Here is a 144179-nt window from a genome sequence, read left to right as displayed (position 1 = left end):
TTTTTTCTAAAAATTAACTTTATTTTTAATTTTTAAGTGGAAAGTTTGTGTGTATAGGTATAGTCTTGAAGTCGGTTTTTGTTTTTTTTTCTAAAAATTAACGGTCATAAATAAACGCTCACACTCACAGCCCAACTCTAAAAATGTTTATCGTATCCGTGTATCCTAGGTGCCGTGGACAAACAAAATGTACGATTGTCAAAATTGGCGGAATGATCGCGTATCAAACATACAAAAAGAAAACATACTGTCGAATCAAAAACCCTCCTTTTTTGATGTTGGTTAAAAATCGACTAGCATGAAGCTCCTAGTCGAGACGAATCAAATGAGCACAAACACGGCGGAATTGCTTTATTTTATTACAGAGTTCCCATGGCTATTTACCGTCTCCATCATCAGACCCTGAATACCACATAGGATCGGAGTCCTTATGAATTACCGTCGCCGCACACGAGCCACGGGCCACGGCTGTGGCCCGTGGCTCGTGTGGCTACAAACGCCGCCACGAGAAGCTAGAAGCGTGTAGCGTGTGGCCGCCACAGGCGTAAACCGTGTGCGGCGAGTCCATATAAAATGTATGAAAAGTGCAGGAAATATGCCGGTGGCGGCGTTTCGTGGCCGGTGGCCGGTGGCCCGTGTGCGGAAGCCCTAAGACTCAAACACATTAAAATTCGATGGTATTACATAATTTTGTTACAGAGATCCCATACTCCTAAACCATTCATCATCAGCTTCATCATCAGCTCAGCAACATCAGATGGTGACCATTAGATGCAAAAATCTGCATAGATTAAGATAATTTCTGATAAACAGTGTATATGCCTACAAAATTTGAGGGTTTCCCTCGATTTCCCCAGGATCCCATCATCAGATCCTGACCTGGTGACAATGGGACCACCTCTGACGTATGACCTACCAAATAAAAAAAGAATTATTCAAATCGGTTTATAATTGCCGGAGTAATCGTGTAACAAATATACAAAAAAAAAAAAAAAATACCGTCGAATTGAGAACCTCCTCCTTTTTTTGAAGTCGGTTAATTAAAACATTCAACATGGAGCATTCATCGAAGATGTGGTTGAAACAATTACCTTGGGTAGTTTCTGTGATTTGGGTGTAACAGCTATACATCCCTGCTTTGGGTAAGTGGAAATATTAAAAAAAAATACTAAACAATAAGGAATAGATTTGTTTGTTGTGTGGCGGGATTTCTATTCTTTAACAAAAACATTACCTAATATTTTTTGTTAAATACATTATACTGCTTTTGTAGAGGTGCCACCTTTCTGTATAATTTTGTTGATTCTGTTATTCGTTTCATAGTTGATTTAGTTTTCAGAAAAGTCGTGTATAGTGTTTTTACTGTTTAAATTATTTTACTGTTTTAATAATTTTACTGTTTAATTTAACATGCAGCATTAAAGTTGTTGTCTCATTTATTCACTGTGTATCATTTTTCATGCCACCTTTATTCTTTTCGACAAAGATAAAAATTTATACAATTCATAAATGGGGCTATTCCTCAAAATACATAATCAAAAAAATAATTATAATTGGGAATAGGTAGACATGTAGGCAACATGTCCATGAATGTTCTTCCCATAAAACAAACACATGGATCATGGATGTTTAAAAATGCGTAAAAAGTTATAAAATACATTGAGATAATACATATGGAGACGACACCGCCTACATCACTTATGTTCCGCTCAACATACGCCATATGACGCCATTTCGCTACATTCACGTCGGCGTAAGGTGAAAAATTAATTCACTGTTCATTACTTTTGTGTTATACAATAGTTCTTGTAGTAACGAACGGCCAAGCCACATATTTTGACTAAGGTGTAGAGTTTGTGAAGTTAGGCCTTGTAGAGTTAGGGCGTGTAGTGTTAGAAGCTTGGCTCTACATGAGATCTGATAACTTTTTGACAGTGCGAGTCATATGGGCTCGTCTTGGCAACATTTTACATGAAAATGTTTTTGGTGGGATTTCATTTCTTTTTGTAAGTTGTTTGTAACAAAATTTAAAATGTCGATTAAATTTTTTTTTAACAAGGAGTACATATACATATATATCTCTAGGGGAACCAAGTTTTAGATTATTAGATTAGACCTCTAGCGTCATCAAAATTTAATTTAAAATTACAGGTCTCATACAAACTCCCATCCCCTAGTTTAAGGGGTTGGGGGATGAAAGTTACAAGTTTTATAATTTTTTTGTTGTTTGTGTGCTAATCGTAGCTTACATACAAAATTTCAGCTTTCTAGGACATTAGGAAATACCTTAAGAATTTTGATGATCATCAGTGAGTCAGTGACGAAATTAGCGTTTTTTAGATATAAATAAAATCTGAAGTATAAAAGCTAATGTAATTAAAACTTAATATGTTCAATAAGTCCGCTATTGACAATATATCCCGAAAATTTTGTTGATCTAGCATAATCCAAACCCAAGTTATGAGGGTTCAAAAAAACGTCGAAGCGCTTCGAGAAAAGGTAGGTAGTGCCCGTGCGCTTCGCTTGTTCGCTTGGCTCGTCTTGGAGGGGGCACTACCATGCCCCCAGATCTCTTTACTGACACCCCGTAAAATAATGAAATTGTTGCCAATCACCTTTGGTTTCATTAACTTTATGTTCGAAGATAATTTTTTTTTAGTAGTTACACGCATATTTTTTTCGTTTATTTTCCATATTGAAATCAAATGTTTAAAAATACGAATATTCGCACAAAACTTAGATAAAAATAATCAATTAACAAAAATATTAAATTTAATGAAGTAGAGCAACTTTCACTTCGGTATGAAGGAAAATCGAGCGTAGAGCACACGTCAGAACGCTCCGGCCCAAGGAGCGCGACTAAAGAAATTCGTTAGGATTTTTCCTAATTATTTTAAATATTATTTTAATATTTAAAGAATTATCAAAATTAAAAAAAAATTTAAAGGATTAATACTCATTGGTCTTCAACCAACTCGAAATAACTTCTTAACTTCAAAAATAACTTTTAGCAGTATTAATCAATAGTTTTTTGTAAGGCAAAAAATGGGAAATTTAATGAATTTATAACGTTTTAATTAGGAAAATCATAAGTGTTTCGGCAATTGTATTCAGCAGATTTTAATCACGACTATATAAGGATAATAATGCGCTGATCATATTGTATAAATTTTAATCGGTTGCAACGTAGTGAGTGCACAAACTTTGCTCGAAATGTCTTTGGGGGAAAGAGACTTATCTTGAAGGCCTGATTAAGGTAACATAAAGTAACTTTATAAATGTGAAAAAATTCACGCGCATTGGGTATATAACACTAATTGATAAACAAGAAAAAAAAATTCAGTTTATCATTTAAATAGCCGGGAAAAAATTGTCAAATAACTTGTTGAAAACGAAATTTTGCTAGTGGTCTAAGATCCGAACATAAGGCGAAATTCAACGGCGTGATAATAGAATGAGACCAATTTTATAATTAATTTAGTATATTAAAAAATGTATTAAAAATGGGTTGACTTGGAAAATCCTGGACAGGACATTTTTAATGAATTAAAAAAAACATTTATTTTAATTTTTTATTAATTGCAGTTTCGAGATAATAAAACAATTTTGTAATAAAACAGTGCTGACATAATTTTTTTTTCATCATCCTATCAAGTGAAAATAACTGGTACCGACATACCTGTTTATACCTGCCAACCTAGCCGTTTGTCCCGGTAAATATTAGAAAACGACTATGACTGCACAAGTGCACATTCTGTAGGTTTCATACTTTAAGTCTATTATATATATATATTTTATTATCTTAATACTGCAATTAATTAAAAAAAATGTTTTTTTTTAATTCATTAAAAATGTCCTGTCCAGGATTTTCCCAGTCAACCCATTTTTAATACATTTTTAATAGACTAAATTTATTATAAAATTGGTCTCATTCTATTATCACGCCGTTGAATTTCGCCTTATGTTCGGATCTTAGACCATAGACTTAGTGCGAGAGTATACAAAATGACGTCGACGCTTCTATTCGCAGCGAAATCGTTGCGCGTCCGCGACGTGTTTGCTGCGCACCCGCGGCGTGTTCGTTGCTCGCCCGCACAAGTAATAAGTATTCTGTGCATCATTGTAAAATAAATTATACAATCTGTAAGGATGAAAACAACTTTATTGCATATCAAAGGTAACGTTACATTAATTTATAAATTTTATGAAAAATAAACAAGTTAGATACAAGTTAACTTCATCATGCTGTTTGTTGTTTCATTTTCTGCTCTCTGCTCTAGAGTGATCTGTAAAAAAGAAAATCATTGTTATTTTTATTCCCTCTAACAGATTGTCTACTAAATCTACATTTTTATGGCGATTAATGGTTATTGGAACAAATATTTATAACAATACCCCATTTTAAATACATTTTTTTCATCACTTTCGTGTAACATATTTTTTCGTAATTCTTATTCTGACACATTATATTTTAGTTACTTAAGTGGAAACGTTTAAAAACTGATGCTTAATAGAGAAAAATAGTAAAAAAATAAAAAGACGTGTGGCACTCGGGGACTGCCGCAGTAAAGCTATTGCATAGCATGCCTTCAAGCCACACCTCCGTGCCCGTCGGAGTGGGGAGCGTGAGGTTTTTCGTTACGGAATTTCTCGATTCGGTCCCCGCACTCAAGGCCCGCGATAGAAGCTATGCAATAGCTTAAAAATAAAACCGAATAATGCCGCGTAACTGAAGTGAAATTATACAATTTTTTTCTCCAGCACAGCTACCTATTAGAAAATTCCTCTGTACACTCATTACATTGTATATATTATATATACTTTTCCATGTTATTAAATAAAAAACGTTAAACTAGAGAAGTAAAGTTAGCATTGCTTAAAATTATTATTCAAAACATTTCTAGATTTTTAATGTGCAGTACCTAATTAAACAATAAAAATCACTATATACCATATAGATAATATGTACTACGTACTAGAGAGGCCATCGCTACTACACTCTCTTTACCACAAGCTAGAGGCAAAAGTCACAAGTCTCATTTAGTCTGTGCCGGACTGTGCCCCCCGCTTGCCGCGTCAACACGTCATGTTATTGCTCTGTTCAAAATGCCTTCGTGTGTGCTAAGATATTGTTTTAACAGTTCCTATAATACAAACAAAGCCTGAGGAGTGACTTTTCACCAGTAAGTTTCCTTATTATGAGTAAGTCATGCATTTTACTAATATTGCAACTGTTTGAATTTTGGACCTCTGTTACTCACGAATATCGTGCCATCGGGACTGCTGCATTAAAGGTTTTATGGCAAATGGTAATTTGCGACTTCGTACTTGTGTGAAACAGGCTTTTCTGCAGTTGCAGTAATAAAAAACAAGTACAGGTCAAAAATAGACGTAGAAAACGAAATGAGAGTGGCAATTTCCAAGCTGAAGCCCCGAATTCAGAAGCTATGCTCAGAAAAGCAAGTACATCCTTCACATTAGCCAGCTTTGCTGCCTTAAATATCTCTTTTTATTTTTATGCTTATGTTTTGATTTCGTTCTTATTTTCTAATAAAAATTATAAATTTCCAAATAGTGTTTTTCTGATAACCTGAGGTTGGTACTAAAATTGTTAAGTATTTTTGGGGGCTGGGTTGAGGGGCGTCGTAGAAAAATAGTAAAATCCCAAGGGCGTCACAGTATAAATAAGTTTGGGAAGCCCTGCTATATACGACTTTTCTGTTCCCAAAAACAAGTATGAAAACGAATACAAAACAGAATCCACAAAAGTATAAAGAAAGGTGGCACCTCTAATAATAAGTTAAAACAACATAATATATTGAAAATTTAATCCAAAAATAAATGTTATTCTTAAATGTTAGTTTTATAAATGAAAAAAATAAAGTATAGAGATCCCACCACAAAACAAACAAATCTATTCCATATCTCCACTTACCCAAAGCAGGGATGTATAGCTATTACACCCAAATCACAGAAACTACCCAAGGTAATTGTTTCAACCACATCTTCGATGAATGCTGCATGTTGAATGTTTTAATTTTGACAAAATCGAAACGTAAGTGTGCCTTTATATATTGCGAATTTGTTCTTATCGTGTACAGAAGGAAATAATTAAGTAAACTAATTATTGAGAAAATAATTAGTCTTTTAGGTGTACGTCAATGGTAGAAAAAATACATCGTTTTTTTAAGTGAGTGTTACATTAATATGTATTTCGAATATTACACGTTACCGAGAATGTTCGAAATGCTTTTTTCTAAATTCGTTATGGGTATGATATTACCTGTATTAAACTAGCTTACCGCCCGCGGCTTCGCCCGCTTTCTCTAAAACGATTTGAGATTTAAACTATCCTATCTCTCAAGTTGGATCGAACTGCACATGGTGTGTGAATTATTTTATAATCGGTTTAGTGGTTTAGGAGTCCATTGAGGACAAACATCGTGACACGAGATTTATATATATTAAGATACTTACACTGGTGACTGCTAAATAACTGGATCAATATGTCCAATGTCCATTATGAGCGAATAATGGATATGTTAGCAATGGCTTAATTGAGGTTAGATTACGTTGGAAATTGTTAGATTTGAATTCTACCTGCAGACGAAGTTTCTTTCGTATTTATAGTAGGTATAGTATAAGGATATATGATCGTAAAATGGGAGCTAGGATAGACTAGAGAATTTACAAAATAATTAACTTAAAAAGCTACCTAATTTTTTTTTTTTTTTTTATTGTGCGATAGTACGATTAGTATATTTTTTCTATTTTTTCTAACATTGACGCACATTGTACAATCATATGACCTAAAACACCATAAAACTAATTATTTTGTTATGTAGTTCGTTATATTACTTTTTCAAAAAAAAAACGATAAGGACAAATTCGTAATATATAAGGATGCACCTACGTTTCGATTTTATTAAAATTAAAACATTCAACATGGAGCATTCATCGAAGATGTGGTTGAAACAATTACCTTGGGTAGTTTCTGTGATTTGGGTGTAATAGCTATACATCCCTGCTTTGGGTAAGTGGAAATATTAAAAAAAAATACTAAACAATAAGGAATAGATTTGTTTGTTGTGTGGCGGGATTTCTATTCTTTAACAAAAACATTACCTAATATTTTTTGTTAAATACATTATACTGCTTTTGTAGAGGTGCCACCTTTCTGTATAATTTTGTGGATTCTGTTATTCGTTTCATAGTTGATTTAGTTATCAGAAAAGTCTTGTATAGTGTTTTTACTGTTTAAATTAAGAGCTTAATTACAAGCAATAAACTTCAAATCATTAGACGCCCCACAGGCCCACATTTTATGTGTAGATTGAAGTGAGTATGATAGAGGGAGCAAAACTAATATACCTAAGTATATATGTACGTTATAATTATTATTATCTTTTTACAGATCAAAACAGAGCAGAAAAATAGACAACGCAACATGAAAAAATTTTCCAATTTTTTGCAACATCAAACATGTTCCCAATATTTTACAAAATTAATAATGTGAAACGTAAAATTTAACATGCAGCATTAAAGTTGTTGTCTCATTTATTCACTGTGTATCATTTTTCATGCCACCTTTATTCTTTTCGACAAAGATAAAAATTTATACAATTCATAAATGTGGCTATTCCTCAAAATACATACTTAATCAGAAAAATAATTATAATTGGGAATACCTAGGTAGATGCCTACATGTCCATGAATGTTCTTCCCATAAAACAAACACATGGATCATGGATGTTTAAAAATGCGTAAAAAGTTATAAAATACATTGAGATAATACATAATATGGAGACGACACCGCCTACATCACTTATGTTCCGCCCAACATACGCCATATGAGTTATGACGTAACTGCACGCTCATTTCTAATTTGAATGTTGTACAGTCAGAAGCATAAATATATTACTATTTGCAGATTAGCAAAAATATCTGTCACAAGAACGAGTTCAATAAAATCTGTCTGCCCGTATACAGCAAAAATATCTGACATTAGTAGGCAGCATAATAAAGTGGCATAAAAATTATGTGACGAAAATGTACAGCAAATAATTGTGATAACCTCACACAGCATAAATATGTGACGTCACCTAGGAGGCAATAATATCTGACACTATTTTATATATCTATATTTCGATGTGATTCCTCATATAAACCATAAATATGTGACATCAACTAGGTGGCAATAATATGCCGGGCGGTGGAACGGGGAATGTAATCCATCGTCCGGTGCGGTGAGGCGACTTGAGACGTGTTCCGCTCATGCCGCCAACGGGAGGGAAGAGCAGGCAAACCTCCTTTCCTGTTCTTGGCTTGCGCCTGGCCTGGAGATGGGCTGCCGCCGAGGGGGTCGCGGAAGAATTCTAACAAATACCCGCGGCCCCATCATTAAAGCGGCTCGACGGAACACAGTGGGGTTTTAGTCGGTAAGAATCCGACATAACCCACGGCTCCTTCCCCGGGGGCCGTGGGTATCTTTGGAAGATTTCCCCACTATTAAAAAAAAAGGTGGCAATAATATCAATATTATCTGACACAATTTTATATTTCTGCATTTTTCATCGATTCCTCACAAAAAGCATAAATGTGTGACATCGTCTAGGTGGCAATAATATCTGACACAATTTTATATTTTTGCATTTTGCATTGATTCCACACAAAAATCATAAATATGTGACATCAACTAGGACGCAATAATATCTGACATCAACTAGGAGGCAATTAATATCTGACAAAATTTCATATTTAAGTATTTTGCATTGATTCCTCACAAAAAGCATAAATATTTGACATCAACTAGGAAGCAATAATACCTGACATCAACTAGGAGGCAATAATATCTGACGCAATTTCATATTTCTGTATTTTGCATTGGTTCCTCACAAAAAGCATAAATATTTGACATCAACTAGAAAGCAATAATATCTGACATCAGCTAGGAGGCAATAATATCTGACACAATTTCATATTTCTGTATTTTGCATTGATTCCTTACAAAGAGCATAAATATGTGACATCAACTAGGTGGCAATAATATCTGGCGTCCATGACATGTTTGATATATTATAACATAGAGCGCCGTTATATGTCTAACGCGATCATTGAATGACGACATTCAATTGAATGACTAGGCCGAACGTTGATTTTGCAACCGTCACTCAACGTCCAACTAGTTAGCGGATTATAACATAGCCTAAGGGCTATGTTATAATCCGGATGTAAGGCTCGGCATATTGTTGAACTAGCTTCCGCCCGCGACTCCGTCCGCGCGGATGTCGGTCTTCGCGTGGATGGTTTATTTCTCCATTTTGAGTAACTCTGACTATGACATCTTATAAATATCTATTGGACCCAAATACGGGTAGGCCTATAATAATACGCAACGTGTGTTCGCGGTTCTACAGAACAACGTCTATGGATAAAACTGAAAAATTAAGATTAATTTTTTCTGCGTATTTTTCCAGGATAAAAAGTATCCTATTTTACGCCCAGGATAATAAGGTATAGATAATTATACCAAGTTTCATCGAAATCGAACCGTTAGTTTTCACGTGATGCCTGAACATACAGACAGACAGACAAAATTTTTTTTAATTACATATTTGGGTTTGGTATCGATCCAGTAACACCCCCTGCTATTTATTTTTTCAATATTTTCAATGTACAGAATTGACCCTTCTACAGATTTATTATATGTATAGATAGATGACTATTGCGTTCATTGAAAAACAAAAGTTGCTGAGAATTTACACTATCCACAAGAAGACGGTTGCGAGCAGCGCTGGCGCCTATTTCTGTGTATTTAAAAATTATATCGAACTCAACCACACCACCATATCCAGACCAACGACTACTGTGCTAAATGACGTTTAGAAATTGACGAGTTGTCCTTTAGTCATTAAATAAATGTCACCATGAATGAAATGAACGCGCCAGTCATTCAATCAAATAGCACATTCTACCAGATGACTGCGACTTGTATATAATTATTATGTCAAAAGCCGCTAACGTCAAACAAAACAAAATAAATTCGAAATGTGACATGCTAGCCGCGGATAGATCATAGAAAATATATCACTTAGTGAATATTTCAATTTAATCGTGATATAATATTATGATATATCTAGACATAAATGTAGTATGCATACAATAAATAACGTAGTTATGTCGGGGCAACCCGCAGTACATGCATGTGATATCGTATTTGTTAACGCAGCATAACTACGGCCACCCTGCATCGCCTTAATGCATTTTGTATAATTCTTAGAACATAGATTGCAGCGTTGCATTTTTGTTTAACGATAAGTTTATAGTTTAAGTTTTCATTCTGGATGTAGAGAGCACATATTAAAGACGTTTAAATTAAATATTGTCTTTTTAAAAAACGTCCTTCGGTCCGTCGAAATTTGAGTGGCGCAGCCGGTAGGATACTCGATAATATCCTGCTGCCGAGCTAACACTATAGCCTATAAAAGGATCTGTGATAGTGCGGTGCTTGTACGAGTATCCTCGAACCAAATAAATAACTCTCCCGCGACGCGTACGCGTAAAACTCAATCGCTGAAGTGAAACGCGTACTGTGACCTCAAGGACGAGCATCCAGGATCTTAAGTGAAGGACATGGGAGCGAGCAGTCTGTGAGTAAACCTCTTCACTCCTGTTTTTCACATTCCCTGTTTTCACGAAATCCCCGACCCAAAATAGTCGGCCTAATCATTACGTTTATTTGATTTTGTTCGTTGCAATTATCGTGATAATTCGTAATTTTTAGTGTTTAATTTTAAGTGTTAGTTATTAGTAAAAAATAGTGTTATCTTTATTACATTTAGAGTTTTAATCGCTAAAACTAACTAAAAGAACCAAAATGGAAGAGATTAAACTCATACCAAGAGAAATACTATGTATCATCCCCAAATTTGATGGAGATGAAAAACTGTTAAACCTATTTATCAATAAAAGCGAATACATTATAAGATCATTCCAAGATGTGAACAATAACGCACAAAACTTATATGTATATCATGCCATAACGAGTAGGCTTATCGGTAAGGCAGCTTCACTGCTTAGTGATTACCAAAATATAACTTCATGGACTGAATTAAAGGAAATACTTACCCAACATTTCGGAGACCCGCGATCGGAAGAATGTATCGCACTAGAATTAGAAGGGTTAAAAATAAAACAAGGTGAAAGTTACATACAGTTTTGCCACAGAATACAAAATGTTAAAAGCTCCCTATTTTCAAAAGTAAACCGCCTCACGGATGAAGGAGTTAAAGCCGCGAAGATGATCATATACAATAATACTGCGTTAAATGTTTTTCTGTACAACCTCCCGGAGGACATGATCCGGATTGTTAGATTAAGGGGTTGTACAAACTTAGAAAATGCACTTAGCGTAGTTACAGAAGAAGTAAATTTTATACAACAATATAACGCAAAGATTAGTAAGCCAAAACCTATAACTCAAAACACTTTCCAAAATCCATTAAAACCTAATTTTAGTACGATGCCTCTAAATCAAAACTTTAAATACGGCAGTCCTCAACAGCCAATTGGTTATAGACCGAATTTCGCTCAACAACCTCGACCAAATTTAATGCAACCACCTCGACCAAATTTTATTCAACAGTTAAGGCAAACACCACAAGCCCAAGGCTATAAATTTGGCACACAATCTAATAATAACCACCAATTGCGACCTTTTCAAAATTCCGGTTATAAATTTGGAATCCCAAATCAACAAACAGCCCAACCTCGTTTTAAATTTGGCATACAACATGCCCAGGCACCGAACCCCGGCTTAAATAGCGATGTATCAATGCGTACGGCACCTATGAGGCAAAACGTAACTCATAATCTGTACTACTGCGATGAGCCAAATTATGAAAATTACGATAACTCGACCTTAGATTATAACGAAGACGTCGCGAACGAGTTATACGAATATACCGATCCGGAAGTAACTGAAAGTAATTTTAATGACAACAACGAAAATTTTCCGTTACCGGCCTCCGACGAGACGGTGAAATAATTAATTTAAATTATTGTGACAGCATCTTAAAATTACCACATATTATAGTTCCCGAAATAAAAGCAAAGTTTCTCATAGATACAGGAAGCAGCCGTTCTTTTATAAGTCCAGCCAAAGCGGAAGAATATTTTAGAGATCATAAACAGTATGAACAATTCACAGTTGTTAGTACCCATGCGCAAAGCACTCATGATGAGGTTATAGTAATTCCGTTATTAAAAACTTTTAGAAGCACACTTCCCCACAAATTTTATGTATACAATGTAGACAGTAGGTACGATGGATTAATCGGATCTGATTTACTTAAGAAACTAGATGCAAATATTAATATGAAGCACCAAATTTTAGAAACATGTAACGCCAAAATACCGATTATATATAATCCTCCGTTAGAAATCACCTTAGAACCTCCATCAGAAACTAGAGTATCAATTCCAACTAACCTACAAAACGGTGACGCTATATTAGATTTTCAGACTTTTCGTGAAAGCGTTCGTATGCCAGCAGCGATAGTTAAATGTGAAAACTTTTTTGCACATACTGTTATTCAAAATTATTCCGATGAAAGTTTTAAAATTTCTATTACCGAGCCGTTTCAAGTTACGTTGCACGAAGATGGATGTATAGTTAACACGTGTGATGTAAACAACTGCGAAATAGACGATGCTTTAAAAGAGAATCTATCAAAATTACGGCTAGAACACACCAATAAAGAAGAACGCGAACTTATTAGTAAACTCTGTTATGAATATCGTGATATATTCTATTGCGACAAGATCCCTCTTTCATTTACTAACCAAGTGAAACATGATATACGCACGATCAATGAAAATCCGATTTATATTCGTCCGTATCGACACCCGTTTGCCCAAAATCAGGAAATTCAGAATCAAGTAGATAAATTATTAAATGATAACGTTATTCAGGAGTCTCACTCGCCTTGGAGTGCTCCGGTACACTTAGTGCCTAAGAAGATAGATGCATCAGGCGAACGTAAATTTAGGATGGTGATTGACTACCGTCGTTTAAATGAAATTACAATTGACGATAAATATCCCCTGCCAAATATTACAGATTTGTTCGATAAGTTAGGCAAATCTACGTATTTCAGTACCATTGACCTTGCATCTGGCTATCATCAGATAGAGGTAAATCCTTCTGATATACCTAAAACAGCATTCACCACGCAGTCCGGACATTACGAATTTAAACGCATGCCGTTTGGCCTCAAAACAGCACCGGCTACGTTTCAAAGGGCCATGGATAACGTGCTACGCGGCCTACAGGGTATTCACTGCTTAGTTTACCTCGATGACATAATTGTGTACTCGTACAGCCTCCAAGAACATATTTCTAAATTGCGCAAAATATTTGATAGACTCAGAAATACGAACCTTAAAGTTACTTTAGATAAGTGTGAATTTTTACGCAAAGAAGTCTTATATTTAGGACACACCATAACTAAGGACGGCCTTAAGCCTAACAACGATAAAATTGAAGCAGTACTTAAATTCCCATTACCGCAAACCAGCACGGAAATTAAAAGTTTCCTCGGACTTGTCGGATATTATAGAAAGTTTATAAAAGATTTCGCGAAAATCACCCAACCAATGACGTCATGTCTGAAAAAGAAAAATAAGATTAATATTAACAATAGTGAATATATCAATGCATTTGAACGTTGTAAAGAATTACTTACCAATGCTCCGCTTTTACAGTTTCCCGATTTCGATAAACCTTTTATACTTACCACTGACGCTTCTAACTTTGCAATTGGTGCGGTACTATCACAAGGTTCAGTCGGTAGTGACAAACCAGTTGCATACGCTAGCAGAACATTAAATGAGGCAGAGACTCGATATAGTACTATCGAAAAAGAAATGTTAGCAATAGTCTGGGCTGTAAAGCACTTTAGGCCTTATTTGTACGGAAAAAGATTTAAAATTTACACCGATCATCGACCTTTAGCTTGGATTAAATCAATAGATGAACCAAATAGTAAAATTACACGTTGGAAATTACGTTTATCCGAATTTGATTTTGATGTTTTATATAAAAACGGAAAGCAAAATAGCAACGCGGATGCCTTGTCTCGAATTAAGGTTAATGCATTGACTGAAAATGACGACGTGTCAATGAAAGTTAACGTAGACGAGAAGGAGCGAAACCTTCAAAAACACTTAACCGATGTAATAGACGAAATAGTAAAAGTTAGTAACGATCAGGCTGAAACATGTGACAGACCCCTGACGCCGATTACAATTTCGTCTGATTCGGACCGAACAATGCCAATCACTAAAAATAAACGCCCGAGGTCCCCATATTCGATTCCGTCGCCTGATAGTAGTACAATAACCGCGGAAAGCAGCACCTTGACCGCGTCTAGTAATAATAGCGAAAATACAGATACGGTTCACTCAGCTCGCGATCTTGATACGGAAGGCATACTCATTCTAGATGAAGCTGTAGATACAAAACCTAATCAGATACTCGTTTATACCTGGAATAGAAATAAAACAACAGTAAAAGACTTATCAAGACCATTACAAAAGGTACTAGAGGTTCACTTACCTGAAGACAATCCCGATCTCGTAAAGCAATTTCTCTTAAGTTACATCAGACCAAAATTGAAATATTTCTTTTATTTCGAAAGCCCAATACATAGAAAAGAATTTTCAAAAATGGCTACCACACTTTTCAAAAAGGGTTCAGTAAAGTTGTATGAGTGTAAGAGGCGAGTTGTTTATGTAGATGATGAAACCGAACAGCGCGAAATTATTTTGAAATATCATATCGGTAAAACAAGTCATAGGGGTATTAAGGAAACACTAGCACACATAAAACGGGTATATTTCTGGAATAAAATGGATCAAACAATAGCGAGCGTTTTAAATGGATGTGATGTATGTAAGAAAATGAAGTATGACCGAAAACCATTAAAACCAGAGTTACAACTTTCCCAAACACAAACTAGACCTTTTCAGGAAATATTTATCGATTCATTTACAATAGACGGTAAAGCTTATCTTACGATTATAGACGCATTTAGTAAACTAGGTCAGGCCATAGAAATCCATAACCGATCTACAAACGAAGTTATCCGAGCTTTGATTAAATATTTTTCTTTATATGGTATTCCCAATAGAATTAGTTCAGATCCCGGCACTGAGTTTAATAATGTATTAATGAAAGAAATGCTTTCGTATTACAAAATCGATCTTCATATTGGCACTCCGCACAATCCAAATTCCATGGGTTTAATAGAAAGATTCCACTCTACAATAATAGAAATTTACAGGATAGCTAAATATGAACGTAAGATAACTGATGCTGCATCTGTCATGACATACGCGATTATGTCATATAATCATTCAATACATTCTACCACCGGTTTAACTCCCTTTGAAGTCGTTTTTGGACATACAGAGGCTAATAATGCTTTTTCTGTAGATTTTAACAAACAATTAACCCAACAATTTGTAAAAGATCACCACAAACGTACTAAATTTTTATACAAATACCTTACAGACAAAATTATTCATAAGAAGCAGGTTATTAAGGATAAGCATGGCGGTGAAAATGATTTTAACATAGACATAGGAGATTCGGTTTACATTAAAGGAGTTAACACGAGACGTGCTAAAGATAAGCCTAGGTATCAGAAAGCGATAGTCACGGGACCGACCCATAGAAATATTGTGCCAGTAACGACGCATCATCGTGAGACTAAAGTTCCCATTAAAGACATTAAGCGTCCTCCACAGGTTACTAATTTTGGCGATCCACGTGATCCAAAACCAGGGCCTTCAACTGCACCAGATTAAACGGAACCCCGGAATACTACCTCTCCGTGAAGGCTATGCAGTCGTCAGCAATGACACATGGAGAGTTATTAAGGTCTTAGATTTAAAGTTAATATATGACGATTTAGAATTTAATATAAATAGTTATCTATCATTTAGAAATCAGGTTCATAGTTGTATTGATGTAAAAGCGTTAGGTTCTGATTTTATTACAACAGAATTACAAACAGATTATCATATGAATTATACTATTGAAAAATTTGAACAATTAATTCCGTCTTCTAGATCTAAACGTGGTTTATTAAATCCACTTGGTTCAGTTATAAAAATTATCACCGGTAACCTCGACAACGAAGATGCTATACAATTTGAAAACACTATTGAAAAATTAAAGACTAAACAAGACTCTATAATACATATTTTTTTATTTATTTATTTATTTATTTATTTATTTATTTATTACAAAGAACATGTTACATGCGTTTCAGTAAGATATATAGGTACATAACAATTATTACACATAAACATAAGGCATATAGGTACATAACAATTATAAGGTACAAACAAACATACTTCCCTCCGTGCTAGTCGCTGACGCCACTGTGTTACAGCAGGGAAGTTTATTATCATTTTAATTTATTTATTTACTTATTTTTTGCAAAATGTACACTACGGTTTATATAATATTATAAATGTTCTCGTTATACAAGTTCTGATGCACATATAAAACTAATGAGTATAAATAATAGTAAGGTAACTTTAAGTAATAGGTTCTAGATGGTACTAGCCACAAACAGTTTTTCTGTCTCGTTGTAGTCGAGGCGAAGCAAAAATTTGTCCAAAGATTTACTGCAAAGGTATCTACTCATGTCTTTTATTTTAATTTTATTGTTAATATAATTATACAAATAGGGAGCAATATAATATGCAAAATTTTTCGCAAAACGAGTTTTACAACCCGGCACACAGTAGATCTCTTCAATGCGGGTTTTTCTTTTTGTAACAACGGTAGAAGATGGAAGAGCTTTGTGCTGCTCCAGGACTATTACTTTGATAAACAATTGCCTCACAGTCAGAACGCGGCATTCGTTGTACAAGAGATTTGTTGGATATCTAAACGGCTTAAATTGTAGTACTTTTAAGATACATCTCTGTGTGCGTTCAAGCTTAAGAAGTGTTGTTTTATTTGCGCCACCCCAAGCCGAGATACCATAATTAAGGAGTGATTGGCATAAAGACTGGTAGACGATTTTGTTCGTGGTTTCATCTTTAAGTCGTCTTATTTTTTTAAAAATTGGGATAAGTTTACGTATTCTACTTTTTAAATCATCTATTTGCGGCTTCCAGCTTAAGTTTTTGTCTATTGTTATCCCTAAGTATTTTATAGTATCGACAGGACAAAGAGTATAGCAATCGCAGTTTCCTACATTTAAGCACGTATGCGCCTTTATGGTAAAATTATGGGGAGGTCTGGTATTATTTTTAAGAGAAAAATTTATATATTTAGTTTTTGTAAAATTTAAAGTTAAAAGATTATGATTTAGCCAATTTATTACCAATCGCATGCCTGATTCAGCTGCCAAACGAGCAGATTCCCATGTCTCCCCTTGAAAAACAATAACAGTATCATCAGCAAAACTTATTATCTTCGCGTCAGGTATATGTAGATTACATAGGTCATTTAGGTATATTAAAAAGAGCGTAGGGCCGAGTACCGATCCCTGAGGAACGCCAAAATTTATGGACCGCTTTTGGCTCTGTACATCACCAATTTTAACAAATTGAGTCCTATTTGATAAATAATCTCTAAACAATTCTAGCGGAGTACCACGGATTCCTATTGATTCAAGTTTTGCCAGGAGCAGGGGGACAGAGACAGTATCGAACGCTTTCGCCAGATCCAAAAAAACACCCAAACATTTTATCTTCCTGTCTAGGTTGTTAGCGATAAGAGACACAAGAGTATTGATAGCATCACTGGTCGATTTTTTTGCACGAAAGCCAAATTGGTTAAGTGAAAGTATGCAATTCTTTTCCAAGTAATTAACGAGACGCTTATTAATAAGCTTCTCCAGAACCTTTGATATGGTTGGCAAAAGTGAGATGGGGCGATAGTTGGTTATACTGTCTCTGTCTCCCGACTTGTAGATCGGCACAACTTGAGATTGCTTTAAACGATCAGGAAACACACCCGATGATAAGCATATATTGCATAATTGCGTGATCGGTTGGCCAAATATAGCAAGATTTTTCTTTAAGAAAATAGATGATATGCCATCATATCCTGAAGCATAAGTGTTTTTTAAAGCCAAAATTGTACTATTAACCTCCAATATATCTGTTTCCAATAAAACAAATGAATTGAGTGAAATGGCGCCTTGATTATTTTTAGATTTGAGCTGAATTTCTGATAAATTTAGTTGATTTAAAATATTTGAAGCTAGTTCATTACCTATATTAATAAAGAAATCATTTATAAATTCAATAGAATGGACTGGAGTGTCCTTAAGTTTTAATAAATTTAAAGCATTATCAGGGCTTTTTAATGAGTTACTGTTTATATGGCAAATGCGTTTAATAGTTTTCCATGACTTTTTAATATCTTTTCTGTTATTATTAAGCTCAATTTTATCATAATTGTTTTTAGAAGTGTGTAAAATATTACTACAATGATTCCTATAGCGTTTATATATGAGTTCAAGTTCCTTGTTATTTGGATCGTTTTTGTTTCGGCGGTGTAAAATATCTCTGAAACGTATACATCGCAGCAAACCTGGTGTAATCCAGGGTTGTAAAATAGATTTTCTATTAGTTTTTTTAAATAATCGGGAACTATCGCTTATAATTCTACCAACGGTATAAAGCAAGGAATTAATTAGACTATTTGGATCATTTGTAGATAGTAGATTGTGCCAATCTACCAATGAAAGTAGTTTGGAAGCTTTTGAGTAATTTATATTGGTTGTTAAACATGTTGTCTTAGCTATACTAGTTTTTGGTTTTTCTGAAAAAGTAAGAAATATAGCAGAATGATCCGTTATTGCAGATTCACATACAAAAGTAGCCACTTTTATATTAGATTTTACGAAACAGTGGTCAAGACAGCTTTTACCACGTGTAGGTAAAGAGTGACTTGGTAAGAATCCATGACATGCAAGAAAATCTAAATATTCGTCAGATCTTTGATCAGTGTTCTCATTACCGATGTCAATATTTAAGTCGCCAATTATGAAGATATTAGGAACAAGCCTTAAGTTACACAATATTAAGTCAAAAGAATGCAGGAATTTGTCTATTGTCGCAAAAGAGGGAGACCGATAAATACAAACAAAAGCATATTGTTTAGCAATAGTTATAATTAGACCATCAGCATCATCCAAATCTGATTCAACAACTTCGATATCAGTAATATTATTACGTACGTACGCAGTAACCCCGCTGTTTTGGTTTATATGTCTTGTAGTGTTGTAACTATGATAGTTCTCTAGGGGTGGAACAAAGTCATAATTCTTAAGCCAGCATTCAGTAAGTATTATTATATCGCACTCGAACGCACAACGTGACAGAAAAACCTTAAATTCCAATAAGTTTTTATTAATACTACGAATATTTTGAGTAACAATTTTAAAAGAGGAATTAAAAGAAAAGCTGTTATGATTAAGAAGTTCCGGATTAGCAATTAAACAAGAATTACCCACTCCAATCTCACTGTCAACTTGGTTCCCAAGCGTTTCCACATCATTTTTATCCATTTTCCAATTTAGGTATGTATGGTAAGTATTTTTGACAGTAGTTGCTGGGGATGGGTGAGTAATATTTAGTTTTTTTGAGTCTTCTTGATAATTTTGGGTACTCCATTGAAGTATTTTATACATAGTTCTTGTTATCATTCTTGTTATTATTCATAAGATGACGATCGTTACTGAGATGGTGGGTTCGTTATTAAATGTAGCTGAAATATCTAATAACAATTTCATTGCAATCCAGAATAAGCTAAATGTAATTGATTCGCTTTTAAATGACACAAATTTACATCAAAAGACTAATGAAATTATACATACATATTCTGCATTCTTACATAATTTTATGTCTCTTTATGTTAGGTTAAGTGAAATAGAAACTGCTGTAGCTTTTAGTAAAATTAAACTTTTACACCAATCCGTTGTAGATACTAAGGAATTATTACTTTTATTAAAAAACATTGAAACTAGCTCTAAGTTGCCATTTCCAGTAAATTTAGATAATGTTCTTAAAATTGAACAATTAATAGAAGTACAAACTTATGTAAAACAAAGTCAAATAAAATTCGTAATGACTATTCCATTAATTACTGACGACATTTATTCATATTTTAAAATAATACCTTTACCTATATTTAACGAAGAAAAAGGTCAGACTTCCCTTATCCTACCCAAATACCCATATGTCCTTGTGAAGGGGTTGAAAACCATGCCACTTTCACAACCATGCAAAGAAATAGATGAAGACCGGTTCCTATGCCCGGAAATACTGACATCAACATTATATAAAGACGATTGTTTAGCTGATCTTTTGCGGCTATCTACAAATGTTTCCAGTTGTCAGCCGATTCCCATTTCCATAGATGACGTGAAAATCGACAATGTTCTGCCAAATAGATGGATACTATACGTAAATGTGGAAACAGTACTTACCAAGGTCTGTGAAAACGAGGTAACCCAAGAATTCCTTCATGGTACCTATTTATTGACGTTAGACGAGACTGGCTGTTACGTGAAAATCGGAGATATAACACTAAAGAAATATGAAGTAAATGGAATTGATATTATATACCCAAGTTTACCAAAAATTATATTACCAAATTTGATGAACTTCCCGACCGACAGGAAGCCTGTTAACCAGAAGGGTGCAAATTTAACTGACATAAATATGCTTAGGCATTTAATTGAAAATAGTGAAAATAGTGAAAACCAGTTTAGTAGTACAGTGAATAGTGCCGTCGGAGTGATTAACATTATAACTTTTGTATTAATCGTAATTATAATTGTAATTGTGGTAGTAATTAAGTCTAAATTAAGAAAAATATGTATTCAAGAAAATCCTTCAGATTTTCTTGAAACTGAGGATGGAGGAGTTATGTCGGGGCAACCCGCAGTACATGCATGTGATATCGTATTTGTTAACGCAGCATAACTACGGCCACCCTGCATCGCCTTAATGCATTTTGTATAATTCTTAGAACATAGATTGCAGCGTTGCATTTTTGTTTAACGATAAGTTTATAGTTTAAGTTTTCATTCTGGATGTAGAGAGCACATATTAAAGACGTTTAAATTAAATCTTGTCTTTTTAAAAAACGTCCTTCGGTCCGTCGAAATTTGAGTACGTAAATAATATTTATTTGTTTTGTAAATTTTAAATTCAACTGAAAATATAATCGTGTCAGATATTATTGCCTCCTAGGCGACGTCACATATTTATGCTGTGAGAGGTTATCACAATTATTTGCTGTACATTTTCGTCACATAATTTTGATGCCACTTTATTATGCTGCCTACTAATGTCAGATATTTATTCTGTATACGGTCAGACAGATATTATTGAATTTGTTCTAGTGACAGATATTTTTGCACATCGCCCCCTAGGCATATATTATTGCTCGTGACTGTACGCCAATTTAACATTTTTTTAAATACTTTATACCACACAATTATACCTTTTTGTAATTTGTATGAGATGTAAAAGTTTTAAAATAAAGTTTCACAGGGTTACCATACATTTTTTTTACACCAGCTTTGTTCAAACTTCAGTCCGTAAATTTTTACATATTTTAGCACGAAACATCTGTGGATTCGATGCGCCTCTGACATCACACTCACTCGCGCTAGTATCGCTAGGGCGGATTACTTCGATTGCATGATTTCTTTATTCAAAACTGTTATCAAACGTGAAATAAAATAAAATTGTAATAAAATATTGCTCATACAGTTAAAAATAATATACAATTTTACATATTCACATTTATTTATTCTTTATTTATGAGTGTTTAGTTTAGTTTTAATTTCAGTGTAATGGAAGAAGGCTTCGTTGAAGGTCGAAATGATTTAATTTGCGTAATATCAATATTAATGTGAAACATCTTTAGGCGCTTTGAGAGTAAAATTTCAAGATGGCGTCATGGCAATACCGTCACGTCGTGGAGTAAGGCGACGATTCTTCTACAACGATCTTTGCATCTTGGTAATAGTTTGTGTACAAATCACAGTACATATTCACGCTGGATGTTTAGAAAATCATGTAATTTTTAAACAGAAAACGAGTTTTAAAAATTGCAGATAACGAAAGGGCAATGTACGCTGACCTTCATAACATACAAGAAAATATAGAAAATAATACTAAACAAACCATACAGAGAAACTGCAAGAAAAAAAATCGTATTCAAAAAGTATTCTTAAAGTAAATCAAATTTGCAGAGTAATTTTCTGTACAAAAATTGGTTGTCTGTAAAGTCGGTTTACTGACGATAGTTGAACGTGACAACGTCCGATTGTGCTTCTTTGTCGCTCGTTCCGCGCTCTCGCTTGCACTTCAAGGCCTTACGGAACGCCTCAGAGCGAGGTAACGCCGCATGAGTCATGTTTTTTCGTGCGTGCAGCCGGCTCTATCGAATTATAAGACGTTGTCACGTCAAAAAGTTATGATATCCCACCAAAAACATAAATGTAAAAATTGGAGCCGAGTTCAACCGTTGACTTAATTTGCCAAAAAAAGAAATGAGATCTAAATGTGTGCCAAGTTCTGTAGACAGTCCAGAAATTTATTTACAAAGATGTATTAAGATCTTAGGTGAACTTAGGTGAAGAGTAATAACAGCATTATCGACATCATTGATTTGTAATAGGTTATCCCAAATAATGTTACTTTAGTTGTTAGTGTGCTTTATTTACCGTTTTTACCTTTTATTTATTCCGTCTTTGCATAGTAAATAACCTTTTACCTTTAAAGTTTGATCGTAATCGAGCAAAAAACTAAGTATTTCTTATATTTAACTTTTATAAAAGGTAGTTCAATCTTTAACGTAAAATTAATTTTCATTATTTTAAGACGGCCGTATTTAATAATCCTGAAATAAATAAAAATAGTAAGATCCTAAAAACTTTTAACTTAATTATATGAAGGAGTTGTATCAATTATTATTATTAGTCTCGATAGAGCGGTAACTCTCGTTAATTTTAAATGAGTTCACTGGATTTGGTTAAATAACAAGTTTTTTGTATCAAGGCTTAATAAATAAAAACTTTAGAATATTCATAGTTATATTCTAAAAAAGTAGTGGCTAGGTTTTAAGGATTTGTGTTTTATGCTGGTTCAGTATATTTTCTTTATCTGGAGAAGGTCACGCACAAAACATAACTTACCGTAGAGCGTATTGAATTTTAGTATGGTCCTTTTAAAATAAGGACTACAAGAACTTAGAAATGAAGGACTTGTAAAGGGATAGATAAAAATAAACCCAATGTATCTCTCAATAATGTTTTATTTACAAATTATTATAAAATATGTGACGAACGCACAGTAACAATTATTATGAACAGATAAGTAGCCATACCGGGAACATTACAAAATCCATTTAACCAAGAACCTTCTAGAAATTTCACATTTTTTTAATTGGTTAAAACAAAGTACAGACGCGTACATAATATTATATTTTTATAAATAATATTTGTGATCTTTTGGTAAATTGTTAAAACTACACCTTATAACATACACATTACACATTTTCCCTAAAATAAGTGACATTTTGTTCGACGGCACTGCAAAAATTATTACGAAAATATAATATTTAAGCAAAAAATTACAAGAAAAATTTTATAATTTGTCAAATAGTATTCTGTATAGACACATTGCAAGGCACGAATTTCACGGCTATAAAAATATAAACCAAAATATATAGCTTTATAATATTCAAAATTTCCTGTAACAAAACAAACAGACATTCCAATATCTTTGCTTATTTTCTATAAGTAGATAAGGTTAGCTACCACTGAGCGAATATTTTATAAGAATTAAGAATATCAAAATTCGCCAAAAACGGCTTGTGATTATGCATGATTTATTACATTTTCAATTTTAATAATAATTAATACAATCAATAAATTGACAATACCAAGAGGTATTCATTTGTTATACTATAAACATAGACTAGTGTTTTTATTTATTATTGTTACAAAAAACATTAACTTCATTGATTAGTAATAATTCGCGAAACAGACAACAAATTCAACTAAAAACTAACTGATGACATTCACTAGTGATGTATAATATTACAATTAAATTCCCTGTTCAAAACTGAACGCCTTAAATATCATAATAATATTATGCTCTGCCGCAATTCGATAAAACGCAGCCGAAAGAAAATATAAGAAAAAAACATTTATACTAATTTATTCAATTCATAAACATTTTATAAAGATTGCACACGAATAATGCACATATTAGAAATTACGAATATGATATTTACAATAAGTATAATAAAAAAAAAAGTTTTGGTGGTAGGTACAGAACACAAGTACATGATGGTCATTAGAAATATTTTTTATCTGTATATAATCTATGCAATATGGCAGTGGCCGGTACGCTTTGATTTTTAAAAATAAAAATTCTTTTTTTATTGCACATGCCATCCTAAAGATATAAACCCCCATATATTGATAAGAAATAAAATGATTTACAAAGAATTAACAATAGCAAAACGTATTGCAGATCTCGACGAGAGAAATAACCTAGACTTGCTTATAAATTTTATAATAACACGTTTAGACTTGGCCCAGCCTTTTGTTGTTTATCATTCACTGAACTATAGTCTGCCATTTGTGTAAAAATCTGGCGATTAAAAAATATAATATTTATCTAAAAAAAAAACTATTATCATATCCATTTCAACAACGATATTTTTATAATGTAATAATTGTATAAACTTGAATTGAATTTTGCAAAATATTATGGAATCATTAGTGGTAAAATATTTGACGATGTTTGATTTGTCTCACATATTAAAAAAATACCGTTGTATTCATTTTACAGACAGAATAATAGTTAAAAATATTCACTGCTTCATTCGTAAACTATTTTTATTGATACATTGACTGGCCATAGCTCGAGCGAGTAAATTTTAAAGTAAAGTAAAAAATTATATTATCAATTAAATATTACTATTGTGATTATATTTCATCTTAATATATTTACAAAAAAAAATTAAAAATACTATCCCTAAAATAAACGTCTAATCACTAGCCATTTAATTCGCAATAATCGAAATATAAATGTTTTGCTGAGCGCTGTCTTTGTGTGCTCTTTTATTTTACATTATAAATATAAAGGAGGAAATACATACATTGTAAATTAACCAAACTTATATTTTAACACGTACGAAAGTCGCGGTCTCGAAGGACCTTTTTTCAATTGACATATTATGAAAACCGCTTCTTTAAAAATATTAAAGTTAAAAATAAAATAAACGATTGTAACTATTTAACACACAAAGACAGCGAAACAGCACATTAAAAATCAGTCCCAAATTGTGATTATGCAAAATGCTACTAGCATTAACTACATGGGACTGAAAATGATCGTTGTAAACCCCCAAAATATATTTGCAACATATAAAATAACAAATATTATGCATTTCATATAAATATTTAGCGTATTAACAAAAGTCACTTAAGCACTGGTCTAAAAAGTAGAATACGAAAAAACATTATGTAAAATATTATAATATAAAACCACGATTCCTTAGTTATTTTACTAAGGGCCGATTTTTCAATCCTTGGTTAAAAGAGCATGGGACATTTTAGTATGAAGCCTGGTATACCTACCAATTTGCGATAAAAAAAAAAGTCATTTTGGCGGCAAGAGATGAAACATGTGCCAATCGATAGTACATCAAAATACAAATAGGAAATACTCTTTGGTAAAATGTCGTAATTGATACGGTTTCGGAATAAATAAGAGTTTAAAAAAAAAATTTTCTTTTTAGTTTTTTGAATTATTTGTTACTTCTTACACTTAAACGTTAAGACAAAGCATATACAACTTCTAATTTGTAATAAGTGACGCACCGCACGTGCGTATCCCTACCCCTAGCCCAAAGTTGGTTTATTACTTTGGTTTAGATAGTAATGCAACATTTTAAAACCCTTTTTTTACAAATTAGAAGTTTTATATGCTTTGTTTTAACCTTTAAGTGTAAGAAGTAACAAATAATTCAAAAAACTGAAAAAAAAATATTTTTTTTTAACCCTTATTTATTCCGAAACCGTATCAATTACGACATTTTACCAAAGAGTATTTCCTATTTGTATTTTGATGTACTATCGATTGGCACATGTTTCATCTCTTGCCGCCAAAATGAAGTTTTTTCAAAATTTCCAACTTTAGGTATACCAGTTAGGTTCCTTGCTTTTTAACCGTCCAATAAAGTGTTACACGAACATTTTAAAATGTCACCAGTAAACAACAACAATAGGATAAAATGTATTCTAATTGTCCGTTTATGACAAAACAGACAATTAGAATACATTTTATCCTCGGTTAAAACTTATTCATCGAATAACGGATTAAACTACCATTTCAAAATGTATTCTTATTGCACACAATTGACAGTTTACAGGTGACATTTTTACATTATCGTGTATACTTTATTGGACGGGTAAGTTTTAACCGGGGATTGAAAAATCGGCTCTAAATAGTTGCCGAAAATGTTACACGTGGCATTTAAATGCATTACCGCGAACACACATCGTTGATACAAACACTAATATATGAAAAACATACTATATTAATGCATATGCCTATTCAGTCATTCTCTAGCATATTAGCATATGACCGCCGTAAAAATATTCCACTAAGATAATTTTCACCCTACATTGCACATTCACACTATATTTTATTATTAATTCCATGGAAAAAAAGAGTGTGTGTACTTATGTACACGAGTGAGAAGTTATAATTCTTTGGCGTATGGAAAAAAATACTAGAATATACAACTTGAACATAGTTATCAATTTTCATACCACCTAGAACTAACTTCATGCTGTTAAATTTAGGTGTCGATGTGCGCGCGCATCGTAAAAATTCACTCTCATCATTAATTTTCTCCATCGCGCCGAAAGAAGTATAACTTCATAAATATATTATTCTAGAAGTCCATTTATCATAACACAAAACCTCACCCTTCCCACTAAATATGTATATATAAGTATATTGACAAATATAATATTTCCTAGTAGCGTATTGTACTAAGAAAACAATAAACGAAGGTTATAATATAAGGGCATAATAAATGATCAAACATATATTTATATATTGCAGAATTCCAGTATCGTAAAGATACATTTGTAAAATTGCACTAAAATTCAAGTAAAAAGCAAAATATTTATACTACTAAATTTAAACAATTTTTTCTAGAAACTTCATATAAATTCAAACGAGCATACATTTACAATCATATTATTATTGCAATTACCACAAACCCAAAGAAGGCACGAGGCGCACAAATATAATAAAGAAGTTATAGCAATTCAATTTTTTTTTTTATTTATCAAGTTTCATAGATTTGAAATTATACATGCGTGCGTTGATTCACAAACGACCTATCTTGATTCCATTAAAATTAGTGATCAGCTTTTTAGTTAATTCTTTATTATTAGCATGAATATTGGAAGCTTGAAATTCAAATATCATTCGTTATTTTATATTATTTTTGAGTTCTGATATGAACCGCTAGGGACAAAAATAGGCTTCACTATTATTTCACAAATTGATTTCACTATTACAATTAAATTGTAAACAGGTGTAACAGGTGAATTTCACACTGTTTCACATTTTGTTTCCAGTAAATTATTATTTTTCACAAATGGGCATAACTATTTTCACGGGCGAGTATCACTATCACAAATGGGCTTCACTACTCCGCTTCACTACTCCGTTACACTATTCCGTGACACTATTCCGTGACACTATTCCGTTGCACTATTCCGTGACACTATTCCGTGACACTATTCCGTTGCACTATTCCGGTGCACTATTCCGTTACACAATTCCACTTCACAGGTGCGATTCATATGTTATTTTCTGTCAGAGCTGTGTGTCCGGTGAGGCGGGTGTGAGGGGGCTGGCCAGCGGGGAGAGCGGGGCTTCTGATATCTCGCACGGGTTCATGTCGATACGACCCGCCCGGCTCCACACTAGCATGTCCATTATGAACGCTAGGAACATCAGCCCGGCGGATAGACCTGAAATAGATAAAGATATATGAAGATAAGTCGTATAAGTAAATATAAAACTTCGCGTTTATAAAAAAAACTAGTTGTTCGCCGCGGTTTGCGAATTACGAACTAATTTTGACGTGATAACGTCTTTAAAATCGTTTTAGTCGGGTGACATGTTCTGAAACTCGTGTCACACTCGAGCGTCTCATCTCATCATAAAAAGTTATCACGTAAACCTACTTTACAAACAACCAATTTTTTTTTTATACGTTACGGTACGTTTTTTTTATAAAGTAATGTTTCTTGGTCATGCTTAACTTTTTAAATAGTCACGATTTTTGAATTAATCAAGTAATTTCGGAGCCTTTTCAATCAAAGCAAACAAACACCTAAATCATGCTTCTTTATTATTTACAATACACAAATCACAATTTGCACGAGCTACTCTGCTATCCTTATACAAGATATGTATAGAAACTGACACTCCTAACCTATTAAGATTTGTTATTAAGAAAAAGTCTTGTCACGCACGCTATTTAGTAAAACGCACGTCACGTTAGCAGCCACGTGATCTCGTGAGCGAACGTAACATTGATATGATATAATGAATGACATTAGAGATCGCTGTGTGATAAACGAAATCGAGTTTGTTTACTATTTTTGCAATGTGAGTAAAATTAGTTTTAAATAGTAGAAGTTTGAATACTCGGTCACTGGGGTGAAGCTGTTGGTAAATTTTAATTACAAACTTAATGACCAGGCTGAAGTTGGCATGGCTTTGCTTGGCTTGGCTTTGCTTGGAATGGCATAATATGGCATGGCTCTCTATGGCATAGCTCTCTATGGCATAGCTCTCTATGGCATGGCTCTGTTTGTCATGGCAAGCTGTACACGCGCAGGCGCCGAGCAGCCCGCACGTTGCACACACACACTCACCCAGGAAGAAGTGCCGCAGGTGGTCGCTGTCGTACGACGCGCAGGCGCCGAGCAGCCCGCACGTTGCACACACACACTCACCCAGGAAGAAGTGCCGCAGGTGGTCGCTGTCGTACGACGCGCAGGCGCCGAGCAGCCCGCACGTTGCACACACACACTCACCCAGGAAGAAGTGCCGCAGGTGGTCGCTGTCGTACGACGCGCAGGCGCCGAGCAGCCCGCACGTTGCACACACACACTCACCCAGGAAGAAGTGCCGCAGGTGGTCGCTGTCGTACGACGCGCAGGCGCCGAGCAGCCCGCACGCCGCGTCCCGCAGGCGGCACGCGGCGTCCACGGCCGCGCCGAACACGATCGGGCACGGCACGTTGCCGAACACGCCTATCGCGAACTGGATCACGCCCATCGCCATCGCTTTGTCTGGAAACAATGAGATGTAAAAATAAAAATTTTGTTAAACATCACCTAGCTAAGAAAAAGTAAGTGGGCCATCGTAATTAACACACGTCTGGATGCTGAGCCGGCCGCACTCGTACAGTCGCCCACACTCATGGCCGCGAATATCGCAATGAACTCGTATATCCGGTTGCTGAGCGCGCCGCACTCGCCCGACCCTCTCACAAACACACTCACCCTACAGGTACAAACACGCACACACACAAGTCTCCCACACACTACAGATACAGTCACACACACAACTCTACTTCACACTACAGTACAGTCGCGTACACCGTACACCCACATTCCAGTACAGTCGCGTACACTCACACTACAGTACAGTCGCGTACGCCCACACTACAGTACAGTCGCGTACGTCATACACCTACATTACAGTACAGACGCGTACAACCACACTACAGTACAGTCGCGTACGCCGTACACCCACATTACAGTACAGACGCGTACACCCACACTACAGTACAGTCGCGTACGCCGTACACACACATTACTGTACAGTCGCGTACGCCGTACACCCACATTACAGTACAGTCGCGTACACCCACACTACAGTGCAGTCGCGTACGCCGTACACCCACACTACAGTACAGTCGCGTACGCCGTACCCCCACATTACAGTACAGTCGCGTACACCCACACTACAAGTTCAGTCGCGTACACCCACATTACAGTACAGTCGCGTACGCCGTACACCCACACTACAGTACAGTCGCGTACACCCACACTACAGTACAGTCACGTACACCCACACTACAGTTCAGTCACGTACACCCACACTACAGTACAGTCACGTACACCCACACTACAGTACAGTCACGTACACCCACACTACAGTACAGTCGCGTACACCCACACCCACATTACAGTACAGTCGCGTACACCCAGACTACAGGTACAGTCGCGCACACTCACCGTGCTTATCCGTACACCGTATGATCAGCAACACGGCTCCCACTTCCCCACTCGCGTGTACGAACATAACCGCAGCAAATATCGCGATGAACACATATATCTGGTTGCAGGGACCTCCGCACTCGCCGGTCACGGCGAAACCGTTCCAGTTGGCAGAGTCGTCGTATGTAGCATTTTTAAGCTCGTAGCGTTCGATTCTGAAAAAAAAACGTGTACTTATTAATAAAAAAATGTGTGCGTATACTAGTGTACACACTTAAGAAGTGAAACTTCTTTATGACCTTATTTTTCAAAAAATAATTTACTATATGCAACTTTACAGAAATACGTCGAATCACGCGTGGTAGGGATAAGAAAAAGATGGCGCGTAACGGAAAAATGTCACGCGTAACGAAAAAATGTTACACTAAATTTTTTTCCAACCTCGATAAAGAAGTTTCACTTCAAAAAATATATTAACAGCACACTTTTTTTATGGGTGTACTATACGCATAATACGTACATATTAATTATGTTCGGATTAATAAATAAATGATTTTGTAAAAAATACACCAAGCTAAAAAAAAGTCAAAAATTCATTTTAGATAAGAGTACAATATGTATTCAATTATATTGATACTATATCTATATTCTATTTCTAGCGAACAAGAAAAAGAACAATGATTTTCCCTTCAATGTGGATTAGCCTCATTCAAAAAATTTCTATCAGACAAGAAATAATGCAACATTTAAAAAAAACTATAATAATAATTAAAAAAACTCACGTTTTATAAGCCTTAAGTCCTTGTAGATCGCCATCAACACAGGAACAATTATAATACAACCACGTGCTATTGTCCAACTGCTTGCTGCTCAAGCATCCCGCTTGGCACGGCGACATGTATGTGTATGAGTCCTGGAATTAATGTGCACTTTAATACAAGGGGATAAGGTTCAAAATTGCATGTTGATTTTAATATTTTACTTTTCTGTTATTTTACTAGCTACACACTGGATTAAATGAAAGAACTTAATATTATTAATTAGAAATATTTAGAGATGTTACTAAAGCAATAGAATTTTCCAATCCGATTAAATATGTTTTCCACTATAAAGCAAAAGTCTAATTAATTCTTTGTCAATTTTAGTGTAAATGACATTATATTAAATTATAGAAAAGTGTATGTTACCATTAAAGTGCGTGCATTTTATGGGTGAGTAGAGTAACAAACGGACGTTCACACTCACAAAAACGATATATTAAAACGTTCATTTGTATACGCATACGCTCTCAATACGCACACGCGTGCGTGTGTGCGTGCGTTATTATGTGTGTATGTGTACGCGGGGGCGTATGTGCATTTGTATGCGTGTACATGTTTACGCATGTATAGGAGCTTGTATGAATACGTGTACGTGTGCATATTATATTCTCCTATGTGTGTGTATTCTCACCTGTCCACAAACAGGACTATAAGAAGCATTTTCACAATGACAGTCGACACTGCACGATAAATTGGCCATCTCCGCCTTGGTGATGACGCGGAAGCTCTCTTCAGGACAACTGACGAACATTAGGAGGATCATACCTGGAAATCATTGTGAAGCTATGAACATACTGCTTATTTTTAAATGGGAAAAGATAAATAACATATTTTAAAATGGCAAGAGATAAATTACATATTCAATATAGAATATAGGTAACTAGTAATTAGTTTATTCACATTTTATTTATTTTTATTCATAAATTGTTGAGTTGACCCCGGATAAAACCAGATAAAATATAACCTATGACACTCAGATAACGTTGCTTTCTATTGATAAAATAATTTTCGAATCAGTTCACTAAACCCAGAGATTTCATCTTACAAAGTCACAAACAGTCGATACATAAACCTCTTTATATTACATCCTACAAATATTATAAATGCGAAAGTTAATGAGGATGGATGTCTGTATGTTTGTTACTCTTTCACAAAAAATGCTTGACGAATTTAGATTAAACTTTATTGGTATTACCACAAAAAAAAATTAAACACAGTCTTACTTTAAACCAGGGATCTGTCACTTTAATAGTTGTCTATGTGAAATACGACAAAAGTCAAAACCAGATTAAAGGGAACCCGCGCTTAAAGTTAAACCCCGTCTAAATTGTAGATTGTAGGTACATTTAATTTTTGAGGTACAGAAACACTTGATTTCGGCCGCGGTTTCACAGCTAGGATACATACTCCATTTATAATATTTTCTTTTATTTGTGTAAGAGCAATAACGAATAATCTATCTGTCTAGTTAGCACACAAACGCGTGCCACGCCATGAAGCGTTCCAAAACAGCCAATTAAAGTCTAGGCACAAAATTGAATCATGACACGTGTATAATAAGCACTAAGTGGCTCAATATCAACTATTATTATACATGTATGTACGCTTATACAATGTTTGATGCGTGAAGAACTTTATTGATTCGATTATTTTATTGTTGTTTTTATAAAGTAATTAATTGTTTCTGTTTTATTCCTAAATAGATATTGTTTTTAATAAATTACAGTTGTGAAGTTTTATTTTGTGTTTGTGGCATAGCCTTAAGCTTCAATAGGGGTGGACGAAGGCTCAGTTTTTTTACCTACTTTCAGTAACTAGACTCATTTTCAACGCGCTTCTAAACGTGCATTATACAGGGTGCCCCACTATTGGTATACTAAGCGCGACGGGACTTGTAGTTTTGCATACACTGATCATGAAAAAAATACTTAAACAACAAAATTACGTCTAAAATTTTTTGCTAAATTTTTCCTGAAAATCCATGTTTTCTTCTCTGGCTTCGCGCAGCCGGCATATACCGCTTCTCTAATGTGAGCATTTTGTCTATGAAAACATAATCTTAAACGATAGCTCACGTGGTAGTGGCAAAGTTGGGCGGGTTGCTTGTTATGGGTGTACACTGTACACATAGTTTTAAAACTTCATCTATTTGAAAAAAAATGCGCCTGGAATTTTATAAGTAATTTTACGTAGTCAGCGTATGCATAACTTTAACCTCCTTTGAGCTTAGTATACCAACAGTGGGACACCCTGTATAATTACATCACAAAAAGATATTCAGTAATATGATGTGTTTTTTATCATAAAAATACACCTAACCTTTCCCCTCATTTAGAAAATCTATACTCACACTACACAATCACCTTCAACACCAAACAAAACGCTACAAACCCTTCCTATACCCATACCATAATTCCCACACCATCACCACCCTAACCTAAACTAACCTAACGTAACCTAACCTTTCCCCTCATTTAGAAAATCTATACTCACACTACACAATCACTTTCAACACCAAACAAAACGCTACAAACCCTTCCTATACCCATACCATAATTCCCACACCTTCACCACCCTAACCTTTTTTTTTTTTTTTTTTTTTTTTTTTTTTTTTTTTTTTTTTTATAGTGGAGAATGCATTTAGGCATACCTAACCTAACCTAACCTAACCTAACCTAACCTAACCTAACCTAACCTAACCTAACCTTTCCCCTCATTTAGAAAATCTATACTCACACTACACCAAACAATACGCTACAAACCCTTTCTATACCCATACCATAATTCCCACACCTTCCAGAACCTTCCAGATCCTTCCAGAACATTCCACAACCTTCTAGAACATTCCACAACTCACCAGCACTATATATAGCAGCGGTCGCAGCAGTCCACGCGGCCACCTGTCTAGCGCTCGGCACTAGCTTCAATATCACAACTCCGGAGGTGATGATGCCCAGACCCATCACCAAAATGCCGCCAAGACCTGGAAATATAACGTTGTTTTACTTGTTGTTATCAGCTGTTATATTTTTTCTTTATTTTTTCAAGGATTCGTTCGAAGGTATTTCCATGATGACTTAAAATATACATATAATTTCATAAAAGATTCACGTAACCTCAACCAGTTAGATGATGACCACAGCTTACACAGAAGTAGGATTCATTAGATTACATCTACAGAAATTAGTTAGTCCTGTGGGTTTTTTTTAAAGTTGATGTATAAAGATTTAAGGTAGAGTAGATGATCAGCGTTGCCTACAAGATGAACACTTTATTTATTTCTAATCGATTCGAACTTTCTTAAAGTGGTAAGGTTTCCGTAATCATTGTACCGAGAAGGCGAGCGGGCGAGCGTTAGACCAAGAAATAATTTTACCACCGATCTATGTGTAAAAGTTTCTCTTAAGCATAGTATAAAAACACACGTAATCCTCCGCATTTTACGTTCAATTTATCATAAATTTAAATAGATTTTTAAAATTATGTTAACAATATTTTAAATGTTATAGTATACTGTTGACGATAATAGTCATCTAAATAATATTATCTGCTTCAATATTACCGTTAGCAGTTAACTTCTTGGGAAGAAATATAATCTACAGGACAAATTAACATTTATAATTGCTTTGTTTATGAGAAAAAATAATGAAAGAACTAAATATTCACCCCAAAAATACATACTGAAATAACTACTCTACAAAATAGAAAATATTATTTTTAATCTTACTTTTTACTAAAAATAATCAATTCAGTAAAGAGTTATTCTGGCAGGTGAATTATAAAAACATTATATCGCACCTTCGGTAGAACAAGGGCATAATTGTCATAAATTGCCAAAATGACTTAAATATGCAGAAATGCTTTAAAAGGGCCCTTTCAACTGGAGGGACAAAGACATTCGTTTAATTCCTACAAAAAACAGCCAGATTGAAATAGTGGCGTTGTCATTTTGGCGCTATTTTGTTTCTCTCTTGGCGAGACAAAGTCTCATTGGTTAGTTGTGCCATCGGCGGGGACTGAGCTAGCTGTCACTTGGAGCGCTAACGTCGTTTATGTAAATATGCCCTATAATGTTTTTGATTTCTGGAACGACAAGGCCATATCTGTCACACTTATGCCTAGTTTACGATTTAAAAATTGGGAGGACAAAGTCGTTCAGACAATTGTGCCCTTGTCTGTCCAAGATTTGTTATACTCCATGGTCTTAAAAGTAACATTTTATTCCGATAATTGCTGTAGAGAGCAAAAAAACAAGTTAGTTTTTTAGAAATTTAAACGATAGGACTGCCAATCAAAATACACCAAACATACCCTCACACCCACAAATCTATCCTCAAAAACTTTCGAGTTTACATAATAAATAATAATATTAGTAAGATATTTATTCGTAAATAATTATTTTTCTTTTTCAAATTTGTTTTTGGAATGTATTATTTTGCTGTGAACACATCTAATATATAAAAATCAATGCCACTTTTCGTTGTAATTCCATAACTCGAGAACGGCTGAACCGATTTCGATAATTCTTTTTTTATTATATTCCTTGAAGTACGAGGATGGTTCTTATGTAGAGAAAACGTTAATATGTACCACGGGCGAAGCCGGGGCGGACCGCTAGTTGCCTATAAAATCGATCATACATAAATTAGGGGACCCAGCATAAAGCCGATGCCGTCCATTCTGGAATGTAAAACGTGCAAAAAAAGCTGGCCCAATATCAATATGCACTCCGGCAGAATACATAAGCCTTATAAAAAATGCCACGAAAAAGGAGGAATTATTTAATGTCAAGGAATTGAATTATGATTCTTTCTTGTTCTGTTATCTTAATATAATATTATTCCAATTTTTAAAGCGATTCCAAAGAATTTTGCTAGGAAACATAATAGTTTCAGATTGTTGAAGATGTGTAATGGCTGATTAGTAAGTTTTGATCTCTATTTTTGTGATAAAGTACTGCGGCTTTCTAAAGTGTTTAAGAAAATAAAACATTTATCCAAAAAAACACGTTATTATCATTCCAAAATTATTAACTTAAAGCTTTAGATATGGCCATATTTACAAATTAATTTTCTTGTTGGTGGAACAAGGGCACAAATGTACACCTACTTAAGAAAAAAATATTATTAAAAAAAAACTAGCAGTTTTTAATATTTGTAAACGATACACCTAAAAGAATATAGTATATAGTTTATGTCATACAAAGCAGAACAACCATAAAAAAATTATTATCATAGCTAGACCACATTAAGTACTACAAATATCTTAAAATGGCTCTCCTGTAAAATTGCAAAAACTGTAATTGTGCCCTTGTTCTACCGAAGGTGCGATATAGTGGATACGGTTGAAACCTTGACCAACAGAGCGTTATAAAATAATAACCTGATACCACGATTATTCACATGAAGATAAAATTTATTTTCGCTATCAATCCATCATACTTATCATATTTATCCTAAGTGCAAAAAATGAAAATATTTTTAATTTACAGTAATCCAAAAGTAATAATGCGCATAGAAATCTTCGTCACTGTTCGGCAACTGTCATATTCTCGGAGAGTCCGAAGATGATATCTATATAGAGCGGTTAAATGCATTTTCTTCATGCATAATTTAGTCAAATTATATGTTTTGTGCTAAAAGAGATTAATATGTATTTGTAGGTAAGTAACGATTCTGTTTCGATAATTCCTTGTAAGTAAATAGCGAGTATAACCCCACGATTGCGAATATATTATCTTTGTTGGATTGTTTTACTTGGAAAATTTATAGTACTTTTAAAGTGTCTTACTGAAGCTGGTGTAATGATGGAAGAAAAGAAGGTTAAAATAATACAAAATTTATATTGTACTAGCTTTCCGCCTGCGGCTTTGCCCGCGTTTTCAAAGAAAAACCCGCATAGTTCCCGTTCCCGTGGGATTTCCGGGATATAACCTAGCCTATGTTACTCGTGGATAATGTAGCTTTCGAATGGTGAAAGAATTTTTAAAATCAGTCCAGTAGTTTATGAGCCTATTCATCACAATCAAACAAACAAACAAAGTTTTCCTCTTTATAACATGTATTAGTGTAGATAAAGTATGGTTTTCAAACATAGGTTTATATTTAAACCTTATCACATGTAAATCTTATCATTAAAATCTCAGTTCAAAAGTATTTACAGTACTGATCATTCTTCAATATTATGACAACTACAAAAAAAAATAAAAAAAATCAAAATCAGGGATTATATTTATTTCTGACATTTTAGATACATCGGAACTCTTCTTCATTTTCACTTTCCCTACTGCCATCACCTGTGTAAATCATTTCATCGATTAATTCAATTCACCTTTAAAAACAAAACCAAGAAGGGTACGTAATAGCAGCTCTATATAATTCCACACAAAGAGAACACGTGCAGTCACCACCAATATTTAAAGACAACTGACGGATTTTTGAGTTTTTTGACTGACAGGCTACCGTCACCTACCGCCCGATTTGTTTTTGATTGTGTATGACCATGAATTGACTTCTATTTCTTTTGAACAAGGTGTAAAATGCAAGTTCGTTGTTTAGGGCTCTTACGATTCAATGATTCGAGTGTCTTCGGAAATACGACAATTAGCGAAGATTTGCATGTGCATTATTAATTTTGGATTACTGTAGATATTATGTGCAAAATAAATACACGAGAGAAAATGTCACCATAAAACAAAATAGTCTTCCTATTCACTACATAGTATAAAACAAAGTCGCTTTCTCTGTCCCTATGTCCCTTTGTATGCTTAAATCTTTAAAACGGATTTTGATGCGGTTTTTTTAATAGATAGAGTGATTCAAGAGGAAGGTTTTAGTATATAATTTATTAGGTTTTAGACAAAGCGGGCGAAGCCGTGGGCGGTGAGCTAGTATAATTATAATTAAAAGATTTTGCGTAAGTATAACACTGCCTCTTTATATCTCTATTTACGACACATTGCCTGGAAGATAACCCTTCTCTGAACCCTGAAATCTTTTAATAGGCCTATTTGTACCACTTTCAAATTTATTTTTACTTATTTTTCTTTTTTATCATCATTATCCCCATAGTACCTCACCCGAGACAAGGTTGGCATCATGCGTGGGCAGCCGGAACTGCTTCTCCAGGTATTTCGGCAGGAAGGAATAGACTCCGCTGATGGGCATCAAGTGCAGTACGGAGCTGGCTGTTCGCCACATTAGGATGTCGTTCGTGAGCTGCCGTTTGATGGTCGCGAAGAAATCTGCAAGAGTTTTTCGTAGAATAAACAATATAGTAGGTATCGGTACTACAGGGTACAAGTATTTGGCACAAAAGAAGATGGCTATAATAATATGTATGTATATGTTTATTACAATGCATATGTATGTATATATGTATTTTATTTATTTGTATTATTTTGTAGTAGTATGTACTTATGTACCTAGTAGGTATCTATGATACTTACATAATTTTATTTATTTATTATTATTTTTTTCTTCTTTTTGCACTATCCCATTAACTTCATACATTTCCTGTCCATCAGGTTGCCTGGTAGAGATTGCTGCTTAGCAATAAGGCCGCCTCTTGTACAAACTATGCCTTTCTTATGTATTAATGTTATTTTTGTCATAATTCAGTTTGTGCAATAAAGAGTTATAAATAAATAAATAAAATAAATGGCTGTTGGTATCAGGATAGTAAATATAGAAGAAATGGTTAAAAGAGTAAACGCTGCCAATGTAACACAGACCACGTTAGTCAGAGCTATGGTCGCGAAGAAGTCTGAAAATGGTGAAAAAGGGGAGTTTGGCAGTAGATGTTAGATGTGGAAACTAAAGAGAAGTTAGAAAAGGTAGAATTAATAGACTCATTTTGTATTTCTTTAAATGTCCAATTCCTGTTTAATTTTAGAAAAGCATCTGCTTAAATAAATAAATGAGTAATACCTACCTTTAAACAACGGTTCATTCTTCTCTTTGCTCTTCTTTATTGGCAGCGGCACGGGACTCTGTCTTATTTGTCGCGGGAAACAGAACATCAGCCCTGAGAGAAGCACTATGAAGCCAGCTATGAATACCATTCCTATAACAAATAAAATATTATTAAAATATCTCCACAAAACTTCCCACTGTATGTAATGTCAACATATTTAACAACACATTCAAAAATTCAGGCCAAATGCATGAACTTTCAAACTGTTTAAACATCCGTATTGCAGAAGTTCCGAGAAAGCATATTATCATTTTAAATTCTGCAAACAATGTAACTTTTTGCATGCATTACTTCGTAATTACGTGTAAAGAGTGAATCATTATAAACCAAGTTAAAAACGCTATCTAAATATACTTCAAGTATAACTATGATAATGTTTTCGCACGTATGAAGACTAATTAAAACAATTTAGGTCATCCACCCCTAAAAGATGATATTACACACATTAATGCGGAGATAACAGAAGATAAAACCTTACAATAACAAGCGACGTGGGTGTCTGTTCATTACATGACAAAACTATCAATCAGCGTTCCCAAGGTAACACCACAATGGAAGGTACTCGAAAAATCCGACACGCAACATAATAATTACCTTATACATACAAATCATTAAAGTACACCTGGGGTAAGCAATAAATCGCATAGTCTTCCCACTTGCTATCGCGAGTTGATTTTACCCATTAATCAACACGCCTCGACGCACTTAACATGTTTATATGTATCGGGCTTAACTATTACCATAAATTGAATGATACTAATGAATCCAGTACACCAAATACAGAACGCTTATTATTCCTGCAAACACGAGCAAAAAATCTATACGTAAGCAAAAACGAGAAGGAGCAAATAAAGAGCAAAGCACACATACATTGTTTAATCGAAGATGGATATGGAATACAGCAATTATTACAATTATCATATTAACGATCGATTCAGAGCCAAAAATATCAATGACTCAATGACGAATCGTAAACTTCATGTTCACAAATCAGATTAAGACGATGCTAATAAACTACTAATGCAATTATTCGGAACATTTTTTTACTGAAACAACTATTAATAGTTGCCAAGTTAAAGCTAGCGCAGAAAAAAACAAATAAAGACACTGATATTGATATAAATATAATATAAAATAATACTAATGTTTTCATCAGCTGTCGACAGCAAATAAAAAACCTGCATATTTTTAATGACTTATGAAACGTCTTATTGAATGTCGTAAAATACACATGTAAATACTTCGAGACACACAAATCATTTAGTAAACAAAGAAATTCAACGTTAATTTTCTTTATTGCGGGCAATTCGTATGCAAATGCGAATTCTCCGAGGGCACATCCCCATAATTACAAAACAAAAAGCTCATAATGAGCCAAAATGTATCCTGATACATCAAAACAGACCACATCGGCTCAGCTCGAAGGCCAGCCGGTGGAGTCAAGGCCGTTCACTAGACATAGGTAAGTCCGAGGATTTAAATTGTTCGCATTAACAAATAGAACGCGGACCTGTTGAATATTTAGAAACTACATCCAGACAGTAACCTCTTGACATAGAGCGAGGTCACTCGACCGGTTTAAAAGTAAAAGTGCTCGCGTGTCCACCCACTAAATCCTCATTACGGCTGGCGATGGCATAATTGTCGACAACGAGGCGCGCAGCCTTGGCCGTGACCGTGTGGATAGAACGCTTATTTTAGTCGTGGTGACGCGCCGTGATGTAACACATTATATAACACAAAACGTGCGTCCGTGACGATGTGAGCCGAGAAAAAGCGAAAGCTGAGAGAAAATTGCATCGCGTTGCTGCCGCCGAGCAGCTGATTTTAATTCGCCTATCTTTGCACAAAATTGCGAACATTATACTAAATTATGCTACCGATAAATCATTTGCGTTCGAACAACTTTTGAAAATAAGAGTGAAACTTTATGCTAAATTAGTATTAACAATTTACACTGAACCGATAAACAGAGTTGGGCACGCTAAAATATTATTGCCGATAAAGGATATGAATGGAATTTATAACTGTCACTACTATCTGAGTACATAAGACTATATGTTTGATAACATAAAAGCATGTAATAAAATCAAGTAGAAAACATACCGATTCAGAGAAGTCAGTAAATATTTGAGTAAACTTGATAGCATCAACATACGTTAACTGGTTTTCCTTTCTCTACTATAAAGCAAACGTGAAGAAATCTAAATCACGGTGCACGTTAAGTTGAGAATAATAATTTTAAATTCAACGTGCTTTACAATGTATAAAGGGAATAGTAAAGCCGGTAGCGAATATCCATAAAACGGGTATTAAAATTCAGTATCCATCGATGAACTTTATAACTGAAACAATAAGGAAATACGCGGAACCATTCGACAATTTGCGAATCCAAACTATTGCTAGTCGAGGCACGCTCGGCGCAAATTTCTACTTGAGCATAATTGTAAAACCAGAGGACTGCAAACTCTGCCCAGTGCGTAATAAAGATGTCATTGTTAACCAGCGCTGCAATATCACTTCGTCATACGCATTCAATTAGTATGTAAGTCACGACGGTGCTTTCTTCGTGGATTTTGCGCGCAAATCCGAGCCAATGGTTGTGTAACGGTAGCTGACAGTTCCGCGATGTGTGAATGGAGGAATTCCAGCTCCCACACCGTAGAGGATGTTTCAATGGGAACATTATACCGGTACAGTTCGCTGGAAGACTGAACGTTTACCAATAACAATAAATATGTCCGTTGCCGGATGAACTTTGAACGAAGTCGCGTAAGGGAACATACATAATGGGGTACAAGATTTAACACTCAAGTAACTCAGGTTAAATATTAACCATTTTAAAAGATTCACGACATACATTAAATAACCAAGGTGAGGCATATTATTATGTTTTTATTGTGTGTGGGGTCTGCGATTATATTTGTTTGGTTTAATAGCTAGAGTATTTATCTTAATAAAAAAAACTGACTTACCGAGCCACCAAGCCCCAACCCATCTTGGGTCACTGTATTCATAGCCAGGGTCTTTTAATGGATCGACGTAAACCCTCGTACATAAGGCTCCAAGGAGAAATCCTAGAGCAGGTCCTATTACTCTGATTCCAATTGTGATTGCTGTGAACAAAAGAGAAAAACATTTTATAAGACTTTCAAGACAAGGCTTTTTCTTTCAAGATACTAGAACTCCTTATTAGGACTAGTTACAATTGTAAATATTTTTAATAAAATATCTTACTAATTATACGTTCTAATACAGCGTCAACGAACATAATCCTAAATTGGGGGCTTTGAAATTCGAGACGAAGACGCTTCAATGAAACGCAGCACGTAACTTGCATGTTAGAATTAAATTATTTCATGGAAATCCTACTGGAGCCGGCAATGCACTTAACATTAACGATTTTAATGAGGGAGCCGAGACATTCATTATGAATAATTGATATGAACACAAGCTCGACTGCGATCCGTTTCAATAAAGCTAAGAAAGATTGAAGTCTCGTTACAGTTCGTTCAACTAGACGGCAATCAGAGGCAACAATGAAGATGTCACACGGACAACACAGACATATTGTGTAACTTGCATAACAAAAGAAAAACAATGCAGACAAGATGAAATTGATCTGGGAACTATCTCCATATAACTGTTGCAATATTGAAGGTTTTTGTCACAATATTTCAGTCAGAACAATCAAATTCAAACAAGATAAATGATAATGCGAACTAACACACGAGTTACAAGCAACCGGGTGATTGACCGAAAAACAATCAGGTACTTAAGTTCCAAACGAAATCATTCGGAGAAATCGTCAGTATCGCTTGCCAAAAAAATGCACTCAGTGCATTTTGGCCCGCCTGCCTCACGATGAAAAGAATATAAAACATATTCCTATTATCATCATACGCTTCGGTAATAAATAATGATACTCGTGAGCGTTTTCGAAAATGTGCGCCAAGCGGCTTGTTGCAACTTTTATTATCTTTTAAGTGCCCTCTGCGTGCCGTAATACTTCGTTATCTACGAAACGCATCCACGCTATTACAGGCTGTATTTCTTTTAATTATGAATTAATCTCGCCTGAACTGTTTTCATCTGATAAATGCGTTTGCATCTGTATAACAGTTCTTACCGGTTTCCAAACGTAATTAACTTGAAGCACTGTATTCCCGAATTAAAAACTATTGGACGGTCAAAAATGACTAATTGCGTAATTAAAATTATTTGCAACTCGTTTAAAGCTTCACGCGACATTAATTCCGGTATTAATGTTTTGTACCTACTCAAATTTAAAATATAAATGCCTGCATTCTCGTTGCTTTTTATGTGTCTTTTATGAATCGCAGCTGCAATGTAATCAGCTACTACTTGTTCTCGAGATGTACCCAACTCATTGTTATGTTCATAGCGCCAAATAGCAATAATATTCTATTACTTTATTCTCACAGTTTTCATTATCAACTAAAAATTCACACCCACCTATCTCGAAACGAAACCTTTCTTACCCGCATAGAGCATCTACGCTACAAAAAACACGTTCACAAATCTGTTTACATGTAAACAATGGCGGCCACATGTCCTGATTGGCGTTAAGAAAGTCCTGTTTTTGTACACTGGCTATAGAGACGTGACGAGATTGCGTGATACGTGCATGTGTGAGAGATGCACTTTTGGTACCCTTGTTCTTTGACAATTTTTAAATTTTGAATATAGTTTTATTGACAAATCGTTTTAAAGCGATAAGGCCGCCGATTTGTATGGTGTTAATTTCTTATTTGTGTCTGTGTGTGTAAATTGTATCTGTGCATTATGCAATAAAGTGTCTTTTTTTTCGTATAAAATGCTTACGTAATCATTTTTCTCTACTATGTTACTTGGGGTGGAGAATATAGCTTCTTTGACATGGATCTAGTTTCAAAAATTTCGGTTTTGTAGTACCTATTGATGTATCTTTCTTATTTACTTTCCCCCATAACAGTTATATGAATCACCGCAATTTGTTCAGTTCTTATGACTTTTTTCCCTAATTCATGTGGTTTATAAACTTTCACTATTTCAACCATTTCCCATTCAAGTTATTTACAAGGGTTTGCACTAAATTTAATCTAAACATTGCATAATATTTATCACTTGGTATTTAATCCTAAACGGTTGTTAATTAAGTGCGATGCAATTTAGATAATAGTTTTTAGGGCAGAACCTAGAAACACAAAAGCGGTAAGTACGCACAATAGTTTATATAATAAGGTTACTCTAACTCTTGATGATAACCCGATTGTGTCAGTTTTGTCATTCAAGTAGATAGGGAGGCGAAGAGGGGAATTTTCTGTAATACTCGAGCGTGGCAGTTTAAGATATGAGAGATACCTTAGACCTAATAGAACAACCTTGTTAACTATTTAGCTCTATATGTAGTGACGCGCGCCTAGGATAGACGATCAGATTAGTAAAAAAAAATCGATAGTCTGAAATACTCGAGCACGTCAGATTAAGATATTGGGGGTTGATTTTAGTGTTTTAAGACTAAATTTAACTAATCTGACCATAAGTCCTTGACGCCGCCGAGTTATAGGGTCGCGAACTTGTAAAAAAAAAACGTTAATCCGGCATTCTCGAGCGTGATTGTTTTTATTTTTATTTTGAAGAATATAATCTAAAACTTATTAAAAATACAAAATCTGCCGGTTTCCGCATGACCGGAAGTCTGAAGGAGCCATTTCATCTTCCGAAAAACGCGTTGCAGCATATAAGTCGCAAACTTTACTTTTTCAAAAAAAAAAAGTTTAAATAAACAAAAAAGGTAATTTTATTTTACAAAAAAAGGTCTCTTTTCATTTTTGTCCAAAGTTAAAACTTTTTTTACTTGAAACATCGTAAAAACTCAAACTCCCGGTTTTTTGTGTATATCTCGAAAACTGAGGGAGTTAAGAAAAATTGATATGAAATAACGATGATTAAAAAAAAGAAACCCACAAACCTTTTTCGGTCAGATTAAGAGAACCCACCAACATTTTTGTCAGATTAAGAAAATATGCTTTCAGGATACCGAGATAAACCTCCCCTATGAAAATCTGACGCGCTCGAGTATTTCAAAAGGACTCTTTTTTTCTGCATTTTCAAAAATTCATCATAACTTATCGTCATGTCGTAATCGTCAGTTTTTTTAAGGGGAGCTTCCTTGGGGCCTACTTAACACCCCTTCCGAAAATCTGACGCGCTCGAGTAAATTTTTTTTTTTTTGTGCATTTTTGACGAATTTATATGCCTAGCCCCACCACGCAAACCGGCAGATTAGTATACCGTTGTTATCAGAGGGACTTGGGGCATACGTAGTATGAATATCTGACGCGCTCGAGAATGCCCAAGTAACTGTTTTTTTTTTACATTTTTGAAAATCCGTACACGCCAAACCCACCGCTAAAATGGTTTTTACCATAGAAGCTTTTCTTTTCGAAATTATTTTCTCTTTCGATTTTGATAAGTCTCGACGACGCCGTTGAATTACGCCATTTAGCTACCTCGCCTCCCTATCTATTATTTGATACCTACTTTAACTAGGTATACAGACGATTTCTGCTCTGAACTTCAGTTCCATGTATAAAAACCGGGATTTCTAGATTTTATACTTTCGGGTTTTTGCGTCAAGTCTTGTTCATATATATTTATATACATAGGTTGATAAGACCTAACACGCTGCAACGTAAATTATTTAAATGGTTCATCATATTATAGACTTCATAAAATACAATTTTCTTTTAAATATTGTCAACACGTCATGCATTAACTGAAAAATATATTTTTTTATTTTCAATAATAGATAAATTTTTCCGATTTCTTCGCTAAGATACCTATATTAATCAAACACCAGCTTAAAAGCCGACTTTAACACTAACCAAAAGCACCGGCTAACCATTGAAACAAAACCAATAATAATACTTCACTAATCGAAAGTCAAATACCGGTGCGATATTAAGAACGCAATTAAACCACGACTAGATTACAACTGCAGATAATTTTAATGCATCGTATAAATTTTATAAATGCTCACAACCGGAACAAATAATATGTATAATAATAATTAATATAGTTTCAAAAAACTAAAAAAAACGCTTATAATAAATCTGTAGAAGGGTCAATTCTGTACATTGAAAATATTGAAAAAATAAATACCAGGGGGTGTTACTGGATCGATACCAAACCCAAATATGTGATTAAAAAAATTTTTGTCTGTCTCTCTGTCTGTCTGTCTGTCTGTCTGTATGTTCAGGCATCACGTGAAAACTAACGGTTCGATTTCGATGAAACTTGGTATAATTATACCTTATTATCCTGGGCATAAAATAGGATACTTTTTATCCCGGAAAAATACGTAGAAAAAAAATCTTTATTTTTCTTAATTTTCCGCGCGGACGGAGTCGCGGGCGGAAGCTAGTTATTAATATAGTTTCAAAAAACTTAAAAAAAACGCTTATATCTCATATAATTATTTGTCACCGATCCTTGTACAAAATTTTAATTAAATCCAACAAGCTCTGTAGAACTTTTCATTCAATTTTTAAGGAATAGCATAGTAGATAATATAAGTACAGAATATATTATTGTTGTTTATTGTTCATCATTAATTATTGTACCTATAATTTTATTTTAAACTTATTTTTTGAGTAAGTATAGGTAAAGTGTTTTTTTTTACTTTGACCGTATAATTTTGCATGTAAATTTTGATATTTTATCTGTAATGTAAAGAAACGTTGGTAAACAAAAATAAATAAATAAATAAAAATCAGCCCGTTAAAGTGGGTCAAAATCTAGTCTAAAGGAGTCGGTTACATACAAACATACTTGTGAAACTAATAAAATGTTAAAAATAAACGTATTGAAATAATTTTCTATTCATTGAATGCAAATGGAGGCAACAAAAGACCTCCCCTTTGACATACGAACACGTCTATAAATAAATAAAAACTATTCGACTTCGAGACGTAAATATTTCAACTATTTATCTACTGTTTGTTTTGTTTGTCAAATTATATTTGAATGGAAAACGTGTAAAGCAGGCTCATCACGTACCTGCCCAGGGGCAATATTAGAACAATCTCGGTTGCACGACAGTCAAAGCAATTTCAGCTGGTCTCTAGTAAGTCTCGGAAATAAATAAAATCTTATAAATTGCCCCTGCTTGGACACATCAATTAAGGAGCTAATTAAGGGTGCAATTCCAATATTGCCCCAAGTGCAAGTACGTGAGTAGCCGGCATAAGAGCCATGTATTCATATTATAATTAGTGATTATATATTTTTTGGTATTTGATGAGCTCTATCAGGGCTCTATCATAACAATTGTCGCAATTTTACAAATTTCACAGAGTTAGTTAAATTCCGTGTCTTTTGTTTTAAACATTACAGTTAAACCATTTACCGTACGAACATATAAAAAATTACCCATACCACAGATAATATAATACTTTATTAGAACCTATACATACATAGATAAGTATCTACATATAATAAATTAGAATAGTCAATAACGAGGAAAATTACACGTAATAATTAATCACTATAATTACTAAGCATTTGAAAGTTTAATGAATGTATTGCCAAATGTAAATATTGGCTAGGCTTGCGGTCAATGAACTGAATAACGAATTTTCTGAAATATGACGAATAAAAAACTAAACGAAATCGGGTTAAAACATTCTTTCTAAGAATTTGTTTATAAAGCTTTACAAAAGAACGAAATATTGGAAATATTATTTATTACGATTTTATTATTCATGTTAGAGAATCCATTAAAGCGCTCTCATGATTTTTATTGATATTTTTATTCACAGTATTGCACGCCTCATAAGCGAAGCGTTGAGGTGGGTACTACTGTCACTTCGCGCAAAACATCTGATTTTTCAAACTTAAAATGTCTTTATGTATCATACATTGCACTTGTAAGATAATACATACACACACCTATTAAGAAAAAACACTATTTTTAACATTCATGATATTTTTGATGTCATTTTTGTTATTTAAACTAGTTAAAAAACAGTTTAAAAAAGTTCTGTCTTGGACGTCCGTGTGTCTGTATGTGCGGAGGATTTTCTTGTTAACACGATAGCGACCGAAATACTTTACTAATCGAGTCTTTTTTTTTCTCTTACGCTTGAGTATGCTCAGGAATAGAACCCTTTCATTTTTCAGGGTCTGATTCGATGTGGTTTAATTGTTATTAAATAAACAAAAAAAAATATCGACTGTTCTCCATAATTTTAGTATATCTATATATTATATTCTTTATTTTTTTTTTATATTTATAGTGTACTCAAAATTCACCATTATAAACTCGATTCTTTATACTATAAGCCAAGGTTTAAAAAAATAAGTTGGTAGTCAGTCCCTTAAACCTGCGCAGTTTCACATCTAGGTGGGGCCACAAGAAAAATAGCTCAATTATTACGGTACCGCTTTCTTTACTTTTCCAACAGTTTTATTTTATTTCTTTTTTATATTTATAGTGTATAAATAATCAATTTTATTGTAAAGGATGAGATTATGAGGCGTGCACTTTTGGATTTTCCAAATTTCAATTATTTGATCAAAGATGATATTTATTTATTAAAATTTAAATTATATCTCATACACTTTCAAGCTATTTACGAAAGTAATAGTCACGCAAAATTTTAAAAAATATAGGTAATACTTTTTTTTATTATATGTTAAATTTTAATAAATCTCCTGTTGTTTTTCCGTGCTTACTTTAATAAGAGCATTCTTGGACAAATGCTACAATTACATTGTAACAATTTAACAAAGTATCACATACCTTTTGATAAGTAATCTAATCGATCCATTTGTAACTGACCTACGTCAACCACGGCAATATTTATCGAGCAACGATAGTTCGTCATTTTGCTTTCAATTTTTAAACAAACTTTCTTACTTCTAGAATATTCTAGAATTAGCTTCCGCCCGCGACTCCATCCGCGCGGAAAAACTAAGATTTAAGAATAATTAAGATTTTTTTCTACGTATTTTTCCGGGATAAAAAGTATCCTATTTTATGCCCAGGATAATACGGTATAATTATACCAAGTTTCATCGAAATCGAACCGTTAGTTTTTACGTAATGCCTTCACATACAGACAGATAGACAGAAAGACAGACAGACGGGCAAAAATTTTTTTAATCGCATATTTGTGTTTGGTATCGATCCAGTAACACCCCCTGCTATTTATTTTTTTCAATATTTTCAATGTACAGAATTGACCCTTCTACAGATTTATTATTCTATGTATAGATAATGGATGCAGTAGTGAACATTCGTCTGAACTAATATTCCTAAACTATTATGCATATAAAATTTCATCCACTTATCTCGCTTTCTAAATGTAGCTTTCTAGTTGTAAGGGAATTTTAAAGCTATTGCATAGCTTCTATCGCGGGTCTTGAGCGCGGGGACCGAATCGAGAAATTCCGTAACGAAAAAACCTCACGCTCCCCACTCCGACGGGCGGAGGTGTGGCTTGAAGGCATAGCATGCAATAGCTTTACCGCGGCAGTCCCCGAGTGCCACACGCCGTTTTTTATTTCAGTCAATTAGTGTAAATCATTCTCTTAATTGTTTAGGATTTAGATTAAGATAGGCTAGGTACCTACATTAAAATTTCAAGTAATTTTCATGCCAATACCTAAATTATTATTGATTGATTGATTTAGTTAAATTGATTATTGTTTACATTGAAACGTTGATTAAAAAAAATATTAAAACAAAACTGAAGATTAAATACAACTGTTTTACATTAGAAAAAACATACAATAAGCAAGCCCTTGCTCCATATATTTGGAAACTTCTCCGAAATACGTAAATAGACTTCTTCTATAGTCTCGCGTTCCCAATCCAATGTGGAGCATGGAAGATAGATATTTGTATATATTCAATACTGGGCTTTCGTTTATAAACAGATCATTGAGAATAATGATTAAAATAACGACCGTAAAACTTGAAAAATGTTTTTCATTAGTATTTATTTAACTACCAATTAAACGAACAGACGTGTTAAATTAAGATTTACTCTACGTGTGTATGGACTCACATTTATTTTTTGAATTAACTTCTTTCAGAAGCACTTTTGAATCGTCATTACATTTTTTAACATTTACCACCCATTCGCAAAGCAGATGATGATCATTTGGATGTTCTTAATAAAACAAAGAAAATCAAAAAGTACTAAATAATACCGAAGTTGCTCACGAGAGTTCATTGAAACCCGAAAATATGTGCGAAATTTTAACGAGCATCCTCCTACCGTTAGCGTTGAGATAAATTTCAGAGAAATTGTATGCGTCAACAGGAAAAATATAGTGAAAAGGATAGATTAAGGTAGTATAATCTGTTTTTACTGTTATCGCAATGTTCATAAAATTTTAATTACACTAAAACCGTAGGAAAACTAAGAGCCACATTATTGTTTTATGAATAAGAAGGGTCTTTTGTAGAGGCTAGAAATGTATATTGCGAAATTAACTGAAGTTAAAAATGACTTCTATTGCAAATTATAATGTCCATATTCGTATAAGAATAACGTTCTTTTAAGAGAGTGTGGTGAAAAAGTGATATAATTTCTAACATTTTGTTTCAGAATTTTCAGCAAACCTACTGTCGCGATTAGCATCTGATACTATCCCCTCACATCACATAAATAATTTTTATACACTAATTAAATAAAAATAACCTATGACGCAATGCATCCAAGTACCAGGACATCATAACTCCCGAAGAGGAGTATGAAAAATGTCAGACGACTTAACAAGCTGAAGTGGCGACGAGACGTCCCGTCCCAGTGACACAGATGCACAACTGAAATAGCACACATACACATACATCCATACAAGCATATGCACATGCACATGGCACATTTCGTAAACGCACGCGCGCTAACTACAATTGCATGGTTGCATAATTGTTATGTTCAATTCAGCGCCTATCTCGTTGTGAAACCCAGTAATTGGTGACATCCGATCGTGATTGAGTATCCATTGTAGGCACCGCTCTGTATGTTCAATATGTTTATTGCAAAAAGAGCATAGTAGCTTGGGAATACTGGCATCGTTGTTGTGTGTGATGAAGGGCCCTGCTACTGCTACGGCCTGTATCTTAGTTTAAATTCCACACATTTCTTCTCTTTCTCAAAAATTAAAGGTGTATGTTAACAAATAATTTACAATTCATAGGATACAATAAAGTATCAGGTAAAAGAATGATAACTTTTAACATTTTAGACTTTATTAACATTTCATACGCACTGATCCTCCGCAGTATAAAACAGTAAACACAACAGAATACAATTTTCAATATTTGCGACGAAAGGTGTACAATTCCTAAGTAAGTATACGAGCAAGCTAAACCTGCCAAATGGGGATTTCCACAAGACGATTCGCTTTGAATCGCAAGTAGCCATACAAGTATTACGAATAGATCCTCTTAATTATAGTACAAATTAAAGATGTAGGGCATATTGCACAAAGTGACCGCAGGCGATTAACTTACACGTGTCATAATAAGCGATTCGTGTTCAAAGTGGACATACCGACGGATACCGAACAATTAAGATTATAGGCTCTATAATTTTCTACAGATATTTGCACGTTCTAGCAATATGTATCTTATTGTAAGGGGAGAGAGTACAATATTGTATTGCGACGTTGATTGCGTAATTTTTTGTTTAAATTACTATAGACGCAAAAAGAAAACAATGAAGAAGTAAGATGTAATTAATTTCAAATTTAGCGAATTCATTTTCCACCTTATTTAAATTTAGAGGAAATAAATAACATCAATTAAGATTAGCGCACGTGTAATGGAGCAAATTAATTTCATATCTATATATATAAAAGAAAGTCGTGTTAGTTACTCCACTTATAACTCAAGAACGGCTGAACCGATTTAGCTGAAAATTGGCAGGGAGGTAGTTTAGAGCCAGGAGAAGGATATAGGATAATAAATACGTACCACGGGCGAAGCCGGGGCGGACCACTAGTTGAGGATAAATTTTAGGGAATTTAACCAAGAATTGACTACCTCCCAAGTTCAAAAGCAATGCATCAGTTAGATTTTAAGTTTGGCAGTACTAGTAGCATTCATAACTAAAAATTAAACATTCTGAGTTCAAGAAAGAAACAGTTTCATGAAAAAATTATATTTATGAAAAAGTTATGAAATGCTAGATTGAAAAAGTCTTCAATGAAAGATTCAAGACTTTTTCAAACAAATAATTTAAAAGGGCTTTTTAAGCCAATATTATAACAACCTACCTAACAATGTACCTACTACATAAAATCATGCAGATATCTCTACAATATCGCAAATAGATCCTTTCCCGCTATTACCACGGGTTAATACATCCATAAATAAAAATTTTATGTCCCAAAGAATATTTTAAGGGCATAAAATTATTCATAGGTAGTTTTATTAACATTCGTGCATAAAACTGGGTGCATTTTATTTTTTGTAACGTAAACCTCGTCAGGCTATAATTTTACATCGTTATTGTAGACTAAACAAGACATTGTAACTAAGTATTCCATTAAAAAAATGGGTAATAGCGCCATAATCTTTGATTCCCTTAACTCTGCACTCTACATAATACAGGAAGATAGGTACATAGTATAAAACAAAGTCGCTTTCTCTGTCCCTATGTCCCTTTGTATGCTTAAATCTTTAAAACTACGCAACGGATTTTGATGCGGTTTTTTTAATAGAGTGATTCAAGAGGAAGGTTTTGGTATATAATTTATTAGGTTTTAGAAAAAGCGGGCTAAGCGCGGGCGGTAAGCTAGTTTTTTTATAAGCTTTAGCTAGCGAATTTAAAACTGTGGATAAAAGCTCGTATTTTTCGAATTCTGCGAAAACTCACGTTGCGCGTAACTACGATTAATAATAACTTATTATAAAATATATTTAAAATAAGCAAAAAAATATTCGTTTTAAAATAATAATGTAAACTCTAAAACTTTTCCATTTTTTGCTAAAAAGTATTACTTTCTTACTTATTAAATAATACTATTAAAAATTGTTTACACAGTCTAAAATCAGCCATCTAGATTTATTTACGTCTTGTATATTGTATGTGCATTGTGTATGTATGTATGTATGTACCCCAGGTCCGGCTAAACCCGTTTGCAATGGAAACTGAAACAATGGCTACAATACCATCCGCATCGATACATCAACATTATTGCTCTTGTATTTTTTACACACAAATGCATGAGGCACAATGCCAAAAAACATTTTTGGATTTCTTATAGAGGATCGCATTTACTTTTGATGAAATTTGCATTAATATTGTTTATTAAAACATAATATGTTTTAACCCAAACTGATGAAGTAACAATAGGATAGGAAGTAAAATTCAAATCTGCTCGTTAAAGAATGTCCCGATCGAAAAGTCTAGTTGCGTATTAAGTACAAGAAATTGGATCGTCTTCACTAGCAAGTACTAGTTCTAATCCGGCATTAGTGCTAAAGTAAAAGTAATGAGCGTATTCCTGCGAGAGCATAGGCCTCTATTATGGCAATTCTTCACAATTGACATAATCGCTTCGCTCGAACATCGCCAGTGAGAGTAAGATGCAAGTTACAAGAAGATTACAGTGCTGCATGGCTGTGTCGGTTATTATATGCAATTTCGCATATCAGATATCGTGTCGCTAAGAACACGTCTCGGCTAGTCGTTTTTGCGGTTTGTCCGGCCGAATTCGTTGTGGGTCAAAACATAGTGGTCGCCCGATCATTATAGAGCTTTTGATAATGATGAAGTTTAAGAAGCGTGCATTTAATGAATTTAAACTGACACAATTGTTGTGATTATATTGCTTTTTGTTATTAAATTGTTTTTAGTTTGTTTGCTATGGGAATTTAATTTTACATGCAATTAATCTTATGAATATGAATTAATCATATGTACTTATTATAAATCAATAACTGGTCAAAGATAAGAATGAATAAACAACTCACCCATATACAGCGGCGACTGTCTGCTGCCAACGTTGTCATCCACATAGGGAATGCCCAGCGTGGCGATGCCGGTCTGTCCCACGCCGACCACCAGCAGGCACACGAAGAGCCACGGGATGACCACCGCAGTGATGGACGACCTCGCCGCCGTGCTCTTCATGTGAGCGTCATCACACGCGTTCGACGCGTTGTCCGCCGAACATACCGGCGCGGCCTCCGCTCTGTGCGAGTCCAAGTGCACGTCCATAAGCCTCGTCCCGTACAGCATGTGCGGCACTACGCACCCGATAACCCCCACAGCCAGCACCAGCATCATACAACCGATCCACCTCGGCCGGTGACCGCGTCCCGCCAAGTATGTAAGAAAAAGCGCCGTACATATCTGGCCGATCTCCGTCGCCGACAACAATATTCCCGTCGTCTTCGATTCAACCTTATACAATTTCTCCACCGTTGTCGTCACGCTCACGAAGTACGTGAGGAACATGCCCTGCAGCACCCATCCCCCCAGGAACACCAACATGAACACGCGCGTCGAGTGGAATGCGTTGCGCGGCTGCTCCGGTGGCAGCTTGCAGTCAAGGGAACCATTGTTATTTCCGGCTGCTAACCGTTCTTGTTCCTCTGGTGTGGCCTCCACGCCTTTCATGCTTTCCTCGGGTGCAGGGCCGTCGGGACCCGCCTCCCCGCCCGCTGATACCGCCGCGACGACGGGTGCCCTGCCACAAAACAAATAACAATTATAAAACGGCTATCGAAACATCATTTATATGCAACCGATGTAACTCACGTCATAACGCTCGAATACCGAATACGATATAGTGATCAACCCCTAAGTTGACGCGACCGACGGAGCGGAAACAAAATGCACGCGAAGCTCAAAGAACGCTTCCGGCAAGAAATGATGATTAGCGATCGCGAAAACGAACTTGGAAGTCGTCGCACTCGAGGCGAGTTGTGCGCATGCTTTCGGGAGAAACTGGATATAATAGTGGCGGGGTAAAGCTGCGTGCGCGCACCCAGCCCGGCGCTGAGAGACTGCAGCGTGCAATTGCAGCCGCGGTGCACAGCACCCGCTTCGCCCGCCCCTCGACATCTCCCTACGGGGTTTTTATTGGCCGCCTATCCGTTTTTTATACGGTACACATTTACACACGACGAGAGCCGTCTGCACGTCGCCCTCCTCCGAAGATTCCCTCTCGCCCCGGCAACGGAATGTCTTTGTCTCGTGCGTGATGTTTTTAAAGTCTCTATTTACATTTTACAATTCAAATGTAGATGAAGGTGGCTAGTTTTTTTATCTGCCGCTCTTTCAAACCGCGTCTCCGAGTATATTTTTATGATGGGGACGAAAAAAGTACATACACGTAGCTCGGTGAATCAGCGACTAGGTGTGCAATTACCGGAGCGGAATATTAATGCGTGCGAGTGGTCCGACTAACTGGACTTGCAATACTTACCAACGGGAGGCCGATGACCACCGAGGCGGACGGTGGTGCACGTACTGAGCGGCGCACTCCCGGAGGCAAACTATGTGATATGTCACAGGCCGAAGATAACGCTAATTGCCAAATATTTTCGAATCCACGAGCGTCGATAAGCGAGGCGCATTGGTCACTGCATTTCGATAAGTGACTTATGCAACGCGTCGCTATCGACGTATGCCTAATTACCTATCTTTGGAGCGGGAATAGTGAGCCACTTGTAAAGCGGGTTACTGGCCTAACAACCTTAAACAGAATGCCCTATTTATCACACTACGTTCCAGTTTAATGACCAAATAGCCTTGATAACACTTGTATGAATACGCACCCGCAACTCGGCGTTGATTATACAATGTGTCAATAGCGAACACTTCTTAATTTGTACATGCCTATCGTTTAGATATAATGTGCATATTTACAGAAGTATAGTGTACACAGATTGTAAAATAAAAATAGTTATGCAACATAAGCGAAGCGCAAGCATCGATAAACGGAGCGTGCGTTGTATTTATAACCAACAAATTATATTGTTTACAAATATATACTTTGTTTACGTCAAACTTTTAAACAAGTTTTACACAACAAATTTGCCTATTATCGAGTAATTTTAAACTGGCCAAAACTGAGTAATAATAACAAGCTTTAAAAAGACATAAATTTTGGAAAAGTCAACCTTATAAGCGCAGTAAGGAAGTTTTATCGCCATAAATAAAGCATATAATATACATACTTGAAACTTGAAAACTCTCAAAGTTATATTCAGATGTATATTTATTACGGGACGCACTAATTTGTGCCTTAATTAACTTTCTCTTTCATCTCACCACAAATTGTAAATAATATCGTTTAGCCGTAATGAAAGCGATGGCAATCATTTTTCTTGTGTATTTTTTACTAGCGTATTATAAAAGCATGAATATATTCTTATATGTATTTTGAAGTTAATACCTACTAGGAATTAGTTACCGTATAATTTTGTGATTTATTTTATTTATTGATGTTTACAAAAAATGAAAATCCTACTAATATTATAAATGCGAAAGTTTGTGAGGATGTGTGTGTGTGTGTGTTTGTTACTCTTTCACGCAAATTCTACTGAACCGATTGCAATGAAATTTAGCACACATATAGAGGGTAACTTGGAAAGGCTTTATCCCAGAGATCCTACGGGAACGGGAACGATGCGGGTTTTTCTTTGAAAACGCGGGCGAAGCCGCGGACGTAAAGCTAGTTACTATAATATAGACATAAGGTAACGTGAAGTATAGCAGAATTACCAGCATTATTATTTATTATAGTTGACATTAATATTAAAACTACGAAATATTTTAATAATTCGTTAACATGATATGCAAATATGTATCTTGAAATTTTGTACAGTACTAAAAATGGTACACACGAAAATATAACTGATAAGATAAGCAAAATTTCTCGTTTATCAAAATTGATCAATTGATATAAAATAGAGTCACTATAATAATTTTTATCAACAAATTCGTCACAGCTTACAGCACCCAAAAATTTAAATTAAAATCTATATGTACATACAATAAATCTGTAGAAGGGTCAATTCTGTACATTGAAAATATTGAAAAAATTAATACCAGGGGGTGTTACTGGATCGATACCAAACCCAAATATGTGATTAAAAAATTATTTTTCTGTCTGTCTGTCTGTATGTTCAGGCATCACGTGAAAACTAACGGTTAGATTTCGATGAAACTTGGTATAATTATACCTTATTAACCTGGGCATAAAATGGGATAATTTTTTTCCTGGAAAAATACGTAGAAAAAATAAATCTTAACTTTTCCGCGCGGACGGTGTCGCGGGCGGTAGCTAGTTTAAAATATATCAAGAAAAGGACAATTTTAATTGCGTAAAAAGCGCCATTTCAAACATACCACTACACCAATAATTACAGCAGATTGATGACTTATTTATGGATATAATTAGTGTAATATATCAAAAGCAAATTATGCAAGACACGACACAAGTATATGCCCATGTCCTCGCTTATAATTCAGTGACATTCCAAAATAATCCCATCGGCAATTAATCTTAAACGTCAACCCACATCAAAAATTCGTATGTTTGTACATCACAAAAAGATACGGCTAATTCGGCAAACTTTTCTGTATAAAGAATTAACAGCAAAGAAACGAAGAGGATATTAACAACATGTGTAAAACAAAAAATGGAGGAACGCAAGTTTTGAACGACGTAATAAAATTCTACTTAGTACAGATAAGGCACAACAGCTAAAACAAAACAACTGTAGATGCACCTAATGCGTTTAAAAATAAAATTTTTAAACTCACATTACTATTTTAGATACATTTTCGTTTACCTCCTTGTATTTAACGTGAGGACGATAACAAGTAACTATTCCAAAACTTCCTTTTAAAATCATTCATTTTGGTAACCATGCACGTGTTTTGAAATTTTTAAATTTAATAAGTAATTAGTGTAAAGCACGTTAATAATAACACTACATACTATGATTATGACGAATAACAAGCTGAAATGTATCAAACCGTTAATGCTACAGTGAGCTAAAAGTCAAAAACAATAACCGTTCTTCAAAAACCACAATTCTTTAATAAACATTCCTAATGGTTTTTAATAATCGTTAATACTGCAATACCGACACAAATGTGATCATATTATCTACCTCAGATACTGTCGCATAGCATAACATCGAAACACCGATCGCAATCAAATAATTATCGTCAGACCACGCTTTTATTAGCAAGCTTTAACTTCCACACTTCTCACAACCCAATAAATTTCACAGACCATATAAAACAATTAAAAACGCAATAAAACAATGAGGTACATCAATCAATGTAAACTTCGATGTAACTGTGCGTTCGAGAACAGAATAATTCACAGATCGCAAAAAGCGCACACGAAAAAACAAAACCAAAGAATCCTTTTATAAGAAAAAAATAATTGGGTAATGGACAAGGGGCTGAGACTAATAAATAAGGCGAGAGTGGCAATGTGTAGAATTGCATGCGTAAATTTATTTAATGAAGGCGTGCAAACTATTCACATCCCGCTTTATCTCGAGATTATACGGAAATAATTGAGGCTGGAATACTTCGGCTTTCTTTCCATTTTGTTTTCTTGTACATAACTCGTGCTGACAAAAATGTTCAGTACAGTATCTTTTACATTATTCACGATAAGGAACATAAACTTACAACTAAATAATAAATTTCCAACCAAAACGTAAATAAAATTCGAAACTCAGTATTAATTTTGAATGCTTCCCGGTGAATCCCTTGAAACTACATAAAAGGAACAATCAAACATCTTTATTAATTACATATATTGAAATCTATATAAGAGAAAAAACTTAATTAAATTTCAATTACAAATACACAAACACACAAACATACCACGTGACTTACACGAAGATGTGAGAGGACGGTCGGTCAAGGTGATCCGCAACATACTGACATTGTGCCCTCAGTCCTCACGATGTACTCGCTTAGGAGAGCTTTGTTTTGTACAAACAAATTGATTTATAACACGTGTTTCAGAATGCAATTATAAGCCAATTATTTTTATTAAAAAAATCTATTTTATTAAGGGATCATGTCCTAAGCTAAATGGTCCTTCGAGACTAACCTAATTCAAAGATGTATTATCAAATGAAACAGTGCCTCATCATATAAATATTATGATAAATCATTAATAATATGGATATGGACTAAAAGACTCTACTTTCTGGGAAAGCCGACCATCACGACATAAGATTCGACCCAAAGAATTCTCTCCAATCAGATTAGCGTTTAAAAATGTGCTTTCCACTTAAGAAGTAATTACTTCTCTGTAATCTCCCGAAATATACTTTAAAAGAAACCGCTATGAGTCAGGATTTTACGTCAATTATATTTGAAAGAAGACGCGTTACTTTACTTTCATGATGCAAACGTGAAACGATTGTTCATTCAAACATTTGAGACATTTTGACAAAACATCCTTTGTAAAGCGACAAGGAATAGGGAAAGCGTAAATGAAATTTGTAACCTGACCAATGTTCAACGTGTAGTTTTACCTCTAATAAATCTAACCTTTAAATTTAAAAATAAAATCAAAAGAAGCAGCTTTATGAGCTATCTGCAGTGGTAACATATAGGTACATAGACCATTGGATCCGTTTACCGCCATATCCACTAGAAACAAAAAGCAGACTGTCCCTAGACGAGCAAATACCTCGATCCTAGATGTAGTGTTGATAGTCCCTAAATGTACTAATGATCATATCAGCAACTTCTATAAACATGACAACTAACCCTTATGTTTTTACTTGTCTGTAAGAAAATACGCATAAGTTCTGCTCAGTACCCAGTAGGTAATAACCGATTCTTTAGAATACACTTTATTAATTAATTAAATGCTCTTTAAATGGTCCTTTGCGTGTTATCAAACTTAACAGACGCTTCTGCGAATAACATAAAAAGTATGACAGCTTTGAAAATTTTAAATTAAATTGATTGCTCGCATGAAATTGCTCCTTATAAGGAAATATTGTGTTCTTATTTAATTTATTTTTCTCGATATTACTTTTCACATATTATAAATGTTTTAATCAATCTATCGCTGAATATTATAACAACTACCTACATTTTAAATTACTTATTCGATTATTATAATTTCTGTTATTGTTTCTGTTACTTATTCGATTATTATAATTTCTGTATTTGCTAAATGTTTATTGAATAAATAAATATACAATTCACGCTTTTTGAATTGTAAAATAACGAGGGTCCCACGTTTTTTATATTCAAATTATTTTAAATAGATTCCATACCTAATATAAGCAAAAAATTATAGACGCTCCCTGAAGAGGCCGATTTAAAAAAAACTTGGCAATTCAATTTTTCATTGAATAATTCGATAATCACGATCGTTTTTAGGGTTCCGTACCTCAAAAGGAAAAAACGGAACCCTTATAGGATCACTTTGTTGTCCGTCTGTCCGTCCGTCCGTCCGTCTGTCAAGACCCTTTTTCTCAAAAACGCGTGGAGGTATGAAGCTGAAATTTATATCAATTACTCAGGTCTACTGTCCCTTGAAGCTGTGAAAAAATCAAACTTCTAAGCCAACGCAATCAAAAGATACAGCCGTTTATGCCGCAAATTTTCGACACTTGCAAGGGAATCAAAACCTACAGGGTGCTTCCCGTGAACTCAGAATCTTGAAATTTGGTACGAAGCAACGTCTTATAGCATAGATAAAGGAAAAGTTACGAAAACCATATATTTTTAGTTACATCACATAATATATTTTTTTTAATTGTAAACCTTGCAGGTTTGTACGAAACCCTCGGTGCGCGAGTCCGACTCGCACTTAGCCGGTTTTTATTTCTAGATATTTCGACGTTTGTCTATTTATTACCATGTTTATCATTTTATCGATATAAAGTGAAATATTTTATGTAAATCAAAGACATAAGTCACTTCAAACCTATAAGTTGCTATAAGACTAGTTAAATAAATTCATATAGGATTATAATAAAACTATTAATAATGAGTTTCATAGGCGACGATATAAGGTACCTAGATAGGTAACATCGTGTTTCATCACAATGATTAGATTCTTTGACATCTCATTTGAAATGCGACGGCATAATTAGAAAAGTAAGCACGAACATTTGCAACATGATTTTAAATTCATTTTGTAATTATTCACAAGATTATCTCTATTCTATTTACACCATCGAAAATTTGCTCTACCTCCAATAAGTCTAATTCCACAATCCCTTCCCTATCATTCCCAGTCCCATCCATTTTGTAACAATAGATTAGATGCTATTGTATATTTTAAGACATATCTGAATTAAAGAAGACCATTCACACATACCTACTAACATTATCATTTTTTTTAGCAAAACTTCTTTTAAGCGCTTTTAGTCAAATTTCAAAGTCGCGCCATGTCAATACCATCACGTCATGGATTAAGACGACGATTTTGTTATCTTTGAATTTTGAAAAAGAATTTTCACTTCTGACACGTGTGCTCGGGACACGCGCTCATTTTTCTTAATTTCAAAACTTCTAATAAGTTACAGAATTACTAACATATTTAACTTCATAAAATGGTCATCTTAATCTACCCACTTCTCGTTCACCTTCCAGTCAAACAACAAACAACAACAACATACATATTGCTAACATCCAACAATGTAATAATCCGGTTGCCAGTTACAGTCGCGTGATTACCTGACAATTTGCAAATTAATTTCCCGACGTAACAACCCAACTTGCGGCTAATAAACACAGATAATTCACATATAATTAATCTCCCGTGATTTGATGCTGATTAACACTTCATTATCTGTGCAATTTTGTTAGACCAACTCTATAACGTTCGTGTTTTCCATTACCAATTATAACCCGTTTTTGTGTTATCTGTGCAATTTTCTTAGATCAATTTTATAGACCAATTTGATACTTGGAACCAGCTAGGCATATATTTAAATTGAATTAATATCGTTAAAGTTGCATAAATAGAGCATTAATATGTATGCACAAGTGTGCACTTCCATATATCTCGCTCTCATATTATTCAAAAATTATAAAACTAATTGATAAGGAATATACAGGGTGTCCCAAAAAGTAGTGATGAACGGAAGCTGGGAGGTAGAGGACCTAGAGGGCTATCCGAATCACCCCCATGTGTGTTATGCGATTTTTCGTATTTTATGAGTTATCCGTGGGGATACTACAAAGACGAGAGACTGCCACAATTTGGACGAAATAACCCGGAAATTCATAGTAGCAAAAGAAACTATAAAAAATGATAAAAGGCATTCAGAAATTTAAAAGACAACTTTTTACGGTGATGTCGCGCTTGCATTGAGCAACAGGGGCCCTTGAAGTTGTGAACATACTGGATAATTTTATCTTTCTTGGCATTTAATTCTTTTTTTTATTCCATTCAAACATCTAACGATAGTAAATGTTACCATACTGAATTGGCTTATCTTTCAGCTTAGCAAACAATAAAAAATCAAGCATTTAGCGCAATAATTGACGTCACCATGAGTGAAAATATCATCGTACTCGGCGATAGGTGAAAAATAGAAAAAAAACGTCATAACTCCGAAAATACGAAAAATCGCATAACATACATGGGGGTGATTCGGATAGCCCTCTAGGTCCTTAACCTCCCAGCTTCCGTTCATCACTACTTTTTGGGACACCCTGTATATATCTCCTGCAAGAGTAAAAAAAATTGGTTGTCTGTAAAGTCGGTTTACTGACGATAGTTGAACGTGACAACGTCCGATTGTGCTTCTTTGTCGCTCGTTCCGCGCTCTCGCTCGCACTTCAAGCCTTGCATGGAACGCCTCAGATGAGTCAGAGCGAGGTAACGCCGCATGAGTCATGTTTTTTCGTGCGTGCAGCCGGCTTTATCGAATTATAAGACGTCAAAAAATCCCTACCCGTCTTTTGCCTGACGTCTTATTTATCGTAAAGACAATTAAGGTAGAATTTAAATAAAATACACATCGGTTTTTTCCCCGTACATAACAATAAATACCTTTCACGCGTAATATGAATAACAGTGAATTTTGACCCAGATCAAAATAAGCTCTACTTCTTTATCAAGCGTACCCACATCTGTAACCTAGTTAACTCCTGTTTGACCACTCGCAAGGCCTACCATTGAATGTAACAGAGAAACGGTTGCCATGGCAACGCAGAACTTCGCTAATTAGAAGATCCTCCGCAAGATCCTCAGTTTAGCGGAGAGCTCCGGTTTTTCTGTTAAGGGGCCTCTACACAATGGTCACCGTTGGGCGGGTAGAGGCAATTACAATAGTGTAGACTGTAGACTGTAGAGTCTAAAGGCCAATGATCGACCGTCATTGTAGATGTTTTTTCATAATCGCTGTAATGGCGGCAAACATCGACGATCATTTGTTTGGCCTACGCTACCCATTGTGTAGAGGGTCCATAACAGAAAACGGTTGCCATGGCAACGCAGATCTTCGCTAATTAACTGAAGATCTTATGGAACCAGCTTCTCTGGTGACAGGGAAAGCTATATTTATTACGACATGACATGTAAAGTATAGAGAAAAACATAAATTATATCCCACTGAACACCGGCATTTAACTCATGTTTCTAACGCGTAAATACTTCTAATAATATCTTAAATAAGAATAAGCTGAATAGTTTCAGAGCTATAAAACGAATGCTCATTGTGAATTCAAAAGTCAATTTAATATTTAATTTTTTCAAATCACCTCTTCATAACTTTTTCAACGAGTTTATTAAAATTAAATTTTATAAATCAACGCGAAACCCAAAAACAAACAAACCGATACGTTAACCGCAACAACCTCTTAAATCGATATTTAATACGGATTAAGAAATAAAAGATCAAGGCGAGAATAGGATAGGGTTGCCACTAACATATAATATCTATCTAATAGATATATATATGTATAGATAGATAGAATTTTTAGACAATATATATATAGATAGAATTGTTGTCACTACGTTTCTTGCTCTGTTTTCTCAGTTCTCACATTGCATAGTCGAAAATGTATTACTACTTCATAGTTGACGATATGTACCTATTGATATTATAGGCTGACCTTTTCATTTTTTAGCAACAATCAACTACCTATAAGATTTTTGTAACTATAAGAAAAACGCAGTAAAGAATGCATCCTTCAGAATAAATCTGCATTTAAATGACTATCACATCAATTACTCACTCTTTACGAATACATAAATAAATCAAAATCTGACAACCCTATCACACGCAAAAGGATAAGTCAAGTCTTGAGGTGTCCTATAAATACAGCGTCTTCTTCTTTTCTGCCTTTTAATCTTACATTGTTTTAAGGATACGTACGAAAAAGTTGTAAAAAACGCAAGTCAATAAAGTACGCATGTCACGTACATACCATCTCCATTAATAAACAAATGCTTCATACTCAGAAATACATTTTAAGAAACAGACCTAAATACACTGCAGTCGCTTGTTCTTAATACAAATTATAAATAAATTGTAAAAGAAATGTTAAAAACATACTAAACTAGGAACAATTTGCAAAAAATTAATTACCAAATTTAAAACTAATTATTCAATAGATATGAGCAGACTTATGGATTATGACCGTTTCTTTGTATTGTCCAACATTAAATTCCACATAAAAACCTTGCAATTTCGAGTGGTTTCATATATGATATACTAGCTGCTCCGCGCGGTTTCACCCCCGTGGCTCCCGTCCCGCTGGTCGTAGCGTGATGATATATAGCCTATAGCCTTCCTCGATAAATGAGCTATCTAACACTGAAAGAATTTTTCAAATCGGACCAGTAGTTCCCGAGATTAGCGCGTTCAAACAAACAAACAAACAAACAAACAAACAAACAAACTCTTCAGCTTTATAATATTAGTATAGATTCAACTATAAAATAACTCTATAACATTATTAACCAATAACTCTATTATTTACTCGACACTCACTTATACTACCTACTTTCAAGTCTAACTATGTAAATAACACTACCCGTATTTCAAATAAATTAATAGAATCAAATAAACAAAACCGTAAGGGAATTTACCCGTGGCACAGTTCAAATGAATACTAAACTGCATTTCGCAATGCCCGTGATAAGGAATCTTTATGACTCCTAACAGATGCAAGTCATGACATAACCAGCCCTTGACATTGTTTATCTCAACGCAGATACGCTATATACGTAGATTATTTGGGTCAAAATGTTAATTTTGGAGTAATTACTTCATTAAATTGTTTTAAGGTCAAGCTTTTATAGAAGTGTAACAGATGGGAAATACGTTATTCCCATAGACCATATGGGACTTTACTTATGTTTTTTTTATACCTTTTTGCCAAAACAGGACAAAAGACTCATAAATTTCTTTAATTAAAGACTTAGATTACAAAATAAAGTACAGATGGAGCATGACAACCGCCCGTCGCCCTTGTCAAAGAAAATACGAAATCAAAAACAAATACGTCGCTGCACCAGTGCTATAGCGCATATAGTGTCATGCAATACGTCAAAAAGGGTTTGCAATTTTAGTAAAAAAATGCCGTCTTGTGATAATAAAACGCTGTAAAATTTGTTCCCGAAAACAAAAAAAAAGATAAAACATCGTTTCACAGGTTTTCTGTACATTATTTGGCTGATTTATTTCTTTAATACGAATAATAATTTTACAGATATGAAGGAATACAAAACTTCAACGTATGTTGCCAGTATTTTGAAAATTAATTTGCCATTTTTATTGGTAAAACGGTAAAATGGTTAAAAGATCTTCAGGGTAATGCTGTTGGATTTTTCGATCGTGAATGTGATTATTTGTATAGTGCACTAAAGGTTCATGATACTTATTAGATTATTTTAATAAGCATAATACATTATTTTGTTACTTTTATAAAGCTTAAAAACGTCATATTATAGTCATTTTCGCTAGCGATTTAATTTATGTGAACTCCATGATGGATATGATGAAAATGAAATGTCCCGTATTCTCGACTAAAAACTACCGCTGAATACGAATTCATATATTATGAAAAATAAAAAATAATATAATTATTATAGTTAATATTGAAACTTTTTTTATGTAATTTATTTAATAAAAAATTGAATACAATTATTTTGTCCATATACATATAACTTTAGTAGGCAGGTACTTTATGTAATAAAAGAATTTAAATAAAAATTAAAACTTGACTTCTCATTTATTGATATAGCCTACGTCACTACCGCCACTAACATAATAATTCAGATCATTGCAATGAAACCTCACAACTCAAAATCGGTCCAACAGTTTATACTGCAGGGCGTGTCAAAGAAATATTATACATACATACATAAACTCGAAAAACATAACCCTCTTTTTTCCGTAGTCGGGGAAAAATTTGGGAAATTTTTCAATATCTGGCAACATTACACGCACACAGAAGCACCGTGTACGTACAGTGCAGCGGCGAAATGACAGCACACATAGCTTTATTGAAAATGACGATAAATTATTCGGTTTAGTTCGGCAACGCTCCATCTGTCTTTTATTTTGTAATCTAAGATTAAAGATATAAAAAATAATATTCGTTTATAGAAAAGAAGGATCAGGATTGATAGCACTCTATCAATCTCTTCTCTACTAATGCTCAGTCTTTAAGGTAAGTAGTAGAATAATAAGGTGTCCTTTAGCCAAATCAACGCGATCACATGAACAAAAGCTTCCAAGTACCTACAATTACTCTCAAATAAGCTCCCACTTTGCCCTCAATCGGAGTACCCACGGTGAAAGTAATGAAATTCGGCCTATAGGGGCGGAGTGATACCGTCAGCTCACCGTCACCTCACCGTCACCGCCAACGAACTTCCGACTATGGGATTTGCATACAACAGTTGCAATTCGCAGTGAAACCTTGCTGACTTTCGCAAATTCGTATGTGAAACGGTGAGATGATTCGCGGTTGGAATTTTAAAATGGTATGTAAAGTAAATCCTGTACAAACACTTAAAGATATCTGATCAAATTTAACTTTTCTTGTAATTATATAGCCAATCACATGTATTAATTTATCAATCCATGATTAATATAAAACCAGAAAAATAAAAACCGGCCAAGTGCGAGTCGGGCTCGCGCACAAAGGGTTCCGTAGCAGCAAATATAATAAATTACAGTTAAATCAACCTATCTCAAAAACTATAAGAGATACTTTGATCAAACCAAAAATCGTTGAAAGAGTTAATTAGCATGCATCACCTCTATTTTTTTTAGAATTTTATACCCCGTAGTTATAAAAATAGAGGGGGGGGGACATACTTTTTACGACTTTGAGAGCTGATATCTCAAAAACCGTTCACTTTAAGAAAAATGTTTTTTAGAAAACTTTATATCATTTTAAAAGACCTTTCCATTGATACCCCACACGGGTATGTACATCGAAAAAAAAAATTTCATCCCTCAGTTACATGTATGGGGGGCCCCACCCCCAATTCTTTTTTTTACTATTTAGTGTCATATTTTTGTAGCGGTTCATACAACACATATTCCCATCAAATTTCATCACTGTAGTACTTATAGTTTCCGAGTAAATCGGCTGTGACAGACGGACAGACGGACAGACGGACAGACGGACATGACGAAACTATAAGGGTTCCGTTTTTGCCATTTTGGCTACGGAACCCTAAAAAGCTATAAGAAGAGACCGGGAAACAAATAGCACACGAACAATGATAAATGATAATACTAAGTAATATGCCTACCCACATTACAATTAAATTTTAATAGATATTTTATTTTTCCTTATCTCTACATGATTCATACACAATTGTGTTTTTTTAGCACATTATACAAAACCGATAAGCATCACCTACACCTTGTAAAATTCTCAACAAACTTTCTAAATTGAGCATTTAAAACCTTCTATTCGACATTGACAAACTTAATCTTAATTTCTCAACAATCTCCTATCTCTCTTGAAAACTTAAGATAATTTAACACACATCTAACGCCTCTTTCACCTTAGCTAATCATCAAAACCGCAAACACAAACCCCACTTAAACACTCGTACTCAGAAAACCGAGACAATACTTCACACACCTTCCAAAGCACACAGGACTCTGCAAACATTACTTCCTACACATGTGGCTAATGGAACAAGAAGACAAGTGAGTCGTGACACTGGTAACCTTCGGGAAGTGCATGTTGAGGACTGAGGTATTTTTGGAATATGTAAAGAAACATAAGGGGTGAAAGGACGCTCGAAATAAAACATTTTTTACAATATATCCCCTATTATTTTATTAATTTTTAATCCCTTGTTTATTCAATTAAATTAAGCTGTAATTACAAACACCAAGTTAATACATTCAGCAGCTATCACAATCCTTTTTAAAACCAACTCTTTTTCAGTTAATTAGTTTTTACGTAACTAAGACAAATGCCTAATATCTTCAAACTTTTTACAGCTCCCGAATGGTGTCTGTTATTTTAGCACCTATCGCTCAAGTGAGACGATAGGTCCTCTGTAATTCAAACCACGAACAATGTTTTAAATTGATTCGAGTGTTTTTTCGCAAATTCGCTGTTTCCTAAACTTACGTTCTTTTAGATCTTATGGTACAAAAAATCCTTGTTTTTCATATAGTACCCTTAAAAACGTTTACCTAATAATTAATATTAATCGCTTCCATAAAGTAGCAAAGGATTAAAATATTTTATACGCGAACACCACGCTTAGCTGGCCCTCACCCACTTAGTGCTACGTGTTTTGCTTTTTAATGACAGCTACTGAGCCAGCATAGGTACATACTTTATGCGAATTTCAGATACTTATTATATTTACGATATTTACGTGTTAATTTCAATAGAAATAATAAATATAGTAACTAAAAAACGCTTTAAAAAGATAAACTCGGGAAATTATTATAATGTCACCGCTCCGTGGTAGTAAAAAGCTTCAATTTAATCGGTCCGTTAAATTAACTGTTTCAAAACTGACTCCATCTGACTCCAAAGGAGTCAGTTACATACAAAAATATAAACATACAGGTGAAGATAATATAATTGTGTTAAAAAGGAGAGAAAAAGTTAACAAAAAGTGAAAAAAAGCAAATTTTTTAGTGTCAATTGAAACAGCGAAATACAAAAATAATTTAAAACAGCATCATTACCTTTTCAGACTTAAATATTTTTCTGAAGTTATTTATTTCAAGCTTTTACAATTTGGTAAACAAAAAAACGCCCACTGAATCAGCGAAGCGAACTCCGTAAGCACTGCACACGCAATCAACAATCAACCTTACATAATACGGCATAATGTTTATTTTCAAACACAAATAACACAGATAAGCAATGTCAAACATCCCATGTCAATCAAACACTTTCCACCGATTGTGAGGTTATCGTAAGATCACAAAGCAATGAACCCGTGTTGCCATTTCTCTGACTGTTTGGTACACGCTTCTAAGAAAAATCGTTGTATCAACTACTTGATAGGTATAGTTAGTAAAAACAGTTAATGCTCATATTTAAAAAAATATCAAATATATGTTATTACACAACACGGTATTTTTGGTAACAACAGATTTATAAAAACGAATGTGAAATTATGAATGGAAAATGATGTTTTCACCTAAATTGTCTCTATACTTATCGGTATTTTCTTCAAAGATTTTTCCGAAGCTCTTCAGCCAAATGGCTTCAGTTTTATTTAGCAACAAACTACATACGAAAACAGAATAGATATTCTGTGTTATTAGGTAATTGAAATATGTATGAACTCGACCAAAATACCAACAAATCTTTCTCCTTGTCGTACCTATAAGGGAGATTCCACTTTATTTCAATTAATACCCAAATACAAATAACACCATTTAATACATCTTAATATAACCTATCATCTATAATAACTTGTTAATAACGTCATCAAAATCACAAAGGAAAAAAACTCAATTTCACACGGGACAGACCAAATAAGACACAAATAACATGTTAAATCGTATTATATCGGAAAATATTCGTGTACTCATTATTAATTAAAATCGGATAAACGTATACATTTATATCTTTTTACGATATTATTACATGACGGCGCGGATCAACAGGTTTTCACTGCGCAGTACAAAATGTGCATATTAAATATTGGATCTGCTTCGATCGCTCAAGTCTGGATAGAGGCAATTATAAGAAGCTTCTGATTTTACTTTTTATTAAGAAAACAGCATTTTTAACGCCATCATTTTCGTAAAGGGAAAAAATCTTACTCAGGCTAATATTACGAAAGTTTATATGAAGATTTGTCTATAATTCGTTATACGTTTGGCCGATAAAAATAAGTAATAAGTATAGATATAGTATTATAAACCGTTAAAAGTAAATACTGCTTTGGAGTCACTAAACAAACATAGAAGACCTTATCAATAACTTTGCGATAAATCGCAATGTTGCTGAAATATGCAGGTTTTACATTACAATTGTAGTTTTAAAATTGTATCTTAAAAATAAAAAAGTTGATAGCTAACGCGGGCTTTTATATCGAGTTCTTAAAATAACTCGATATAGGAAACGAGGATATTATTTCACAGTTAATTAAGCCATAGTAAAAGTTACCAAAACAAGCAAAATTTTACTTGGCATTAAAAGTGCCCTTCGCATGAAGCGTTTTAAAAGGTAAAGTCAAAACACCCATACATTGGAGGACACGAAGCTCATTGATAAAATCAGTTAACGAAAATAAACACGATTTAATTTAAATTATTTTATTCATGAAATGTTGGCGAAAGATTGTTATCACAACAAAAACGGTAGAGCAAGTCCCGCTCGCCCAAATGAGCATTTAAATCCAATTAAAGTACACGAAAAATTGCAAAACAATATCGTACTGTTCTAAATTGTTTCGGTTTAAGATCGCTATTTATTCTACTGCCGTGTTTGGTCAAAATTGGTACCTGCAATTCCGAGTTATTCAATGACACACAAAATTACTCTAAGCGGGAACATAGAAAGCAAGGTTGAGAGCATAGTACCTAATCCTCCGGGGCTATAATCAAAAAACCACTCGCCAGCTTAACACAGGGACGTAAGATATTTCAAAAGAAATCCAAATACCATGTATTCGTTTAAAACTAATAGGCTACTAATTATAGATGACGAAAATTAGGTTAATCATGCACCAATAAAAGCAAAATTTCATTTGAAAGTAATCGAAGCCAAATTGGTGATTGATAAGTTTCTTTGAAGATTTATCTATTAAAGTACAGTTTATTAATGCGACTAATTTTATGAGGGCTATAAATATTAGTAAGGCCTTTCAAACACGTTTCATTGAAAAGTTCATTCAGCGGATTCAATGTTGCAATTAACTCTGATAATACTTGTAACTTGTAACTACAAAATAAAGAAATCATAAGTTGAAATTGCATACAAGATTGGCGTTATTAAAGTCCCCTCTGCTGTCGACCATAAACACAAGAAAATTATCGACACACCTCTAAAAGTTGAGCACTTATGTTCAATAATTTTTAATCATCTATACAGAATGTTGAATCGTGAACATCTTTATTACTTTGTAAGTGAGAATGGATACATTGGTAAAATAATAATAAATCATCGTAGGGTGTAAAAATATGAAAGTTTGAAAAGGTAAGATTATTTCAACAGGAAAAAGACTTCTTTGGTCACTTTAGTCAACTCTCCTATAAAATACAGTCAAAATTAATAAAACTTCCGGCCTAAGGTACACTTCGAAACAATATGCAACAATGGAAAATCATGATGCCAACATAGAGCAACCTAAAATCTAACACTCGTGCCAAATATTGACAAAGTACCATAGAAAAAGTGGCTTGTATTTACACAAATGACCAGCCCATTCTGAAACATGACCGTGAACCATGGCAAAAAAAAAACCCCACAATATATATCTGTTACCCGACCCACATTAGCGGCCCCGATACGGGGAAATCGCGATGTAATTTCGCGACTATATTTTGGAACACTTTTACTTTGGCAACGGGTTACCGTTTTGATGACACCAATTTCTCTTTCGATACCTACAAGCTTTTAGTTGATACAAAAGTAGCACAGACTCTCATAGTAACATTAGAAGGTGGATTATGTAGAATTTGAGAACGATACAGTTTGGTAAACGTTATGAAACTTTATGGTAGGTCTACAATCTACATCATCGACTTTATTGTCTAATACGTCAACGAAACTACATCTTTTTCGATAATATATTTTGGTGATTAAGTAACTTGAAAGTAAATATAAAATAGGTAGTTAAACTCCGTAAGATTTTGTGTTTTTAATCTGGTGTGGGTTAGTAAATTAGTAACAGAAAATGATGTTGTCCACAAAATGGTTATTTCTAAAACATTAGTAAAAAAGAAACTCATGCTCATTATGCACTAAATCACATAACCTGGTTCCTTTACTTCGCACTCTATATTTCATTCAATGAACGCGATAAATCAAACGGCCTGTTCATTACGATTTTGATTGAACTATGAAAATAGCTGTAATACCAAATACATTGGAAATTCATCATCAATTTCGCTACTTGATACATGAGAAAAAAGAAAAGTAAACGACTAAAGGAATTTTTCAAATACTTAGAAAACTGGAGCTACAAACTCCACACTACAACGTGCAAGAATTAAAAAGAAAAATTATATTATCTTTCTTACACAAGTATCCCATGTACTGAATGACGGAAATATCTGGCTTATTATCTGGTTAATTCTGATTGCATTAAACCATATAATTTATGGAAAAACTAAGAGCAGTTAAGTGGCTGAGAGCGAAACTAATACAAGTTAGTCCGGTGTATTACTTTCGTTTGTTTGAGCCGAAAGTGACTTTTACTCTCGCTATGCAGATACGTGGCAGATACTCATTTTATTATTGCACGGGAAAGTCACCTTTCGGCGGTGAAAAAGGTCTCCAGCTGAGCGGAAAATTGTGCAAAGGGAATCTGTTAGGTAAATATTACTGGAGTCTCTGTATTTTTCCATTTCATCCTGCATTGGTACCTGGTGTTTTAAAGTTTACATGAATGTTCTCTTGGTAGATTCAATAGATTCTGGCATTCGTAATCTTGTCGCTTGATGTTCTATTTGATAAAATTGATTCATCACTTAGGTTATAAAAAAAAGTTAAGGAGACGCAGAGAATAAAATATTCATCAGAAATTCGTCAGAACTAGACGTTATTTTGTAATATATCCTTTGTCAACCCCAAATGTAGCCTTATCGATTAATCGAGAGAACACAAACGCAAGTTAACCCGCATAAATTTTTAATACCAATACTTGAAGTCAAACAGAAGCCGATACGTATCAGCACTATTCACTATTTTGGCGTCATTAAATAAATCGATAATCGAGAACCGTTAGCTATATATCTCGAGGACAATAAATTGCAAACTATTAAATCCCTAGTACTTTTATTGAGCATAAAACCAGCTAGTGGCGAGTCCGTTAACCCAACCACAAAAACAAACAGGATCGAGGCAGGTTGCGGCTAACTAAACCTTTCCTAACCGATTCATTGTCCTTTCTAGGGGTATTGCACCGAGCAGGTGAGGCGCAATTCGGAATCGCTTTACGACAGCTGTACTATGTACTAGTTTTCCTAGTATCGTGTTAATGATAAATATAACATCGCATGAAACTCGATAGCTTGCGGCGTGGAAGGCCACACGGAGTGTTCCACTGTTGCTTCGTAATAAAATATTGTCCAGTGCGTGTGTTTGACAAGACTTTAGGTTTAGAAACAGTCTCATCTACACCACATTAAGTGATGTAGATAATATTATACTAATCTGTCTAGAGTGGACATATGAACTGAAATTTAAAATCAACGTCATTAATTTTTAAAGTTTGCACACAACATACTTTTCTGTACTATTTTATGCGAAAGCTTTGCATATACATACCATTTTTATGACTTAATCTTAAAATTTTAACTGTTATTGTAACCAAATAAATAAGATAATTAATTAGACACAGTAGATAGAGATTCAGAAACAGAAGTGTTAAACGCAGAACTAACACCACAATAAGTTAAAACCAATAAAAAAAAACTAATAACAAAGCTTATTATGTGACCACATGTTGATAATATAAATTATGCAACTCGACCCGGCTTAGATAGATAACACTTTAATAAACCGAAACACAATTAGAATCGTGATATATACGTTTTTACTGTGACGAATGGTATCAAATGGATAAACGCCTAGATCTACCATATTATGATGCCAAATTTGAACTGGAGATTTCAAGGCATTTTTTTTTAATTTGCTAAGAACCGACACCCTGGAGTGTGATTTAAGATATATGTAACTTTTTGTCAAGAATAAAACAGTACGATGTGCTACTTTTTCCTCTATTAAGTTCACAACAAAAATACTCTACATTATAATGTGTATCAAATCTTCTATTTCAATTTTTATGTAAGCATCAATGTACATTGCCTTTGACCATACAAAGGCTTGACTATTCTACAGTCGTCTTGTAAAAACCGTTACACATAAAAATCTATCGAACCGCGATAACTCCGAGCAGAGATAACTTTGAGTTAGAACTTTTCAACGTCGGTCAATACACGATAAGCTGAGGCATATTATCACTAACCGACCCTGTTAACTGTCTGTTAACAATCGTTTAAATGCTTTATCATATACAAGTAAGAAAACATTTAAGAGTTAAGTAATCCTTGCTGGCAAATGTTTGTACTGGGGAAAGGTCCTATTTGAAGCCTTATTAATAGCTCTTATTCGAGTACGAGCAAACAATATTTTGCTCGTACTCGAATAAGAGTTATTAGTTAACGTATTTTTTGTGTTTGGAAGACCATCATTTTGATTTATAATGTTTGGTAGGATTATAATATAGCTAAACGTATAATTTTGTACACAGATTGTCGACGAATTAATATAGAGTGTAGTATAGTTTTTATATCAATATCTGGTAATACATAGTTTATATAATGTAGACCACTAAATTGTATTCATTCACGAAGATTTTTTATAATAACTAAAAAATTGAATTTCCGCCCAATCTAAGCTGCGTAAACTGAAGGTCACAAAATAATTGCCAAAAAGACTGTTACCAAAATGTGAATTAAAGCGTGACATTTTTTAAGTTTTATACATTAAATTTGTATAAAACTTGAATAATAACGAAGTAAGAAATATTAAAGATGTAATATAGAGTATTTATTATACTTGTAACTAATTTGAGGTAAACAAAATATATTGAACAACGTTTATGTCATCCTAATTTATGTTGAGTGTATATTGGTTACTGCAGTATTAGCTTCTATAATTTGACGAGTCTGCAGAAATAAAAGTACCTCAATATATTAAAAAAAATTCTACCTTTCAGAAGCTCTATTCGCCCTCTATCTATAACAGAAGTTTGTTAGAGTCGAAGTCCTTTTGTAATTTCTGGATTTTTCGTGTAATTTTGTGTGTTATTAAGAAACATTTATTGCCAATTACTTAAGTTTTTTTCTTGGAAATTAAATTATGAAACTGTATACTATGGAACGGTTCCCTTAGGACTAGGAGAGGAGAAAAGGTCAGACGTCTAGAGGTCGGTTCGAACGCTTCTGAAAGACATTCAAAGGCGAGGTATCTGATTATTTTCATTGCACATATTTTATCTGTTCTCATTTCCCAATCTAGTATATTTGTTAGAGGACACTACTACGTTCTTGTATTGGAATTTTCATTTATTTGGGCAGGAATTTATTGGCTGCTAAGTCCCCATATATAGAGATTGGGCTATTCGGATTTTTTGTTAAGAAAATTGTTTATATATGTGTATAGACCTATGTAGTCACATATCGGTCCTATTTTTATGGCTATAAAGAGCGATAGTATATAAAGCCATAAACGAGCAATCGATGACGCTTCAGTCAAATGATTTCAAAGCAATTCTAGATGACTTTTCACAATATTTTAATTGAATCAAACAAATTACACTGTACCGTCGTAAATTATACACAAGTAAACTAAATATACATTTACAGTATCAATTGATAAAACATAACGCGGTAACAATTGCAACTAACCAAACATCTAAAGTCAATTAACACAAAATCCATCTATCAATCATGTAATTCCCCACTTAAAGTTCAAACGCGTAAAACTAATCTCATTTACCGATGTAAGTAGGACATACAAATATAAAACATTCAATTAAAATAAACGTTATCAGTACGCAGAAATAAGCCAGTGCAATCAAAATGCATTGCAATGTACATATATGCACAGGCAAGATAAAGTGCATTCGCCTTCGTATCAACTATATGTTATACTATTAATATATAAGGTATATTCTATTTACGTACATACGATGTTAAATTTGCTATACACCGAGTTAATCGTACAGTACTTTCAATATATTTTTATAGGAGGGAAAACATACATCAGACCTTTATCCAGCTCATGAGATCACGAGCTGTACCTTGCGCTAGATCCTAGTTGTGTTTGTTTATTATATGTATCTATAACATATAATAAACAAACACAACTAGGATATAGAGCAAGGGCGACCAGCACATAAATCTCACTGCCTATAAATCAAGTTTGTAATCAAATTGTAAGCATACATATTCCTAATTAACACGACTCTACCGTTCAGGACATGATTACCATTAAACGCACGAAAAGTACCTGGACGATACGCGCATGCGATCCCTAATGTGATATGTTAATTTTATTACAACAACTCAAAAAACATCCCAACCGGTTGTTTCGAAATGGAGCTAAAGTGACATAAAAATGACGACCTTCACAATGTACACTTTACGCGTTTAATTATTCGGAATTCCATCAAACATTCGTATTTATATGTGCTTATGGACAAAAAAAGATTTATCAATCGCATGTCACAGTTTATCTTTGTACCGATTTATCTCTATCTTATTAATCTTAGGACAGAAATGTAATAAAAGTACAGAGCGTTCAAAAGAAGTTTCATTCGTCAAATACAACAATCGCCAATTTTCCACCCACGACTTCCCATTCAACTTGACACGTGAGTGTCAGCGGACTAGAAAACACTATTTGAAGACCCCTGTGAAAACTTTTTAAATTTCAATACGAACAACGAGCTCATTTATATTTTATTTAGAGGCGAAGCCGAGAGACATATCGAAAAAAGACGCCGTAAAAATAAAAATTGATGCAGCGCTATCCAATCATCGTTCATCTATTGAAAAACATTAAAAACACCGAAGATTTGAAAGTGAAACAGACATCGTATCTGACGTAAGAACTGTCTTAGATCAACAGGTTTTTATAAAAGAGGTACTCACGATTGGATTCGGTGTGGGGCAGATCGGTACCAGTCGGATGCTTCGACGCATACGATTGGTTATCGATCGAGAGTTAGATGTATCCAATGTAAAAAAAACCGGCACACTGAGATCACTTATCAATCGGTAAACGACAATTGTTTGTCGGTGCGTCGCGTCGCGCAAGCCCGAGTCGAGTGCCGGCGTGCGGTGCCGAGTCTTGTAAACAAATAGTTGGTGGGGGCCCCGCCAAAAAGCCTGGCCGAATCACGCCGTTCACTTACGTCACTATATGATACGTAAAACGGCTCTTATGACTGTCTTCTATGATTCTGATACGAGTTACTGGAGCAACCTAATTCTGTCGAATTTATTTTAGTTATAATTTCATTAATGGTTCCACCGTGGCCATGTTACTGGTCTACAAAATGCAAACAAAATAATAGATCCTAATAATCATTGCACGTCACCGTTCGCGTAATCATTTCGATAGATAATTTTTGTCACCAATGTCCCAAATCTATGCAGATTGTAATCATATATCATGATTTAAAAGGCACTTGTCATTGATAAGTATGTAAAATTAGTTGAAAAGAATTTCTTTAACATCCGTTTCTACGAGATGAATTTTTAATAAATCTACAGAATTAGATTTTTATAAAGTAAATAAATTTTCGGAAGCAATTTAGTACTACGTAATTCGCACACATGATATATTACTTCTGTTTTATTCAAAACTTTCACTTACCTACTCAAAATTTCCTCCTGAAAAATCAATACATATATATAAATTACTATACATATCTATATAAACAATACTGGACCAGTTTTGAGTTGATGTAAAAATTAAAACCACACTAAACTTACCCCACAAGTAAGTGTAACCCTATCTGTTTGTCTGTCATGCTCCACATTGCTCAGCTATCCCCTAGTAGTCATTAAAACATTCATAGTATAAAAATATCGACCGGAACAAGGCATCACGCCTGGATAGTCAACGGTTCCGTAACAACCTATGAATTTTAACACCTGACCTTACTCATGCCAAACTTCCCATGCCGAAACCACAAGAATCATTGGACGGTTAACAACGACATATGATACAATTTTAGCCTTAGGGAACTGTATAAAGTCCTCAAATTCTGTTTAGTTAACATTATTTAAATATACGTTTTATCATGTAGTTTGTTAAGTGCAATCCGAATAGAAGTTAAACAAATTAGGTTCTATGGTGCATCCTTGAGGTACACCATAATACATAAGTAGTAACTAATAACTATAGACTTTGATCGAGATTTTTAAATATTTCAATAATTTATTACTATAAATTATGTAGATTTATTTTAATTCATAGAGCAATATACTATTTACCACACATGTTTTAATGATTCAACAATGTGTCAGTACCAACATTCGATATTATCAAATGCCTTTTTAAAAATCATCGAATATTTAAGACATTTAAATCAATCATTAATTTTATCTACCTTAAGGTACTTATGACATACCAGTTAAATATTGTATATTAAAATTGAAAATATAATTTCCACCTCCTATAATTTACCTTTATTTAAGTTATTTTAAAACCTTTATTTATGTTTTTTAAACAATTCTATTTTTATTAAATTGTTTTCTAATACCGAGCTATAAATAGTTTTTTGAACGGGAATAAAAAACTGTATCGCCGTGTTCATGAAACCAAAGATAATTTTATGGCTTTAAAACAAAAAAACCTGTTGGTATGGTTCTATAGACAGTACTGGGTTTTTCCACAGAAGTTTCTTTGATTTCAACGTGATCCAAAATTCCATAGATCTTTGTTAATTGATATTAGAAGACCGAAATATTATGAGTAATTTTTTGAAATAGCAGAAATAGCTAAGTATGTTTTTGTGATTACGGATGTATTAATGATTCTGAAGTTATACACTGTTCCATATATTATGTGTCTTATACTTATTTTATTGATTGATATCGGCCCTATCACGTATGGTAAGAAATTCCGTATTTTAAGATATAATTGAATACAAATTTTGAAGTAAATGTAAACTGTACTATGCCTTTTTAAGTTACGTTGCTGCACTCAATATGTATACTTATCTATTACACAAAGTTCAATGGTTCAACTCTGATTACGTTGTTGAACATTTTCTTTACATAATCCTTTAATAAACAGGACACAGTACATGATTCTGGTGACAAGTGAGTCTAACACTTGTACCAGAAACTGGAAGACCTTGGTCACGCCTCTAGTTTTGCCTTGGTCACCTACTTTTAACGAACATGCCTGATAATAATTCATCATAGGATATACCAAAAATATACGAGAAAAATCCTTAAAAATATCTCGACAATTTTTTTGCATTGAATTCAGTTATTCAAATATTAATTCTGAATACAATACATTCGATATACGGTAGTTTTTTTTATTATTACTATTCAACAACACCTAGCAGTGACACCATACATTATTAATAACAAAAAATCTGATGCATAACTCCATACATTCATGACATGCAAAATATAGCCGTCCTTTTGAAAACTTTCCACAAACCGGTAAATATCAGCTTATAATCTAAAACATGAACGTGGGACAAAAACATGGAATAATTCATTTTCCTCTAAACTGAATTCCAGTTGCTAAAAAGAGCTCTAGAATAACTCAACCGACCCAAAAGAGATAAGCATATAAGGCCACAAATAATTTGCTAAATGCAAATTTGCACCTTGTTCTATCTACCTACTTTTTACGTTTCTAACACTGTATCTCTTGTGTTGATTCAATATTGTCTTTTCTACAACTTAGCTAGCAAGTATATGCCCAGTTTCTCATTTGTCTAGCTCGAGTTAATCCGAAGCTTTTTTCGCACCGCATCTCACGAGTCACGGTGCTCAAGTTAGGCGAGTTATCCAGCCGTAGGAACCACTTTTTGCACCATCTTAGCACATTACATAGCAAATGTGGTCAATAACTCCGTTTTCATTGCACTCGCTACGGTTTTTGTTGACCACTGGCCGTAGACGCTTGTAATGGGAAGTTGTGACAAACACATAACATATTAGCCTTGAATTATCGTTTACAGCTTGTTATATAGTTTGAAGACTAGCTTATTATCCTTTGATAAACAGTTTAGTATTTATTGCAGCTTATTTACATAAACAGCCTATCTACAACCTAGTTTTGGCATATGTGCTTGTTAGATAAAACTGGCGTCAATATTTGTTGGGTTTTCCATCACCTTAAGTTTAAACTACTTCGTAATTAATTCGATATTTACTTACATATTATGTATAAAATTTTCATGCCATGTACTATCAAGCTATAGTTTTTTCTATTATTAAAAATTTGCATAATCATGATGATGTATTTCTTATGACCTAAAAATAAACAATGACTCCATCTCGCCATCGAAAGGAGATATATTCCATAGTGATAAATAGGAATCTAGAAACCATATAAAAGTTAGTTATCACGTATAAACAACGAGGATGGTATTTATGTAAACAGTTCTACAATTTATGTTTGCTAAACAAGCCTTGAACTCAAGCCATTATTATGACGATCTCAAATTCACTTTTGAAAACAACTCATTGTTATTCCATTTAACCTACTGAATAAATCTAACCCATGGAATTTATGCAGCAAGATCTTATGGAACTTTTGAGAACATATTAGAATACCGTCAATGACAAGAATCAAATAAGATTTTTAGATTTACCTATTATTGAAAGAAGTATAAGACCTTATCCTCAACATGATAAACTTAACTAACGTTTGAACCAGATACTTTTGCATAAAACTGAATAAGATAACGATTAATAAGATAAAATCCCTAACATCAATGATTCAAGCAAGCAATCACAAGAATGATCAAACTATCATGTGGATAATGAACATATCCACGCAAAAGCCAATCATAGGAAAATTCTGGCAAATCCTGCCTACCCGTGTTTACCGTATCGACCACGTTTCCATAAACAATGAATTTTAAACACCGATGAAAGTCAATGGTGATCACGAGGCGACCGATCTGCGTTTCAAATTCATCACTGACGCAGTGTGCACGCTCAATATTTATGTGGAATATAAAACGCTGTATAATGCCCACTGCTCCCCCGCCCGGCATCTTATTTACTTCTTGCGTTTTGTGCTCCTTGATGCTTTACGGTCGGGTAATGGTTTCAATCAAATCAGTGAACGATTGCAAGACTAAAATCATACAATATGAAGGATATTGTAGACGATGAAGATCTCATTCTTAACGCTACTTTAACTCAAGTGCTTGAGTTATATTGGTTAATAGAATTTGTAACAATTAAACATCTATATAAATGATACCTATCTCTACATTATTATCTTAAACGTATAAACCAACAACTAATAGTTTAGTTGTTGGTTTAAACGTTTTTTTATTTCTTCTCTCTTTCAATGTTAGACTAGTGTCTAACAGTGAAAGAGCACAAAAAATACTTTATACCTAACATTAACTCTGTTCAATCATTCTTCAAATACTACCTTAAGGCAAATTTAAAATAGTTGGTTGCCCTAGAAAATGTAATATTAATAGCTAATATAATTTTCATTCCATTTTCTGATTTTGGACCACTAGCTAACCACACCACCAAGGTTGCGGTCGTATCGGCGATCGTTAAATCTTTTAATAGGCTTAAGCTTATTTATTTTATTTGCACGATGGCTTTTATGCCGACATCGAATTATTATTTTAAGTATAATAAAAATTAATCGCTGCTGTTCAATGTGATGAAGTAGATACTTAAAACTATATTTTTTTGCAAATTAACCACTTTAAAATATCCATCAGCTTGAAATTTGTTACGTGCGTTTCTCAGGAATTGTTTTAAAATGTTCGTGATCGTAGGTACTTCAATTTTCATTTTTCGTTATTGTTCGAAATCGATCAACAATTAACCAAAATCAAAATAAATAATAATCTTAACCCTATTTTCTATGTAAACAATATTTATACAAAAAAACGTTATGGGCACAAAAAGACTACTACACTTTTTGTGCCCATAACGAAACTTTACGTTAGGTATATGTAGTTAAACCTGGAATAATGGTGCTTCAATGTGAAAAAAAAATATGATTATCCGATGCATCATTTTACAAATAACAATAATTATACATCTGACCTCTACATATAACAGGCATTCATTAAATTTAACTATATCACTAAATAATCCACCACGAAAGAGCGAATCACATAGTATATCGTACTTACAAACAGATAAACAAATAAATTTCCATGCACCCGATCCTCTGTATTAACATTTTATAATTCACTGCGCGATACCTCCAGTTAATCACATTTTAAATGGGACAAGATCTTAAATCGATTTAAATGACACTCGGATAAATTATTACTACTCCGACATACATTTGTTTTTTTCTTCTCGTACGTGATGGGGCAACAACGCTTTATATGTGTTTATTATTTTTAACATACCGACAATTGCACATGGTTTTTGTGGTAATAAAGAATCGGGTATAATTTAGGTTTAAATATCACGATTGAACAAAAAAGGTGATTTAATGCTAGCGTATTGTACTATTGCAGATTAAATACTGGAGTATGTTTTAAGTGGTGACAGTATGCGCTTAAAGTCGCAATCAAATAATATAACTTTATTTTTTTATTAATGTTTAATCGTTTAAATTCACTGTACTGTCAAAGAATATTAAAATAAAATGGATTATACCAGTATACAAGGAATACTAATCAGACTATAAAGATTGGAAGACATTGAAATGTCCCACACACCAAATTTAAACGTTGAAAATTACGACACACAATTTAATAATTTAATAATTCGACCAATAAAACTAATAGTACTAACGTTATCAAAACATACGAATGCCTTAGATACAGCGCTAAATGAAGATAGTATCTAAACTAGAATAAGGCAATTTATTCACTAGGATATCTAGCAAGCGCGTCTGCCAAGGAACATAATTCGATATGCCCATAATTGGCCATCCGGTGAAACAATTTCGCTAGGACATTAGTATTTATCCACATAATATCGTCATCAGCCCATTATTGTTAAATAGAATATATTCTCTTAGTTTTTACAATTCACACCACAATAATTATCGACCTACTTAATTTTGGCGTCTACGATCTTTAAAGACTTTGACATCCCGGATATTACAATATCCTATTGGTGTAAAACATAAATGTTACTATTTTGGTGGAAAAATGATGAAAGCTGATACTATTAAAGTTAAATGGTAGATTTTTTTATTGTACAATAGGAAAGCGCTTGGCCACGATCTGGCCTGCTGGTGAACTAAGATGTGGCCTAAGACACGCTTCCCTAGAAGATAATCATTTTTTTATACCGGAACTTTTCTGATAATGCCAATTGGAGATCGAATTTAGCATATTATCACAATCACTTGCTAATTCTACAAAAGGTAATAAAAACTAAAATTCCTTTCTACTTTTTAAACATACATAATGGAAAATTCTGTGAGTAGACATTTTAATGTAACTAAACCAAAGTAAAACACATAAAAACCTGAGCGAGGTAAATAAAATTAATTTATTTATTTACTATAACTTAAGTACCTGTTCAAGATTTAATAGGCCTCATAATATGCAATTTGTAAGTCAAACGAGATCAGCTTTCATAGTAATAAAATAAAATGATAAGGTGAAATCGCATTACGTTCATAATTACGTTACCGATTATAATTTAATTACCTTATCACTGATTAAGGAATTTCTTTGCATGGATGACCCAATAAAATGATGCATAAATGTGACGTTAATTTGCATACATTAAAAAAGACCTTACCAATTTCCATGAAGAGGAATTTTACTTCGCAACATAGTAGGACCTATGGTCTATGGTGCATAATACGAAAGTTGTAAAACTAATGCTATCAATAGTTACCGAGTTCTATTTTACTTTCAATTTTTAAATATGTACAATATCTCGAAAATTTTATATGGCGACAAGACAGTCCTTTATTATGTCCATAACTATATCACCAACTTTATCAATGGATCATCTAAGGATAGGACACGGTTATGGGGCGTCAGAGCAGTGTTATTTTGGTAGGTACGAAAAAAACAGGAAACAAATATATAATCAAGGCACAACTAGTCCGTCTCGCTTTAATTGAAACAGATTGACATTACATAAATTGTAAATGACAAATTGATCGCGCTGTCCTTTCGGTAAAAGCATCTTTGTATAGTCAATAGGGTACATTATTGATGCTGATTGGTAGAAGTGGTTTTTTAAAAGTAATGATTTAACAGAGGGCAATCGAGAGAAACCTTCTGGAATGAGACCAATATTGGCACAATCGAGATGACACATTGATACAAATTGATGCCATTAGAAATTTAATGCACCGGCCGCACCAAGAAATCTCACTCAACAACCAAACTGTCACTCTAATTTTATATTAGCACGTGTGCTTGGGCTGGCTGCTACAGGTCTGCAGTGTCAAGGTTAGGAGACAGCAATAAAACAAAGTCTAGCGAAAATAGAGATGTTTTCAAAATATTGTATCATAGGATTTTTGTGATTTCATAGAGGTAATAACTATAACTACAAGTATACTTCATTTCTACACCATTTTGGTCGTAACAAATATCTAGTGTAGGTATGTAAGGTACCTATTTTCCATTTATAAACTGTATACGCAGAACTAAAATTCAAAATCTATCTAAAAGGCAATTATAGATCTATCCAATAAATTCTATCGTATAAGATAACGTTAATATCTATTATCACAATTTTTATCAATCAGGAAAATTATTCATATTAATTCTGGTTCACATTTAATTTCATTTCGCATTGCTCATGGATAGACGATGCCGCTTACCATCGTTATAACTACATTTGATCTTTCCTGCCATTACTATCGAATGAATATTAGTACTACCACGATAATTTTATAGTCTTCAGAACGTAAATCAAACACTACTTTCCCTGGCCCTTGTCCAGTGTCCGCACGAAGAAAAGATTTGATTTGCTGGAGAAAAGTATTTACTGGAAAGGAAGACAAAATCTCTCACCAGCAAAAATCTACCTAGTTACGCACCTTTCCCCAGTGACAAAGAAACCTATTTTATTTCGTCGGCAGAACCGGGTTAAATGGCTAGTTCATATAGGGTATTTACAAACCTTGATAACATTACTGACCCATACAAGACAGTGGCAACTGGCAGTTGGCACACTTTACGCTTTCTGCCTAGGAAAGTGAAATGGTCTAGCTTGGCAATAGGCATGAGGTAACGCACTAGGAGCTCACCCGGCCGCGCTCACTTTCGTTTGAGGTGAGATAACTACACTTTCAATACTGCAATTGCATTGAAATTTACATATGTATACTTTTTGCATGGGGTATAAATTACGTTATTTACGATTGCAATGAAAATTCTGATGATTATCAATTTAATTCATATACCATATCTGGAATCACAATTAAACTTTTTACTTGTATATCATCACTACTATAAAACAAAGTATTTCGCGCTGTCTGTCTGTAGGCTTATATCTTAAAACCACGCAACAATTTTTAATAAAGAGTGGTACAAGTAGAAGGCTTTAGTAGCTAATTTGTTAAGTTTTAGACAACGCTTGTGACGCCGCGGACGGAAAGCTAGTGCTGTGTATAATCTACACATTTGAGTTCAAAAGGTCGCAAGAGTATGGGATGCATCGTTGTTTGACTTCATTATCATCGCGTCAAACAATTCATTCTCTAATTCTCTAATCATTATCAGCTAATATTAATTAAGCTTTGATTTTTGCTTTGGTAGGTTCTCCCTTCTTATCAGCAGGACATTTAAATCATTCTCTTTATGTGAATAAAAATATATCCATTATTACCCTAAAATATGTAGTTCTAAAAACAATAACACAGTCCTCCTCCTCCTCCTCTAATATTAAAAGGAGGAGAGTAACTTTTGTAATAAACAATATTTTGCAATATTCCTTTTAAATTCTAATGTGAAAATGACTACGTTATTTATTATGAATATTTAAAGAAATAATAAAAAGCTAAAAGTATCATCATCATCATCAACCCATATACATTCCCACTACTGGGCCGTGGGCCTCCTATGAGGGTTTTAAAAGCATGTTTAATATAACTAGCTGTGTTGCAGTTTTACTCACAGTGCTCCGCTCCTGTTGGTCTTAGCGGGATGATATAAAGAAAATAGCCTTCCTTGATAAATGGGCTATCTAACACCAAAATAATTTTTAAAATCGGACCAGTAGTTCAAACGCGTTCAAACAAACAAACTCTTCAGCTTTATTAGTATAGATATCAAAATATGCAACTAAAAATGTTCGGCCAATTTTGACCTCTACAGCCAACAACTGATAAGATTAAGCAAACAAATGCATAGTACGGAGTTGATAGAAAGTAATTTATCATGATAAAGTCACATCTATAGTTTAAGGGAACCGGGTAACATTTATAGAGTAAGTAGACTGTAGAGAATCTATCTTTTTCATATGTTTAAAAAACTGAAATTTTATATGAAAGGATATCATGTGCATGTAGAAAACTAAACAAATTAATAATTAAATCTTCCTCAAGAACCAGTCTATCTACAAAAAAAAACTAATCAAAATCTGTTGCATACTTTCAAAGATGTAATGCAAACATAGGAATGAATAGAAGTGGGAACGACTTTGAAATTTGTGGAGCTAGAGAAAACATACTCTTATTTATAAATTATTTATCATCTTGTCCTTTAATTCTGGGGTGAACTATTAGCACACCCCGGACACTCCATACAAAATTATAGTTTTGACAGTCACACTGTAGAGACTGCAAATGTGTGTGTAAACTCTTTATGGTTGGCACATTTGTGACTAGCGTAAAAAAAAATTCGCGTTTTTCTGATGAAATACATCCGTAAACAGCACAATATCTAACCATTTTCTACGAAAAACGATAATCACAAATCCAAAATAATAAAATTGCTTTAAGTCAATTTGATTAATGTTGTCAATCTTCGTTGCGTTTCATCTAAAGACGTCGTTGGTATCGTCCTTGCGGGGAAATGGGTACCATAACATGTCTGATCGTGCGGGGTGAGGTAAGTGTTTAATTTTGGCGGGAGGCGGAGAGTGTCCGTTCTGTAGCGTTTAGCTACTATTATGTATTCTGTGCTATTAGTATATTTACCGAGTTGCTGTTCACTCAAATAATATGCATAAATGAAAATATGTATATTACTATTTTATACCAACCTTTAGACAATTCTATACTCACACATTAATATTAAAATTTATTAATAAAAATACATAAACTACAATGTTGGTACACAGGGATCTTGCATATAAGCATACAGTAATTTATACAAGTTACAAAACAATTGAATAATGACTTAATAGATGCACAAGGTTATTTAGAAATCAAGTATAAGTATTCAATTAAAGTGTAAATTAATTCGTGCACAAGGTTTCATATAAATTAATTGGTGTTCTTATAAATCAGTGTTTGTAACAGTCAAGAAAGTAGAGAGCAGAATTATGTTGACCATAAATATAAACAGTGCTTTTTTATTTCAGTATTGTAAAAAGATAAATAAAATAATACAAAAGCAGTAACTCTTACCTTACAGTGTTCCTTCAATGTTATGCACCATACAATTTCATTACTGTTACTTTCATTCACCACAGTCTATTCGTCTGATTGGAAATCGACACCGCTTCTACGCCTGGTGTATATAACAAATGCACTTATAACAATAATAGCACCCAATGCAACTAAATAACTATCAATTTTTTGCGCTAAATTAACAAATTCGCCTATATTTGTGGATATTACTTCACTAATAGCCGAGTTGAAAACTAACTCGTTGCCACAACAAGAACTCATCACAATTTACATAAAAACACGATTTTTAGCAATAATCTAAATTAGGGATTGCAATATTTAATAAAAATTAATAATTTCCTATTAAATTTAATTATAAATTTGACCTAAATTCTGATTATCGGCATGTAAACATCTGAGAATGACACAACATTCATGTGACATTTGTAATTGATTGCCATTCTATACGGTGTTAAATTTCCTATGAAATAGGGAAAATTTACCTAAAATTCTAACTCCGTTTTACCGAAATAAACAAATTACTAATAATTCATGTATGTTCAATTCGAATCGCACTGAATATTGAGCACTGAGAGTCTTAGAACGTCTCCAAGATTATAATAAAATTAATTTCACTACTTTAGCTGTTGCCTGTTCGTAAATTGATTATCTACATTCTACACTAATATTATAAAGAGGAAAACTTTGTTTGTTTGTTTGATCGTAATGAATAGTCTCATAAACTACTGGACCGATTTTAAAAATTCTTTCACCATTCGAAAGCTACATTATCCACGAGTAATATAGGCTAGGTTTTATCCAGGAAATCCCACGGGAACTGGAACTATGCGGGTTTTTCTTTGAAAACGCGGGCGAGGCGCAGGCGGAAAGCTAGTTATTTATATAGTATATCGTATTTAGTACGTACGTAGTAATATAAATATAGAATATATAATATTATATTACTACGTACTACGTATCATGAAATGCATTTGTATGTTATCGACTGCAAGAAAATACAATGTTTTACCAAACACAAAACCCATCTAGAAACAGTAACATCTGAAAGTTTAAACGCTATTTAGGGAATGAGGAAATTAAGGACTACAGTAAAAATGCATCATACATTCAAAATTTTTATTCATATACAACACAAAAACAAACATGTGTATGTAAAATTAATGTTATTCAATTAATTAAGTATAATATAACTAGGTACATAAGTGTTCAATTTATTTTCTTACCTAAGAACCAAATACATATTACGAAATTCTCTATTTTACACAATTAAATGCATATTTTGGTGTCCTGAAAATGTTGATATCAAATCAATTTTTTGGTCAAATTTAACATTTGTATGTCATGTATGGTAATACCGAATACAGATAGCAATATATTCGATTGCCCGATAGCGTATCTATTTACGAAAAATAGGTGACAATCGATAAATTGAATTAATCACTGGATTACAATTATTTTAACTTTGTTTAAAATACATGGTCCAACATTAACTTGGCTGAAAAAAAAAGTTTAAAGAATAAGTTAAATTAAATATTAATAAAAAAGTGATGTGAGGGCCTTACAATTTATTCACAAGTCATAAACCTTTACAAATTACAAAGAAACTTTGAGATACATAGTTACAAATATAATGAAATATAATTTGGAAAGTGTATAATAAAGTGTATCTTTATATTATAGTTTTTTGTTTAGAAAATTCTGCACTACATTAAATATAATTTTAAAGCTTACAATTTTTTTAATAACCCTCATTTCTGTTAAATATTTACTGACTGAATGTGAACAAAATTACTAAATGTTTATAATGGAAGTTAATAAAATAAATACTAGGCTTTGGAAGTTAATAATATAAATACAGTCAAAGTAAATGAAATTTTGTATTATAACTGGTTTCTTTATTTTGGCTGTTAACTGGGATTTTATAAGAAGAGTATTATTTTAATTTTACACATAGACTCTACAATGTTTTCATTATTTAAAGGTTGGTATAGGAAGAATGCTGTTTTGTGTGCATAACTTAATGTTACAAAATCCATAATTGTAAAATAATCATTTATATATAGACCTGATATTGTATTATGTTCTATATATTATTCTGTATTTGGGCAATATAAACTACTACTTTGGAAATCATTAAACTCATTAATAAGATAACTACGAGAATTTAAAGTCAATGTATCTCCTAAACTGGCATAGATCTTAAATCAAGTGACCTTGTGACCTATCTAAACATACACAAACATCAAAAATATTCCATCCAAAACCATTTTTGTCACTTTTAAATTCTAGGCAAAATAATACTTATATTAATACATAAATTAGGCAATACAACTAATATTAAAGTCTTATTTGTGGAACTATCTTTATAGCAGAACCCGTAATAGGTTTTTTTGGGCTCAGTTTGTTTGGTGATTGCATGACCACATCCACAGCCTTTCTAAGTATTTGGTGTTCGCTTTTCTTGTATTCTTCAGTTATTTGAGATATATCCAGATCTGCATCAAGGACCAACACCTGTAATGTTACAATGATGTCTTTTAGTAAAAATGCAATAATCAAGCTTTTGCTGAAAATTTCTTAAAAGATAAAAAAGATAAAGATAAAGATAATTTATTTGACTCCACACAGTTGAAGTAACACAATTAACACACAATACAATTAGAATACAGTACAATGACCATATAATTCAAACACAGTACATAAAATTAAAATACAATATGAAGCTAATATAAGAAGTGGAGCCAAAAACGGTAGCCACTCAGCATAAATTGCAACGTAGTTGCAACACTGATTTTCAGTGGCCCGTCTTTTGGCGATTAGAGAGGCAGTACGTTCATAAATATAATTCTTCTCTTCTCTATATTTATACTAGCTTACCGCCCGCGGCTTCGCCCACTTTGTCTAAAACCTAATAAATTATATACTAAAACCTTCCTCTTGAATCACTCTATCAAAATCTGTTGCGTAGTTTTAAAGATTAAAGCATACAAAGGGACAGAGAAAGCGACTTTGTTTTATACTATGTAGAGAAAATACTTGTTCACAATGTTAGTTACCATACTCCTCCAAAACAACTTGACCAATTCTCATGAAATTGTATATTTACAGCTTTAGCTCTCTAAACAAAAATTTAGTACTTATTATGTGCAACATTGACTTTAATTTTGTTCAAGTAACAGAAACATGATTTCATTTTTTATCAAAAAGTAAACTGTCTTGAAAAGGTCTATTTTACTTACTGGTGCAGGACACTCAGCGTGAGTTCTATTGATAAGCCAGTCTTCATGTAATGTGTGCAACTGTTCAATATAATCCAGTGGCACACACTGTTCTTCTGAACGAGCCCTCTTCTTTATCCTTTCATAAACTACAGATGGTGAAGATTTTAGGTAAACTGAAATTTAAAATTCAATTTTTAGTATATAATTATGTCAATGTTAGTAAGTAATATTTTTATCTGTATTAGAGCAACGCAGGGTCATAATAGGGACTTGCAACCATATCCAGTAGACAACAACAAATTGTAATTACACTGAAATGACACTCCGAATTACTTATTTTAACTAATTAGTAGGACAACACTAACCTATAAGGTCTGCATTGACTGGCATCTCGCGATTAATGAAGTTAAACCACTCGTCCAGTACAGCAAACTGCGCGGGATGCAATGTTCCTAACCTCTTCATTTGCTCCACGAAACAATACTTAGCACTAAACAAAGATCGTTCCATTAACTTCACAGGAGTACGGGTCGGTCTACGGTGCATCTCCAACATAGTTAAGGACACGTAAGCTTGGAAGGTCATTGCCCACTTGGCAGGGTCTTTGTACATCAAATCCTGAAAATCGCGCAATCTATGTGAAATATTGTGACATACGATATCCGAGGGTTTCAAACGCGAAATTTATTCTTACCAATAGATTCCATCCCTGCACGTTTCGCCATTCTTCAACTGGTTCTGTTAGCAAAGTGATATCTTCAAAATGACGGAAATGCTCGAGGAATGTTGTTTTACCACTGCCAATGTTTCCCTCAACGAGAACAGTAAATGGTTTGCAGTCAGCGGCAGTCATTATAAAACGATATTTGGAAACTGGAGAGAATAAAGATACAATTGTTAATGCTTGAAAGTTCTACGTGACCCCAAACTACAACGCCGCGAAACGGATATTTCCCGCCTAAAATTGACAACCATCACATTCAAAACAAATCTTGTTTTTTACAAAGTCATATTGACATTTACATAACCTACAAACACTATATGTTGCATACCTTTAATGAAATTCCTTATTATTTTGTACCCAATCATGGTTGATTTTCATTTTATTGACTCTTGGATATATAATTATATGCAATATTATTATTAAAACGTATAAAATAAATGAAAAAAATAGATATTTCACAATAATTAGTTGTACATGCACGGGTGTTGTTGTTATTCAGTACACCACAGACTACATGTTTTTTTTTCTATAGGGCACAAACATGCTAACACAGATTCTTGCACTTGTTGTCGACCATAAACTTACAAAATAAAATAATAAAGCCATTCACTAACCGTTCCCTACTTCCATCGCCTTGTATTGGAGTTTGGAAAAATCCATAAAATTAAATAATATTTGAAAATAAAATATAGATAGATATATTCAGCCTATAATAAACTTATAAATAAAAGATTTAAACGAATTGAAAGCGATTGATTAATCATAGTATTATTATCCCAACATTTCGCATACTTTGCAGAGAGTGTAGTCAGGAGAAGACTGCATGCACACTGCAAGTCTTAAAAAGTCTGTAATTTCTAAGTGTATAATACTCGCGTAAAATCAAACACGAGGCAATAAACTACTATTATGCTACTACTCTAATGTTTGAAGGACATAAAAAGTGTAGGTAATAATATAATCTCAACATGAAATAAGACACCAAGTGCCAAGTGGGTCTATACTCAAACTTCAAAGGCCAGTGACCACCAACATGATTGCTTTTCAGTGAGCCTATAACAGAACTTCATTTTTTTTTAACTGCATATTAAATCGTAAAATGATTTCAGTGCAATTCCTTATAATAATATTAATAAATAATAATAATAAAAACATTTATTGACAATAAAACACACCACACAGATACAAAAAACAAACATAATTAAAAAAGAAAACAAAAAAAACCAATAGAACTTAAAAACTAATAAAACTTACTTAAAACAAAACAAATAAAATAATATAAAAAACCTTATAACTAAACTTAAAAAATGTAACTAAAAACAACAACAAAGAACTGTGTGGTGGGACTACTCAGTTAGAAGCTGTAGTGCCCCATAGGAACACTAACAGCACTGATTTTCAGGAGCCCCTATCGATTGCGACGATTGGAGTTACAGCTTATACCTACGTATTTTGCATTGTAGCAAACAAGAAGCTTATTAGATAGGGAGGCGAGGTAGCTAAATGGCGTAATTAAACGGCGCCGTCGAGACTTATCAAAATCGATAGATAAAATAATTTCGAAAAGAAAAGCTTCTATGGTAAAAACCATTTTAGCGGTGGGTTTGGCGTGTACGGATTTTCAAAAATGTAAAAAAAAATAGTTACTTGGGCATTCTCGAGCGCGTCAGATATTCATACTACGTATGCCCCAAGTGCCTCTGATAACAACGGTATACTAATCTGCCGGTTTGCGTGGTGGGGCTAGGCATATTAATTCGTCAAAAATGCACAAAAAAAAAATTTACTCGAGCGCGTCAGATTTTCGGAAGGGGTGTTAAGTAGGCCCCAAAGAAGCTCCCCTTAAAAAAACTGACGATTTCGGGGTGACGATAAGTTACGATGAATTTTTGAAAATGCAGAAAAAAAAAGTCCTTTTGAAATACTCGAGCGCGTCAGATTTTCATAGGGGAGGTTTATCTCGGTCTCCTGAAAGCATATTTTCTTAATCTGACAAAAATGTTGGTGGGTTCTCTTAATCTGACCGAAAAAGGTTTGAGAGTTTCTTTTTTTTAATCATCGTTATTTCATATCAATTTTTCTTAACACCCTCAGTTTTCGAGATATACTCAAAAAACCGGGAGTTTGAGTTTTTATGATGCTTCAAGTCAAAAAGTTTTAACTTTGGATAAAAATGTAAAGAGACCTTTTTTGTGTAAAATAAAATTACCTTTTCTGTTTATTCAAACTTTTTTTTTGTAAAATATATCGTTCGCGACTTATATACTGCAACGCGTTTTTCGGAAGACGAAATGGCTCCTCAAGACTTCCAGTCACGCGGAAACCGGCAGATTTTGTATTTTTAGTAAGTTTTAGATTATATTCTTCAAAATAAAAATAAAAACAATCGCGCTCGAGAATGCCCGATTAACGTTTTTTTTTTACAAGTTCGCGACCCTATAACTTGGCGGCGTCAAGGACTTATCGTCAGATTAGTTAAATTTAGTCTTAAAACACTAAAATCAACCCCCAATATCTTAATCTGACGCGCTCGAGTATTTCAGACTATCGATTTTTTTTTACTAATCTGATCGTCTATCCTGGGCGCGCGTCACTACTTAAAGAGCTAAATAGTTAACAAGGTTGTTCTATTAGGTCTAAGGTATCTCTCATATCTTAAACTGCCACGCTCGAGTATTGCAGAAAATTCCCCTCTTCGCCTCCCTATCTATATAATATCTTATACACTGGAGATTTCGGTATGAACATTTGACGTGTAACAAGAAAATTGTTGTGTCTTATCACTTTCACACCTAACTTGGTATTGCCACTGTTAATACGAAGTTTTCCCAAGGCTACTATGTATGCCGTAATATTCTGTGCAAAAGGTTAGTTTTTGTACATGAGTTTGTTGATAAATTGCCAACAACGTCATTCAGAAGCATTGTTGGATGAGACAATTATTATTTATGCTAAATAAAATAAGTATCTGGACCAATTATTAAAAAGCGATACTCCCTGATTATGGGTAGTTACCATAATAAAATTGTAGCAACTCTCACTTTGACAATATGGCATAAGTGTCAAAAAAATTGCGTCGCTTCGAATATTTAAGTTAATATTGTTGCGTATTTAATAAATATTTTCCGAATATAAATAATGTATTGCATTGTGAAAAATTGCAGAAGTGTTTGGACACCAAATTCTGGCATAGAATTTCACAGGCAAGTGTATATTTACGTTATTTACAATATTCCTCAATACGCCTGCATTTACCTGTTTAGAATCATTTCAATGGCAAAAATTGTAAAATTTTGCATCATTTTAGAAAGCAGTCATGTTAAATTTGTTATTTTCCTAATACTTTATCATTTTTCAACAAGTTTTCAATAAACAAAATTAACAAGTAAGGTAACCATGATGACGAGTTTTTATGGATAGTGAAGAGAATATATTGTACCTAATAACAATATTATGATGAAATTTAGAACACCATTTTCAAGATTTTTACTAGTAATGAAACAACACTCGACATCGGTATTGCACTCACATGTAGTTATAAGATTGTTCGTTTTTACATTGAAATTTATACTTTTTTAACTTACCTCATATTTTTTGTTTTAGGTATTTCAGCTTTCCAAAAAGTAAAATAAAAAGAAATATATGTGCCCATCAAGGGTAAAATTACTGAGGATTACGACCCAGAACCCAGGCGTTTATTATAAACAGTTTTTCTTTGATGATTTTGGCTTGAAATTGACCCGTCGAAGCAACGCGTTTAAAAAGAAGATCTGAGTAGCTTACAATTTGGTAAACAGCATCTGATGCAAAACACAACTTTCCTCTAATTACAAAGGATGTTAATGCTATACATCGGTTCATATCCAGGCTTTGTAGCCAAGAGTTATTTAAAACTATCATTCTAAACCAATTAAAATTGTATGTACCTATAAAGTATGGCCAGTAATACTATAATATAATTAATACTGTTAAAAATATATGTCGTTATTATTTATAGACCATGATTTTTAGTTTTTTCTATTTCGAAAAATCCTGAATATACAAACCAGTGTGGTCACCCACAGAAAGAGACAAAAAACAACACTGACGTCATTCAAGGTTATATTTTCTTGTGACAAGTCAATGGTCATAGTGCAATCTCCAGTGTATTAGATATAAGCTTAGATTACAAAATAAAAGACAGATGGAGCGTTGCCGAACTAAACCGAATGATTTATCGTCATTTTCAATAAAGCTATGTGTGCTGTCATTTCGCCGCTGCACTGTACGTACACGGTGCTTCTGTGTGCGTGTAATGTTACCGGATATTGAAAAATTTCCCAAATTTTTCCCCGACTACGGAAAAAAGAGGGTTATGTTTTTCGAGTTTATGTATGTATGTATAATATTTCTTTGACAGGTCCTGCAGTATAAACCGTTGGACCGATTTTGAGATGTGAGGTTTCATTGCAATCATCTGAATTATTATGTTAGTGGCGGTAGTGATGTAGGCTATATACATAAATTAGCAGTCAAGTTTTAATTTTTATTTTAATATAATTTCGGGTTTATGATATTTTTTTTATAATATTGTAAAAATTCTTTTATTATATAAAGTACTTGCCTACTAAAGTTATATATGGACAAAATAATTATATTTAATTTTTAATTAAATAAATCACATAAAAAAAGTTTCAATATTAACTAACTACTTATACCTAATAATTATATTATTTTTTATTTTTCAAAATATATGAATGCGAATAGCGGTAGTTTTTAGTCGAGAATACGGGACATTTTATTTTCATCATGGAATTCACATAAATTAAATCGCTAGCGAAAACGACTATGACGTTTTTAAGCTTTATAAAAGTAACAAAATAATGTATTATGCTTATTAAAATAATCTAATAATGATCTTGAACCTTTAGTGCACTATACAAATAATCTCATTCACGATCGAAAAATCCAACAGCATTACCCTGAAGATCTTTTAACCATTTTACCGTTTTACCAATAAAAATGGCAAATTCATTTTCAAAATACTGGCAACATACGTTGAAGTTTTGTATTCCTTCATATCTGAAAAATTATTATTCGTATAAAGAAATAAATCAGCCAAATTATCTACAGAAAACCTGTGAAACGATGTTTTATCTTTTTTTTTGTTTTCGGGAACAAATTTTACAGCGTTTTATTATCACAAGACGGCATTTTTTTACTTAAATTGCAAACCCTTTTTGACGTATTGCATGACACTATATGCGCTATAGCACTGGTGCAGCGACGTATTTGTTTTTGACTAAGAGCAATTAATTGCTCTTAGGTTTTTGATTTCGTATTTTCTTTGACAAGGGCGACGGGCGGTTGTCATGCTCCATCTGTACTTTATTTTGTAATCTTAAGGATATAAGCTTCTTGGTAGCAAAGTACAAACACAGACTATAATAAATTAATAGATAACAAATCTGAATAATATATATATATGTATATACAACGATGGAATAGTGATACGTGTGATATATATTTATTAATATTAGCACTTACTCTGCTTATATAGTATGAGAAATAAATGTGTAATAAATTAAGAATAATAAATAACTAAAATAACAAGTATTATATTAAATGCGTAGAAATATACAAATACAGCGGGAAACATCAACGACACTAAAGTAGCCTACTCACGATTCAATTTCAGTAACAATCTGTTGACACAATCTGCAGTGAGCTGACAGATTGTGTCGTGAATAGTATAGTTGAGGGCACGTTGGGGGCGTAACCCAACATGTTGTGTATTGGATCGGCGCGGAAGCAACCCGACAAATTGTCTCAGCAGATTGTGTGCGTGTTGAAACGTGAGTATTGTGATTGCTCCAATCTCGGCTCAATCGCGCTGCGCAGTAATCGCAAAATGGCGGTTTTGAGATAAACGCGGGGAAGATGTTTATATTTTATAGCCGTTTATACTTTATAGCCCTTGAAATCTATCAATAAAATTGGAAAAAATACAAGCTTTACAAAGATAATTATCTTATATTTCATAAATTAGTATATCCATTAATAATGCGTATTATTGCGTTGAGGTTTAGCATCAGGCCAGGCATCAACGTGACGTGCACACGTTGTGGCAAGCAATCGCGGAATGAAATTGTATCAGCAGATTGAGGGTTGGATGAATCGTGAGTAGAGAACGCTCAATCGCGACTTCAACAAATTGTGTCAGCAGATTGTGGGTTGTGTTGAACCGTGAGTAGGGCCTTTAAGGCTGGTACAGCGTATTTAATAAATGTTTTTTATATTTAAAACGAAAGTTTGTGATAATTTTTACTTCAGACAGGGGTGGTGGAAGGTTGTTCCAGCACTTAGTGGCGCTGTATGTGAAACCGCCTCTAAATGATGCAGTGTGGTGCATGGGAACCGAAAAAAATATTATAAACATTGAGCTATTATTACTACGTATGGAGGAGACACCACGAAGAAAATCTGTACGCCAAGCGCGGCGGCGCGGCGCGGGGCGGCTAGTGAGTCAAATGACGCAAAATGGCGCCCGCCAAAAATTTTGCTCGAACCAAGTTTTAAAAATGATTATCTAGTTAATTACCGATGAAAAGTTATTTCTTTGCACTTTGCCGCATTACTTAAATTATTAGTGCAATATCGTAACACACTCGAGGGCATATTTGATGAGTTTCATGGTTTTTTGCTATATAACAAACAAGACATGAACGCGACCATCGCGCTAAAGCGACTGAGTGCAGTTTGGCCATATGGCTTATGTTGAGCGGAACATAAGTGATGTAGGCGGTTTCTTCTCCATATGTATATCTCAATGATTATAACCACATAAATCACTAAAACTTAAATCATTTAAATATTTTTATAAAGAGTCCAGTATTTTATAAATTTTATCAGCAGGCTTATTAACCTATCTTTTCTTAGAATAAAGAGGAAGTATTAGATTTCCTCTTAGTATCTTGCTTCTGAATTATCGATATCAAGCTACGTAAAACGATCTTGAATTCATAGTTAGATAATTTCTGCACCTGCTGGTCCTAACTCCTGTAAAAGCACTCATAATCTTCATTATCTTATTTAGTTTCCAAATTTAGGAAGATTTAATAAACGAATACTGTAATAAGTATTCGCAGGTAATTTCTGCACTCGTTAGTTCTAAAACAATCATAATATTAATAATCTGATTTAGTACTCATTGGGAAAATCTTGGGAAAATCGCAATATTAATTACTTCGTACGTTTCCCGGATACAATTTCATCAACCAATCGCGTAACTCCACGAAATCCATGGACAATTTAGTCAATCTCTCTATCTTGTCCATGTTATTTTGGCAAAAAGAATTGACGTGTTTGTTTCTCAGAGAATTTGATATTCACATTTCACGGTTGACGATTGAATTACGCTGATTTTATACATTTACATAGTTTTTAATTAAGTGTAAGATTTTTAAGTAGCGGAAATGTTACATTTAAAGCATCTAGGTAAGTTTATAAACTTATAAAGACCGTAAAATTATTTCTTTATGTTATAGCCTCTTTCGCCGGTATAAATTATTTTTTTGTTTTCTTTTCTCAGGGTTATTATTCTTCATCGCCGGGTCGTATGCCCTTTACGACTCCTCTTCAGACGTAGTACAATTAACTCCAAGTAATTTTGAAAAACTAGTTACGAATTCAGATGAAGTGTGGATAATCGAATTTTTTGCACCCTGGTGTGGACATTGTAAGAATCTTGTCCCCGAATATAAAAAGGCAGCTAGGGCACTAAAGGTATATTATCTTTTATTTTAAAAACTATTCTAGACTAGATTCTTATGTCTGTGCTTGTATACCTTAGTTTCAAAAGTTCTGCATTTCGCATTTTATTTTGTGATTTGCCTCTCTTTTTACGACGAATTCATAGCCAGAATATTTATTAATATGACTTATAATCTTCATGCTTTAAAAAATTATCTTGGACAATCAGTATGACCTATTATTTGTACATAATATAAATTTATCCATACTTGAAAAATCTACATAATTACAGTAATATAAAAAAAGTAATTATTTTTATCATTAACAGGGAATTGTGAAAGTGGGTGCTGTAGACGCAGACCAATACAAGGAGTTGGGGCAGAAGTATGGCGTCAGCGGATTCCCTACTATCAAAATATTCACTGGCAGCAAACACACCCCCTACCAAGGCCAGAGAACGGCCGAATCGTTTGTTGATGCCGCGCTAAAGGCAGCGAAAGACAAGGCCTATGATAACCTTGGCAAGAAATCCAGTGGATCCAGCTCTGATAAGGTAACATTTTTGAAAGAACTTAAATTGATGTTATCTGCATATAACGCTAAATTTAATAGGGGCAAAACTGGGTGAATAGTTTAATAATCATATTTTCTGATTGTTGATTCTATGCATATTCTCCTTATATGTATATGTGAATAAGTTTATGAATATGCAATATGCATATTATGTTTGAGTATTTATTGTGGAAATGTAGTTTTTTTATGTTCAATAATTACATTAAATACAATATCAATTAGTTCTTTCACTATACAGTATGCACTAACGAAACAGCCGAATGTAATCACTATTATCGTAATATTAACAATACTTCGTCAAATAGCGAACACAAAATAATATCTATGGCCATAAAATTGAATGGAAGAATGTGAAACGAACGGCAAATGAACAAATTGTGAATCCTTCCCTTACACCGTCATTAAAGAAACTCAGATTTGAAGCATTACAAGAACAATTGTTCCGTAAACGAAGTAATAAAGAACATGCTAGAATAATTAAATTGGATAATACATCTCTTATAAGAAAACTACTGTAAAATATTAATATGATTTTATCTGTTGCATATGTTTTAATATGCATTTTGCAATAAAAATTTGAAGCTGTGTGTTTTGTTTTATAATTGTTAGTCGGAATTACTTTGTTGAACAGATAATTTAATTGTCTTTATTAAAAGCTTAAGTATTTATTAACTGAATTTTTAAACATAATATATATTATGTACTTACAAATATCAAATTGGTTTCTGAAAAATAAGAAATTTTGTATTTCATATTTTATTTTATAAGGAAATTTTGTACAACATTCTCTATACTTAATTTATCTCAGAACAGGGGCAATGACATCTTATCTTAAATCACTCTAAAAATAATATTGACATTAGCTACACTTTGTTAAACTTGCATGACTTGGGAATTAATAACATCCTTTGCCATAGCTATAGATTCGTTAAAACAGTTAATACATTTTTTATTACTTGCTCTTCCCCCACAAAAACCCTCTGACGAAAACATTCAACCCTTTGAGGAGGAAGATATTATATAAACAATACTTTTGATTCCTAAGCTATTTTTTTATATCAAATTTTATCAAAATCGACGCTCTAGACCTGTGGAAGCGCAACCGGCATACTTACGCATTTATAACTTTAATATTTATTCTATTAGTTGTTAATCTAGCAATCATATGATTTATGGTCGTTTCGTAACATTGAAAGTTAGTTTTTAATATTATATTTGGGCGTAACCGCCCACGTTTCACACCCACTTGAGACCTAGTTTGCTCGACCACGCATCTTTCTAGATGCTTCGTTTGTAGTAAAGACACGTCAGTAATCTATAATATAAAAATGAATCGCAAAATGTGTTGGTAAGCGCATAACTCGAGAACGGCTGAACCGATTTCGTTAATTTTTTTTTTAATATTCCTTGAAGTATGAGGGTGGTTCTTATGGAGAGAAAACGTAAACATGTACCACGGGCGAAGCCGGGGCGGACCGCTAGTAACATATAAATTGACCTTATTAAAAGCTAGACGTTTAAAATGAATTCATAATATTTTCGATTATTTATTTACTAGCTGTGCTTCGCGGTTTGACCCGCGTGGCTCCGCTCCTGTTGGTCTTAGCGTAATAATTTATAGAGCTTTCCTCGATAAATGGGCTACCTAACACCGAAATAATTTTTCAAATCGGACCAGTAAGTAGTTCCTGAGATTAGCGCGTTCAAACAAACAAACAAACTCTTCAGCTTTATAATATTAAGTATAGATATAGATTTAATTATAAGAGTTTTTAAAATGCGAAGTATATTGGTCATTGGCCATTGGAATAAAGCACAGGGCTTGAAGTTGTCTTGGCACTTCTATAACTGAGCCCTACAAACATCATCTTTAAAGTCTTCTCATTTAGCAAACAAATTGATGCGTAAAATATACTTGTTTATTATGTACAACGTCAGTATATTTAGGGTGAACAAACTTGCCAAACATTGTTTTCACGTGTCTCCAATATACGCATGATGAACAAAAATAGCCCATTTTCTTTGTCAAAATATGCTGTCTACTTAATTATTATGTACGTCTGGTACATGTTTGAATATTAATTATAAGCTCACTCAATTATTTACAGTCATCAGTTCTGGTACAAACAACTTTTGCATGAACATTTTTTTCGCTTTCTTGGGTCAGTGATCACCATCAGTATGACTGCTAACGTATATTTTGACGAGTCGTAGAGTGCAATCCAATCGCCTGCGTTTTCGATCACATAGTCAAAGGAAAACTCGTAGATCTCCCGTACTCGTGGAAATTCAGGGATAAAACCTATGCTACGTCTTTTCTGAGATAACAAACTATCTTTTTATGAAATTTCATTGAAATCAGTTCAGTAGTTTAAACGTGGTGAAGATATACAAAGTTACTTTCGCATCGTAATCTATAATATAAAAACCGGCCAAGTGCGAGTCGGGCTCGCGCACAAAGGGTTCCGTAGCAGCAAATATAATAAATTACAGTTAAATCAACCTATCTCAAAAACTATAAGAGATACTTTGATCAAACCAAAAATCGTTGAAAGAGTTAATTAGCATGCATCACCTCTATTTTTTTTAGAATTTTATACCCCGTAGTTATAAAAATAGAGGGGGGGGACATACTTTTTACGACTTTGAGAGCTGATATCTCAAAAACCGTTCACTTTAAGAAAAATGTTTTTTAGAAAACTTTATATCATTTTAAAAGACCTTTCCATTGATACCCCACACGGGTATGTACATCGAAAAAAAAAATTTCATCCCTCAGTTACATGTATGGGGGGCCCCACCCCCAATTCTTTTTTTTACTATTTAGTGTCATATTTTTGTAGCGGTTCATACAACACATATTCCCATCAAATTTCATCACTGTAGTACTTATAGTTTCCGAGTAAATCGGCTGTGACAGAAGGACAGACGGACAGACGGACAGACGGACATGACGAAACTATAAGGGTTCCGTTTTTGCCATTTTGGCTACGGAACCCTAAAAATGAATCGCAAAATGTGTTGGTAAGCGCATAACTCGAGAACGGCTGAACCGATGTCGTTAATTATTTTTTTATAGTATTCCTTGAAGTACGAGGATGGTTCTTGTGGAGAGAAAACGTAAACATGTACCACGGGCGAAGCCGGGGCGGACTGTTAGTTCATAATATTAGTAGGGATTATATTATTTAATTTGAAATTGCATATTGCGTGCACATAACGTTATCGCGCGACAGCCGTTACTTATGCATATATGCATATTTCCATTTTACTTCGCTAAAAAATTCTCGTGTTTTCTTTCCAAAAGAAAAATATTATTGAGAGATTAATTAATTATAATAAAGATAAATGGTGGGACAAATTTACAATCGGACAGCTTTACTTCCGGATTTATGATAAGAGAACGGTTTTAATATTTTATGTGATGTATTTTATAAAAAAGGAACAAAAAACACAATATTTTAAGTTTTAACTACTTATTTAATTTCATAAAACTATGTGATAAAAATTACAATATAATGTGCTAGGCTCTTAATTGATACTGCTTATGTTGTACATGGACATTCTCCTGATTTTCACTGTATTTATAAAAAAAATACCTACGTATTTACTAGATAGATCTGAAATAATCTCTACCTCATTGCTTTTCATTAATAAGTTACATAACAAAACTTATTTATTAAATTCAGCACTCAAACAATTACATATTTTAGCATTTAAACATTGTCAAACAAATTTAAGAACACTTTTTTAATATTCATAATTTTATTAATATACATAATTTTTGCGGAAGTATGGAACGTCCAGAAAGACCAGAACACTAGTTTAGTAAATTGTCAATTCTGGATTATAGAAGATAAAAGATTTTTTATTTTATTTTTTTTTCTAATTGTCCTCAGTCCGATGTTATTACGCTCACGGACAGCAACTTCAAAGAACTGGTGCTCGACAGCGACGACATGTGGTTGGTCGAATTCTTCGCGCCGTGGTGCGGTCACTGCAAGAACTTGGAGCCGCAGTGGGCTAAGGCGGCCACTGAGCTTAAAGGAAAGGTGTGTATTAAAAAAAAAGTATGTCCTAGTGTTGGTAATCAATAATATTTTAATTAATCTATTGTCTCTATTCTCAAACTCAAACATTTATTTATTCAATTATAGACTACTTTTAGTAGCACTTTCGAATCGTCATTACATAAGTATTTTTAACATTTACCACCGATTCGGAAAGCAGTATCTATGGAGAAGAACCAGCAAGAAACTCCATAGTTGCTCTTTTAAACTCATGTAAATATTACATAATCTGTAACTTAAATCTGTCTATGCCAAAGAACTGTCATGTGGTTCTTACGCGACAACCCTCCATGGATTTTCATCTTCCATATATTCCTTAATGCTATAATAGAGTAATCTAAGATATTAAAAGTAATCTAAGGACTCACCTCGATCTAAAATCTATAAAGTCTAATCTTAATTTAGTTATGAAAATTCATCATTGTACGACTTGTTCATGACCATCTCGTTTGAGAAAGTGTCATTTGATTTAATTTATTTGTTTTTTTTTTTAAAGCATGTTACTCTATAATAAATATCAAAGAGAATCAACCATAGACACTGACATACTATATTCCATATTTACCAGATGTCTTGAGGATTTACTTTTTGCTTTAAATCGAAAACCACACATCAATTACTACTGATTTATAGTTTTAATACTGTTTCATAGATTAGAAAAGAAATTATTCATTCAATTCTTAGGATTAAAACTGTTTCATAAGGGCCGATTTTTCAATCCACAGTTAAAACTTATCCGCCCAATAAAGTATTACAAGAATACATTTTTGAAATGGTAGCTTAGTACGTTATTCGACGAATAAGTATTAACCAAGGATTGAAAAATCAGCCCTTAATCAGAAAAAATTCTCTTACCATCATGCAAATATTATTAACTTAAAATCGTCCCCAGGTGAAACTAGGAGCGCTAGACGCTACAGTTCATCAGATGATGGCCTCCCGTTACCAAGTGCAAGGTTACCCGACCATCAAGTTCTTCCCCGGAGGCAAGAAGACCAGCGATTCTGTAGAAGACTACAACGGAGGCAGGACATCCAGTGATATTGTGACCTGGGCACTCGAGAAATTGGCTGAAAACGTACCGGCTCCGGAAGTTATTCAGGTAATTTAGTAGAAATGACAACAAAAAATACTAAACTCGTAAGACCCGCGATTTTGTCGAAGACATTGTGACCTGGGCACTCGATTGGCTGAAGCTCCGGAAGTTTTTCAGGTATTTTAGTGAAAAATTACTGCAAATCTAGTAATTAGTCAAGGAATCGGTAAGAAGACTCCAATGGAGGCAGAACATCAAGTGACAAAATGACCTGGGCACTCGAGAAATTGGCTGAAAATGTAATTTAGTGAAAAAATATTGCAGAACTAATAATTAATTTTTACAACTAATTCGTCGTAACTGCAATCCTATAGCATAGGACACCTTTTCTAAAATTATCTCCAGATTTCACTGCAGATATCTCAACAAGACTGCTCTAATATTACAACATACAGTTATTTATACTTTGATATTTGTTATTTTAACTGCAATAAACAATGACAATTCATTTGTGTTATGGAAATATTCATCGCCATGTATAAGTTGCATAAACAAATCATTGTTGAACGAAATGTTTTTAAATATAGAAAAGGTTATTTAACCGCCCATTTTTCAAAATAGAACCAGTTTTAAAAACTTACCATAGTAAAAATGGTTGACGTGCTTTACTACATGACTTATTATTTCGTTAAAATATTTACATTTTTTATTTAATATGTGAATTTGTGCGCCATGTCGTGTTACTAACCCGAATTTATTATCGAATACATAAAAGATTGAAGAAAATTATTGTTCAGCCGTAAACTGCACGTGTAATATCGTACGTAGATTTTGATTTATTTTTACGTGATAAATAACGTCACTGTTTCGTGCATATTTTCGTAAATAATTGTGTGAATATTGTTATTTTGAAATTTAACCTTAACCTTAAAAGAGATGAGCTTGTTTTAATTAAGTTTGATTTTTTACTTAGCTTTTTTTTTTACTTTCTGTTTACTATGGATCTACGGAACCTTCTCCTTAAAAATTCATCCATTCATCTGTTCATGCCTAACGGCAGCTGTTAACCAAATAGAAAAAAAATATTCTCGGAATCAAATCCTTAAAATTTTTTGGGGAAAGGCAAGTATAAAATTCGAATAGGGTTCGAAAAATTTGTGGCGTTCTCTTGTTTTTCTTTTTTCTGTCATTCTAAAGAAAAAAACCGGCCAAGTGCGAGTCGGACTCGCGCACCGAGGTTTCCGTAAAATTTAAAGTTTTCGGAATTTTTCCTTTATGTGTGCTATAAAACGTTGCTTCATGCCAAATTTCAAGATTCTAGGTCGACTGGAAGTACCCTTTAGGTTTTGATTCCCTTGCGAGTACTTGCGAGTTTCAAAATATGCAGCTTAAATTGCTGTTTCTTTTGATTGCGTTGACATAGAAGTTTGATTTTGTTATAGCTTAAAGGTATTATAGACCTGAGTATTTGGTATGAATTTCAATTTAATACCTCTACGCGTTTATGAGATGATGGGTAGTAAGCTTAAAATTATTAAAAAATATATATATATTATGTGATGTTACTAAAAATTTATGGTTTTCGTAATTTTTCCTTTATCTATGCTATAAGACGTTGCTTCGTACCAAATTTCAAGATTCTGAGTTCACGGGAAGCACCCTGTAGGTTTTGTTTCCCTTGCAAGTGTCGAAAATTTGCGGCATAAACGGCTGTATCTTTTGATTGCGTTGGCTTAGAAGTTTGATTTTTTTCACAGCTTCAAGGGACAGTAGACCTGAGTAATTGATATAAATTTCAGCTTCATACCTCCACGCGTTCCTGAGAAAAAGGGTCTTGACAGACGGACGGACGGACAACAAAGTGATCCTATAAGGGTTCCGTTTTTTCCTTTTGAGGTACGGAACCCTAAAAAGTGAAATACAATCAAGTTTGAAAAATTCCATCAGTCTTTTTTTTTGACAGCTATCGTTTGTAAATTGACCGTTTTTTTTTCTTTTTTTAACACAGGTAATAAACGAAGACACAATGAAGGCGTGTAGCGAGAAGCCACTATGCGTTGTTTCGGTGCTGCCACACATTCTCGATTGTAACGCGGCGTGCAGGAACGACTATATCTCGATACTCAAGACGCTCGGCGAGAAGTATAAGGCGAAGATGTGGGGGTAAGTGTTCTTTTTAACTTGATTTTATCTTCAACTCAAATATGAAATTAAATTCATATACAATTCTACATGTGATTATTATAGTTTTGACGTGACAACGTCTTATAATTCGATAGAGCCGGCTGCACGCACGAAAAAACATGACTCATGCGGCGTTACCTCGCTCTGAGGCGTTCCATGTGCAAGCGAGAGCGCGGAACGAGCGACAAAGAAGCACAATCGTTGTCACGTTCAACTATCGTCAGAAAACCGACTTTACAGACAAACCATTTTTTAACTTGATTTTATCTTCAACTCAAATATGAAATTAAATTCATATAAAATTCTACAAGTGATTATTATAGTATTTTTTTTAAACAACCACAGATACAGAAGGTCACTTCTACCGAGAAGAATGCCGATTTATTGTAAAAAAATTCCCGTACAATGGAAATAAATAAAACGAAATCTTTTGTAATTTCTTTAAAATATTTTTCTTTACTCTTAAATAATTTTCTCTATATTATTTCCAGTTGGGTATGGTCTGAGGCCGGTGCTCAAGAAGACTTAGAAAAGGCGTTAGAACTCGGCGGTTTCGGATACCCGGCCATGGCGGTTGTTAATGCTAAGAAACTCAAGTTCTCCACATTGAGAGGATCATTCTCGAGCAGCGGCATCAATGAGTTTTTGAGGTAAGCTTAAATGAGTGAAAAATTGATAAGGAAATTGTGTTAAAAATATGTCTTGAGTAAGATATTAGTAAGTTTTTAAGGTGCCCTAGACTAGTCTGTAGAACAAGTATAAAGTGGCAAAAATCTCTTGTGAAAAGTGTAAAATTGATACATTTAAATGTATTAAATTATTACATTACATTAAATTACATTTACAATTGTATGTGATTTATCGGGTACCCTAGACTACTCAAACAAAAACCAAATGGTTCATATCTGTATGTAAATCTATGGGTCTATCAATTAGGAAAAATGCCTAGAAATAACATAACTATATTACGCTACATTAATAGGAGGAAATAATTTCTTGTCTCTATTATGTTATCTCACTAAAAATTATAAATTTTACAGGGATCTTTCCTTCGGACGTGGTCAAACAGCGCCAGTGCGTGGCGCGGAAATGCCCAAGATCGTCAGCACGGAGCCCTGGGACGGCAAGGATGGGGAACTGCCCCCAGAGGAGGACATTGATCTCTCCGATGTGGACCTGGAGAAGGACGAGCTATAGTGGCCCTGACTGAAACGCTAGATTAGTAACATGATTCACGCTGCACCGTGCCGGGAATGAAAGAAGGAGCGTGTGTGCCGAGCACACGTGTCAGAAGTGAAACTTTGGCAAGATTCAAAGATATCAAAGTCGTCGCCTTATTCCGTGAGTAACGGTATTGCCATGACGCGACATTGAAATTTTACCATCAACGCGCTTAAAGAAGTTTCTATTCAAAACTTGAGAGGTGTCAAAGGACACCCAGATGGAACGAAGTTACAAAAATAAATGACTTGCTTTCCGTGAGAGAGAGATAGATAGGGAGGCGAAGAGGGGAATTTTCTGCAATACTCGAGCGTGGCAGTTTAAGATATAAGAGATACCTTAGACCTAATAGAACAACCTTGTTAACTATTTAGCTCTTTAAGTAGTGACGCGCGCCCAGGATAGACGATCAGATTAGTAAAAAAAAATCGATAGTCTGAAATACTCGAGCGCGTCAGATTAAGATATTGGGGGTTGATTTTAGTGTTTTAAGACTAAATTTAACTAATCTGACGATAATTCCTTGACGCCGCCAAGTTATAGGCTCGCGAACTTGTAAAAAAAAAACGTTAATCCGGCATTCTCGAGCGCGATTGTTTTTATTTTTATTTTGAAGAATATAATCTAAAACTTACTAAAAATACAAAATCTGCCGGTTTCCGCGTGACCGGAAGTCTGGAGGAGCCATTTCGTCTTCCGAAAAACGCGTTGCAGTATATAAGTCGCGAACGATACATTTTACAAAAAAAAAGTTTGAATAAACAAAAAAGGTAATTTTATTTTACACAAAAAAGGTCTCTTTACATTTTTGTCCAAAGTTAAAACTTTTTGACTTGAAGCATCATAAAAACTCAAACTCCCGGTTTTTTGAGTATATCTCGAAAACTGAGGGTGTTAAGAAAAATTGATATGAAATAACGATGATTAAAAAAAAGAAACTCTCAAACCTTTTTCGGTCAGATTAAGAGAACCCACCAACATTTTTGTCAGATTAAGAAAATATGCTTTCAGGAGACCGAGATAAACCTCCCCTATGAAAATCTGACGCGCTCGAGTATTTCAAAAGGACTTTTTTTTTCTGCATTTTCAAAAATTCATCGTAACTTATCGTCACGCCGAAATCGTCAGTTTTTTTAAGGGGAGCTTCCTTGGGGCCTACTTAACACCCCTTCCGAAAATCTGACGCGCTCGAGTAAATTTTTTTTTTGTGCATTTTTGACGAATTAATATGCCTAGCCCCACCACGCAAACCGGCAGATTAGTATACCGTTGTTATCAGAGGCACTTGGGGCATACGTAGTATGAATATCTGACGCGCTCGAGAATGCCCAAGTAACTATTTTTTTTTACATTTTTGAAAATCCGTACACGCCAAACCCACCGCTAAAATGGTTTTTACCATAGAAGCTTTTCTTTTCGAAATTATTTTATCTATCGATTTTGATAAGTCTCGACGGCGCCGTTTAATTACGCCATTTAGCTACCTCGCCTCCCTATCTAAGAAACATGCGCACGCCGCACGTCTTCTATAGTAAAAGTGTCGTTAAAGGTTTTGGCCCTCTTTCGCAACGCGTGATAAGGTACTTCGATTCAACAATATTCTTACGAATTTCAACGCCGTGCCCCGTCCGTGCACGGTCAGGCATGAATCACTTCATAAAAAGTATAAAATAATGTTTATCGCGACACGGTGTAGCATAATCAGCCTTTAGTGTAAGCTTTTTGATAATTCTGTCATTTTTTAAATAAATCAATGTTCGGACTACAGTCTAATACTTAATTTTTGTGATATGTACCTTCATGTTTAATAAATGGTAAAGAATTTCATTTTTTTATCGTACTGTATGAATTTGTACTATGTCATCTTGAAATAATGTTCAAACTGTTTGTGTGAATACATTAGACGTATAGTTGAAACTGCCAATGTTTTTTATTAATTTATAAAAATATCACATATCGTAATTGATTCCATAGAAATTATAAGGTTATAGAAAATGTAATGATAAATAAATTGTTTGTACAATATGATAAGTTTAGTTTTAAACTTATATTTTTGTAATTATAGATTCTCTATAATTAATATAGTCCAGTGATTCATTGTATTAGAGAACTAAGAATAGTTTAAAATTATGTATTTTGCATTGATTCAATACATCACATTTCGCCTTCTCTTATAACTTTTAATTGATAACTACAGCTTCCATTGTGTGATTAATATTTGCATTTAACAATGAATTTTATTTATATAATAAATGATAATTAAGTATTTATGGTTTTATTTAAATGGTCCCCTTCCATTCTAACCAATATATGGAAAAGTGCAACTATAATTTCCTTCAATGATTTACTACAAAACACAATAGATTCTCTTTCTAAACTAGTTATAATGTTTAATTGTCTATCATGGTGATTGAAAAGCAAATATTCAAAAAAAGTTTTAAGGCTGGGTTGCACCATGTTACTTTATCAAAATCTAACATGCTAATTAAAATTGGAAACACACTGAGTCTGGAAAACTTCATAAGACTGAAGTCACACAACTCGCAAGTAGGTTATCCTTTTAACCTGCCTGACAGAAAACCGCGGTTGTTTGCTTACGCGTGCACCACTGAACCATAGGTGATCAAATCACAGCCATTGAGATAATATTACTACGTATGGAGGAGACACCACTAACAAAATCTGTGCGCCATTTTTTTGCTCTAAGTAGTTAGGTAGGTAGGTACTTACCGATGAAAGTTATTCCTTTGCACTTTTCCGTATTATTTGTGCAATATCGTAACACACACGAAGGCATATTTGATGCGTTTCACTTTAAAACAAATAAAAAATGAGCGTGCAGTTACGCCATATGGCGTATGTTGAGCGGAACATAAGTGACCTACATATACATATGATACAATGATCACAGCATGCAAATTGCTTATTTTGTATTTCCAAATTATAACTTTTTATTTTAATATTTTAGTACATATTTTTATAGTGTTAACTACATACTGATACAAATTAACAATGTTTTTTTCTGTGGTGATGCATAGATAGTACTTGCAACAATTTTTCATCATAAATAATTGTAGTAACATTTGGGTAAATAAAACACATATGTATTTAATATAATGTCTTTATTTTGAGCATTCCAAATTAATATTATAAAAATAAACAACAGCAATCAATGCACCATAATACTGATAGATATTCAATTACTCATTTCCAATGAAAAAAATATAATTATTATATTTCCTTGTATTTACAAATTAGCTATTACAATACAGAAATTGAGAATTACAATAAAAATAAGATTGAAAAATTTAATAATGTAATTTGTTATTATTATCAATTTATCACTATTTTTGTACTATTGTAAATTGGGCACAGAAAAATGGCAAGTGTGCAAAATAAATTATACAATAGAGCACATTAATTATGGAAAATGAAAATTGATACATCCTTTAGAGTACACAAATAAAACATGCATAACTTAAAAGAAACTTACATCTACTTAATACGAATGAACACTATTTTAATTTATATTCAATATAAAATGTATACTGCTATAAAATAGTTCTATAAAAATAATTATCATTTAAAAATAGTGGAGCATAGCTTGTTATAGCTATATGTTTCAGTCTAATATTTATTTGTATACCTCACAACCACACTAAAAATTTGTTCCAAAAATACAAGAGTATCACATTTACATCAAAAGATGACAAACTTTTTTCAATTACAGTACATGTTTCTGAAAAGTATTAATACTATTCCTAAACTGCATTAGCTAAACCGATCATATCATATTTTCGAGATTTCTTGCACATAACTGGATAACAAATGGAGAAGTAGTACATGCCAGCCATTGCTAAAATTATTGATATTATGACAGTTATTAAGCCCCACGCAGATATACCAAGACCTCGTCTAGCAGGGCTGGGACTTGGGCCTTGTCCAGGGCCGTAGCCCCCGCCAGCTGCCATTGGAGCACCCTGCTTTGGTGAAGGATTAGCATCATGCTTGCTACTGCCTCTGCCAAAGCTCCTACCTCGAAAACCATCACATGTAGGTATGATGAAGGTTGCAGCTGTAAAAAAAGAATAAGTTATAAATAACTATTGCATGATGTGGTTTTATTTTCTTATTGTTCAGTATTTGTAATAAATGAACCTTGAAATGTAATATAATGACCTACATTCAAGTTTTCAATTAATAGCAATCAAACAATTTTGAATGGATTAAGTTTTATAAAGATCTAAAGTTATAAGACATTTTTAATAGAATAAGAAAATAATGACTGAATGAAAAAACTCATCAGAGCGTGGTAATTTTCAACAATTAACTTACCAATTATTACAACGCACAGTGTAAGAGACAATTTGGCCATTTTACCTAATTCTTTAATAACAAAAGCACTTCGTAACAAAACTTTAAATCATAAATTACTTTATACGATCAAGTAAATACTTAAATTAAGTTTTTGATAAATAAATACCAGCACAGTTCGCAAGTAAATATAAGTTGAACACTTTTAACAAAAACGATCGAAGTCTTAAATTTTAAGCTACCTATCTATTTGGAAGTGTTAAATGTCGTTAAATTAAGAGTTTGTGTTATTAATTAAGCGTGAATTAAGCGAAAAGGGGGCACTTATAATATCACAAAACCAAATAAATACAACTCCTGTGTGTAAATTAAAATCTGAAGCACAGTCTGAAGAAGTTTTATCAATAAATCAAAGTCAGTTGACAAAGTTGAGACCATAGATGGAAGATGTCAATACGTCAAAACCATATAAAACTAAAAGTACCTACCTACTCTGTGGCCAAAACCTCCTTTTTTTAGGTCAAAGCTCCTTTAGTATAACGCTTAGAGTATATATTACAATAGTATAGAGCGAGTGTATTGCACAAATTGCCTAGTGCGGATCGTAGGCAGATGAGCTATAGATACTATATAGATGTGTGTGTGACAAATAGGGATGGGTAGGTATCAATTGCGTGTTGAACTATCGATAAGTTATGTAAATAAATATGTATCATAAGTAAATTTTATGTTCAATAAGTTATTAAAGGAAAAATATATGAATAAAGTATAAATATGTAATTTTAAATTTGTTTACCAACTGAATAAAGTTTGTTTATTCCATTTGAATATTAAATATTATATAAGAAATTTTCTTGTATTAATTATAAGTACTTTAAAAAATATGTTTAATTGGAATATCAGAAAAACGTGAGTACTTTTTAAATAATAAAGTTAATAAAATAAAAGATCGGGTTTAGTGCTATTTCTTTAATAATAAATCAAACAATAATAATAATGTTTTAAAAATGGTAAAAAATATAAAGGAATAATTAATAATTTAAAATGATAATATAATAAATAATATTAATAATTTATTTATTTAATTTTATCCATTCTACTATCAAAATCTTCAAAATCCATTTAGCGGTTCAGAAAATATATCGTAACATTACATACTTTACATTTACACTATAATACATTCCCATTCATAATATTAGAAAGTGTATCATACAGAACACACCACAAATTTATTTATAATACATTTTTAAAAGAGTTTTAATTTTAAAATATAGTTCTTCTTTTAAACTTTATATCGAGTACAGCGTTGGTCAGGTCACATCACTACGATCACGTGACGGCAGTGAGGCGCGCGAGCGAGCCTGCGCGTGTCCGCCTCCCACCTGCCCTTCACCCCCGCGATGCTAGATTTATTTTTATAAAAATAAGTATAACATTCGACTTACTGATGAAATGTGATAGTGGATTTCGATTTTGTGTATTTTCTAGTATCGTTTTTGCAAGATAGAACTACACATTTCACCATGTTTATTCGTAAATATGAAAAAAAATCCAGAGCAACGCACTTCGTGAGCACTCAACCACGACTGCGAGCGCTCGCGGCGGGAGCGTCGTGTTGTTCCCACCTGTGCCTACTGTTCCCACTTGGTTGTTCGCACTCTATAGATAGTATATATACTCTAAGGTATAACGTTTTATAGCTTTGTTTATGGAAAAATACATAATTTATAGTTTATACAAGAAAAATTATTAGAGCAGCATATTTTACCGACTGTTCTTGGATTTTCTTTTATGAGACGAATCAGGTTTTCCAGTCTTGGCATGAATAGCATATTTATTATTTTTTTATACAGGTAAGTTTATAGACAACTTCCTTTAAAATTGATGGCGTGTACTTCCGATTGCGTTGATTATTAGTGAAATGTCAAGTGAAATACCGGCGATGGGCAAAATGCGGTTTTGTGCTGTATTTCTCTTTTTAATTCTTACGATATGTGGATCTACAAATATAGACACTATATCTAGTGATATAAAAATAAAAAATGTAGACAGAATAATCGATTGCTCATCCCAGCTCGTAAAATCAACTTCAAAATTAACCCTGGAAAATGCAGGCAAAGTTCCGATTAAGAATTTCTTATTAGCTGTAGAAAGTGCAGCAAAAGATAATTTAGCGTTCCTTGGAGCAAAAGACAGTAATAACAAGGAACTCCGTTTAATAGAGACAACAGTAAAAGGCTTCGACTATATCAAGTTTTATCGTGTAGAACTTAAAGACGCGATAAATGCAGGTTCCTCAGCAGTTATTACCACAGAATCGGTGTTTACTAAATCTTTAATCCCATATCCTACTGCTATAACTCAACAGGAAGATCAACTAGTTAAATATAATGGTAACTTATACTATTTCTCACCATACTATGTTACATCGCAAAAAACCAATGTTATCTTGAATACAAAGAGTGTTGAATCATTCACAAAAGTGAAGCCTTTCAGCCAGCTAGACGGTACACTTATATTTGGTGCTTATCCCAATATTGGTCCATTCACAGAAAAAGAATTGAATGTACACTTTAAAAATAACTCTCCATTCCTTACTGTCAGTCGTATTGAGCGTCTGATTGAAGTGTCGCATTGGGGCAACATAGCTGTAGAAGAGAAAGTTGAAATTGAACACACTGGTGCTAAGCTGAAGGGTCCATTTTCTCGCTATGATTACCAACAAGACCATCACAGTGGCCCTGCAAGTGTGCGCGCATACAAGACCTTATTACCAGCATCAGCGGCTGATGTTTACTATCGTGATACCAATGGAAACATTTCTACTTCCAACATGAGAGTCAAGAAAGACTCAGTCGAATTGGACTTGAGGCCTCGCTACCCTCTCTTTGGAGGCTGGAAGACACATTACACTCTAGGTTACAATGTCCCAAGTTACGAATATCTATACCACTCTGGAAATGAGTATCTTCTTAAGATGAGAGTGATTGATCACATTTTCGATGATATGCAAGTTGATGAACTGGTAACTAAAGTCATCCTGCCTGAATTAGCTCACAACATCAAAGTGAACTTCCCATACGCACTTACTCGTTTGGCTGACTCTGTACATTACACATATTTGGATACTCATGGGCGCCCAGTAATATCTTTCACTAAGAAAAATGTAGTTGAGAACCATATTCAAGATTTCCAACTCCGTTACACGTTCCCAACTATATTTATGTTCAGGGAACCTCTATTAGTAGTCGCATCTCTATACAGCTTATTCCTCTGTGTTATTATTTATGTAAGATTAGACTTTTCAATCCACAAACCAGAACATCCTCACAAGGAGTAAAGATAGTAATTTTATTTGGAATTGGTCATATTCTTGTGTCTGAGAATGAACTATTGTGAGCATAAGTAGACATGAGATTAGTAGAGTTTTATTTATTCAACTAGCATTTACTGTGTTTGGTGCAGATGGAATGTTATCAATTCCAATTTATTATAACATAAATTGAAATAATGTTAAATACAATTTTATTACATACAATAAAGAGAAAAAAATTAATTGTTGTTTCAATTTTTAAGTTTAAGGTACATAAGAGAGTAAAATAATTAACAGTAATGAAGACATTTTATTTATTTTTATTTTTTAACATTTAGAAAGTTGAGCATGTACAATAATTAAAACTATAGGTATAGACTATAGACCAAGTATAGACAGTAATAGACAAAGATTTTTTACAAAACGGATTTACTGTCCTTAAATAATATTTGACAATATTTGTACAAATACATTATAATTTTATTTTCTTACAAAATATTAAATTAAATGAACATGCACATGAATATTATACAGTACAAACAACTCAGGGTGCTTTTCCACCAGAGATTTGCTATGCTATGTTGCTGTGGATGCATTTGATATTCACCAATCATATTCATTGATTTGCAAGCAATGTATCTATTTACCTAATGTTGTGATGAGACAAATAAAGTTATATTTTATTTATTTATTATTTATTGATGCACATAGGTTAACACTTAACATTTTGAAGTGAAACTTCGGCGCGTTGAGAGTGAAATTTGAAATTTCAAAGTAGTTTCATGGCAATACCAGCACGTCATAGAGTAAAACGACGATTTTGGATCTTTGAATCGTGCCAAATAAGTTTCTCTTCTGACACGTGTGCGTGGCACACGCTCTTTTTTTATATGGAAAGGTGTGTGCTATTAATTTGTGTTGTAGATGGTCACTAATAGTGTAGATAGCTATGTAGAGTGGCACCTATTATACGTATGACAATACGCGTGCGTATGGTCGGTCTAGCTATGAACGGTTTTATGAATTTCCATACACATGACAAGCGCGACTGACGTACGCACTGATGGTCGGTCAAACTCTGCAACCGGCCTTAACTCGAGCTACGCATCGTCATAACACACCTTACTCGCACTGCTCTATAGCTTAGCATCAGTGGAAACGGTCACATAGCTTCTGGTGGAACAGCACCCTTGTTCAGATATTTTTTTATCGAATTAGAGCTTTGTTGACATTTACGTTGTACCAACGTTTATTAATTACTTTTGCCCTTTACTTTAGCTAGTCAAATTACATTCCATATTCTGAAGTTTTGAATCTTAAAACCACTGGAGCGCTAGTGCAAGGTAATATAGCTAGTTCTGTGACCACGGCTGTGACTAGGCTTGGCGGAGTGACGTCATAGGTTAGATTCAGTAAAGTGAGGTTAGGATTTGTGCGCCAATCCTTGAGCGGGGAATTGTCGTCTGATTTGTCTATGAGCGCGTCTGGATCGCCTGTGAAATAGAAATGTATAATTAATGTTGTAAATGTTGTAAATCACTTTCCTAAAAAATGAATTTAGATGTGATGGCAACACTCGTCATGTAGTTCTGAAGCTTTGTTTAGGGAGCTGATTTGGTATAAATAAATCTTTCTTTTTTATAATATTATAGCTATATATTACATTTTATCACTGCGGTAAAGTTATTGCATGCTATGCCTTCAAGCCACACCTCCGAGCCCGTCGGAGTGGGGAGCGTGAGGTTTTTTTCGTTACGGAATTTCTGGATTCGGTACCCGCGCTCAAGGCCCGCGAAAGAAGCTATGCAATAGCTTAAAAACCTTACTAACTGTATGGGCTGTAATGTAATAGGTATTACGGTAATGTAATAGGTATTACGGTAATGTAATAGGATCGTGTAAACCGCTGAGTCAGGATGTACAATTATACTGCTTGGCCGTACACTTACTGTGCCCAGCTGTTATTAAAAAAAAAAACACCGCCAAAAAAAAAGTAACTGTCAACCAAGCAAAAAAAAAAAAACAAAACATGTACAACCCACACTCACCAATCTCATTGTACACGAACGCATCAGTCTGCACCCGGTCGGAGAACTTGTGCGTCTCGCAGGCGACGAGCACGCACCACAAACCACAGACACCATCCCACTCACCAATCTCATTGTACACGAACGTATCAGTCTGCACTCTATCGAGATCCACGAACCACAGACCCCATTCCACTCACCAATCTCATTGTACACGAACGCATCAGTCTGCACCCGGTCGGAGAACTTGTGCGTCTCGCAGGCGACGAGCACGCACCACAAACCACAGACACCATCCCACTCACCAATCTCATTGTACACGAACGTATCAGTCTGCACTCTATCGAGATCCACGAACCACAGACCCCATTCCACTCACCAATCTCATTGTACACGAACGCATCAGTCTGCACCCGGTCGGAGAACTTGTGCGTCTCGCAGGCGACGAGCACGCACCACAAACCACAGACACCATCCCACTCACCAATCTCATTGTACACGAACGTATCAGTCTGCACTCTATCGAGATCCACGAACCACAGACCCCATTCCACTCACCAATCTCATTATACACGAACGCATCAGTCTGCACCCGGTCGGAGAACTTGTGCGTCTCGCAGGCGACGAGCACGGGCGCGTTGTGTGCGCGCGCCACCAGCGCCACCTGCAGCGTGCCCGCCGCGCCCAGCACCGAGCCGTTCGCGAGCAGCGAGTTCGCGCCGAGCACTACTTTGTTTATCTGTGGTGATAACAATTAGTGATAGCTGCGTTAAAAACAACCGACTTCAAATTTGAACTTGCAACATTTACAAATACAGACAAAAATGCTCATAAAATAAAAACTACTAGGCCTATCCGAATAAAATTTTTATGGGACCAATTCGACACCATCCCGCATCGAACAAAAAAAGAATCACGTAAATCGGTTCAGAAACCTCGGCGTAATCGGTGTACATACATAAAAAAAAACATACCGGCCGAATTAATAACCTCCTCCTTTTTTTTGAAGTCGGTTAAAAAAATCTCATAAGCATTGGTTTCAAGTGGATTGAGTTGAAAACTATATTTTTTTTAACTGTGGTTTATAGCAAGCTACTTTTGCTTATCTGTCTGTGGTTAATAAAATAATTAAAAGCATGTTAATGTAAGGTTAATGAATAAATTCGATCGGTCTGGCGGGTCACGGGTGGCTGAGTTGGTCAAGCGTCCGCCCCGGATTGGCGTGAACGGATGCGGAGATGTGGCTTGAAGGCATAGCATGCAATAGCTTTACCGCGGTAGTCCCCGAATGACACACGTCGTTTTTTTCTATTCTTTATAAATTAATATAAATGAAAGCAATTTAGTTAAGAAAAAAATTAAGGTTACCATATAAAAAAATGAATCGATAAATTACTAGCTTAGTCGCTGCACTTAGCGGTGATATTACTGACATTTTTTATCACAACTATGACTATACTACAATATAATTTATAATGTTATACTCACAGATTTCATAACACAGTTGAGCGCGGATATATCCACGTACGTGCAGGCCACTCCCGCTGCGACTAATCGTCGCAACATTTCGGTCGCAGCGCGGTTCAGTCGGTGCCCGACTATCACCGCCCTGTACTGTACGCCGGCCTCGTGCGCTTCGCGGAGGATGCGTTCTATTAGCGATGAGCTGAAATTGAGGATGAATTTAAATAAATCCTACCAAAAACATAAATGTAAAATTTGAAGCCGAGTTCAATCGTTGACTTAATTTGCCAAAAAAATAAATGAGATCTAAATATGTGCCAAGTTCTGCAGACAGTCCAGAAATTTATTTACAAAGATGTATTAAGTTCTTAGGTTGACTGAAAACTCAATTGTTTTATTTTCCCTTAGAGAACAATGTTTATTCCAAAATATAACTTTTTTTAATTTGAATAATATAATTATTTTCACAAAGCAAACAACTAATGACCTATTGAACCCCATAATTTGATGAGGCTAGTTTTACATACTGTTTATATTTTGTGAGGTTCTAAAAACTATACTTGATGGGACTTTCACTGATAGGTAACTTATATAATAAGGAGTATTTTAGGCGTTTTTTTACTGATATTCGAACAGGAACATTAGGATTAAAAGCATGCAAGCAAAACATGCTCAATATCCTTCAAATATTTATTACTAGCTTTCCACCCGCGGCTTCGCCCGCGCAGTCAAAGAAAAACCCGCATAGTTCTCGTTCCCGTGGGATTTCCGGGGTAAAACCTATCCTATGTCCCTGGGTAAAAAGTAGCCTATGTCCTTTCTCGGGTATCAAAATATCTCCATACCAAATTTCATGCAAATTGGTTCAGTAGTTAAGGCGCGATTGAGTTACAGACAGACAGACAGAGTTACTTTCGCATTTATAATATTTATAGTATAAAGTATGGATTTAGGCTCGTATAATACGTTTGACAAGTGATATAAATTATAAAGTATGAATAAACAATTTTGAATATCAATCTTACCATCCATAAGTAAGTATATTGTCGCCATTAGATATTTTATTCCGTACGGTGATACTGATCGCTTCACCCGCCATGTCGATCTGCTCCCGGATGTATCTATCTATCTCTTCTTGTAACGTTTTTTTGGCCTGCACAAGAAATATATTATTTAGAAAACAGCCGATATACAATCAATGTCATATTATGTACTTTTCTTAAAATTAAAGTATACATCAACCTCGTCAAGATTGTTCGGTAGCTGAATTAGCTGGTAGTGGAAGTGTGTGTGTTTAATGCATATTTGTGTGTGTGTGTGAGTGGCATTTTTATCTGTAAGTGCGTGTGTGTGTCTGTATTCAGCGCGACTCACGTCAGACTCGTTTACGTTGTTCGACATCTGTGTTAATTGGTGGTTGATTTGTGTATGAGAATGTGTTTGTTTGATTTGTGTCATGTGTGTGTGACGTATGTGTATGGTGTATATGTGTGTTGTGTGTACGTGTTTGTGTATAACTCACGTCAAACTCGTCAACATTGTTGGGCTGCAGCTGAGTCAACTGGTGGCGAAAGTGTTTGAGAGCGTTGGCCTGCGCGGCCGCAGCGACCACAGGAAGCCGAGGCTCGCCGCGAGCTGGGTTTATAGCCTGATATGTGTGTGTGTGTGATGTCTGAGTATGTTGTGTGTCGAGTGTGTGTGTGTGTGTGTTGTGTATCTGTGTAATGTGCATGTGTGTGTATAACTCACGTCAAACTCGTCCACATTGTTGGGCAGCTGCGTCAGCTGGTGGCGGAAGTGTTTGAGCGCGTTGATCTGCGCGGCGGCGGGCGGCCGCAGCGACCACAGGAAGCCGAGGCTCGCCGCGAGCTGGGCTTCAAGACCGCGCGCGAATTCGGTTCGCGCGGGGAGACTGTAGTCGCGGACCATCTAATGAAAGTTTATAGTTTAAAAAAAAAGAATACAATAATATTGCATTCATTTATTCAACCACCTAAAAAATTATCATGTTTCTTAGTAAAATAATTTTTATTGTGCGTGATTTTGTAGCGGGACAGATACTTTTTTTATGTTAATTTTTTGATATAAATAGATTTATTTTATTTTAAAAGTTTATTAATGCACAGGAAGCCGAGGCTCGCCGCGAGCTGCGCTTCTAGACCGCGCGCGAATTCGGTTCGCGCGGGGAGACTGTAGTCGCGGACCATCTAAGGAAAGTTTATAGTTTAAAAAAAAAGAATACAATAATATTGCATTCATTTATTCAACCACCTAAAAAATTATCATGTTTCTTAGTAAAATAATTTTTATTGTGCGTGATTTTGTAGCGGGACAGATACTTTTTTTATGTTAATTTTTTGATATAAATAGATTTATTTTATTTTAAAAGTTTATTAATGCACAGGAAACCGAAGCTCGCCAACCAAGTATTGATACAGCGCTAAGCCAATAGGTCACTTGGTTGTCAACGATCACGCGCAAAGCTCGCGTAAATAAGTTTCGAATGTTATTTTCTGTTTGTACAGGAATTTTAACGATTTACGCCGTTAGTACACCGACGCATTCGCGTGCGGCAGCGAATCTCTGCGAAACTACTGCATAGCGAAATATCTGCGGAACGTTAGTAAACAGCAATGTTTTCGCAACTATTTCGCAGTTCCTTGCGAAACAATACTGACAAGGACGCAACTATTTCATCTATCTATGTGCTAGAGTGAGACATATCATATTATGCGAAAACCTGCCATACTACTGACAGATTTTTCGTTGTTTCGCTGCCGCTCGCGAATGCGTCGGTGTACTAACGACATTAAGTGTCAAGTGAAAGATCTATCCATTTGAATCATGTAAATTGGGTTTCATATATAGGGGATAGTATAGACAATTAGTATTTGATAATATTTGTATGTTAATAGGAACAGGCGCCTGCGGCAAAATGTATGTTTTGTTTTAACAAAAATACAGACAACATACTATTTACAATAATTTAAAACATAAATGTACCTTTTTAAGAGCATCCAGCAGTGCTATACACCGTGCATTGGATCCAGTAATTACTCCAGTAGCTAATTGAACTCCTAATTTGACTACGGCAGGGTGTAGGCTATAGAAAGTAAAAGAAAAATTCTATTTAATTTGTATGGGTCTCGTACATATAAAACAATATTTTTTTTAGATAAAATATGTAGGTATAAAATAGCAGAAAGGATAACTTTATTTATATTAAACATTGGGTAATTTTCTAATATGCATTTAAGTGTTTTCGAAATAAAAATTAAAAATTAACAAAAATTAGAATGATTTGAGTGGGGACAAGAAGGCAATCCTATACAATTAATTTGTACTTACTTAGAATTAATTGTCATATGTTTCAATGCCTCCTTATGATGTTCCGCTGAGAGATGTTGGAACCAATTCAGTTTTTGTGTGCTTTGTGACTTCACTTTAGGTTTTTCTACAGCTTTTGGTTTCGGTGATTTTTCCTAAAAAAACATAATTTTGCTTACTAATTTTCTATAAACTTTTATAAAATCCAATGTATTTTTTTAAACTAAAATTTTCTTCTATTTCTAACATGTATTAAAATTAGTTCCACAACCTGTTGTTTTGATCCTTTTTTTGATTCGTCTTGATCCAGGTAATCAATATAACGAAAGGTTTGGTTATAATCAAAAACATACTTTTAGCAACACCAATTTACACCATTAAATAGTAAAACAAAAATAAACAAATCTCTACAAATAATAATTAGTTAATTAGCAATTTTTCATAATCTACTATATAAAAATAAGTCGGGTTTTCTTTCCTGACTCTATTACTCCAGAACGCACCAACCCATTTCCACAGTTTTGCATTCATTGGAAAGGTCTCGGGCTCCGTGAGGTTTATCGCAAAGAGAAGGTTGGTGGCGAAACGGAGTTCGCCGGTTTGCTAGTTTTTTATAGATCTCACCTTATTAACGGCAATCTCCTTTGTCTTTGCAATAGCTTCCTTTTGTTGTTTTTGTTCAGCTTTCACTGCCTCTTTCTGTATGGCCTGTTTTGCGGCACGCTGGGCTTCTTGTTTCATACGCCTCTCCTTTCTTAGTTCAGCCTTACTCTTTTCAGCTTCTCCTGTCTGTTTAATTAGTTTAATTTTTAATTTATATGATTAGTTCTTACAATTCATTTGGAGTTAAAAAGTAAAGTAAAAAAGTAGTTGTTAACTTTTTTTATTGCATGGTGTGATTGGAATTTTACTTGTTTTATGATTCAAATAAGGATGTTTAATATAAATTCATTAATCTTATACAAGTTATATGCCATAAGACTTTTAATTTCATTTCATTTTATTGCCTTTTAGGTCCATATTATTTATTTTATAGCCAGTCACATTATATTAATTATGTCTTATAAGTCCCCCATTACAGTTTGATCCCAAAACCTGGATCCTACTAATATTATAAATGCGAAAGTTTGTATGGATGTATGGATGTATGGATGTTTGTAACTCTTTCACGTAAAAACTACTGAACCGATTACAATGAAATTTATCACACATATAGAGGGTAACTTGGTAACACACAGGATAGTTTATATCCCGGATATCCCACGGGAACGGGAACTATGCGGGTTTTCCTTTGCAAACGTGGGCGAAGCCGCGGGCGGAAATCTAGTTATTTTCTTAAATGCTTCACAAATGTAAATGAAAAATTGTTGTAAAAATAATGCTTATTTCAATCCAATATAAAATAATAAAATCTACACTTATTAATCAAGTATTTAGTCTATTTTTACTAAAACCAATATGTTAAAATGTACCTTTTTCACATCCATAGCATGTACCATGGCTGTAACTGTCTCCACTTCCTTCGCAACATTAACAATCTCTTTCAAAGTGTTAACAACGTCATCAACGGTCATGCCAACAGGAACTTTTTCACCACTTTCCGTTTCAACAGTCCCTTTGGCTTTCTCGTTTATTGCTTTTATCTTTTCTTCTATTATTCTCATTTCTGCTTTGTCAACTTCATCCATATCCTTTACGCGATATTTTAAATTAGTGTATGGACTTGTGTAATAATCTCCTTGAGGCTGATTTTCCTCCTTATTTTCTTGTACTACATTTTCATTACTTGTTTGTGGTTTTGTATCTTTAGCGGGCACAGGAGCCTGTGGCACCTCTTTCTTTACATTAGCAGGTCCCTTCTTTTTTGCATTCTGTTTCGCTAACTTTTTCGCCTCCCTAGCAGCTTTAACATCGTCACGAGACTTCGGAGCTTCTGCAGACATTTTCGTTGCTTCTTTTACACTGGCACAGGACTTGTAATATTTATCCAACTCATCAATCATAGGATGATTCAAATTTGTTGAGTTTATATTTTCGTCGTATGGCTTGAATGGTGAGATTATTTTGTCACTGGTGCCGTCACAATCTTCATTTACCTGGGGTAATATGTTATTGATAGTCTTTACGTTTCTAAGTACTTTACGTCTGTTTCTTCTTCTTCTTTGTGATGGTTTAGTAATACCTACACAGGTATTCTGCAAAATTATTATTTTTTTTATAGAAAAATTATAAATGTTAAAATGATGCTCACTTAAAAAAATGTAAACAAGATAAACTTATGATAAGAAAATAAGGGACAGAAATTAAATAATAATATTAAAATATAAATATACATCGGTTAAAAGAAGGTTAAAAGCCTTTTTTTATTATTATTTATCATAAAAATGATGCAATATAACCTCAAATACTATTTTAAATTAAAACTCAATGCATGCACCCTTACCTCCATGGTCCTTGTAAGCAAAATGGAAATTGTTAAGTTATTAGTACATGTTATTTATAATTTTTGAATTATTTTAAGTTTTGCTTACCTGGTACGATCGATAATCAAAAACAATGCACGTATACAGCTGTTGATTTATACAATGTGTATATTCAGTTTGATCTGTGATAAGTTGATATTCGTTTATAGCTTATTTCTTATGAAAAATATGAGCATATTATTATCAGCCTAATAAGATGATAAAATGGTTTCAAATTGGAACTCAAATGACAAAATATGTGCAAAATAATGTCGTCTGTCGACGTGACAGATTAGACGAGCGACAGCTGACATGTTTTATTTTTTTTAATGTTTACCTACCTAATGTCTTGTTTATTGTGCATTTGACATAGGTACCTATTTTTTTTAATTGTCAATCTTGAATGAAGATGAAGAAGGCCAACGGCTGCAGTCGCCAGTCACTAAACTAAGGTCATGAACTCGCAAGTCGCAAACACATACCTAGGTATTATCATAACAGTATTTTCTCAAGATTTGCTCAACAGACATGTAAGATTCGAAGTACCTACTTAATTATTTATTTTAGTACCTACTATGAAAATAAAACCATTTGTACCTAATATTTCTATTAGAATTAGGTACTTAGTCCGAAGAAGGCCCGAAGCAAAAAAAGGAAATTCGTCTATTCCGTGCCTTTTACCTACTATTTTACAAAGTAAACTTTGTCCATTTGTCTGACCATTTTTTATCGCCAAGCGTATTGGAGCAATCGTAGCTTATAATATGAGTTATTATCGTGTAAGTAGTAGACATGTGCGCCGATGCTCATTTGACCGGCGGCGGCGTCTAGCATCTAATTTGCCGGCGGCGGCGGCGTCATCGGCGTAATCGGCGTGGATGGGGAAAATGAGTAAAATACGCCTAAATCTCCATTAAATTTCTTATTTATTTCCATATAACATCAATATGGCGTTTATTTGAGATCACACATTGTATAAAATCTTAATTATATTAATAACAAAAAAAATCTTTATGGAGACAATCAAAATCAGAAAAAAAACAAGGAATTATAAAATAGGGAAGTACTCACTCAACCGTCCACATCATCTTCATCAAACTTTCTTTTAGCTTTGTCCCAGAAGTATACAACTGGTACCTACTGGTATTAGTAACGATGATCGTATAGTTGCCGAATGCTGGAAATATTTTAGTGGATGTGACCCCAAGGATATGCTCGACGGAAACATACTTCGTTATTGGATGGAAAAGAAGGATAGTCTGCTATGAGTTATCCTTGGCTGTTTAACTGCGTTAGGGCGATATTGAGCGTTACCGCCACGAGCACACCAAGCGACCGAGTTTTTTCAGTCGCAGGATTAACCATTACGGCTAAAAGGTCACGGTTAAGTCCTACTTCAGTCGACAGAATAATATTTATACATGCCAATTATGACATGTGCAAGAAACAAGTACAAAAGGTAAAATAATCTCTTTCTTCATTTATATTTTTCTCTTAGAGCGAAAGAAACTATCTCACTGTGCCCATTCGCCTTCTTTTCTTGTATATCAGACTCCCTGACGGTTTCTCGCACAAAGCAGATATAAAGGAAACTCTCGTTTCCCCTTTTTCCTCAAGGTCTTTGTCAACCGACATTCCTTGGAAACGGCAATCAAGAAGAGCTGCCGCGATTGTCAATTTATTATTAATTTATTGAGGGGGGGGGGGGGGCAAGTATCTCGCCTCGCGGCGGTGCTGAAGAAAAAAACTCCAGACGGCCGGAGTCTAGGGCGACTGAGTGAGGTACCTACGGACTATCCGAGCGTTGTCCAGCAGGACTGCCCGCTGTATCCCCACTGTCATGGGCTTCACCGGTAAATCCAACCTCCTTAAATATTGTTTTAAGGAGGTAGGAACCAGCCCATTGGTGGACACAACTATGGGGATTATCTCGGCAGACACACCGTCCCACATCTCGACAACCTCGTGCGCCAGATCCAGATATTTGAGCCGTTTATCTGACTCGGCCTCTACCTACCACTCTACCAAGAAAATCCTAGAAGTTGCTCGGTCCACCACCACAATATCAGCTCTATTCGCTAGAATAGTCTTGTCCTGTTAATTGATTATTATTATATTTTAAAATACTAAGTAAGTATAAGTGTAAGATAGAGTGCTTTATTTTTAGGGCTGATTTTTCAATCCTAGGTTAAAATTTATTCGTTGAATAACGTATCCATTTCAAAAATGTATTCTAATTACCTGCATTTGACAGTTTACAGGTGACATTTTAATATTATCGTGTAATAATTTATTGGACGGATAAGTTTTAACCAAGGATTGAAAAATCAGACGCCGATGACGCCGGAAAAAAAATCGGCGGCGTCGGCGTGAGTAAAACGGCCGGCGGCGTGCGCCACGCCGATCGGCGCACATAGGTACCTAGTAAGTAGTACTACTATATTAACTACTTGCTCTGTGGTGACTGGTGAATAAGATTTATTGAAATGCCAATGTATTGTACTGACCATTACAATTAAATGACATCAACTTATCTGAGGCGGGGAAGTTATTAAATTATGAATTGCAATTTGTATTTTGCAACTAAGTAACCTACCTACTCGTTTTAAATCCATACTAATATTATAAATGCGAAAGTAACTGTGTCTGTCTGTCTGTCTGTTACTCAATCACGCCTTAACTACTGAACCAATTGTCATGAAATTTGGTATGGAGATATTTTGATACCCGAGAAAGGACATAGGCTACTTTTTATCCCGGGAAAATGACGCAATCCCGGAAATCCCACGGGAGCGGGATCTATGCGGGTTTTTCTTTGACTGCGCGGGCGAAGCCGCGGGCGGAAATCTAGTAATATATAAAATAAAAATTAAAATATATGTCAAGTACTAAAAATTAGAGCGTAACAAAATTCAAAGACAATGTTCGTTTTAATTCCAACTGAGATATTGAAGAAATTTTAGACCACTTGTTCTCAAACTTCTTTATGGCTAGGTACTGAAATCTGAATACGCATAGAAATCTAATTGTGTTTAGATTATTTTGTGAATACGTATGAATATTATTGTATGTACCTATTCGTACTATTAATAATAATATATGTACAAAAACAAGATATGGTATAGTATGGTACTAACGATAATATATAGCCGATCATGTCAGCTCTTTACATATTCAAAAATAACAATAATATAATACCTATTATAACAATCAAATTCATACGCATAATGTATCTACTCGATACAATAAAATTATACGTAAAATGGTCTACCTATGTAATATTTGTATACGTAGTATATTATTATTAGTCTGTGGTAATATGCATATAGACAGAGCTACGTGAGTGGTACATTAACTAAATTGAATAATAACCATTAGGTGAAGTTATTTCTAGACTAGTTCCTATTTAAAGGAATGAAATAAAAAACCTCTTGAAAAATAATTTTATTTTACAAACTTAATTATAAATAATACAATATTTTAAATGCAAATAGACAATACGCTTACAATACGCTTTTCAATTTAATCAAAGGTATGTGACGTTTTATCGCTCTAAAATCAAATCATTCAATCATCGGGAAAAAAATTAGGGTACTTACCTAGAAAATTTTTATTAAAAAAATATAAATGCATTTGAAAGATTAGTACGTATTTGGAACTCTAAATTGGAGCTCTTTAGAAAAATAAGAAAATAAATTGTAGAAATAATTTATAGAATGTCCTTAATATGTGTTAAGTTATTAACAATAAAACGCTTCAAATTAAATAGCTTTTCTTTTTTAGATTAATAGTTTATCGATTTAAAATAAATAAACCGAATCAAGATTGATTTTATTCCACTATTGGTCATAATAAATGGCTCAAACAACACAATATATTATTTTCTACATCGAAGTATATATTTTGATATTGGAAATCTAAATGTAAATTAAGGCACCGTAATTTGGTGTGGTTGCGAAAGCATATGCACTGGCCTTGGTCTTTTCTATTTCGCAATGTTTAACGTAGAATTCATCTCGTAACATTTCAATATACTCATCAACTTTATCTTTTGGACATAGTGCAACCACACATCCTCCCCACCCGGCCCCAGTCAGCCTACAATGTACATTCATTTTTTTCGATATGTCCACTAAACGATCTAAATTCTCGTGAGAACATTCGTAAAGTGTTTTTAAACTTTCATGACTGCTCGACATTAATTCTCCAAGGGTTGATAATTTTTTATCGATACATTCACTCTCAGATTTAACTGTTGCTCCATTCGACCCATTGATGTGTCCATTATTTCCATTTGATATGTATTGCGTACAAGCCTTGCGAAAATCTTCAACTCTCAAGGCTTCGCCAAAGACATGAAGGGCTCTCTGTTTGAGTTTAAATTCCTTTAAATGCCTTGTATTAGGGGTTAAATATAAAGTATCCATTTCGTTTTCAGTTATGTCTAATTTCTTACACACCTCAATTTTAGTATATATTTCCTGCGGCATATATTCGTTGACCATATCAATCATTTCAACTAGTGTTTTGTTTAATATTTTTTGTGCTTGGCTTAGCGTTACGATTTTTTGACTTACTTCACCACCAGCAGCTTTTATTAGGACCTTAGCTGCTAATCTGCATTCTATAACTCTTCTATTGTAATCGTTCGTTGCGGCTTTGTTAGCCTCTGCCAAACTGTGAGCCACGACGAACGATGCTTCCTCTGGTAAAGCCACAGCTGTTGCATTCAATGGTTGCCACGTGATATATTGCGCGCTATATTTTTCTGCGAGAAATGCTATTGCCTGATCCATTCCTCCACCTTGCGTTCCTATATATCTTTCACTCTTAGCACACAGTGTAGCTATTTCAGTTTTATTTAACAGTGCATTTTGAGCATAAAGAAATGATAAACAAGCAGCGCTGACTAGTGCGGAGGAACTTGATAATCCAGATGCGGGAGGAATATTCCCATCTACAAGTAACTTTAGACCATTTGTAAAGTCATTATTTAAATGTTCTAAGGCACCTTTTAGGCCACATAGTACATAGTTATACCAAAATGGTTTACCATTTGAATCTGGTTGGATATCTATATCTTCGAACGTTGTAATTTCTACATCAAAATTATTATATTTACCATTTATGTTACGTAAATATAATTTCGAATTACTTGTGAGACTGGCCGCAACCAAGATATCTTGCTCCAATGCCATGGGTAAGACTGGATAACCACAGTAATCAATATGTTCACCAATTAAATTTACTCGCCCTGGGACACGAACATAGAACGTAGGCTTTGATCCAAATTCATCATAAAAACGTTGGGTCAGATTTTCAATTCTACCAGTACTTGGTATTTTCCTTACTGGTACTGTATCATTGTTTCCGTTCGCGCTCATTTTTTCAGATAACAATTGTTTGTCAACAATGAAAACACCGCTTGTCTGTATCACTACTCGTGTGTCACTGAATTGAATCCTGTATGGCACTTTTGTTATCAGTAATGAGATTATTGAAAAACACAATGTTTCACTTGAATGCCGAGTTTATATTTACTAATTTTATTAATGCTTTGGTTTTGTTTCTCTTTTTATTAATTCCGTTACCCGTAAATAATTATTGAACTAGAGTTTATATTGTGGATGTATTAAATTAAATCAGTATAGTTAGATCGAACATTTCGAATTAATGGAATGATGTTAAAAACTTGGTTATAAATAACCTTACGTGTAACATAGGCAATAATGCCACAATGACTGAGATGACGCAGTGATAACGCTCCGCACTCCGCACTCCACCGCTTTCGACCTCAGCAGTCCTCAATTTCTCACGGGAGGAATGTTGGTACAGACTATAATACTGAAATGCTTTTCAAGAGCATGAATGTATATAGTCTGGTAAATTCATTAAAGAGCGTTTATTTATATAACGTGCAACAAAGTTAACTGTTAATGATTATGAAAAAACTTTTAATTTACTGTATACGAAGTACTTAATATGTAAGTATTTATTTTTCCTTAGTAAAGCTTGTACAAACTGAATGTTGCAATTTATTCTACTTACATATACAGAAGATATTATCATTTAAAACTATTTCATAATACTTGAAACAAGACTTAGGGACAATAAAATAAATACCCTTATCATTGACACATAAAACGTTGTAGAACAATACCTACTGATAAAATGATTATTATTTTATATGGTAAGGTTAAACTACTTGAGGATCCTTATATTTAATTAAAAACAAGATTTTATCGATGTACCAATAATGATTAAGTAATATGTTAAGAAGATTTGGAAAAAGCATAGTGAAATATTAAATTTATCCAATCCTCATACTTCGCCATGCCTAATATTTTTAAAATAGTACTACACGTTGGGTTTTCAAACCTTACAGCTTACAAATTACAATAATCTTGTTTCTCGAAATCACAAGCGTATCGTAATAAAATTTGATCAGTGAAACATGCGACTATAATGTTATTAGGATTGGGGTATATCCGTGAGTTTGGGAATCGCTGTCTTTTTTAGAAGACTACAAGAAGACTTCCGTCATCGTTTACAAATCGAGAGTTTAATGAATGTATCTATCACGTCATCTAATACTTTAATTTTTAATAATAATTTATTGTGTAGTGTTTTGAAACTTTTAAAGTAACTACACTAGTGTTTCATAATAGGTATTGAGATGATAATTTCATGGAACACAAAGATGAAAGCAGTATATAATATAAAGACGTAATATTAATATATCCGCTAGTTGGTTAGGTAATGCATTTTTAGGTAGGTATTTAAATTTTCATTTTCTCTACACGCAACTTCGATTTATTTCAATCCTTCCATTTTTAAATTATTTAATAAGCTATTGCATAGCTTCTATCGCGGGCCTTGAGCGCGGGGACCTGTGGCGGGGACCGAATAGAGAAATTCCGTAACGAAAAAACTTAGTGCCACACGTCGTTTTTTTTTTTGTTTCCCTTTATAAATGATATCTTTTATTATATTTTTTAGCGACTAGGACTATATAATATTTTATTTACACTAGTGTTTTTTTTATTTTTGTTAGTGTCGCTGTTAGCTTATCCCGGTTAGCACTTTAGCTTCTTCAGCTTAACTGGGCTAGAACTACACTAGTGTCTCAGTGTCGATTGTGAATAATTTTAAGAAAACGCACCCTATTCATATTTTTCATTTTTAACATTAATTAAGATGTTCTTCGTTTTTATCCTTTGAACGCACTTTCATTTGTAACGTGTTTCATAAATTCCAAATACCTACATATTTCAATTTTGTTCACGGAACTATAGACATCACAGAGTACATTATAAAGCCCGGCATTCACTACACGCACCGCGAGCCGAGCCCCGAGCCGTACCAATCCGTGGACAAATCCGTCATCGCCCACACACTACACGAGCGCCGAGTTGCAGTCCAGTCGCCTGTGAAGTGTGAACTTTGGTGAGCCTTGCACGTATCTATCCTACCACGAAAAAAAGCTCTCCGACTCTAGTAGTCGGTGCAATACTTTTAACGCAGAAAAAAAAGCGCGTGTGGCAAAGGAATAGCTGAAACAACGAAGAAAAAAAGAACGAACGAACTAGAACTGCACATTTGATTAACTTTTTTCAATTAAAATAATATACATATTTATAATAATAATGACCGATACGAGTAATTTTTATATTTTATTTTACTAATAAACCATTCTTAACATAATAAACATTTTCTGATTTACAGAACTGAACCTTTTTTCTTTTTAAATACTTACTAGAGACGTTACTCTAAAAATCGAAATCTGTTATCTAGAATCCACCATAAATAAATAAATGCGTTGTGATTTATGAATTCTTTTAATCCATACTAATGTTATAAATGCGAAAGTAACCTTGTCTGTATGTCTGTTACTCAATCGCGCCTTAACTACTGAAGCAATTTGCATGAAATTTGGTAAAGAGATATTTTGATACCCGAGAAAGGACATAGGCTACTTTTTATCCCGGGAAATAGGATAGGTTTTATCCCGGCAATCCCACGGGAACGGGAACTATGCGGGTTTTTCTTTGACTGCGCGGGCGAAGCTGCGGGTGGAAAGCTAGTTATTTATAAAATTAATTATGTATATATGACGAATGACTGACAAGTTCACCGACAAATCCGCGCGCGCACACACACGTACGGATTTGTCCGGCGCGGCTCGGGTGCGGCGCGGCGCTCGCGTATCCAGACGGCGAGCCCGCGCTGAGCCGCGAGCCGCGCACAACTACACATACACACGCAGATTGGTCCGCGGACTTGTAGCCAGCTACAAATACAGCGGATGGGTGCGCCTGTGAATGGTACCCATAACTGATAGACATTTTGTTACCTACTCAGAGCAATTATTGCTCTGAGGTTACCTACATTCCGACGAGTGACATATGACTTTGAAGTTTGAGCCTTTTTTTGTAAAAAAGTCATCTTGACAGTTCGGGAAAATACGTAAACGAAAGCAAACAACAAGAATAACACAAACAATTGAAATAAATTCTATTTAAATATTTTTCCAATATAATTATGTATAAACTTTGAAACTCTATTTTACATACATTAACAAAATGGCTCATCTCTTGGATTTTAAGAAAATTTGCCGAGCTTGTTTAACAGATTCAGGACCTTTAAAAGAATTATTTTCAGTGTGTACAGCAGGGATATTTAAGTACTGTACATCTGTTGAGGTAAGAATAGTCCTCGTTCAAGCAGAATTACCTTCATTTACCCACTTGACACCTTTCTAAAATTTTTCCTTGTAAAAATGTGAATATTTAGTTGAATCCTTTATCCATACACTTTTTCAGATAAAAGTTTACAAGATTTGTTTTTTATCAGATTTCAGATGGTGATTCATTGCCGAAACTAATTTGTCAAACATGCTTGGAACTGTTAAATAAGTTATATTATTTTAAACAAGTAGTTGTAAGGTCAAATGTGATATTGAAACAACAATGCAAATTGCAGGTAATACAATTGTTATACAGATATAGTCTATAATATAAAAATGAATCCCAAAATGTGTTGGTAAGTTAATTCTTTTTTTATTATATTCCTTGAAGTACGAGGATGGTTCTTATGTAGAGAAAACGTAAATATGTACCACAGGCGAAGCCGGGGCGGACTGCTAGTTATTATATATTTTTATTGATATTTTTTTTATACAAACACAAATACTTGAAATAAATACTCTTTTTTGCACTCTCCTAAACGTTTTGAAAAATCTAATGGACAATCTTCCCTTCATGGATTTAGATTTTTGTACACAGTGGCTTGATGTTTTTTTATGCTTACAGTAACTTACTGTTTGAAAGTAAATTTAAATACCTAGGTACTATGAAATATCAAACACCTAATATTTTAGGTAAAAGCAGAATCTCATCAGACAGAAGGCAACGATTTGGTGGAAGTAAACATAACAGAAATGGGTGAAGAGATGAAGATACAGGAAAATGCATGTATGAATGATACTTCATTGAGTGCAGACACTATGCCGTCAGATACTGCTAGTCTTATAAGGTATGATTAATGACTATTATTGAATACCTACTCATTCAATAGTGATATTTCTAGAAAAAGGGATAATTATTATAGTAGCATGTCATACTTCTACTTACATTATAAACATGAAGATACTTGCTACTCCTTACTCATATACCACACGAAAGACGCTACTCATTCAGTATGCGCTGTGCATTTACTATCACACTATTCCATAGCCTCACCTTTTAAGGTTGACACTAGCTGCATAGCTACTCTATGCTCACCTGTCAGAGTTGACACAATCTGTTTAGCTACTCTGTGGTCACTGTATAGTCCGCCCGCAGCCAGATCCTCGCGCGTCGCCGTCGGCGCGGGCCCGGCCGCCCGCCGAAGGACCCGGCGGGGGCGCAGCGCCGCCGCGAGCGCATGAAGTGCGTTAAATGTGCGAAGAGCTTCCACAAGTATGAGAACTTTGAGGCGCATATGCGTGGCCATTTTGGGAAACAGGTTTGTGTTGTTATTTTTAGTGATTATTTAAATTTTAATATATCGGCAGATATTTCAATTTTGATCTATTATTTGCATAAGGATATTTTGTACAGATTTACATTACGTTGTAAAATTAACAAGACTATCAATACTTGATAGTATGCAGTCAAATATCAAATATGCAAAAAATTTGGCTTTAAAAGAATAAGATAAATTACTTACCCGTTACCCATCACAAAACAATTTCAGCCGGACATAAAGTGCAAACACTGCGAGAAAACGTTCCTATCCCTGCGTAGTTTAAGCAGTCACATACGAATCCACAACGCGGACCGCAAGTACCAATGCCGTGTGTGCGGCAAAAGCTTTGCCTACCTCAACGTACTGAAGAACCACGAAATGATACACGAGGGTATCAAGAAACATGAGTGTCACATGTGTGACGCGAAGTTCGTGCAGGCGTATAATCTTAAGGTGAGTTCGCTTATGACGTCATAAAACTGATAAATAAAAAAAGTTCGTGAAATGAGGGTATTCGTAAAAACAAACGAAAATTCAACTTTTATTGTCTTCACATTTGTTTTTAATGAAGGTATTTGTAGAAAGTATGATACACATCTGTCAAATTTTAGTGCATTTTGTATTTTAGTACATTTTTCGAGTGAGGGTGTTATTGCCGTTGCTCGATTCTATTTGGTGATTCTCTACATTCTATACCGCAGATTTGTGAAAGATGTTCCGTTTTTTCATTTATTTATTCTTTCTTTATTTCTTACTTTCTTTACACAGATGCACCTAGAAACGCACAACAACGAGAAGAACTACAGCTGTTCGCAGTGCGGCAAGAAGTTCGCGCAGCCCGGCAACCTCAAAATACATCTCATACGGCACACCGGTATTAAGAACTATGCGTGCTCTCTGTGCGATATGAGGTTTTATATTAAGGTATGTTTAAATAAATAAATTCTTGTGCAAATTGATATTAGTGCCGTCTAGTGGCAGATTACTTAATTTATCTGGATAAGTAATAACTGCTACACAAGGGATGAACTTTGTCTCCTGGTAATACATAAGAAAATAATTATTGAAAATCGTTATAAATAATCCCAAACCATATATTTTATAAATATATTTTCTACTAGCGGTCCGCCCTGGCTTCGCCCGTGGTACGTATTTCGCAATAAAAGGTAGCCTATGTTCTTTCTCAGGGTCTTAAAGATTGTCTGTGCCAAATTTCATCAAAATCGGTCCATTAGTGTAGATAAAAAAATAAATTTTGTCAAAAAATATTTTTTCTAAAAACCCTATTTCTATGTATTACCTGCTTTTTTTATATCAGTTACTTTTAAAAGATTTATATTTTGACAAAGTATAAATTTCAGGCAGATTTAGTGAAACACATGCGATCTCACTCAGCGGAGAAGCCATTTTCTTGTCAACTGTGCGACAAAACGTTCAAGAGTCGGAGTTTTCAAGCCATCCACATGCGAACACATACAGGTAATATTAACTGAATTTATTTCACGAAGTTAATATATCACCTGAAGCGACTTGAAAAAAAATAGGTACAGAAAATGTCACTCTATCTAATAAGCTATAAAGTTCATTTCACTTTGCATAAGTGCTCATTATACATATTTTTTCACTATTAAAAACTATTATTATACAATTTAATTCGAAATATACTATTGTGTTATACGTGAGCGTTGACAATCGGCAGTGGTAACTGTGACAACACCTCGTAAATATGTAGGCATTTTTCGCTATAGTTATTGTCGAATGACCCGCCACGCTTGGTTTTGGCCGAAGTATGAATAGGCCATGGCGTATGAACACCGCGGCCGCCGTGACGTGTCACATGTGTCCCGAACCAATCCAGTTGCGTTAGTAAAACAAACTGCTGTCGATTCGTTTTGAAGGAAGATGTTTGTTGTCCTTCCCCATTAACCCATTGAGCCCCCAGCGGCCCGATCGGACCAGGACACAATAGATTTTCTATTGTGTCTGTGATTCCGGGGGCTGAGTTAGTAATACTGTCGAGGTTGGTATATCGCGAAATAGACACGTCATAAATACTCTGCAATAAATTGCAGGCGAGCGTCCGTACGCGTGCGACCTGTGCCCTAAAAAGTTCATGGCTCGCAAGGACCTGCGCAACCACCGCATGATACACACGGGCGAGAAGCCGCACAAGTGCCAGCTGTGCAGCCAGGCCTTCATACAGAAGTGCGCGCTGAACCGGCACATGAAGGTATACATGATTGCTGCTTAGCAATAAGGCCGCCTCTTGTACAAACTATGCCTTTCATATGTATTAATGTTATTTTTGTCATATTTTAGTTTGTGCAATAAAGAGTTATAAATAAATAAATAAATGTCGTGGCCATATCGTAGATTTGATCATTTCATGAAATGATCGATCATTTCATGAAATGATCATTTCATGATGTGGCCAACTTAGTTTGACCAGATCGTTAAAACGTCAAAGTTTCACGATTTTGTAAATAAAATATTTTAACATTTCAGAATATTTATGAACTTGATTTTTGTCATTTCAGTCTTTTCATGAAATAATCAATCATTTCATGAAGTGAGAAAATCTACGATATGGCATCGTCATACACACTACACGTAGACACTGATGTGTAATTCTTTTTTTAGGGTTTTTTTTTGGTGATTACTTTTACAGCCGCGCTACAGGACTTTTGACAGCGCAAAATTTTACGAATTCGCGTCAGGAACATGTATGTTCCCACGCTCGTCGCACGTTCTTATAAATTAGTTTGAAATATCAAAATACCGCTCAAGTTTTCACTTTTTTTTTGTATAATAATTTAATTGTGTGCTATATTTGATTAAAATCGATGTTTGTATTAAAAAAGGGTCACGGGAGGGACGAGACACACGGGCTGATGGTGCGGGGCCCCATGAGAGATGAAACACACGGGTTGCTTGTTAGGGGCCCCGGGCCCCAAATGGAAACGCCGCCATTAGCGTATGCGCACCACCAGTGGCATCCGGATGTGTGATAGTGGGAATGGGTAGGGCCCTAATAGTGATACACATGTACTGTTGATAAGGGGCCCCGGGCCCCAAATGGAGTACATATACAGTGTATTAGTGGCATCGGATGTGTGACAGTGCCTAAAGGCACTTTAAATAATACACAAAAAAATAATAATGACACATTGGTGATAGTGAGTTACAGTGCCTACTTTCTTTAAAAAAACACACTTTCGACATTCTTAAAAAAAAACTGCCAAATAACTTGCTTCCCACAAAATTATGACATTCAATCATATAGATATGAAATTTGTACAAAATATTAAAAGTAATTTCACACAGTAACATAGGTTAAGATTTGTGAAGTTTTAATTGTAATCTGACCAATTGTATTATCCATTAACATATTATGTACCTTCACACTATATTATTAAAACAATTGGTGCTGTATGCTAAAATTAAAACAGTTTAATTTTTTGAGAAATAAAACCAGTTTACTTGATTTTCACAAATTTTATTTCATAAATAAGATCTTGTTCAGTTCAGTATTTGTGATGTTTCATCTTATGTTTATTTTATAAAATACTAATAATGTGATATAATTGTGTAAGTATTATTCCATTAAATAATAATGTAAATATTGTAAATATGAATATATTATAGGACACTGCTTGGAAGTACATGAAAATGTGGATTTGTAAATAATTATAAATATAGATTTTATTTAGATTTAAAATTGTTAATTATATTTTCCTGTAAATAAAAACAATATCTATTTTCGATGTTTAACAGCAGATAAGTAGAGAAAGCAAATATTTTCGGAAACACTAAATAAATTTGATGTGTTAAGTAATAAATGTCCATTATTAATAAATTAATATTATATCCAGCTTTGTTTTATTTCTACAACTCCATATATATATTTTTTTTGTGTATAAATATCTAATATTTTCCGCCATATCTGCGCCGGTTAGGCTGGTTGCAGAGCTTGACCGACCATCAGTGCGTACCGTCGGTCCTGACGATACGCATCAACAATATGTATGACTCTAAGGGTCAACTCACACCAAAAGAGCGGCGAAGCGCAGCGGAGCCAATACGACACTAACATGACAATACGCGTGCGTATGGTCGGTCTAGCTATGAACGGTTTTATTAATTTCCATACATATGACAAGCGCGAGTGACGTACGCACTGATGGTCGGTCAAGCTCTGCAACCAGCCTTAGGGCCGGCGACATGTATTATCGACATTGTCCTCTTGTAGTCTTATAGTTAGCACAGTTGACAGATATATACTAGGTACATAGTTAGTTTAATAGTTTGACAATAAAAATTGCGCTGCACTGCGCTTCACCATATCTGTCCCGGCCTTTATAGTATCCATAGCATAACCTATATGTTGTATCTCTATAATAATACAATCAACACACCAAAGAAGGTTTATTATGTATTTTCATATGTCGTATCATAGTGCCTCTCTGCGTAAAGCTCTGTTCACATACACCACATTTATGTTTCTTCTCCCCAGTATGTATCTTATGGTGATCACTCAAATGCCTCTTAGTCATGAAATTCTTCGGACAATACATGCAACTAAACGGCCGTTCACCAGAATGTACTCGCTGATGTTCAACACAGTATGTACGAGTCGAAAACGACTTGTTACAATAATCACACTTGTATAGCTTTTTCCCTTCGTGTGTGAGAAGATGTTTTACTAAATTATCTTTGTATTTGTATGTGATATTGCATAATTGGCATGTGTATTGTCGTCCCGTATGAGCTCGAAAGATATGGTTCTGTAAGTTTATCTTTGAAAAGAACTTTTTATCGCAAATGTCACAGCCATAGTTACGTTCCTTGTTTTCGTTGTGCGTCTCGAGGTGGATCTGCAAAAGTACAAGTAATTTCTATCAATATTTTAGTTTCTGATAAACAATAAATGAATTGAATAAATATGTTTCAACAAAAGCTAACTTTATTTTACAAGAGATATTTTTTCACCAATAATGAAGGAAGTAATGAAGTAAGTTATGCATGCAAATAAACTTGGTACTCCCATATAAAAGGTGTTAGGTAACAAATCCATACTAAAATTATAAATGCGAAAGTAACTCTGTCTGTCTGTCTGTTAATGCTGTTACTCAATCACGCCTAAGCTACTGAACCAATTTACATGAAATTTGGTATGGAGATATTTTGATACCCGAGAAAGGACATAGGCTACTTTTTACCCCGGGACATAGAATAGCTTTTATCCCGGAAATGCCACGGGAACGGGAACTATGCGGGTCTTCCTTTGACTGCGCAGGCGAAGCCGCGGGTGGAAAGTTAGTAATCTATATTTCTATTTAAACCAACAGGCATACCTTTAAATATGATTTCGACAAACTCATTTTCCCGCATACATCACAGATATACATCTTCCTCTCACCATGCTTCACTTCATGTTGTTTCAATGAGTTCTTACTCTTGAACACTTTGCCGCAAAACTTGCATTTTGTTTCATTGAAACTCCATTGGGAATGGGCATTTTTCTGATGCCTTTTTAATCCTTTTTTTGTTTGAAATGTCTTGTTACAAAATACGCAAGATACACTTGTATCCTGAAATAATGAAATGTCATTAAGTGTGAATTAGTGGAACCACCACATAGTGATTTATATTGATAGTAATAGCATAGTACATTCAAATTTATTTATTTGAACTCAACTTGTTACAAGCTGTGTCTTCTCTTAATTATTTTATGTTGTCTTTGAGCATAGCAAACAGCATTTTTGTATTTGAAATATAGACCATTATTTTAAAAATATTAATTATAGTGATGCAACGAATACTACTTTTACGAATACGAATACGAATACGAATATCAAACCTACTGTTCGGCGAATACGAATACGAATACGAATATCTCGCCTTGGTAATAAAAGACTTATTTATTTAATGAATGTTTACTCTTCTAATAATTAAAACTTACAATAGGCAAATTTTTATTTAAAAAACATAAAATTCGTATGTTTCCAGCCGTTAAAAAGTCTTTCCGAAGCGACTGTACATGGCTTCATTGAAAAATATTTTTGGGCGAGTTTTTTCTGACTTGGAAAATGGACATCTTCTCGCCAAAAGGCCAGTGGATCAGCAATCTCTGCACACGTCATATTTTTTAGCGCGATTTTTAAATTTGTAGTAAATAGAGTTGCGTACAAAAATATATAGAGCAGTGGTGGCTCAGTGGTGAGACCTCGGACTTCGAATCGATAAGTCCGTGGTTCGAGACCAGGCGAGCGCGCAGGAAATAAATTGATTTTTCAATTTATCTGCGCATGTTGTAACATCACCACTGCTCGAACGGTGAAGGAAAACATCGTGAGGAAACCGACATGTCGAAGAATTAAAAAAGTTCGACGACATGTGTCATCCGCCAACCCGCACTTGGCCAGCGTGGTGAATTATGGCCTGTACCCTCATAGGAGGCCCGTGTCCCAGCAGTGGGAACGTATATGGGCTGATGATGATGATGACAAAAATATTAGTTTTTAAAAATTCGTATATTCGCCGAATACGAATATTCGGTAAATGTCTACTATTCGGCGAATACGAATATTCGTATTCGTTGCATCACTAATTAATTAGTTAGAAAATGAACTCACACTTTCATGTGTCCGTTTATGATTTTCATATCTCTTGTGTCTAGTAAATCTTTTATCACATAATTCACAATGAAATGTAAAGTTTTTCTCAGGAATCTGTAAACTGTAATATAAGAATACAATATACCATTATTGGCTATTGCACATATTATTATAGTTAATATAAAAAAAAAGTTATTTTACCGATCATTATTTTGCTGTTCGCAGATATTTTCATTTAATTCTTCATCATTGTCACTTACAAAATTATGATCTGAAAATAGAATTTTTATGATAAAGCCAAGTTAATTCCTTTTAAGTTTTCACTTTTTAATATGATTATGAAATATCTTACCCTGATTATGCATATAAGATTCATATTTGACTGTATCATTGTTGAGATTCTCATCAAAATGATTTTCTTTCTTAAAAATTAATTGCTCTTCAAGGTTTGCCTGCTTTTTTATAATCTCATTTTTCGGTATTTCAGTATAATCAGCTTCTGCCTTAACATTTTTCAAACTGAGCAAAGAGTTTTGAGAATCAATGCACTTTTGTTTAAATTCCGCAAATTTAGATAATAATTCATAACAATTTGTACACAGGGCTTTTGTAATTGATTCATTTTCGGCAATCTAAAAAAGAATATTGCAGTCATCAAACATTTATTTAAGACCTGTATAAACAACAGAATTTTGTATAATAATCAATTGTAGTGATTTGAATAATTGAAATAAACCAATGAAATACCTGTATTGATGTACAAAACCAAAACATATACGCTGATACATTCTCGAAAAGGACATAATAATACGGTCCAACAGATTCTAGACATGCTCGACAAACTTTATCACTTTCAGACATTGTAGACTTCACTGTGATAACGGGTACAATACGTACAATATAATATGTTATTTCTATATCTTACATTCAAATAGGTAGTCATATTATAAACTTAATTTTATTGACTTTCCCTCGGAACTCGGAAGTCGGAGGACTTTCCAGTCCATTGTCCATTTCCAGTCGAAGCGAAGGAACCACAGAGCAAGAAGGAACCACAGAGCAAGTAATATAGGGAAGGAAGTAGGAACGAAAATGTTAATAAATATTTACACCTCAAAATACACTGACCTCTATAACTATTAGAGGTCAGTGTCAAAATAATATGACGTTTGACTTTGACATTGTACCTAACGTAACGTTTGGTACCTCAGAGCAATAAATATTATTGCTCTTATTTTGGTACCTACAGAATTTAAATTTAGCAAGGTGTAATTTGTAAAGTTTATAAAATCTACTAGGTTTCTTTTTTATCCGCGAAGAAAAGGTTACGCGATTGGTTGTGTTGTACATTACCATTGAGATAAATAATATTAATATGGAGGAGACACCACGAACAAAATCTGTGCGCCATTTTTTTGCTTTAAGTTTTAAAAATTATTATCTAGTTATGTAGGTACTTACCGATGAAAGTTATTCCTTCTCACTTTTCCGTATTATTTGTATTATTTGTGCAATATCGTAACACACATGAAGGCATATCTGATGCGTTTCACTTTAAAACAAATAAAAAATGAGCGTGCAGTTACGCCATATGGCGTATGTTGAGCGGAACCTGTGAGCGGAACATAAGTGATGTAGGCAGTGTCGTCTCCATATGTTTAGGTCAATGTACATTACCTATTTTATTTGTACAAACCACAGAACAATGAAACTAATAGAAGTGCTATGTGGTACAAACCAATGTCCTAACAATTTTTTCTAGAACTATACT

At 34.2% G+C, this 144179-nt stretch overlaps 9 protein-coding genes and 1 long non-coding RNA gene across 12 annotated transcripts; 3 read left to right on the top strand and 7 right to left on the bottom strand.

The window, feature by feature from the left end:
* Window positions 1-4144: 4144 nt before the first annotated feature.
* On the bottom strand, window positions 4145-6012 carry LOC123696377. Its single transcript, XR_006752070.1, has 2 exons — window positions 5936-6012; window positions 4145-4286 (listed from the first exon to the last, which is right to left on the bottom strand). It is a non-coding gene; the product is annotated as an uncharacterized LOC123696377 (long non-coding RNA).
* Window positions 6013-27423: 21411 nt separating this feature from the next.
* On the bottom strand, window positions 27424-88480 carry LOC123706451 (solute carrier organic anion transporter family member 74D). 3 transcript variants are annotated; one of them, XM_045655750.1, is made up of 11 exons: window positions 88114-88480; window positions 54180-54898; window positions 42157-42297; window positions 39140-39271; window positions 38286-38450; window positions 34065-34190; window positions 31839-31972; window positions 31169-31299; window positions 30405-30601; window positions 29277-29453; window positions 27424-28121 (listed from the first exon to the last, which is right to left on the bottom strand). In XM_045655750.1, the coding sequence occupies exons 2-11, from the start codon at window positions 54826-54828 to the stop codon at window positions 27964-27966; spliced, it is 2010 nt and encodes a 669-aa protein (XP_045511706.1). In that variant the 5' UTR covers window positions 54829-54898; window positions 88114-88480; the 3' UTR covers window positions 27424-27963. The 3 variants fall into 3 exon arrangements, with proteins under 3 accessions (XP_045511706.1, XP_045511697.1, XP_045511689.1); XM_045655741.1 differs by lacking the exon at window positions 88114-88480 and adding an exon at window positions 77517-77703; XM_045655733.1 differs by lacking the exon at window positions 88114-88480 and adding an exon at window positions 54970-55123.
* A 1404-nt stretch (window positions 88481-89884) lies between these two features.
* On the bottom strand, window positions 89885-92557 carry LOC123694796 (deoxynucleoside kinase). Its single transcript, XM_045640365.1, has 5 exons — window positions 92390-92557; window positions 92032-92210; window positions 91703-91955; window positions 91356-91510; window positions 89885-90630 (listed from the first exon to the last, which is right to left on the bottom strand). Exons 1-5 carry the CDS (start codon window positions 92424-92426, stop codon window positions 90454-90456), a joined length of 801 nt encoding a protein of 266 aa, XP_045496321.1. The 5' UTR covers window positions 92427-92557; the 3' UTR covers window positions 89885-90453.
* Window positions 92558-99371: 6814 nt separating this feature from the next.
* LOC123694698 (protein disulfide-isomerase A6 homolog) lies at window positions 99372-108902 on the top strand. Its single transcript, XM_045640209.1, has 8 exons — window positions 99372-99537; window positions 99632-99825; window positions 100121-100345; window positions 104265-104417; window positions 105328-105537; window positions 107480-107634; window positions 108147-108305; window positions 108696-108902. The coding sequence occupies exons 1-8, from the start codon at window positions 99516-99518 to the stop codon at window positions 108850-108852; spliced, it is 1275 nt and encodes a 424-aa protein (XP_045496165.1). The 5' UTR covers window positions 99372-99515; the 3' UTR covers window positions 108853-108902.
* Window positions 108903-112273: 3371 nt separating this feature from the next.
* LOC123691049 lies at window positions 112274-113534 on the bottom strand. Its single transcript, XM_045635252.1, has 2 exons — window positions 113212-113534; window positions 112274-112951 (listed from the first exon to the last, which is right to left on the bottom strand). The coding sequence occupies exons 1-2, from the start codon at window positions 113249-113251 to the stop codon at window positions 112638-112640; spliced, it is 354 nt and encodes a 117-aa protein (XP_045491208.1). The 5' UTR covers window positions 113252-113534; the 3' UTR covers window positions 112274-112637.
* Window positions 113535-115075: 1541 nt separating this feature from the next.
* Window positions 115076-116746, top strand: LOC123694538 (dolichyl-diphosphooligosaccharide--protein glycosyltransferase subunit 1). The gene has a single exon (XM_045640001.1). It carries the CDS (start codon window positions 115112-115114, stop codon window positions 116528-116530), a length of 1419 nt encoding a protein of 472 aa, XP_045495957.1. The 5' UTR covers window positions 115076-115111; the 3' UTR covers window positions 116531-116746.
* Window positions 116747-116803: 57 nt separating this feature from the next.
* Window positions 116804-126103, bottom strand: LOC123694017 (translation initiation factor eIF-2B subunit delta). The gene is made up of 10 exons (XM_045639314.1): window positions 125853-126103; window positions 124794-125516; window positions 123946-124110; window positions 123343-123476; window positions 122998-123097; window positions 121744-121923; window positions 121020-121147; window positions 120019-120196; window positions 119089-119269; window positions 116804-117996 (listed from the first exon to the last, which is right to left on the bottom strand). Exons 2-10 carry the CDS (start codon window positions 125322-125324, stop codon window positions 117791-117793), a joined length of 1803 nt encoding a protein of 600 aa, XP_045495270.1. The 5' UTR covers window positions 125325-125516; window positions 125853-126103; the 3' UTR covers window positions 116804-117790.
* A 3108-nt stretch (window positions 126104-129211) lies between these two features.
* LOC123694463 (N-acetylgalactosamine kinase) lies at window positions 129212-131694 on the bottom strand. The gene has a single exon (XM_045639914.1). It carries the CDS (start codon window positions 131165-131167, stop codon window positions 129701-129703), a length of 1467 nt encoding a protein of 488 aa, XP_045495870.1. The 5' UTR covers window positions 131168-131694; the 3' UTR covers window positions 129212-129700.
* Window positions 131695-134245: 2551 nt separating this feature from the next.
* Window positions 134246-139660, top strand: LOC123693627 (zinc finger protein 121-like). Its single transcript, XM_045638814.1, has 9 exons — window positions 134246-134485; window positions 134637-134765; window positions 135163-135317; window positions 135626-135788; window positions 136020-136244; window positions 136560-136715; window positions 137153-137270; window positions 137864-138021; window positions 138653-139660. Exons 1-9 carry the CDS (start codon window positions 134366-134368, stop codon window positions 138797-138799), a joined length of 1371 nt encoding a protein of 456 aa, XP_045494770.1. The 5' UTR covers window positions 134246-134365; the 3' UTR covers window positions 138800-139660.
* On the bottom strand, window positions 139272-143504 carry LOC123693636 (zinc finger protein OZF-like). Its single transcript, XM_045638823.1, has 6 exons — window positions 143156-143504; window positions 142761-143040; window positions 142610-142679; window positions 142427-142529; window positions 141146-141382; window positions 139272-140665 (listed from the first exon to the last, which is right to left on the bottom strand). The coding sequence occupies exons 1-6, from the start codon at window positions 143267-143269 to the stop codon at window positions 140198-140200; spliced, it is 1272 nt and encodes a 423-aa protein (XP_045494779.1). The 5' UTR covers window positions 143270-143504; the 3' UTR covers window positions 139272-140197.
* Between the last annotated feature and the right edge of the window lie 675 nt (window positions 143505-144179).

Source organism: Colias croceus, chromosome 1, assembly GCF_905220415.1.
Source record: "Colias croceus chromosome 1, ilColCroc2.1".
Taxonomy (NCBI): Eukaryota; Metazoa; Arthropoda; class Insecta; order Lepidoptera; family Pieridae; genus Colias; species Colias croceus.
This window is presented reverse-complemented; position numbering and strand designations above follow the sequence as displayed.

What these genes read in the sequence shown, in the direction of transcription:
- LOC123706451 (XM_045655733.1), bottom strand. An exon ending in TGATGCCAACCTTGTCTCGG is followed by an intron (nt 34,191 to 38,285) that starts GTGAGGTACTAT and finishes TTATATTTCCAG; the next exon opens with GTCTTGGCGGCATTTTGGTG. An exon ending in CGCTGCTATATATAGTGCTG is followed by an intron (nt 31,973 to 34,064) that starts GTGAGTTGTGGA and finishes AATGATTTCCAG; the next exon opens with GTATGATCCTCCTAATGTTC.
- LOC123694796 (XM_045640365.1), bottom strand. Translation starts at nt 92,426, where the DNA reads ATGATTGGGTACAAAATAATAAGGAATTTCATTAAAG. An exon ending in AGTCAATGCAGACCTTATAG is followed by an intron (nt 91,511 to 91,702) that starts GTTAGTGTTGTC and finishes TTTAAATTTCAG; the next exon opens with TTTACCTAAAATCTTCACCA. An exon ending in ACGCTGAGTGTCCTGCACCA is followed by an intron (nt 90,631 to 91,355) that starts GTAAGTAAAATA and finishes GTAACATTACAG; the next exon opens with GTGTTGGTCCTTGATGCAGA.
- LOC123694017 (XM_045639314.1), bottom strand. Translation starts at nt 125,324, where the DNA reads ATGATTGATGAGTTGGATAAATATTACAAGTCCTGTGCCAGTGTAAAA. An exon ending in ACAATGTGGACGAGTTTGAC is followed by an intron (nt 121,148 to 121,743) that starts GTGAGTTATACA and finishes TTTCTTGTGCAG; the next exon opens with GCCAAAAAAACGTTACAAGA. An exon ending in AATATACTTACTTATGGATG is followed by an intron (nt 120,197 to 121,019) that starts GTAAGATTGATA and finishes CCTCAATTTCAG; the next exon opens with CTCATCGCTAATAGAACGCA.
- LOC123691049 (XM_045635252.1), bottom strand. Translation starts at nt 113,251, where the DNA reads ATGGCCAAATTGTCTCTTACACTGTGCGTTGTAATAATTG. An exon ending in ACTGTGCGTTGTAATAATTG is followed by an intron (nt 112,952 to 113,211) that starts GTAAGTTAATTG and finishes CTTTTTTTACAG; the next exon opens with CTGCAACCTTCATCATACCT.
- LOC123693627 (XM_045638814.1), top strand. Translation starts at nt 134,366, where the DNA reads ATGGCTCATCTCTTGGATTTTAAGAAAATTTGCCGAGCTTGTTTAACA. An exon ending in ATATGAGGTTTTATATTAAG is followed by an intron (nt 136,716 to 137,152) that starts GTATGTTTAAAT and finishes TATAAATTTCAG; the next exon opens with GCAGATTTAGTGAAACACAT. An exon ending in CCACATGCGAACACATACAG is followed by an intron (nt 137,271 to 137,863) that starts GTAATATTAACT and finishes AATAAATTGCAG; the next exon opens with GCGAGCGTCCGTACGCGTGC.
- LOC123693636 (XM_045638823.1), bottom strand. Translation starts at nt 143,269, where the DNA reads ATGTCTGAAAGTGATAAAGTTTGTCGAGCATGTCTAGAATCTGTTGGA. An exon ending in GGTTTTGTACATCAATACAG is followed by an intron (nt 143,041 to 143,155) that starts GTATTTCATTGG and finishes ATTCTTTTTTAG; the next exon opens with ATTGCCGAAAATGAATCAAT. An exon ending in GAACAGCAAAATAATGATCG is followed by an intron (nt 142,530 to 142,609) that starts GTAAAATAACTT and finishes CTTATATTACAG; the next exon opens with TTTACAGATTCCTGAGAAAA.
- LOC123694698 (XM_045640209.1), top strand. Translation starts at nt 99,516, where the DNA reads ATGTTACATTTAAAGCATCTAG. An exon ending in GTTACATTTAAAGCATCTAG is followed by an intron (nt 99,538 to 99,631) that starts GTAAGTTTATAA and finishes TTCTTTTCTCAG; the next exon opens with GGTTATTATTCTTCATCGCC. An exon ending in CGGCTCCGGAAGTTATTCAG is followed by an intron (nt 105,538 to 107,479) that starts GTAATTTAGTAG and finishes TTTTTAACACAG; the next exon opens with GTAATAAACGAAGACACAAT.
- LOC123694538 (XM_045640001.1), top strand. Translation starts at nt 115,112, where the DNA reads ATGTCAAGTGAAATACCGGCGATGGGCAAAATGCGGTTTTGTGCTGTA.
- LOC123694463 (XM_045639914.1), bottom strand. Translation starts at nt 131,167, where the DNA reads ATGAGCGCGAACGGAAACAATGATACAGTACCAGTAAGGAAAATACCA.